This window comes from Eumetopias jubatus, unplaced genomic scaffold (genome assembly GCF_037043125.1).
Source record: "Eumetopias jubatus isolate StellerSeaLion01/CBP00866 unplaced genomic scaffold, mEumJub1_p1.0 scaffold_8, whole genome shotgun sequence".
NCBI classification, from domain to species: Eukaryota; Metazoa; Chordata; class Mammalia; order Carnivora; family Otariidae; genus Eumetopias; species Eumetopias jubatus.
In genome coordinates, this window is record NW_028274814.1 from 13,784,446 (window position 1) to 13,928,624 (window position 144,179).

At 38.7% G+C, this 144,179-nt stretch overlaps 1 protein-coding gene across 1 annotated transcript; it reads right to left on the reverse strand.

The window, feature by feature from the left end:
• Positions 1–7,999: 7,999 nt before the first annotated feature.
• On the reverse strand, positions 8,000–99,694 carry ARMC3 (armadillo repeat containing 3). The gene is made up of 20 exons (XM_088025692.1): positions 99,578–99,694; positions 99,197–99,483; positions 85,257–85,308; positions 81,934–82,051; positions 73,884–74,009; positions 68,532–68,600; positions 68,118–68,293; positions 65,256–65,450; positions 62,907–63,090; positions 54,477–54,629; positions 54,279–54,384; positions 36,588–36,837; positions 32,954–33,090; positions 31,911–32,079; positions 29,220–29,317; positions 28,454–28,555; positions 27,920–28,027; positions 15,502–15,702; positions 13,290–13,452; positions 8,000–8,209 (listed from the first exon to the last, which is right to left on the reverse strand). Exons 1-20 carry the CDS (start codon positions 99,692–99,694, stop codon positions 8,000–8,002), a joined length of 3,021 nt encoding a protein of 1,006 aa, XP_087881818.1.
• Positions 99,695–144,179: the final 44,485 nt, after the last annotated feature.

Genomic DNA, 144,179 nt, shown 5'->3' on the forward strand with positions numbered 1-144,179 from the left:
GACTATGCCAATAATGTAATGGTGAACCTAAAACTAGGCCTAAATGGAATCAGATGGTCGGTATTTGAGAGATACTCCAAAGCCTTCCTCATTTCTTCATTTGCTTTCTATGGGATTTCATATTTGTGAGCATATTCTCTGAACGTGATGGTATAGCTGTGTCACATGGCAATCGTGAGTCCCAGGGCACTCATTTAGTAAAGAACATGAGTGAGAAGGGGGCATTTGACTGATTCCATAAATGTTTTTAACTCACCAATAAGGTTTGTGTAGCTAGTAATCGTGGCTCCTGGCATGGAGAGGGCTTTCCTGTTGCTAAATTTTGTGCTGATCCTTAAAGCCAGCTAAGGTGGGTTCCATATTATTACTTCTGAGTGGAGCAGTGACAGCCACCTCTGGCAATTCTTAGCTCCCTTTTTATTTTTTATTTTATTATTGTCTTGTTTGGCTAGAGAAAATAACTGCATAACGAAAATCTCATCTCATTGAACACAAGTTTTCTCTCTCATCCTAATCCTTAAAGGAACAAATAATTGCATATAAGCCAAGCTTTCCATTCTGTAAGCATCTATCCTATTGATTTCTCTTTCTGCATGTCTCTTATATGTATTAATAAAGTTAAAATTAATTTTTTTTTCCGGGAAGCAAATAAACGAAATCGCACAACTAGAAAATTGTGTATGCGGGATTGACTTTCAGTGATTTAGCAGATAAATGACTTGATAATATAAATATAAATGCATTCATCTGGGGTTTTCAAGGTTTTTTTTTTTTCTAAAAGTAAAGACCATGGAATCAAAGAGGAAAGATAGGCACTAAGATTTTTCAAAGAAAGGAACCTATAAATAACTAATTGGACTATCACTTGATTTGTATGTCAGATATGTGAATACTTGGAGAGAACACTGTTTGTTTCAGCTGTTCTCATCAGTATGATTAATGACTACTTAAAAGTGCTTGATTCCATTTGTGTGCCGGCTGTTCTTGTGTAAAACAAACTGGGACTTTCTCAAGATAATCAGAGTCGGACTGTCTGCAGGATTTGGGGGCTGATACCTATGAGCTGGAAAAGGAATTTGATGGCTCTCAGCTCATCATCTTGAGGTCAGACCCAGACACCCGTGATTGAAATATACCCAAAACAGATGCTGATTACTGGGGACTTGTAAGAACAAGGGCCTGCTCCTTTGCAGATTTTGGATGATGGCAAGATCTTAGGCAATATGGAGCTTTATTATAGCTGTTAGCAAGTTAACAAGGACCTGAGAAGTCTTCACTACACAGATTACTTTAAAAGGTAAATATTCAAGAAGAATCATTCAAAATCACAGGCAAGCTAGGCTGAGCAGCAATACAAAATCATTAAACCATGGAAGCAATGCTCCACGCTTTCCTAATGAAGCAATCACGACAGGTTGCATCCTGCGTGTAGGCAAGGGGTTGGTGACATGGGAATGCACACATGCAGGATGAGGGTGATTTCAGCATAAGCTCCAAAAACAGTGAGCGTTTCTGAATTTTCACTTCCCGTTGCACAAATTCAAAAGTGGCTGTGCAGTCATTATCTCCTCTACACTGAAAGGTAAAAGGAAACCAGTACCTAATCAGAGATGGCAGTGTTCTTCTTGACCACATGGCTTCTTTCAAAAGTATTCAAATGAAAATGAAAATCCCATTTTAGTCTTTAAAGTCAGTTAGTTTAAGGCATCAAGACAGTCAACAAATATCGTTCGAGTTACCCTTGTGCTAACAAGTCTGCCAGTAAGGTGTTTGCCAGACCTGAAATAGCTTTCCTTCTCGTTGGAGGAGATCAAAGCATAATAGCTTGCAGTTGTCAGCTGCTTACTATGTTTAGCACCGTACTGAGCACATTACATGCACTATCTTATTTATTCCTCAGAGTAACTTTATGAGGCCACTACTATTATTACATTCTCATTTTAAAGACAAGAAAATGCTCAACATCCCACAGCTAAGAATGGTAGATGGAGGACTCAAACCCAAGTTTCTCTGACTCCAAAGACCATGTGTGCTCTGAACTAGTCCCCGATAGTTACGTGCATTGGGAAAATGGCAGTCCCGGGCAGGAAGCATATGGGGAAAAGCCAAAATGTGTGCCAAAGATAGGGTTATAGAGGTCACCAGAAGAGCAAAAGGCATCTGGGGAAGCTTGGGGGAGAAAGTGAGGCTTATCTGAATCTGGATTTGAACTTGTAGACAAAAGATTAGTGGGATGATATTGAGGATAACTACCATACTTTCTCACCAACACCCCTTTGGCAAGAAAGAAAATTTGGACTCATGAGTCATTGAGCTGATACATAAGTCATTGAACTGATATATAATAAACTGTTATCTATTTATATAAAATTTTATAAAAATGTATATATATAATTATAGAGATAATGGCTAGGGTAACCATAACCATGTATCAATTATCTCTATTTTATAGATGAGAAATTCCATAAAGCCTTTTATACTGTAAGAATTGATCAAGCTCCTGGGAGACAATCCTCCATGAGTTTCCTTTGTTTCTGAGTGTCTTATAAACAGAGGCTTCCTAACTGCCCTTTGTTCCAGACTATCTTTTCAGGGATGTTGGCACCCAACCTGGGAAGATATAGTGTCTCCCTCTGGTGAAAGGGTAGGTATGTTTACTGCCCATTATAAAAGATTGGGCTCTCTAAGGCCAGGGTCCCCCTCCTGAAATGCAATCCACTGCACCTGTAGGCATCCTTCTGGGTCTATCCAGGTTGTCCCTGTGACACTTGGGAGCAAGGAGGATTAAGACACTGCCCTGGCTCATGCTGCTTTTGCTGTGCTATGAGTAACAAAGTCTTTTGTCTCTGACCCAGGAGTCTCATGTCTTATGCCAGCAACCACGAAACTGTGGCAGTTAGCTTGCTACTGGAGTAAAACCTCAGACACTTCACACTTCAGAAGACAGGAAAATTTCTTTTCTTTTCTAGGCAGGTCAAATTTGTCCTCATCCTTACAGAAAAAAAAAAAATATATATATATAAATAGATATATAAATCTGCTTTGGCATCCATTGGATTAATATCAAGTAGGTACATCTTAGAGCCTAAAGAAACAAAGGAAGACAAAATGGCAGTGTAGAGGGGGGCTCCCCTGAATGTTAGCCAGGTGCTCAGAGACGAGGCTAAGTAAACTACAACTATTTCCATGTCCATACCCTCAGAATGCTCATGACTGAAAGCGAGGGTTGACAAACTGGCCAATGAGCCAAATCCGGCCCACACATTTTTCGGTAAGTGCATTTCTATGGTTTAGGCATTATCAGCGGCTGTTTTTATGCTACAATAGCAGAACTGAATGGTTGCAACAGAGACTCCATGGCCTGCAAAGCCTGAAATATTTACTGTCTGGCCTTTTACAGAAAACACTTGGTGACCTCTGATCTGAAGGAATAAACAGATTCATGTAGAATAAAGAATTCCCCCAAAATGTGCTGAAGAGGTATGAACAGAACATTATGTGAGCATAGAAAAGAGAGCTGTGGGGCGCGTGGGCGGCTCAGATGGTTAAGCATCTGCCTTCGGCTCGGGTCATGATCCCGGGGTCCTGGGATCGAGTCCCGCATCGGGCTCCCTGCTCAGTGCAGAGCCTGCTTCTCCCTCTCCCTCTGCCGTTCCCTCTGCTTGTGCTCTCTGGCTCTACCTCTCTGTCAAGTAAATACACAAAATCTTTAAAAAGAAAAAAAGAAAACAGAGCTGTAAACACAGGCACATCCACACTTGTACACACACAAGATATTACCATGTTATTCCTCTGCCAAAGGAGTAATGTGGAGATACGACTTAGGGAGTTTTGGGAGATGGCGCATTTTCCTTTAGCATTCTTCACAGAAAGGCTGGAATACACATACTGGTGGTGATAGTTGCTTTTCCCCCCCCTCTAGCTCAGCATTACTAAGGGTAGGATCAACTGACTCTATGAAAATTATATGGAAAATATCACTGTTTGGGGGTAGATTCTTAAAGCAATGCAATAGTAACAAATCACTTATCTACAGTTGAATATTTAAAAGTACTATTCTGTCATTAAAATGACCTGAATATTGTCATATAGATAACTGGCAAAAGCTTTGCCTAGGCTTGTGCTCTTAAAATCATGAATATAATTATTTTAATAATAAAAGTGGACTTGACTTCAAAAGATCACCATCAAAGCGTCAGGTGGGAATATATAATGAATTCAAATAAGGTTCTTGCAGAACTCAGACAGGACAAGAGATCTGTAGGATCTGCCAATAAACCACACACAAATCACAATTTTACAAATATTAAGTATTGTTGGAAAGGGTAAATTCTATTATGATTTTATCTATGAATTCTATAGGCCTTTAATATTGAGAGGCAATATAATAGCAATGGTAAAGGCCCAGATTTTAGAGTCAGAGCTGAAATTAAGTTGTGCATCTACCTTTTCCTACCTGTATGACCTTAACAGAAGTACTTAACCCCTCTGGCCCTCAGTTTACTCTTCTGGAAAATAAGAAATATTTGCATATTGTTTACTCTGTCAGAGGCTATTTTAAGCCTTTGTATAATCGTTCCATGGACACTATGTTGTTTAGGAATTTCGCAAGTAACAAAACTGAGGCTCGGAGAAGTTAAATGACTTATCCAAAAATCACTCAGCTACTAAGGAGCCAAATTTTCAATTTGGACCGAATTTGTCACCAGAGGCTCTGCTCCCAAATCTGTACGCCTAATAACCCTACTGTGGAGATGAAATAAGGCCATCATGCACATGACAGACGGGCGTGTGATAAGGGGCAGGAAGGGATGTGTACATATGTGAGTATACACACTGAGGCTTTTGATTCTGACAGAGTAACAACAAGCTACTTTATAGAAATTGTTTTGAAACCTCACAACCACAACGGCTGCCAGAGTTTGCACACTATTTAGGTAACAGGGTAGGATCCTCACTCAGATCTTCTTGGTTCCAGACATTACCCCATATTTCCCAGGTCTAGTTCTGACCAAATCACACGTTATGTCAGCCCAAAGCATGTAATTCCTGAAGGAGATTCTCGGCCTTTTCTCCTCCCACTGTAGTGGCTTAGAAGGTCCTGTATTCCAGATAGTGCTGCTACAAAACAGAGGGGTTGCTGTCAGCCTGGGTCCTTGGGTGACTGTGTGAAGCAGAGCCCCTTCTACCGACCTGGATTTGACATGTAATGTGACAAAAGACAAGCTACTGAGATCAGAAATCTGGGGTTTATTGCCACTGTATAGATGTCTTACTTAAATACTGTTGTCTTTGACTATTCTCCAGGTGAATTATCTTTTCCTCATTGGTTTACAGAAACTCTTTGTTTGTTAAGGATATTGACATGGTGTCTGTTACGTGTGTTGCAAATGTTTTCCTCCCTATGATTTTGCTTACATTTTATTTTGCCGAACAGAAATATTTTTGCTTATGCTGTATTTTTCTGAACAGGAATTTAAAGTTTTACAGAGCCAGACTTGTCAGATATTTTCCTCTATGGCTCCTAGTTTATCTGTCAGAAATAGAGAGGATGTTCCTTTGCCAAGATAATAACTTTCCCATAGTCATTTACTGAATAGGCTATCACTGTGCCCTGCTCCTGGCAGAAAAGCTATTTTTATCAATACTAAATCCATATATATATATATCCATACACACATATATAAAATCCATATATATATATCTCCAATCTGTTTCTGCACTCTTAATATTGTTCTATTTTTATGCCCATTCCATACTAATTTCTTACTGCTTTTTAATATATGTTCTGATATATAATGGACCCAATTCTTCATTTTTTTATTGCAAATATTATTGGCATACACATGTATTCATTCTTCCAGATAAAGTTTACTATTTGTCAGCTTTCAGAAAAGAAAATGCACTGGGATTCTAAATGAGATACTAAATGTGTATATTAATATGGGGAGCACTGAAATCTTTATATTGTTGAGTTTCCGTCAAGGAAAATGATGTGTATCTTCATTTATTCAGATCTCATTAAAATTTTATAGTTTTCCTTGTGTATTTCTTATTGAATCTATTTCTAGGTACTTTATACTTTGTGTTGCTATTGTGAATGTGTTGTCTTTTGGTAACACAACATAGATAACTTCGAAGAACTGTCTAAAAATAGAATTTAAACTCAAACCTGCACAATAATTACCTAGAAGCCAGTTGAGAGGGACATAATACATAAATGTTTCTAAGATGAGAAAAGGGGCGGGGGATGGCCCTTGGCTTGGACCAGATTGAAGAATGTCATGTCTACCTGAACCGCAGCACAGTGGCTCTGAATGCAACTTTTGCTTCATTCCATTTTGCTGTTAGGCCATTGCCTACAAAAACCCTTTTCAGAACTTACTAGGAGGTTGTTTTTCAACAATGTTATTTTCTATATTACATTTGTCATCTGTATGAAGCTCCCAAAGAGGAATCCCCCTGGTCTTTGTTCCTCCTGAGAAACTGCTTTGTGCTTTTAGCTAGCGGACCCTATTATAAATCATGTAACTGATAGCATTTCCCACTGCATTGTCTGCTAGAGAGCTTAGCGTCAAATTTTCACCCACTGCTAACATATGCATGGGATTTTCATGGATGCATTCAAATTCTAAGCTTATGCCTGGCCTTGTTGAACTTTCTTTCCAACATTTACGCCTGTTTTTCATTTATTTTTATCTTGTTACATCTTACATATCTTTGTAATCCACTTCAAATGTGTTCTGGATCAAAACAGACTTGAAAATGCTTAGACGGCTATAATCCATGCTCCAGTTCACGAAATTGCATGATAAATATAATTACCACACCATTTGATATAAAGAACTTTATTTTGAAACAAGGAAATACAAATTCTTTGAAGTTACACATCGGTTTGTATAGAATCATCTCAGCCTTAATTTCTAAAATCAATCTGACTTTTGAAAACCTTCTAGTAAAATGATTACAGTAAACTTTAGACTTAAAGTCAGGCTAGGACATATATACTTTGAGAGTCATCATATTACTAGCTTTTATTTATCTTTTAAAAAATGTGTGTTTGCTCCCTGTTTCATTCTCAATACTGAAAACACAATTTCCTCACAAAGATTTACTCTCTTTCTATATCTAAAATTTTCCACAAAAGAATTGTGAGGCTACATAAATTCAAAACAATTATTTTTGTGACCCAGCATGAAATTGTGTAAGACTTTTAGTTCAGTGAAGTATATTAGATGGTGTTCTTAATAAGACGTTGTTTTAAGTGTGAACAAAAAAAATTTTAGAAAGGAAATTTGTAATACTAAAATCGATCTATACATATTCGAACTATCAATAATCTGACTTTACGAAAGTGGGACAAGGTGACTGAAGACATAAAATACTATTGAGTTTACAGGGCGCCTGGGTGGCTCAATCGTTAAGTGTCTGCCTTCGGCTCCGGTCATGGTGCCAGGGTCCTGGGATCGAGCCCCGCATCGGGCTCCCTGCTCCGCGGGGAGCCTGCTTCTCCCTCTCCCGCTCCCCCTGTTTGTGTTCCCTCTCTCACTGTCTCTCTCTCTCTGTCAAATAAATAAGTAAAATCTTTAAAAAAAAAATACTACTGAGTTTATTTAACCAAGTGTTCCTGAACCATTCTGGGCATGAAGAATGACAGGCGTGAGGTATTGTCCTGGGAACAGCAGCCGGCAGCTGGGTGCTTTACCACATGATTCCCAAAGGGCAGAGAGGCTCCTCGGGAAACAGTAGGGTGGATTAATTTTGACAATAATAAACTTTACATGAGGGACAGTGAGCATAATAGGATCTAATCAGACTGAACTCTTGCCAAGAGCCTGAAATCAGAACCACCACCAAGTTCAATCCAAGTGTCCTCATTTCTACACAGAGAGAACATTTCTAATACTTTTATTTAAAGAAATAAAATCAATTGGTGAACTTCATAAGAAGTGTATATAATGCACTTCTTGTGTGAACCCCTTTTTGTTCACTTGGTAGCTTAGAGATATCTGTAAAGATCTGCCTCTTTACTTCTTAACTTCATCAACCCGCCTGGATGGAACATGAGGTCAACGATATACACCTCAGGGGGAGGGAGAGCCCCAATCAGTCCCTTACGAGATTCATTCATCAACTTAACTTCATTCCAGGCTCTGCCATACTCCCCACGAACCAGAGAGCAGCCGATGCCAATTTTATCAGCCAGCGCCTGTGGGAGAAAACACAAGATCAACCAAAAGTGAGGAGCGAGAGGGGCGGAGAAAAATCCTTAGCTGGAAGACCCACCTTGTTGAAGGGGAAATACACAACTCTTGCAAAGAAGTGCTTAGAAAGGAGGCTGGGAAAAAAATGTGGAATATCGTAATAGGAACCAATAAAATGTGATAAGTTCCCTTGTTCCCCAAGATCCTGTAGACTCAAAATCTCTGTGTAGGTCCTGCTGGGAAGTGACATTTTTCAGGCAGTTACACTGCATTGTATCAGCACAAGATTGATAACGTCACTGGAGAATAGCTATTCCACGGGCTTTCAGCACTACCGCATCTATCAATCTTTCCATGCTTCTAGGCTGCTCTGTGGGTGTGCTCTGCAGTGGGATTGAATGGAGGGATCAAATTGGTGGGGACCTCTTTCTTGCCGATTTATTCTGTGTGATGGGGATGCTGCCGTAAGCAGGGGGTCGGCCCTTCTTGGGATACCTGATGCCACTTCCTCCGGAGTGGCGTATGTTCCTTGGAAGCGCTCTCTTCAGTTTGTCCTGATTTTGAAGTTATTTAAAAAGTACCTTTAAAATAATCTGGAAACTTCTTAGCCACATTGTAGTGGATTAAGAGAGCTGCTCAGACTGCCTGGATTTGAATTTCAGCTCAGCCACTTACTAGTTATTGTCACCTCAGGCAAATGACTCAGCCTCCTGTACTTCCATTTCTTCATCTGAGAAATGAGGATAACAACAGTCGAACCCCCTTCCTAGCAGGGTGGTTATGGAGATGAAGGGAATGAATACATGTCAAGGGCCTAGAGCTATGAATGCTGCACAGAGTAGGTACTCAATAGGTGTTCCTAGTAGAAGACAAGAATTGTGTTGTTTTAAAGATCCATCTGTATATTAATGTGATTTATTGATTACCTACTGTGTATTGACTTCACCAAGGTAGTCTTTCTTGGGTGGACCAAGATAATTAAGACATGGTTGTCACTTTTAGAGCCTTCCATCCTATCAAGTCTGAGCCTGCCTGGTAAACAGTCAACTAGAATACAACAGAATCCAAATGGATGGCATTCTGTGGTATTGTCATTTATAATAGGAAATACGCATTTGGTCTTTGTCCCATTTCTGGCACGGAACTCCTAAACCCTTAGAATTTCCTAAGTGATGAGAGCCATAAAAATGTCTTTCCTTATGTTAATGAGGTGACTTCTGGACCGCACTTAAGGATGGGGGCTGTTAGGCAGGGGAACGAATCTTATGATTGGGTTACAACATTCAGTCCCACCCTGAACCTGGGGAGGGGAGAGGGGTTGTTGGTTGAATCAGCCCCCAGTGGCAATGATTTCATCAATCATGACTATGAAATGAAGCTTCCCTGAAAACCCAAAAGGCAAGGGTTCGGAGAGCTTCCGGGTTGGTGACCCCCTGGGGATTCAGGGAGACTGGCACACCTGGAGCAGGGCATGGAAGCTCCAAGCCTTCTCCCCCTATCTTTCTCTATGCATCTCTTCCATCTGGCTGTTCCTGACTTATATCCTTTTATGATAAACTGGTGATCTAGTAAGTAAAATGTTTCTGAGTTCTGTGAGCCCCTCTAGCAAATTAATCAACCTTAAGGGGGCTGTGTTCTTGGGAACCTCCAATCTATAGCTGGCTGCTCAGAAGCACAGATAACAGCCGGGGCTTGTGACTGGTTGGCTGAAGTTTGTGTGGCGGGGAGGGAGCAGTGTTGCAGGAGTGAGCCCGTAACCTGTGGGGTCTGACACTGTCCCCAGGTGGGTAGTGTCAGAATTGAGTTGCATTGACCTAGCTGATGTCTGAGGATTGGCTGGATGTATAAAACCTGCTCCCCCCACCCCTGGCCTGCCACACCTCCCCCCACTGGAATTGGTACAAGAATCCTCTTATACTCATCGTCTAGTGGGGTAGAGAGTCAAAAATAAACATGTTCTCCGAAATAATATTTATTGCTCTCTTAACTCCATGTCAAGGCACTTTAAATCATCAAAATAATCCCGTGAAATAGGTAACGATTGCATTTCCTATTTTATGGAGAGTAAAACTGAGGCCAGATCATTTTCCTGAGGAAAGTCACCGTAAGTGGTGACCTAATGTGGAAGCCAGGGAATCTATCGTCAGAGTCTGAGTTCCCAACCTCAGGGTGATACTGCCTCCCACTGAGTTGAATGAGCTCCCAGCTGGAAGTCTCCATCTTCTCTGCAAAGTGCGAAACAAGGTCGTCTGCTTAGAGGAAGAGGCAGAGATGAAAGTGTTAGTAGGACAGACAGATGTGGGGCAGAGCTGCTGCGGGAAAAGGAAAAGCCTGTGACCAGCAGCTGGAAAAGAGTGGCCAGGCCAAATGACTGTCCACATGAGTTGGGCACGCTGACGCAGCTGTGGCACTCCCCACTGTCAAGTTCCGTAGCCCGAGCATCACAGTGGAAGGGGCAAGCAATCCGACTGGCCCCGGGGGGGACTGGCAAGGCAGTGGGGAGGACAGATGGGGTCAAGAAAGTGGGGGAAGTTAATGAGCCAGTTATAAGGTCTAAGGATAATTCATCTAGGCTGCCAAGGGGGGAAAGTAAAGCCAAAAAGGAGGCAACAAACTGGAAGAAAATAGGGAGGATGAAGAGTATTCATAGGAGTGAACGATTTAGGAGGGTGGAAGGATAAAAGTTTTGATCATTGGTATTAGTGGTCAGGCCGTCAGGTGTGGGCAAGACCCAGCTAATGCATTGTGTGACTTGGCACAGGTGTGAGGGTAATAGATTCAGTTCGGCATAATGAGATGGACTGAATGTTCGTGTCTCCCCTCCAACCCCAGTTCATATGATGAAACCTTGATCCCCAGTAGGGTGATATTGGGAGGTGGGTCTTTAGGTAGTTAGGTTCAGAGGAGGTCATGAACATGGAGCCCCCACTGCGGGATTAATGCTCTAGTAAAAGGAGGAAGAGATCAGAGCCTCCTGTCTGTCTGGGAAGTGAGGACAGAGGTGGAAAGTGGCCACTGAAACCAGGAAGAGGGTCCTCACCAGATGCTGACTCTGCTGGAAACTCGATCTTAGATTTCCCAGCCTCCGCAATTGTGAGAAATAAATGTTTACTGTTTAAGCCCCCCAGTGTATGGTATTTTGAGACAGCAGCATGAGCACACTAATACAGTGCCTAGGAGATACTCGGGTGCAGCCAGCTGGAGCGCAAACAGATCAGGAATCAGGCGAGGTTTGTGGAACAGAGGAAAGAATCTGGGCGCCCTAGGCAGTTAGTTAGTGTTTAAGGCCACGTGACAGGAGGACCACACCGAATGAAGTACATAAAGTGAGAAAAGAGTCTGGGATGGAACCGTGAGGGACCCCCACATTGAAGGGGGGGAGGAAAAGAGGTCACCAAAGGCGACTGCGATGAGGTGAAAGAGAGGGCAAAAGTTACTAAAGAGAGTGGTGTCAAGGGATGAGAAGGATCAGTGACAAATTCTTTGACATATCAAGTAAGACAGGGAGCTCAGGCCAGGCTGCAATGGGCAGAGGAGAAAAATGAGGCGTGCTAAGGAGGGACTGAGATGACTAAGGTGCTGAGATGACTTTGAATTTTGACCTGGAATGAGAATTATCTACAGATAGAAGCAATGCGTTAGGTTTGATTCAGATAGGCATGGGTACGGGTTCCAGCTGGGCCTCTGGCTGACCTTGGGTAAATTCTCTCTTTGAGTTCAGTTTTCTTGTCTTTCAAACAAGGGTAGTAATTTCAACCTTTGGCATTTGTGAGACTCTTCACAATTGCATTTATCGGGTGCTTGACACGTAGCTCAAAATGATGATGGTCATGGTAATAGGAGCTATAGGAGTAGTTGTAGCTCTGATGAGAAAAGATTTCTATTTCCTCTTTAATTAGTAGAGACTGAAGTTTCGATTTTAAAGGAAAAACAGCTAATAGAGAGAAAGAGATTTAAGAAGGAGAAAATTTGATAAAGCAAGAAATACAAGAAAATATGGAAGGTTGGCATTTGAATTAGAGATAGAATTCGCTTAGAACTGGAAGCAAGATATACACGGATGTCAAGAGGTTTGTAGGTATTTGGGAAGGGATAGGAATCTTATACATTCAGTCTATAGTTCAGAAACCATTTTTGCAGCTCCTATTATATTCCAGACACTTGACACAATGGAGAAAAAAATCACCCCCTCTTTCTCGTATCTGATCCTTCTTTAGTGTCCCCGTCTTAGTGAATAATACCATCATTACCAGTTGCCCCGCCCAGGACCTGAAAATCGCTTTGTTCTTCTCATGCAGTACCTCATACCACACCTGGGCAGACACCAACTGTTTTAAATCTCCCTGTAAATTCACATGTTCTTCCACGTCCTCACGGCTATGGCTTTAGTAAAGGTCACCCGTATTTCTTGCTCCAATGACCTTCCAGTTGGTCTTCCTGTCTCCAGTCCTGCCCCTGCTCTAATTGATTCCCCATTCTGTTGCCTGAACGGTCTTTCAAAATCATGTTGCTGCTTTCCCCTTAACAACATTCAGTGGCTACTCACAGATTTTAGGATCAAGTGCAAACTCACACGGTGCTTTGTGATCTGGCCCTTAGCCTCATCCAACCCGCCTCTTCCTTCATCCAGACAAACTATGCTACACTCCTCAGATGGACCAGAGGCTCTCATTCCTATTATTTGGTATAAAATGTTTGCTTTGTTTAGAATGCTCTTGTCTTCCTTCTTTACCTGCTGAAATCCTACTTAGCCTCTAATACTCAGGCTGCATATCGCTTCATCCCCTGAAACTTTCCCTGACATCTCCTTAGAACCCACAAGTCAGACTTAGGCACCTGGGGTAGGGGCTGCCACTTTAGTATCTCTATATTCCCAGACCTTAGAAGAGCCCTTGGCCTATAGTAGATGTATGATAAATTTTGAATGAATATGCTTCCGATAGAAGCAAATATACATGTACATATATATCTCAAATAGAAGTAACTAAATGATAGGATTAATATTAGCCAGTTACATGTTCTCACCATTATGATAATGACAAACATTTGTACCTACTGGCAAGCGAGGCAAAATATCTTAAGTACCTTGAAAAGCAAAGCTCGATGGTAGAAGATTCCTTTTTTGATCAGTCCAATTGGTATAACATTGGATTTGAGTTGAAATTTTAGTTCACTTATATGAAGTTCCCAGCTGAAATCATGTAGTTTCTCTTTTGAAACTTTACCGCCCATTTTTTCTGCCACATACCTATGTCAATTACATTGAGATCAAATCAGTCAAGTTTAATATCTCGTTTTGGATGCTTTGAGTATAACTGTATGTGTGAAAACTATATTTCCTCTGATTCTTATTATTGGCTTTACTCTTTAAACTTACTATAAGCCTGTTAACATTATGCCTACTGTCTTCAAACTCTCATGTATAAACTGAAATTCTAACAATTTCATTCAACACAAAGGAAGAAATAAATGTTAATTTCAATATTTATAACAAGATACAAATCAATATCACACTTAATTTGTATCAGTGCAGTCTTAAAGTTCTATCTTGCTCTTGAAAATATTTTCAAATGTTTCAATCTGAAATCCAAGGCATTGTACTAACATATGGTCCTTCTTTTAAGGAATTTGAACTCAGAGATAATATGAACACATAGGAAATTTTCCCATTGGATTCCCAAATATTTTCAAGTTTTATAAGTTTTTCCTTTTAAGTTGTCTTATTTTTATTTATTTTTTTTTAATTAGAGGCATTTATGTAACCCTGAAGTGAGAGGAGAGAGGAAGGGGGCAGAAGGAAAACTAAGGAAGTTGGGTGGTATAGTTTGCCTAGGGGTTTCCTCCTCATTTGAGGCTCTCCCTGAAGAAGTCAGTAAACACACCTGCAAAAATCCTCTGTCGACTGATGAAGGCTACTACATCTTGGAGTAAAGGCAGAATTGCAAATTTTAAGAAAGAATTTCCTCTTGCTGTATGTAGGATCAAGCAAAGAAGAACAACGTCGAAAAACAGAGAAAGGGGCGGGGAGAGAGCTGTCGCACCAACCCCCCCGAATGTGAGGAACCAAAGGCACGGGGACAAATCTCTGGATCTCGCCTTCAAAAGGGCTCAGGTTAAAAAAACAATTATTTGGGAATGATGAAAAGTATTTCTGATAGGAACAAAGCATGAGGACATTTGACAAATGCTGAAATGAGCTAAATCAGAGTTCTGCTCGAGTCATCACTTCTCAAGGACATCAGGAAAACTTCAGTCGCCAAAAATGTTCTCTTCCAGTTCTGGCTGACAAGAAGTCAATGATCTGGCGGCTGTGTTTCTTGCAGTTGTCACATCCAGGTTTGATGAGTGCAATGCACTGCTACTTGGAATAGACACAAGCTCCCGTGGAGACTACAGCTGTTGCAGGATCCAGTAGCTCACTTACTGGTTGTCGGTGCCAGTTACGGAGGCCACCCACCACTTCCTGCGATTCCTAATCCCTTATAGCTACCAAGTCAAGTTCTCAGATTTCTCTTAGTGGACTCACATTAAATGCTCTAATTAAGAAGGCAACATCACTGGCTCACACAGAGCGTCTAGCCTGCCCAAACAGCTACCCCTTAAAACGCTCACAACCACACTCGAGAGGAACGCAAAACGCAAAATATCAGACATCTGTCTGACCTAAAAATAGTGATGGTTATTTGTATTAGAAAAGAATTTGTGGGGATGGGGTAACCTGGTGATGGGCATTAAGGAGCACACGTGATGGAATGAGCACTGGGTGTTATAGAAGACTGATCAATCACTGAACTCTACCTCTGAAACTGATAATACACTATATGTTAATTCATTGAATTCAAATTGAAAAAATTAAAAGAAGAAAATAATTTGTGAGTTTACAAAGAATTCACAATATGCTTCGTTAAATTGTGAGCACCCCAGGTACCTAAGGAGTAATTTAATTTTCTTTCTTTTTTTATTTTTGGAGTAATTTAATTTTCAAACTTTTGATTCATTCCTAACTTGTTCAGGATCACATTGAACGATGCCTTTAATGGTTTAGCTGGAGAAAATGACAAAAGCGTTTTTCTTGAAGTAATTTTCAGCTCCTAGCTCTGATTCTTGGCGGAAATAGGACCTAAAACAGAAATTGGGCATTTTTTTTTCAATTTATTATGTTTCTGCCTCAGGGTCAGAAGTGGGGGGCAGTAATTATGGTGTCGTTAGCTGAAAATGGGCTAAGAAATGCAAACCACTAAAATAAAACACTTTGCTTCAGAAACTTAAAATGCCTATGTATATAGAGACCACTTACTTTGCAAGAGCCTCAATCTGCTCCTTAATATTGGTTATAGGAAATATTGACTTGGTCACTTCATATACATAAACACAGAAGTCCGGGTCGGAGGGAGGGTACCATTCTTTATCGGGGCTCCCTTCTCCAGCCAGTTTTGGGGCTGTTGCAACCTCCTCTTCCTCCTTCACTTTTTCCTCTTCTCTTTTCCCTCGGCCTTTCCTTTGAGAGGAAACGGCAGCAATCAAAGTCACAAAATGAATAGGCACTAACTGTGCTCCGAGTTCATCTGAAGAGCACCCCAGAAATGAGTACTTTATACCTTAACGACCGTGTATCATGTGCAGTTTTCAAATTTTTAATGACAACGATAGAGTTTTATGGTTTCTATATTATGTAAGAGAAATTAACTGTCAAAGAGAACACAACGTGATTGATACATATTACGAAAATCATGTACTGGTCTTGCGTACAATTGCCTAGCCAGATGTCTGGTGCATAGTAGGTATGTAATAAACATTTATTGAATTGGGAAAAAATAGTTTGCCTCCTCAGGGAGTGTACACCAGTCTTACATCATCTCTTGCTTCGGGTGAGACCTTCTGCAAGAAGAATTTGAATCACTGTTTTTAAGAAAAATGACCCAAAACCTGGAAAAAAGGCAAAACAAAATAAGGCTAGCATGGAATTTTTATGTCATGCAGGGGTAAAGACTTACCTAAAGTTTTTATAGGGAAATGTACTTAGTTCTGTACTTAGGAAAACTGGAATGTACTTTGTAAAGATATTGTTTAATTAAAATATTCTATGAATTAATCGTTTCAAACTTAGAGAATTTGCTAGCTAACATGTAAGTGTTTGTTTTGTAGAGATGCAAATTATTTCTGTCAATGGAGAAGATATGGTCAGAGGTTATAGTTCATTGTCCTGTAGGATGGTAACCAGTTTTTGTTTTGTTTTTTTAATGTAACTCAGCCGTCTTTTTCTAACATTATTTAATTGAATTGGATATAAATCCCTAGCTCCTCAAATGTCCTTTGGACCAATATTAACATCTTACTGGTTCCCTCATTAATTTATGAGTTGAACAAAAGCAATGACATGTATTCTCATTCCAGGTAACATGGAGTAGGCACATTTAACCCCGTTTCTCCTACTGAATACAGTCCGTCAAACCTGGACAGGATTCAACAGCTACTTGAAGACTCTGAAAAGCAAATGGTAGCAGGAAGATCCAAGAAGGTCTCTGGAATTACTGAACAGATGGTGAGTTTATCTTTTTATTTTTCCCCAGTATTCTCCAAGCCGAACTAGACATAGCTCAAAATCCCGGAAGTGGCATCAGCACAGAGAGAGCTCAAGGAGAAGCCCTCTTGAGAAACAGGAAAGACAGAGTGGAGAAAAGCCATGTTTTGTTGTTTTCTTTTTTTCCCTCCATTCTCTTGTGTCCCAGCCCCCAAGGAATCCTGTGACTGAGGCAGCAGCGGTGACATCAGCATCTCATAAGAACCTAAAATAACTTTATACTCGCTCAGTCCTCATGTTGCTTGGCTGGAGATAATAGGGGCAGTCATGGCCAGAGTATAGCAGGGCAGGGTAAATAAAGTTTTCTGACTTGAGGACCAAAAAACCCCCAAAGGAACCAACAAAGACAAGGGAGATCACGAAAAGGGAAAAGCTCAGGAAAAAAAAAAATCAAGTTATTTATGAATCCTTAGGCTTACCCCCAAGCTGTGTACACATCGTTCTGACCCTAAACAGTACATCACAGATGTTGAGGCTGGAACGATGGGACAGACCACCACCCAAATCCTAAACTGGACACTAGCTGGCACACAGTCAGAACTGCTCCAAATAGCATGGCAAAGCCTATGGAAACTGGGCTGACAGTGGAATGACAACCCACAGAACACTGGCTGAAACTTGTTGAAGATTGAAAGCAGCTGGGTCTGGGCACCTGACGTCTCAGAGCGTGTGACTCTTGATCTTGGGGTGGTGAGTTCGAGTCCCACGATGGGTGTAGAGATTACTTAAATCAATACAACTTAAAAAAAAGAAGAAGAAGAAATCAACTTGGTCAACTGCTGGCTAAAACAGACACAAATAAAGGGAAATTCTTCTTAGAATGCATATAAGACACATTTACCAATATTTTGATTACTGTAACTTTATCATAAATCATTAAATCAGAGAGATTTTTTCAACTTTATTATTTCTTTAAAATTATTTTATATACCCTTCCATAAAGGTTTTAGAATTAGCATGTCTATATCTAAAAAAATCCTGCTGGAATTTTGATAGAATTGTACCAAATCTATAGATCAGTTTGGGAGAAAACTGACATTTTTATTATGTTGAGTTTTCCAATACATGAACATGGTATATCTCTTCACTTATTTAGTGATTCTTTGATTTCCTTTGTATTTGATGGTTCTCAATATATGTTTTGTTTCATTTTCATATCTCATTTTTAAAGCTATTAAAAATGGTATTCAACAAATTTTTGGTTTTCAATTTTTTATTGCCAGCATATAGAAATATGATTGATTTTTATGTGTTGACCTGATATACTGATCTGTTGCTAAACTCACCTATTAGTCCTAAGAGGTTTTTTTAAAAATAGATTCCTTATGGATTTTCTATTCAGACTATCTTGTTGTCTGCAAATAGGAACTGTTTTTTCCCTTTCATTTTCCAATCTTTATACTTTTAAAAATTGCCTTATTGCAATGTATAGGCCTTCTAATACAGGGATGAATAGGAGTGATAAGAATAGTTATCCTTGTTTTGTTCATGATTTTTTCAGAAAAGCATCCAGTCTTTCACCATTAAGTATGATATAATCAGTTGTTTCTTCCCGCCATGGATGCCTTTCATCAGGTCGAGAAAGTTCCCTTATATTCCTACTTCACTGACAGTTATATTTCTAATCATAAATGATGTTGAATTTTGTCAAATTATTTTTCTGCATCAATTAATATGATCATGTGGGTTTTTTTCTTTATACTGTCAATATGGTGGATTACATTGATTGATTTTCAAATATTGAACCAGCCTTACATTCCTGGGATAAACTCCTCTTAGATGAACTATCCTTTCTATGTATCACTGGATTTGACTTGCTAATATTTCATAGAGGACTTTTACATCTGTATTCATGATGGATACTGAGCCGTAATTTTCTTTTTGTATAACCACCTTGTCTGATATTGGCATTAGGATGATGCTGGTATCATACATTGGGAAACATTCTCCCTTATTTCCTGGAAAAGACTGTTTGGAGTTGGTATTGATTCTTGAAATGTTTAGCAGAATTCACTAAATGAAACCGTTGGGATCAGGAGATTCTTTTTAGGAAAGGTTTTATGAATTCAGTTTCTTTCATAGTTCTGGACTGTTTAGGTCATCTATTTCATCCTTGGTGAGTTTTGATAGTTGGCAGTTTTTGATGAATTTGTTCATTTCATCTAAGTGGCTGAATTAAAGTGCTCATAGCATTATCTTTCAATGTGTGTAGGGTTTGTGATGATAATTCTCTCTTTCATTTCTAATATTGATAATTTACACATCCTCTTTTTTATGCTCTGTCAGTCTTGCTAGAAGTTTATCAATGTTACTGATGTTTTTAAAGAACCAGCTTTTGATTTCAGTGGCCTTCTCTATAGCTTTTCTGTTTTCAATTTCATTGATTTCTGCTCCTTACTATTTTCTTCCTTCTGCTTGTATTGGGTTTATTTTGCTTGTCTTTTTCTAATTTCTTGAGGTAAGAGCTTGGGTTACTGACTCAAGACCTCCCTTTTATTCTAATACATTTAGTAAAATAAATTTCCCTCTTAGAACTGCTTTGCCTGTATCCCACAAATTTTCATATGCTACATCTTCACTTTCATGCAGTTCTTTGTAGTTTTAAACTTCCTTTGAGACTTTTGTCCCATAGATTTAGAAATGTGTCATTCAATTTCTGCACATCTAGAGACTTTCTTGTCTTTCTGTTGTTAATTTCTAGTTTGTTTCTATAAGGGTCAGAGATCATATTCTGTATGATTTCAATTTCTTAAAAGTTGCTGAATTCTGTTTTATGACCCCAGGTATTTGTAAATGTTCCACATGAAGTTGAAAAAATGTGTTTTCTGTTGTTAGTGGTGGAATGTTCTTTTTTTTTTAAATTTTATTTATTTATTTGCGAGAGAGAATGAGAGAGAGAGAGCGAGCATGCACATGAGGGGGGAGGGGCAGAGGGAGAAGCAGACTCCCTGCTGAGCAGGGAGCCCGATGTGGGACTCGATCCCGGGACTCCAGGATCATGACCTGAGCCGAAGGCAGTCGCTTAACCAACGGAGCCACCCAGGCGCCCTAGTGGTGGAATGTTCTATAACACATTGATTAGATCCTATTTATTGCTGGTATTGTTCAAATCTTTTATATCTTTGCTGATGTCAGGTCAAGTAGTTCTATCAGTTGCTCAGAGGGGAGTGTTGAAGTCCTCAGCCATAATTTTGGACTTGTCTATTTCTACTTTCTGCTCTATCAGTTTTTGTTTCATGTATTTGAGGCTCTGTTGTTTGGTGCTATACATTAGATCATTGTGTCTTCCTCACAGATTAATCCATTTTGTCATATGTCTTTGTCTCTAGAAATTTTCTTTGCTCTGAAGTCTACTTTATTACATATTAAAAAGCCACTCCTGCTTTTTAAAAAATTAATGTTTACATGGTATCTTTTTCCATCTTTTCATTTTCAACCTACCTATAACAATGAATTTAAAGTGAGTTTCTTTAAACACCATATAGTTCCATATAACTTTTTTTTAAGCTTTTATTTTTAAGTAATCTCTACACCCAACATGGGGCTCGAACTAACAACCCTGAGATCAAGAGTTGCATGCTCTACCAGCTGAGGCAACCAGGTGCCCCTCCATTATAACTTTTTAATCCACTCTGTCCATCTCTGCCTTTTGCTTGGTTCTTATTCCTGTTTTTCCTTTTTTGCCTTTCTGTTGGTTACCTGAACATTTTTTAGTTTTCCATCTTGATTTATTTACACGATTTTTGAGTGTAGCTCTTTGTATTGGTTTGTAGTGGTTACTATAGGATTTTAGTATACATACATGGCTTATCACAGTCTGCTGGTATCCACATTTTATCCCTTTGAGGGAAGTGTGGAAACCTCACATCCATTTAGCTCTCTTTACCTCTCTTCATTTTTGTTTCAATCATCAAATATGATTTATAAAACTCATGAGGAAACAGATAGCCTATTGTATGTACCCATATTTCAATTCTTTTTGCTATTCTTTCTTCCTTCCTTGATGCTTCCAGATTCTTTCACCATTTTCTTCTTGTTTGAAGAACTTCTAATAACTAGTCAATATGTAAAGGTAGAACTGCTGGCGATAAATTTTTTGTTTTCCTTCACTTGGGAATGTCTTTACCTTCCCCTCTTCATTACTAAAGGATAGTTTTCCCGGAGAGAGAACACGTGGTTGACTCCTTTAGCAGTTGAGAAATGTGATGCTGCCTCCTTCTAGCCTGAGAGAAATGGACCGTCATTCAAATTGGAGTTTCCCTATAGGAAACTGGAGCTTACAGCTGTATGAATTCTGGATCCCATGACTCAGGTGGGCTTCCTTGGGCGGAGCTATCTCCCACAAGAAAATTGCATCCAATGCTCCACTAGCAGAAAGAGAGGGAGGACAAGGACACCTCTGGGTGACTTCTATAGCCTTTGCTTAAGTGTGTCTTTTTCCTGCATCTCCTGTATTATATCTTTTGCTGTAATAAATCTCAGCCATAATTTTATATATATATACCCCTACCAGCCAAGAAAATGGGGCTAATTCAGGTGAATTTCCTAAATTTTGTCTTTGCAACTATTGAACATTCTGTTCCACTAGCAATAAATTAGGGGCAGGAATTATCTTTAAGTATTTCTTGAAGTATAGGGTGAAAGGTGGGGATCAGCTAAAGGCCATGTGAGTTTTCTCTTTATTTTGAGGAAAAAAAATACAAAAATAATTTTATTAAATGCTTTTGGAGAATTACACAAAATTCTATAATCATAACAAATGCAAAAGTTTTATATATCTTTTAAAATTTATTATTTGAGAGAGAGAGAGGGAGAAGCAGACTCCCCACTGAGCAGAGAGCCCGATGCAGGGCCTGATCCCAGGACCCTGGAATCATGACCCAAGTCAAAGGCAGATGCTTAACTGACTGAGCCACCCAGGAGCCCCAAGTTTTAGATTTTCTAATTCAATATTCTATTGACTGTAGCTAAGTAAAGGAGAGAGCTTAATCATGTATGAAATGTACTCACCATATATTACGGTAAAATCTCTAAGCAAAAATTAGTATTTCCCAGCTCTACCATCTAAACACCTTTCTTCTTTTTTGTAAATGGAACATCCTCACACCCAGAGTAAGATTTTTGTGAACTGGGAACTACCACTGGAAAGGTCAATTAGAATGGCAGGAAGCATATTAAGTTTACCTATTCCTAAAGTTACAGGGTAGCTTTATAATATTTGACAGTCTGACTCAGAGACACCTGTAAAACAAAGCAGGTGTATTTCTCACTGAGTGTGCTGCCGGGAGAAGGAATCATTTGGCACACAGAAGATGCCAGCCAGCACGTAGGGCTAAGTGCATCACGGAGGGCAATCTTATTGAGTATTAAAAAGGGATAATTTACTGGAATTCCTGAGCTGTAGTTTTCTGTTGCTGTATATAGAAGTATTTCATCTGGACCTCTTTCCCATGAAGTTTGCCCAGTTGTGTTAATAAGGGCTTTAATGCTTGAAGGAATTTCATTTCTAACATTGGAACAAGTGCTCAGAAATTACAAAAATAACGCTCGTAAAATTAACCCTCAGAAAGAACATCAATTTGTGATTAAAGATAGCAGAACTTTTAACTTTCTTACAGAGGCTTGAACCAAACTACCTCAGAAAACAGAGACTTACTGTGGGAATCCGAAACAATAAGGATATTTTCTATTGTTCATAGGTGGATGAGAAGGTAGGCAGCTAAGTAGAGAGATTTGTCTGGCTCCAAATTGTGTATTGACATTTTCAAAGTTTAATCACTTGCTCCTTTTGACACCATCAACTATCTGAACAAATAAATTAGAAGGCAAGGCTGCTGGGAGCAATGTAAGTCATGAATCCGGCCCACATAGGGTTTTAATTTAGGTGGGAAGATTTTGGTCTATGGAAAATAATCATCATGCCTGGTAGCATTCGATAAATTCCACATGAGTGATAAAAATAAGAAACTCAAGATGTTCCAGAAATCTATCCCAACTGGGTGTCCTGTTCCACCTATTCTATTCCAAAAGAACGAGAAGAGAGTATCATACAGGGTGGACACACAATGTATTCTGGGCTTAGAAGGATGCATGTGCATGTGTGTGTGTGCGCGTGTGTGCGTGTGTGTGTAGTTTATTTTGTTATTTGTCAACGTCCCAGTAGGTAAGCTCTTTGAAAACAGAGATTTTGTTCACTGCTCTATCTCTAACACTAGAACAGCTCCTAGCACCTAGTACAGTAAGTATTTGCTGAATGAATGAGTAATTTCAAGAAAAGAAGGTGAGAAGGTATTTAAATGTGATTAAGATGTTAAGTGTGATTAAGAGACAGTATCTATTTCTGAAAGATTTTGCAGTCAGTAAAGATTTGGGGGGAAGAGAAAAAATGGCTAAGCTAAGGTTAAAAAGAAGGGCTTGAGGGAAATTATTTTAAAAATAAAAATGTTTTAGGAAGTCATTATGATGAAGATTAAGACTGAACAGCAGAAATGTTTAAGTACATGTTGTAAATTTCTAAAAGACTCCAGAGATGAACAGACTGGAAGGAAACAAAATAGAGACAGGAAAGCAATAAACTTTTAAGTGTGTATAATAAACTCATGCACAGTCAACTTAAATATTTATGAAAATTGGTCTGAATACAAAGTACAGTACACATAGAACTTACAATACATTTACAGATAGGTACAGTAAATGGTTATCATAAGGGAAATGGTCTTTATAAAGAAAAGCTTTAGAGGGCATATTAGATTTGTTGGCTTCAGTGAAGCCAAGGAAAGTATCAAGATGGTAGCTGGATAGAAAGGAAACTAATCACCTCTCCCATGAGTGTTTTCCCACAAAGGAGAGCACAACAGAAACCTTCACACACAAAAATAATCTGATTACTGGTCACCCAGTGAGAGCCTGTTGCTTTAGGATTTTAATTCATGTAGCATACGGTGACAATATTCATGAGGAGAAGGAGAAAAATCATTCTTTCCTTGTCCATATTAGGCCACCCCACACACATAATTGATTTGCTTGTTTCCCATCCTTTCTCTCTTCTTCTTTTCAAGAATTTAGCCACTTTGTGGTCCAAGATGGCTCATCATTCTTTGTCAGTATCTCTCAGTAAGTTTTTGTTAATATTAAACATTCTCTATGACATTCTCAGATGAATAGAGTTAAAATGTTTTCCTCTATCTCCAGGGATCCAAAGGACTAATAGTCACAAGACAAGAAGGGTTTATCGAAAGGCAGACAGCAGGGCAACAAGATTGCCCTGGGTCCCCCAGCGGACCCAGGACTAAGGAGGGGTAAAGGACTGGACATACACTGATCACTTAAGTATGCAAGGCAGTGGTTTTGGCACTGGGCAAACATTGTTTCACTTACTCTCACAGCACCTCTGTAGGCAGGAATCATTTCCATTTTAGAGATAAGAAAACCAAGTACCGGTTTTGTCTGGATGCAAAATGTGTGTTCTCCATCATGCTAACAATCTGCTTGAATGTTGGGAGTACATCAAGGTTTATCTTCAAGTGGGGAGAAAATGCAGGGACAAGGAGGAGAATGGAAATGGTATGAGAAGAAATAATTATCTTCATTTGTTTACTTATTCTCCTGGGGCATATTAGGAAGGAGTCAAACCTCTATTCCTTTCAGCAACCAGCGTTCAGTATTTTAAATAATTTGTGAATACTTAAACCATAAATGTTTCTTTACTGTCTCTGGTGTTCATGATATTATTCTAGGCTTTATGACTATAAAAATGAAAAAGGCCTGGTCCCACGTCTCAAGTAATCCATTGCTTAGTAAGAAAGACAAATAGATCAACACCAAGCAGTTCAGGTTATATATAAGATTATTTGAATTCATGAAGGAGTGAATGCAAAGAGAATACCTAACCTGGGGTGACCAGGGAATGGCTCACAAAAACGAAATGTATAAAGAGAATGAAGAAGAGTAGGAATTTGTTATGCATATAAGACATGTAAGACTCTTACAGAGGATGCCATGGTTGCTGTTGGGACTTCATCTGGAGGAAGACAGGGAATCGTTGCTTTAGGCAGAGTAATATCATCAGCCTTTCATTTTGGGAAGCTAACTCTCGGGGGTAGCATGGACGATGGGTTTGTGGAGGGCTATACAAAAGGCAGAAGAATCTTACAATAATGAGGTCAGTGTCTTGAGATATAATACAAAGGCCTGAACTGGGGAGGTAAAGCTGAAAATGGAGGGAAACCATGACTTACGAGACACTGAAGACATCTAGTGCATGGGACTGAGACTCATTCGGTGTAGGGAGGAAAGAAGAAGGACTTCAGGACGATTCCTAGGCTTGAGCACTTGCAGGGGAAGAGGGTAACATTCATCAGCTTAGGGAAGACAGGAGGAGGTTTGGGAGTTGGGGGAACAATGAGTTTCATTTAGAACACATTGTTTACAGGGTAGCAGGAGAGAGCAGACTGGACTCAGGAGGGCCGTATATACCTGTCAGCAGTAGCTAAAACCACGGAGAGTGAGAAAGGGAGTAAATGAAGAATCCTGGGGCATGTCAACATGTAAGGTAGTTGTGATGGGTAGATAGGATATAGCAAAAAGGGCCAAAAAAGAGGGGACTTATCCATAGAAGAAGAAGGTATGGATCAAATGAGATAAAGATGTGAGTGCTTCCAAGTAGTACAGAAAAACCAAACTATCATATATTGTAATTAAAAACCCACGGCTATCTGAAGATCAGCACTTTTAAAAATTTATTTAAATTCTAGTTAGTTGACATACAGTTCAATATTGGTTTCAGGAGTAGAGTTCAGTGCTCTGAACATTTACCTGCAACAGGCAGTGCTCGTCATAACAAGTGCCCTCCTTCATCCCCATCCCCCATCTAGCCCACCCCCACCCCCTCCTCCCTCCATCAACCCTCTGTTCTCTATAGTTAAGATCTTGTCTCTCATGATTTGTTTCCCCCCCCCTCTTTTTCTGCCTCCCTGAAGACCAGCATTTTGATATTTACAAGTACACAAAATAACTTTCAACCCAGTAGGACTGCCCACTCTCCTCCAAAAGATTTAGGAAAGAACCAGACTAAGTTGTAAGAAAAATAAGATGATATTCTGCCAAGAATAGCAGAATCACCAAAGGTTAAAGCTGATGTGGTATCAGAGGTACCAGAGGGGGAAATACGCTTTGACTGATGATGGTAAGTACAATATGTGTGTAATGGTCACCCATCAGACAAGTGGCCTACCCTCCCCTTTATCAAGGGGGCAGAAGGTCGATTCTTCCCCAGGGCCATGGCTGGGTAGACCAAAAGGAGACACCTGCCTCAAAGCCAGCCAGTACTTTGGCCTATGACAGTAAGATGGTCTCTCTGACAAATACGCACTTGAATATGCACAAATATGCTTTAGAACTGCAAGTTTGCTTGGAATCGGAGCCAGATTTGTCCCATGGCAAACCAAAGTCACATATAAGCCACGGTTATGGGTGAAGCAGTAATCAAAAGAAAGTCAAGGAGGATAACAAAGCATCTGTAAATAAGATACCCGCATGTGGAGAGAGAAAAAGAGAGGGAGAGAGACAGAGACCCTACAGTTATGGACTTCACCCGAGCTCCAGTCCTTAGGGGATGGCTGCATTTCCTGCGTTGGACTCTGGAGACTCCTCTATATCCCTGCAAGGGTTGAGTGCATTTGGGCTCCTTGCAACTGTTTCGTAGAACAGTACTAACACTTGTTGAGCATCTACTTTGTGCCAGGCACTGCTCTATGCACTTTCTACGTGCTAATTTCTTTACTCCTCACCATACCCTATGTTCTGTTCATTTTACTGATGAGGAGACTCAGGCAAAGAGAAGGAAACCAACTTGCTCAGGCACACAGTTTATAAGGGTGGACCTTGTCAAAAATAACCTTTTCCTGCAACCGTTCAGATTTCTATTCTCTTGAATACACATGAATGCCTCTGTATGCCCACCAAGCCCTGGGCTAAACACTAGGGATGGGAAGAGAAATTCCTCAAATCAGAACATGTTCGTGTCCTCAAGGAGCTCTCCATGCAGTAGAGGTGAAGCACAGAGAAGCCAAAGGAGGAAAAGAAAGACAGGAAGAGAAGGTGTGGGGTGGGGGGCAGGATGGGGAGCGCAGGGGAGGGGTGGGGAGGAGACGGGTGAAAGGGAAGGGAGGGGAGGGCAGGGCAAAAAATATCATTCCTGGAACAATAGGAGCAGTTAAGAAGCTGAGATGAGAAGAGCAGCAAAGGGGACTGGCTACAGAGAAGGAAGTCAGAACTAGGGAAACAGCCGCTCTGAGGTCTGAGGAGAGCAAACCACCGCCCAGACCTTGGGAGGCCGTAGGGGGCGGTCTCAGTTTAGAGAGCGGACGCTCGAAATGCCTGCCAGACAGCCTCCGATACCACAGTGGTTCGGAAGGGCTTAAGTCAACAATAATTAAAGGGTCACGGAGTGTGGCAAGAGGTCCACATGGGTTTTTGAGGAATCCACGAAAGTGCTCATTAGAGAAATCATGGGTTTAAAAATACGTAAACATACGGAAAGCATGTTTAAAACATGCTAGGCCTAAAAAGCATGAAACCACATTGTAATTGTTCCATCAAGTTAAAAGCTGGGTCCTATTTCCCTTTCCTCCTCTCGCTGCCTCCTGAGGGGTCAGAGGTTTCTCTGGGCGAGCAGGGGGGAGGCGGGGTAGAAGCCCAAGGCGGAGAGGGACTGGACCGCGCTCCAGCGTGTGGAGCTCACCACCCGCAAGGGCAGCCGCCGGGGGAGGGCAGGGGGTCACTCTACCTTGATCATGACCCAGGGTTGGACTTTTAAATGACTGGCTAGAGACTACTGTTGCTGTTTTCGAATTCAAGTGTCTGTAGGACTGTATAGTTGATCAGAGTGCCCTGAGTTCTCACCCAGAGGCAGGAGAAGCAATTCCCTCTGGTTAAGTTTTCAAGAGATTGCAAGAGGCAAAAATGAAGTGACTTGTTAATCACATTTCATGAGTCTCCCCTCGGAACCAACATCCTGATTCGGTAAGAAATGTTTCCTATTTAAAGGCCACCCCTTCCGTTCACCAACTTTGGTGCGGAATCAAAACCTCAGATGACTATCCTTAGGAAAAGAAGACAGTCCTACATCTCCTACCTTGATCCTTTCTCCTTCGTGGTGCTTTTGCTAAGAGCAGTATTTCGTCCAGAAGTAGGTTCCGATTTGTCTTCTGTGGGAGATCCAAATCCAGTACTAAAATGAAAACTATTTGTTCTTAGGACAAGGAAAAATTCATCATCGATTTCAATCATATGAGAAATAATAAAACATTACATTTGCAAGGCATTTCGTCATTTAGAAGGCATTTTCTTTGCCATGACGTGCCTGGGCTCCCTTCCCTGACGTGAAGCTGGGCACCAGGCATGACTCCATCTACAGAAAATCGAACAAAGCCGGCTCACAGCTCCTAAGTCCTGTGCTTGAGGGCTCACTGGAGATTCACAGCAAATAGCACAGAAAGCCTACTTTTCCCAGAGATCTTTTCCACAGCAATTTAAAAAGGCAATTATGAAATTATAGTACTAGAAGAATAAAAAGAATTAAGTTGCCCTAATCTAAAACCTAAATTTGTTCTTACTCCCAGGTTGAGGGGAGAATTATTTGAGTACAGACAAAATACCATTTTCTTACTTTGTCTTTTCTTTACTTGCTCTTCTTAAAGAAGATGAGGAAGAAATACTCCGTCCATAACCAATATCTGATGACTTATCTTCCATAGATGGAGGTGGAGAACTAAAATTTTACATATTTGAATTATATACAAGTTAAAATACTTTGTCAATATTGGATTTGTCCTACAAAACAGATTTTTTTTCCAGAAAATCATAATTGGAGATGACTTTTAACAGTGATAGAATGAAAACATAAAGGAGAGGTAAAGGTAAGACAAAAAGAATATTGTTCATGAACTGGAACTGGAAATATTTTTATAAAATACATCACATAAAATAAATTATGACAGATATACAGGTATCATGACCATTTTAAGGAAGCATTTTGAAGCTTTAATTTTTAGCTGTATTATTTACTTCTTATTTTATAGTAAAACAAAACAAAACTCTGGGCAGCAGTTAGAGTCCTGTAAACATAATTCGTTTTGGTTTGCTCCTATCTGCTTACACTTCCTTCAATTACTTCATGTTACCAGCACTGACTACAGAAATACATCTGGAATTGAGCGGTAAAAGGGAATCAAAGGAAAAACCACGTTGGTGGTGATTTCATGGCCTTTACTATGTCAGGCTATGAGTTTATGGACTGGTGTTCATTTTCAGGGTGATGCCAAATACAGGGGGGCAAAAAGATACTGTCTGGGAATCTTATATATTCATGCGATGATGTACAGACAAAAATCATTATGCGCTTCCCCGCATCCCTCCTCCCCCAAGGGACTCACACGTCAGATTTACTGTTAACTAAGAGTACAGCACGTAGATCACTTGGTTCTTGTAAGCAGAGATCCTTCAAAGGCGAAAGTTTGGTGCCGGGATTTATCTACAGATAGTTTAACAAAGAAAAAGTAATATCCGCATGGATTATATTGTTTTAAATGAATACTGATGTTCTCAGCTGTTTGAAGTAATGTAATTTCGCACACACATATGCAGTTAAAAAGAGGAACTTGAACTTGTGGGCATCTTGCCTCCAGTTCCCCACAATCTGTATTGCTTTATACTCTCAGCCGTTTCATACCATACTTATCAGTTTGGCCCCCAAAAGTAGTTGAGTTTGCAATGTAAACATAAGGGAGTTTGCAATGTATGCAATGTATATATGAGGGAGAATTTGTTGTCTGTAAGAGTAACTGATTACTCAACAGATGACTACAAATGTTGTGAGGATATGTAAAAATAGGTTAGTCCAGGTCCTATATTAGCAATTTTACCAGCCTGCTGAGGGGGGTTAGACCATACCACCTTCTGGGGTCTTTTCCCAGTCGTATTACAGTTAGATCCCTCTCTCGTCCAAGATACTTTTCAGGATCCTTTAAAAATCAGACAGATCATGTTATTTTTCTGCCCACAACTCTGCCAAGTTTTCCTACTTCATTCAGAATAAAGGCACAAATTCTTCCGATGGTCTACAAGACTTACATGATCTGGTCTCTACCTCTCTGATTCAGTCCTTACCAGTCTGCCCCTTGGTTCACTCGGCTACGGCAACACTGACCTTGCTGTTTTTTTAAATATGCCAGGCATGCATATTCCTCTGCCTGGAAAGCTCTTCCCCCAGCCATCCCCACGGCTAAGTCCCCCAACCTTCTGGCTTTGGCTCACAGAGAGGGGAATTCCTCTCTGTGAGGCCTCCCTGACCTGTGATTTCTAAAATCACGATGAACATCAACTCCAGTACCCGCGCAGCACTGTAGAACCCCCTTATCCTGCCTCTGCTCTACTTTTCCCCCAAAAGCTCCGGTCATTTTGATCATATGATACAAATTATTTGTCATGCTTACTGTTTATTGTCTATTTCTTCTCACGGGGGTGGTGAAAGTAGAGATCTAGGTCTTTTATTTATTGAGATCGTCAAACCTACAATATTTGAAACTTAATATTTACTGAATGAAGGAATCAGAGAATTCTCTGAATTCACTGAATGAGATGGGCTTTCTTGGAGCGGTGATTTCTCAGTGGTGTGTGTGTGTGTGTGTGTGTGTGTGTGTGTGTGTGTGTGTGTGTGTGTGTGTCTTATGATAGGTATGGGGGCAGTGGCAGCCGGGGAAAGCAGAAGGAAGAGCAGGAGTCAAGTTTTAGGCTAGTCATTTTTCATTATTCAAAATGTCTGGGGACGCCTGGGTGGCTCAGTCAGTTAAGCGTCTGCCTTTGGCTCAGGTCATGATCCCAGGGACCTGGGATTGAGTCCTGTGTCGGACTCCCTGCTCAGCGGGAAGCCTGCTTCTCCCTCTCCCTGCCGCTCCCCCTGCTTGTGCTCTCTCTTTCCCTCTGACAAATAAATAAATAAAATCTTTTTAAAAAAATGTCTCTAGGGGCACCTCCCTGGCTCTGCCGGTAGAGCATGTGACTCTTGTTCTCAGAGTGGTGAGTTCGAGCCCCATGCGGTAGAGATTACTTTAAAAAAATAAACAAATTTAAAAATGTCTCCGATTCGGTTACCATGATAGAGTGTTTCCTGCAAATACGGTTCAGCTATGTGATTCTTTCATGGCCCTATCTCCTCTGCTTTTTTGAGTCAAACTGGTCCAAACTGGCTTTTGCTCCTAGCCTTGCCTGACCCAGGGCCTTGGGTCCTGCACCTGCCCGGCAAACAGAGCATTTGGCTTTTGCACTTCTGAGCTCTCCCTTCACCTGAGGCAGGGATGGCACTTTCTGAGACCTGCACCACTAGCTGCTTGCCCCTCTCTGGGCTTATTTTCTTCCCCCTTTTCTTTCTTCCTCCTGCACCCCTTCTGCCTGATCTCAGGGATTTTCGGTAACTCCTACATCTTTCTTAATGAAGTCTGTGGATCATATCTGTTTCCTAGATTTGCCTAAAGTGGCATTTGTAGATTTAAAAATTGTTTTCCTGTTCTCCTTATTGCTCTTGGTTTCCAGAAGAAAGGAAAATGCTGGCTTAAGCAGCAGTGCCAAAAAGCCCTTAAGATTCTAATTTTTAGCTTCCCCTTTCTCTTGACATTAACCCTGAATCACACTGTATACTGTTTTTAAAATCATAGTCAGAAATGCAGCTTAAATGACAGTCTTCTATATTACATTTTAAAATTTGGTATTACAATTTGGCTCATTTCAATTAGATTATAATAAAATGAAACACTCATACTTCTATCCTTATCACTAACACTGAACCCTGGAATTAATAGAACAGAAAATGCTCCTTCTTTTATATCTTCCCTGAAACTTGAGAGTAGCCTCAGCAAGCTGATTCTACTACAAGTAATCAGATTCTAGTTAAAACTGTACACAAATGCAAGATCTGACAGCCAAAGTTAAGAATAAAGCTCTGATTCCCAAGTTTCTGCCTATAAAAATATACATTCTGTGAGGTGGTTAAAAAATTGCAATGTAATGGCACTGTGACTAAAGAAGAAATGATTGTACATACTAAAATACAAATTAATGCTGTCACTTACCTGACCATAATCATAGAATCCGTCACTAATTATGTTACTTGATGACAAATAGCCAGTCAGGCTGTATTTCAGGGACAGGTAGTTGTTGAGCAATTTGTTATAAGCTGCCTCACTGAATTTATTTTTTCGACTTACTGATAGATTAACTTCTTCAAGGATATCTAAAGCCCTGTCAATACAAGAAAAAAAGCATTATTTGCTTTAAACAAGCAATCCAATATTAAGTTCTCATTTATATACCAAGCCAAGACCCTGAATGAAGAATTGAGATGGAAAGGTTAAAGACATCTCACCCTTTTAGATAAAGTAATACTGACAGAATTGTGAAGATGAATCAGTCCTTTTTGAGAATATATATGCCATGTAGTGACTCATATTCAAACAGCTGAAAAGGACACTTTGAGGGTGGAAAAAATTCTTCATTTAAAGCAAAATTAGTATTGGGCTCCAACTCTTTCAGCTAACCAGGCAATATGCACAAACACAGAGATGGTTAGAAATAGGGTGAGCCCATCAGTGGACCCGTAAAACCCTATTTGCCAGTACGCTAAGGCAACTCGCTCATCTGCCACAGCTGGAGGACCTGCTTTAGTGGGGTGGGTTAAATGCCTAATTCTGACGGAGAAGTTTGGGTGAAGGTGGGGGAAAAAGTAGATGCAGTCATGGCTCACCCATTTCATTTTCGCTTCAAAAGTGGAAAGACAGAGTTGCTGTTTAGCAGTAGCAGAGGGGAGGGAAAGAGAGGCATTGATCAGGTTGAAAAGGTGGATAGGAGACAGTAAAGATGGTTTTGTAAGGGTGCTGGGGAGATCTCCAGGTGGGGGGAATGGGAGGGGACCCCCCCCACGCCCCGCCAGGCTTTCCCTTCTTAGGGAAGGTCCGCTGAGCCAGTCACAGCTCCCGAGGGCTCGGCAGCCTGTGAGATTAACTCCTGTGAGCGGGAGTGTGGACTCTGCCTGACCTTCCTTGCTTGGGCCCGAAGAGTGTGCTCCTTCAACTTCTGCTCTTCATCTGAGCCAGAGACTCGAGGCAGCTCCACTCACCCAAGCCTGCATAATTCAACAGCCATCAGCTCATCGTTGGCGCAGACCATCACGGCCCAGCTGGCGTGCCTTCTCACTTCTGCATTCTTAGAGCGCAGGAGCTCCACCAGCGGCTCCAGGCCGCCTGAATTTCTTAACTGAACATGGAAACCAAAAGTTTACACGTTGGGAGTACAGAATATAAATGCTGACTTTTTTTTAAATCTCATTTGATTGTTAAACGATTTTAACTATGTAAGAACATTTTAGGATATTTAGATTTATTACATCCAGGGGGAAGCAGTCTATTACAAAACCTTAAAGACAGGAGCCCAGATTTCTGTTCAAGGTCAAGAGGAGGCCACAGGCAAATAACCGAGGGAGGCCACTGTGACTTTGCATGGAGGTCACTGTGACTTTGCATGGGAGGGGGACTGAGAGCCTGTCTTCTTGCTCCCTGTGCTCATTCATTCTGCTCCTCAACACTGACTGTTCATTTGGCCCTATGGTAGACAGAATGATGGTCCCCCAAATGTGTCCTTTTCCCTGGAAGGGATTTTGCAGATGTGACATGTTAATAAGTTTGAGATGGGGAGATTGTCCCAGATAATCAGGTGGGCCCAATTTAATTACCAGGGTCCTTATAAGACAGAGATATGGGTGCCTGGAGCCAAGAAAGGAGCCGTGTAGAAGCAGAGATTGGAGTAATACCCTTTGAAGATGGAGGAAGGGGCCACAGAAGGGATGGAGGTGGATGGTAAAAGCTAGAAAGGGCAAATTTTCCCTCAAAGTCTCCCAAAGGAACATAGCTCTGCCAACACCTTGATTTTAACCCGTAAGACCTGTTTTCAGACTTCTGACCTCCTATACTATACAATAACGGATTTCTATTACTTTAAGCCACAGTGTTGTGGTCATTTGTTACAACAGTAATAGGGAATGAATCCGGTCCCCAAGGCTGGGCAGGAGGAATTGATACAGTGACATGCTACCCATGTCACTGGACACCACCACCAAATCATCAGTGTGGACAAAGCAGTACCATAGCAATGCCCTAGAAAAAGACCAATTTTTGTTATTGCTGCACAGTGTCTTCTCTTCAATTCTCCAAGGAGTGAGGAAGAGATAAAAAAGAATAAGAAGAGAATTGGACAGAACCACATAAATTACATCGTTAAAGGAAATTCAAGTAATAAAGGTAATTATTCATGGATAAAATCATTCCGATCCGGAAAAAAAAAAAAAAAGATTTGACAGAGCTCTTGTCATACTGCCTGAAATGCAATACTCTATCATCTGAACCTAGAGGACAAAAAAAGAATATTCTACCAGTTTCTATGTGTAGTATCTGAAGACAAAAGCCCTTATGGGATATGATCCACTTGATTCAGATTCAGTCATTTTCCGTCAATGTCCAGTGACATTTTCTTCTCAGGGATCACACTTTAGTACTTGTAACATTACAGCTTTAAAAAGTTTACTTGAGGCATCTTAGGCTTTAGCAAGTCAAATTTCTGAACATCTTTATTTCTGAGTATAATACAAGATAGTCTAACTCCATGTGTTCTTTTGGAAAAGATCTAATTCATTTATTAATTCCTTCATTCATTTACCCATTCATTTAATGACTGTTTAGTAAGTATGCACTCTGTGCCAGATATCTATTAATGGCATGGACACAGGGAAAAAAAACTCTCAGGTCCTTTCCCTAAGGCCTCAACCATATATGCAAAGCAGAAGACAAGGGAAGCATACATAGGGTATAAGGGAAGCATAGAGGAGGACGCTCCCCAGCTTGAGGGCTGAAGAAAGGCCTCATGGAAGACAGAATGGCTGACATGGGTTTTGAAGAAGTGCGATTTTATCAGCTGGACAAAAGTGAGAATAGTTTTCCAAGCGGAGAAATCAAAGACATATAAATAAGCGAACAGAGCATTATGGACAGAATTACAAATGGTATGGTATTTCTGGAGTATGGAGTTAGGCCTGGGAAGAGGCTTCAGGCACAGGTGGGTAGGTGTGGGTCATTGGGAGCCCATGCAGATCACGCTAAGCAGCTCAACTTTTCCTCTGGGGCAATGGCGCGCCACTGGGGACTTGCAATGACGTGTTGAGGATCGTATATTTGAAAGATCAGTCTGGAGGCAGTGTGGGAAGCAGGGGTGGCAGGCGTAGGGAGAGCAGACGACTGAGCTGCAATATTCTTGGAAAGAGACGGACTATTCTGCAGACTGCATCAAGGTAGGACCAAAACGCTTTGATCGCTGTGTTGCCGAAGCCTAACATAGTGTCTGACACAGAGTAGATGGTAAATAAACATCTGGTAGTCTTGGGGTGCCTGGGCGGCTCAGCCGGTTGGACGTCCAGCTCTTGGTTTCAGCTCAGGTCAGGATGTCTTGGGTGGTGGGATCGAGCCCCCTGTCGGGCTCCTCACTCAGCAGGGAGTGAGGCTTAAAAGCTTGTGGAGTGCTTAGCACAGTGCCCACTGCCTAGTAAGTGCTCAGGAAGCGTTAGCTGTTGTTATTTATATTGGCAGGAGAGGAACAAAGCCCTAGGCTGTTTGATGAGTGCTGCGTGACAAGTAAATATGACAAAAGCAGGAGAAAAAAGGATGTTTGTAGGTTTACATTACCTTTTTGAATAGAACCAAAGACACTTTTATATGATACACTTGTAAAAAAAAAATGCAATTCTATGTTTTAAAACTTTGAAATATACAAGGAACACAGGAGTATGTGGAACCCATGTGTATAATGTAACGCACTATAGTAAAGGCACGCCTGTTTGTCTACCGCTCAGCTTAAGAAATGACGAATTTAAATGACCTTGAGCCCCTGTTTTTTCCTCTCAGTTACATCCACTCCCTTGATTCCCCAAGAGGATTTCTTGAATTTGGGGTTAATCATTCTCTACCTTTGCCTTTAGAGTTGCAACGTACATGTATGTTTATCTAAACAATATATTGCTTAGATTTGTGTATTTACGAGTGCTACATAAACAGAATCATAGGTTGTAGTCTTCTGCAATTTGATTTTGCTCAGCATGGCTTGAGATTCATCTCTGTTGATGTCTGTAGCTATAGTTCCTTCATTTTCACTGATGTGAAATTCCATTTTATGAATATACCACAAATTTATTTACCCATTCTCTTAAAAAACTAGACAATTGGTGTGTTTCCAGTTGTTTAGATATTATAAACAATGCATCTGGTGCACAGAGGCAAGAGGCCATTTTAGTTGTATAACTTAGAAACAGAACGGCTGGATTATACCGGATTATAGGACATGCTCTTCTTTGCTAGGTAATGCCAATTTCTTTTCCAAATGTTGCACCAATTTAATAATTTAAATTTTTAGAGTAGTTTTAGGTTCACAGCAAAATTGAGCAGCAGGTACATAGATTTCCCATACTCCCTGCCCCCACACACGAGCAGCTTTCCCATTATCAACATCCCCTGCCGGACTGGTACATTTGTTACAACTGATGAACATACACTGACACATTATTATCACCCAGAGTCCATGGTTGAAGTGTTGCACCAATTTCAAAGGATCTAAATGATGGGTAGGTTCAAACACTTGAAAATGTTTCAAATTAATCCACCCAGAGGTAGAGACCAGAAAAATGAGAGAACAGATGTTATTAAAGCTCTCACCTCTGTCCGGGCCTCAACATCGCACGCGGTTGCAGCCACCATGAGAGCCGCTTTGCTCTGCACGTTCGTGTTTGCAGAATGGAGTGGGCTGATGAGGGCGTGCATGACATCGTGGTTCTGTATGCTCACACGAAGGGGCTCCTGCATTGCCATGTTTGCTAATACTGTAGCAGCGTTGGAAATGGCTCCATCTCGTTTACTGGACAGCATGTTTATTAATGGATCAATACCATCAGCTTCAGCAGCAGCACTGGGTAAAATGGAGGAGAAATGAATGTCATTCATCCGAGTTCAAGAAATTGTCTTTGGAGTATACAACGGAGCTTATTAAACAAATGAGTACATAAATACGGTTTTAGAAATAAATTAATTTACAATGCAATGAACCCAGACTTGTTGTGCTAGTGATTTAAGCGGAGTCTGGGAAAATGTCAGTTAAGAATGAATTTAAATAACCCTTTTCTTACCTCTACAGCTTGTAGTTATAGAAAAATGCATGGCTACTTCTTAGAAACTCTCCTACAGCTGTTCATTTTTTTAACTCAGTGATACTTAAAAGACAGGAATTCTATTCAAAGATAGCGGATTAAGATATTCTCAACCAGTAGGAAAACAAAGCTTTATTTTTATTTTATTTTATCTTATTTATTTATTTTTTAAGAGAGGGAGAGAGAGAGAACCTTAATCTTAATCTGGGCATGGAGCCTGACATGGGGCTCGATCTTACAACCCTGAGCTCAGGCCCTGAGCCAAAATCAAAAGTCAGATGCTTAACCCAACTGAGCCACCCAAGTGGCCCTAGGAAAACAAGACTTTTAATAGGGGAAATGAGTGAGTGGGAGATGCTCCTGGTTTAAGTTAAAACTCTTTAGCTCATCCTCCCCATCTTTAAATAAGGTTGTTAATTGTAGGCAGAGGTTAACAGATTTGAAGCCAGCAAAACATTTTGGAGATAAATGCTGCTTTTACAAATTAAATATCAAAGATCAAAGTCCTAATATTGACATAATAACTAGTTTTAGTAATGTAAGCATATTCAGGTGTTAAATTTCCTATTTCTGCTATAAAAAGACCACGATTATCCATAAAACATATTAATAGTCTCACAAGTAATAAGCCTACACCTCTTTTTAAGAACACCATACTGGGGTGCCTGGGTGGCTCAGTCGTTAAGCATCTGCCTTCAGCTCAGGTCATGATCCTGGGGTCCTGGGAACGGGCCCCACATTGGGCTCCCTGCTCTGTGGGAAGCCTGCTTCTCCCTCTCCCACTCCCCCTGCTTGTGTTCCCTCTCTCGCTGTATCTGTCTCTGTCAAATAAATAAAATCTTAAAAAAAAAAGAACGCCATACTTTCTATAGTACTTGCTTTCTAATCACTTAAAAAGCTCATAAAGTAGTGAAAATAAAAAAGGGGATCATTTTAATAAGAGGAAGATGATTCAATTATGTTCTTTAATATTTGGAATTCTTTCAAATATGAGATGTTCCAAGCCATAAGATTATACAGAGCATCCTAGTTTCAAAGGAAGACCCCAAATTTTGTGTTAAAAACCCGTTTATATCTTCATGGGAATAGAGGTAGTCAAGACAATAAAAAAAACATACCTGAGACTCCAATAATATGAACATCCCTTTAAGGTTTATATCTGACACATTTTTTTCCACTTAAGATCATATTAAGAACCAAAACTGAAAACAGCAAGTGAGGCTATATGATTCAGCCCATCACCCTGTATTCTGATGAATATTCTGATAATTAAATTTAATTTGGTAGTCACTTAAATTTGCTGATTGTGAAGGAGAAGTGACAATCTCAAAAACACAGGTTATCACAACTGTCGGAGAGAGGGCACAATGTAAATGAAGTGTCCCGGCGGAGAAAGGAAGCTGTGATTGTCACTCAGGGTAGCTCTGAAGTGGACCGAACAACAGCAACTGGGCCGGAATGAAATGATGAAGGTGGCCATTCTGGGGAACGCTGGACTCCGTTGGTGTTAACCCTGAAGGCACCTCCCACCCTGGTTTGAGTAAATCCATCCAGAAAACACACTGTATTGATATGAAGGCAAAATCAGAGTTTGGTTCCATATCTTCCCATACCCTAGTCCTTGGTATATATTTAATCCTTCTTGCGATGTCTCCCATTCTTTTCCTGGGAAGGCATCCCTTTAAAATTTGGTTAGATGACACGTAACCAAAATTTGTTTCTATAAAAATATTGGTAGGAAGGGCCTGCATCTCACTATGATAGCTGGAGGGCCAGAACTTGCTCTCCTTTCCTAGAGGACAAAATAAACACTCTTAAGATAATTTTACTTTTACTTTTAATTCTCTCTCCTACCATTAATCAAACGGTGGTCATTTGATCGTATGAATAAGGAAAAATTTCTCAGAAACTTCTCATATTTTTACTTATAGTGGAAATATTCAATTTTTTAAAACTGCCAGCAAGAATTTTAAATTATGCATATTTTCTAATTAATATGAGATGTAAACCTGCTCAAAAATAATTTTATTTCTTTGACTTATTTTTCAGGCACTGAACGCAATCAGTCCCTTCAACCAAAATACTTTGTAGTTTGTAATCATTGCAAACATTCCTCAGTTAGAAGGCAAGATGCCTTTGTCACTTAGTGATTTTTCCTTCGACAAGGTTCACGTTTTGAAACATCCTGGAGAATCAGGGAGGAGAACACAGTGGAGGTGTTTCATTGTAACCGTGACAGAAACTACAAGTATTATAGGTAAGTGCATCTCAGTACATTCTCCAGGTCTGTGTCTTTTGTATGTTTCAGGGGTTTTCTGGAAAATTTAAGTGAATACATAGGATCCCACTTTGTCATTTGTTTATCTTATTTATTAAAAAAAAAATGGGCTGCGAGATACCGAATTTTCATCAGATGTGCCTCTGCTCACAGCCTTTGTGCTTGGGTTTGCTTCCTCCTCTCTCCTGGACAAAGGCATATTTTGCCTTGGTTCATTTCTATCTCTGCCTTCTGCTCTTTTCTGTGCTCTTTATGAACCAGTAAAGAGAAGTACGTAAAATCCTAGCTGGTTAAGGAACCGAAGATTCTAGTACACCGTGGAATATAGCTTTTACTAAATTGAACATAACGGCCAGCACCAAAAGACAAATCGTACACATGCAGCTGGGAGAATGATTTGCATTGTGTGTACATACCTGCCCATAATGTGCTATGTGCAGTCTGGTTAGGTGTGAAAAGCATAACCAAGATTAAGTTATTATGGTGGAAAAAAATCAAGCTATTATTCTTACCCAAGAAAACCTAATTCCATTCTAGAAATAGAGCACAGAACTTACATTTTTTTTAAAAAAAAAGAACTGCATTAATTTTGTGTTTCAAACCCAAGACATTCTGTTTTATTTTTCCCTGTGTCTGATATGTACACAGGCTGGAGCCTGTCATATTTTAAAAACACATTTCCGTTTCCTAGATAGTATGGCATTATCCAAATGAATGGGACAGAAGTCAAACTGCTTTGTTACAAAATCCAGAATTATAGGGCCATATGTCATCACGATAATCCAAAAATATTTTGATTCTTACTATCGTGAACCTCCATCAGTTGGAGTTTAATCAAGTAAGAGTTCAAAAAACTAACAAAAACCCAAATATGGGAAAGTATAAAAACATCTGTTTATATCATTTGATATATGTAAAAAGAAGTGAAGTTCGGCAAGTCATGTGTGTCCAATTTATTACCAAATCCTAACTCTTTTCGGCTTCCCTATTTCTCCAATCTCTCTCTTGTCTCCAGCTCCATCTCTCCAATCTAATCCAGTTCATCAATCCCTTGTGAACTGATGTGCTCTTCTAACAGGTCTCTCCTCCACCCCTCTGATTCTTTCTCCAACTTTTAGCTAAAGTGATCTTTTAAAATAATAATCAGATTATTATAATTATATACATCATACACATCATCAGATTTCTCCCCTCCTTAAAATGTTTCTGGTTTCCCGTTGCTCAGGATGAAGCCCTAAATTTCCCACATGGCCTCCAAGGCCCTGCATGACCCCACCTGCCCCCCACAGGCCCACGCCCCCTCACCTCTCCCTGTGGCTTTATGCTCTGGGCCTCTCTGCGACCTGCAACAGGCCAGGCTCTGGCTTACCTCTGGGTATTCCCATACGCCTGCCGTTCTTACTTCCTGATGAACTCTTCCCCCGGATAATTCCCATTCACCTTGCCAAGCTCAGCACAAATGCCTCTTCCTCAAGGAAGCGTACCTTGACCCTCAAACTAGATACCAGGTCTCTTTTCCCCATGAGCTCAAGATCATTTGTTTGCTAAACATATATACATTTTTTAAAATGATGTTTTGGCACAAATGGTCACACAGAACGGCAACAGTCTTGAAATACTATGTTATAGAAGCTTGTTGTGGAAAGGAGTTTACCACAAAGCTTTTTGGTTAAATCCCTGAACCCCACAATGAAAAAGCACTTACAGCAGGGGCACTAAGAACATGGTTAAAGAAAAATACAATGACTGTGCACACATAGTGTCTGTTTACGGCTCACTGAAAATACTATGTGATTTCATGTGAGTGTGTCTTTGCATTCATGTTTTCTCTGCCCAAAAGTCCCGGCCCTACCCATCCATACCTCTTTCCCCGGGGAACTGTAGCTCACCCTTCAAAACCCGCTCAACTGCCCCTTTGTGTGCAGTCATTCTTGCCCATCCCCGCCTTCTCCTTGTTACTCACACCTTCCTCTTGCTATGTCTACACCTGGTCCCCCCTTCTTAGAGGTAGTGCTTGAGTCTTATTTATATCCCCAGTGCTGAGAAGATCAATATATTTAAATTGACTTGACTCCACTCAAGGGGAGCGATGAAGAAGACCCGCAGGAGTCGAGAGAGGGGAGGGAAAAATACCCAGTTCAGCTTTACATTTGGAAGAAGGCATAGGGCCCAATACAACTGAGATCTCTGCTTATAGCACTTACAGCTGCTCTCCCCATCCCCAACACTTCCCTAATTATTTAGTGAAGCAATTTTTATACAGAGTTTAGGGAATGACATCTTGCACTTTAGACCACGTCTTAGGGATATGTCCATTTATATACTAAAGGATGTCCCTATTTTGTCTTTGCAGACACAGTCGACTCTGTCTATTTGGGTCGCGTCATCGGATGACACTATTTGGTACTTCTCAGAAAACCTTTGTTGCACTTCGGAGGTTCACATTTAACCCATCTGCAAAGGCTGGTTACATGATTCAAGGGTGACCTTGGGCAGTACAGAAATCTGTTTAACAGAGCCCACATACAGGGTAATATGTGGAACCCGATGGAACAGATGGTAATATTGGCAATCAGAACCTTGTTTGTTAACAGTGATTACAACCATTCCCACCAGCATGACTTTTCATATGTCTCGGCGAGGTTTGTCACACCAAGAAAGACATACTGGCGGCAGACACGCTGCAAGTGGTCAGGAGAGGTGCTTAGGCAGCGGACGCGGGGGGCACATGTGTGAGCCTTGTCAGCTGCCCGTGAGTCTACACAGGTGCATGGGGATGGGGCGCTGGCTGGGATGATAAACGGGTCTCCTGGTTGTCACAGCCAGATTTGGAATGCTGTGACAGGATTCCTGACTCTCGTTCCAGCCAATTTCTCAACAAAAGTAATGATCCAAGAAGTCGAGTGTGTTCGTTAAATTGATCAATTTCTGACTACATCCAAAACAACCATGACCCTGCGACCAGCCCCGCAGTGGCAGAAGAATGGGATGTTGGCCCCCAACTCTGGCCGAACTCCATGGCTGACAAAAGTAACCAAGAGAATTTTCTCCTTTGAAAGAAATATTATTTAAAAGAAGCTGATCAGTAGTTAAGGGAGAGGATCACAATTAACTGTAGGCAAATGCTTAAAAAGAAGGGTTTTTTAAGTAGCATGTAATTATTAAAGGAAAACCCAGCCAGGAAAACAAATGCATGCAGTTTTACATCCTATTGCAAAATAGGGAGAATGCAAAAAAAAAAAAATTTTTTTTTAAAGTATGTGACCTAATTGTTTATCTCATATTGATGTATCTCAGTGGCATAATTTTGAGACTTTCAGAGTGTGCTCTTCTGCTACGGTTGCTATGACATCATGGTTTCTAAAGAGAGCGTGTCCAGTTGCAAAGAGACTAACTAGTCCGTGCTAACCCAGCACCTCCACAAACAGCATGCAGGTTTTTGTTACCAGTTATGAGGCAGGCAGTCAAAGTCTAGGGAGATCAAATGTAATTTTCTTACAAGTGACATGGAATCCTTATTGACCTATCTGCTCAATCACAATCCTTCAGTTCCATACATGCCACCTTCTGTTTTGAGAGCTGGAATGCCTGCCAATAATTAACTAGCTGCCATCAGGAAAGAACAACCGTCTTCATGTTACATGGCTGACTTGTCTCCTGATAAAACAGGAATAATGGTCAAGGTGTTGGAATACTCATAATAACTGGCTTTTGCAGTTATTGAATGTTTCTATTTAGCCTGGAAATCAGTCTCTTTACGTATCTGCATGTGACAAGTGACGCTATCCCAAAGTAATTAGAGGTACCATTGTTGATTTTCTTCACTAAGGAATAAGGACGCTGCATGCTTTCTTGCGACAGCACATCAAAACCCCTGGCACTTGCCCGGCTGCCTTATTCTCGTCAGTTCTAATGTCCCCTCTTTGGAGAGGCCGTCTTGGACGAGGTTTATGTCATCCTCCCTGACCCCTTTCACAACCTGGTGTCACGCATGCTCCTCTCTAGAACATTGTGCTGCTTTATTTAATTGATACTGTTATCTCTTCTCAAATTACTGTCTTAAAATTACTCCCTATGGTCCGACTCCCTGTGTGAAAAGTAGGTTTCATGACAGCGGTCTGACGGAATCTTCGATGTGCTCCCCACAGTATCCCTGCAGCCTAGAACAGTGCCTAGACATAAAGAACCCCCAAGAAATGGAGAAAGAGTTACAAAAGAAACCTAAACTCTTAACTCCTTTCACCTCTGAGATAAAATGATAAAAGTGGTAAAGAGTGATCTCAACTAGTTCCTAGTGGAAGTTGTGCTCAAGACTCCCTATGATACTGGATAGAGGGTAGTTACTCAGATGCACAAAATATAACAGATAATCTAGGCTGACTTTTCTTTGTTCTGTAGTTAAGAAAGATAACATTTAGAGAGACTAAGACTTGCTCATGAGGCAAGTCAATCAACCAACACAGGATTAAAACCCCGGTGGTCTGATTTTTAGTCTATAACCTTTTTTACAATCATCCCTCTCTGAAGCTTTAAAAAGTATGGTGTTTTTTAGGAAAAAAAAAAAAAATCCAGGGAATGAGAAATGAGGCGGGCCAGTTTGATATGCAGCATAGTGGGAAATTCTTACTAACCAATGGATATATTTTTTTCCCTTTTCCTTATTCTCCTTACAGAAGGAGGGGAAAGGAGAGGAAGGATAATGGAAAGGAAGCTGGGAGGAATGGAGTGGTCCTTATTATTTAGGAAGGAAAGGAGGAAATGAAGATTCACCCCTTCGGAGGGGCCGACTGGAGTTCCAGGAGCACTGGGCAGGCCAGTCTGGAAGAATTCAGAGATCAGGAAAGCAAAGAAAAGCACTTTGGTGAAGATTTGCAGAAGTTCAGACTCAGATACTAAGCAGGAGGCAGAGAGAGAGAAAAGCTGCAGGAGTGGAGACTAGGAGTTTCAACTCCCGCAAACTCCCTATGGTTATGCATAGCAGACTGCCTCGGGGCGTGTCCACCCCACTGCCATGACCCTGGGCAAAGACTGTGCCTCTGTTTCCTCATCTGCAGAGTGGACCTAACAATTATCCCTGCCTCATGGCACTGCTTCGAGGATTTAATAATATATTCCATTTCAAGTACCTAGCTCAAAGCCTGGCCCACACACGCCAGTTCTCACCATCACCACGGTCTACTATATTCAGTGAGCCACAAGGCAGAGATTTTCCTATATCCTATCTTGATTTTTTGGACCATGGAAAAATATCGTATTTCCAAATTTGAATGTGTGTATGAAATTTTCATTTTCAGACAACTTTTCAGCGAAGTGGTCAAATCTCCAACACCTGCAGGGCCAGAGCGGGGACAGTTTCCTCAGGAGTCCCGCCCAAGCCTTTCCTATTTAGGTGCAGCCAGTGAGCGATAGAGGCCATTTCCAGAGAGGAAAAAACAATCACAGAAAATGACTAATATAAAAAGTCAAGGATGAGTAAAAATGGAATTTATGTAGGTTTTAAGTACTGCTTCAAAGTGAGAGTGTGAGAGAAAAAAAATCACACAATAATTTGAAAATTTTCTATGAAAATCAGTAATGTTAGAAATCAAACCTGAGGGGCGTCTTCGTGGCTCAGTCGTTAAGCGTCTGCCTTTGGTCGGGTCATGATCCCGGGGTCCTGGGATCGGGCCCCACGTCAGGCTCCCTGCTCGGTGGGAAGCCTGCTTCTCCTTCTCCCACTCCCCCTGCTTGTGTTCCCTCTCTCACTGTCTCTCTCTCTGTCAAATAAATAAATAAAATCTCAAAAAAAAAAAAAAAAAGAAATCAAACCTGAAAGGGGTACCAGAAACTTTAAGATAAGAATATGCAAATGTCAGTCTCTGCTCTCTGGGTAATAAAAGCAGCATAGACAATTTTCTAATTGAACATTTCATGGGATTCCCACAGCCTCACGAAACTAGAAGCCAATAAATTTTAAACTGTGAAGGTCGATTAGGCAACAACTAACACAAAATGGAGATATGGAAACAACCTGTTTTATTGTAATATCCAGCTTTTCACTCTATATCTTTCTTCAAATCCAGTATGATTTTCCCAACCTACTATAGCCTGTGTTATAACAACATTCTATCAGGCAGAGAAGGAATCAACGTGCTAACAAGTAGAAATGAAAAATATCCATTCAGTAAACTTGGATGGAAATAATACAAGAATAAATTTTAAGTTTACCACAAAGACTCTTACCATTTATTTGATTAACTTCAGAAACCTTTTAAAATAATAAATAAACACTTTAAATTCTTTGCGATATCATCCTTAATACAAAAGTTTAAAACATCCTTATACAAAACTGAATTTCCTAAAAGGTTATGAAACTAACTCAGTTATCTTGTAGGATGCTCAAATTGTGAGCATTCTAATTCAAAGGAGGTAGAATCTTACAACAAAGTGATACTAATAATTTTAAAACAAAATAATCTTTTCTATTATACAAAGTCAAGAGCAAAAAATCAGCTCTAGAGAGACTACAATAACAATGAGATTAACTGATGCTGTCCAAGCATATGCTATTAATCCTATATGGTTATATAGCACAGCAGATATTCAGTCACTGGAACAATGAATGTGTCAAAACATTTTAAAGTGACTGCACCTTAAAAGGGACCAAAGACAAATGTAAGCATCTATTAACACACATTTAGCAGGAGAATATTCTTTCTTCAAAAGCAACACAATGAAATGCTTACGAGATGACAGTATTTTAATAATGTTTTAAAATATTATTTTAGACGCACCAGAGTGTTTCAAATTAAATTATTGTGCCTTTCATTAAAATACAGAGCAATCTTTCCATTGCCTTTTTTGCCCTTCCCCCAACTTCCTTCTTAATGACCACTAGGGGTCAGTATGAAGACACAGTTCCCTTCACTGCAGTGAAAACAGAGCTCTGGAAACATTTTCCTGGCGAAAAACCCTTACGCAACAAAGACAATAACTGTACAGCTTTGGCATTCTGAAGTCCAACCGATACATCAAGTCTATAACATGAGTTTGCATTTTTCATGAGATTGCATTTTAATTTTGTAAATCACAGTGGATTAGTTCTACAGTCGATGTTTCTTTAATAGCAAAGTATTCAAAGTGACAAGATTACTTACTCTAAGTGTATCTGTGTGAACTGGCCAAGAAAATATGCTCTAGAACAGACGGTAAAATTTATTTTCAAAGGGTGAGATTACACAACTCTTGGCCATCTCAAAGCCATACATCCCATCTCTTCCCGTAGAGGAACAGAGATGGAAGTGAAGCTTGTGTTTTGCCAACTTTAGGGGAGACTGTTTTTTTTCTCCTTCAAAGTGACTGTCCTTGTTGGGCACACAATAGCTTTGAGTGCATAATATAGCCAATTCTAAGATATAGCATTAGCCTGTATATTTAAGTCTACAAATTAAAAGAAATACTTGTAAAAATAAATATACAATTATATTACCTTCCCCCAACTCTATTTAATGGGGTCAGAATGGGGGAAAAAAAAAAAAAGCTTTGAGAAGTGCTTTCTATACAATACTAGAGAGATTTAACATTCCAAGAAATGACTTAGGGTCAGGCTCTCCCCTGACAATGCCCAGTGACTGATAGGGAGTTGGGTCATAGTGAACAGACGAAGTCCTGCCTTTTCTTGAAGTGCTGTATAAAGTTCTGGACGTGGCACACCTTTCAAATGGTTTCTCTATACCTTTTATGGCTTTCTTAGGCATGGTACGCCATGAATAATTCTACTATTCAGTCAATGCTTTATTTCTACGTTAGTGAAAAGAAATATTAATACTGATAATACAAAATGACAGGTTATCCATAGATAATACAGAACATTTAAAAGTTCCTAAAGTACTCAAACACACATCCATATGATTTGGGGGCATTGTATCTCTTTCTGGAATCCCTTTGAGGTATACTCCTTACTCATCTCCTCATTTCCTTTGCTGTGGTCCTGACCATAGGTCACACAATAGCAGACTGGTCCCTACAGAAGAGCTTTGTTTCTAGGGGCGCCTGGGTGGCTCAGTCAGTTAAGTGTTGGCTCTCGGATCAGGTCATGGTCCCGGGGTCCTGGGATCGAGCCCCATGTTGGGCTCACTGCTCAGCGGGGAACCTGCTTCCCCCTCTCCTCCCCACTTGTGCTCTCTCTTGCTATCTTTGTCTCTCTCTAAGTAAATGAATAAAAGGAAGAAGAAGAAAGAAGAAGAAGAAGGATAGCTTTGTCTCTGGTATTGTGAAGGCCCGCAGCGGCCCAGCAACCAACTTTTTGTTTAAGTAACCACTATATGTGCTGTCACTTAGAACTCACTTAACTCACTGCTGTTGCGGAAAGCGAAGAAGGGGTATAAGAAATAAAAAATAAAAAACAAAGAAATGGAGATTAGAAGGTCTCTAAGCTTGAGCAAAATCACCCAGTTCTTCATGGAGAGCACACGGAATAAGTATGAAGAATCAAGAGTTAGTATGATCTATGAATAAACAATAGAGACTTGATTATGTATTTTCTACAGCAAAACCACAGTTTGTACTTACTTATCTATGGGTATTAATGGTATTATTAACTTTTTATGTTTTTATTTTATTCATTGTCTTATTTCCTAAAATAACTATCTTTTGAGAGCTATGAAGTCACCAACCATACTATTTTCTAATCTTTTCATAGTTTACTAATAGCCAAAATTTACCTAGTGTTGGCAAGGAAAATGAAAAACATCGAACTCTTTTTATTCTTAGGATAACTCAGAAACTCTAATTCTGATCAGATCCAACAGATGGCAGTGATGTTATAAATTAACAGTTTAAAATACTCCTGTAATATGTAGAATCTGCCCCTCAGAAGAATGTCAACCAAGAATAATTCTCTCGGTATTTGCATAAATAATGTACAGCTTTGATATGAATAATTGGATAGAAGAGTACAAGGTAAATATCACATGAAATTTCGCTGAAATGGTATTTCCTGTATCAAAAATCAACAACTTTCTCCTTTCCAAAAAGTATTGTAAATTGAGAATTGTCAGAAAGATTAGCAGTGAACCAAGAAAGGATAACAGTGTCCAGAGTAACTAAGTGGGTTACATTTTTTTAAAAGATTTATTATTTATTTTTAGGGAGAAAGAGGGCACATGAATGTGAGCCCTGGCGGGGGGTAGGGTGGGAGGTAGAGGGATGGGTAGGAGCAGAGAGAGAGAATCTTCAAGCAGGCTCCCTGCTGAGAGCAGAGCCTGATGCAGGGCTCGATCCCACCACCCTGAGATCATGACCTGAGCCAAAACCAAGATTTGGACGCTTAACTGACAGAGTCACCCAGCCACCCCAATGGGTTACATTTTTATATAAAAATTCATTATTGCTTTTTGGTTTCTATTTTCACTTATTTCTTCCTATGGGGTTGTCTTAGACTTCTCACTTTTTATTTATTCACTTAAAAAATAATTTTACTTTTTTTTCTCCTCTATCACTTTAAATAAGTGAATCTGGTTGGGACACCTGGGTGGCTCAGTTGGTTAAGTGTCTGCCTTTGGCTCAGGTCATGATCCCAGGCTCTTGGGATCCAGTCCCACTTCTGGCTCCTTGCTCAGCGGGGAGCCTGCTTCTCCCTCTGCCTGCTGCTTCCCCTTCTTATGCTTGTTTTCTCTCTCTCTCTCTGACAAATAAATAAATAAAATCTTAAAATAAATGAATGAATCTGGCTGTTCTTGTCATTTTTTCCTACACCTCCAAACTGTTATTTTTATTTGTGTTCGTGGCCTTACCATGTTTTTATCCACTTTAAGTGATCTTTACCCTGCAGATAATAAAGAATGAGAAGTATGACTAGAAAACTCTTAGAGGTGTGTTTCCACTGCTGCTTCTGTGATTCCAATTATGTAAAAATGAACACATAAAACAAGAGAGATGATCGCTTTCTGTTTGAAGTTATGGGCATTGGTTGATGTCAGACAGACCTGTTTTTTCACTGTCCTGTTGCTTTCCATTGTATTTTGGGTTAAGTCCACTTCCCCCAAATGCCTACTCTGCAATGGGCACTATTCTAGATGCTTGGTAGGTATCAGCGAATTAAACAGACAAAGGCACTTCCTTCACGGGTGCTGGTCAGAGGACGGTTGGGGACAGAAAATAAATAACAAACATAATGAGTGAGTTACATAGTATGTTAGAAAATCGTAAGTGCTATGGAAAAGGGGCAGCAGGGAAAGAGGTTTGAGAAAAAGTGTGTGTAGGTGCACCAGTAAACAATGTGGTCATGGTGGGTCTCTTTAAGAAGGTGACATTTGAACAGACTTGAAGGACGAGTGAGCCATGGGCATTCTGGGGTTAGAAGAACATTCCATGCACAGAGACTGGTCCATCCATAAGGCCTGAGGCAAAATACTACTGGAAGTTGTACATATTTCCAGAACAGATTTTGTGAATCTGGCTTATTTGTGAGCAAAGGAATGTGTGTCTGTCAGATTTATTGTTTTTTAAGTACAGTCTCAATTGTCTATAACTCAAATACCTGGAAACTTCATATATCCATAATATACATGAGCACTATCAGAAAGAAAGAAAGAAAAAAGAAGGAAGGAAGGAAGGAAAGAAGGAAGGAAGGAAGGATACAAGGGAGGGAGGGACGAAGGAAGAGAGAACGGAAGGAAGGAAGAAATGGTCTCTGAGGACCAAAACACCACTTAAGAGAAGAGGTCTCAGGCCTTCACTTACGGTTTTATATAAAATTTGATAAAGCTTGGTTACCTGGTATCCAAGCTTTTAACTGACCGAAAGGAAGGCATTTGAAGAGAATTTTGGCAGGATCAGTCCTGCCAATCAGATCTACAGACAGCAGTGAAAATTGATACTGACAGCCTGCCAATAAGGAGTCGACAAAATGCATCAACATCCAAGAGGCGCTGAAGCTAGAAGGTCACACTCAAGAGTGCAGCAAGCATCCACCCTCCCTATAGGGTGCTGATACCACCACCTTGGAGCACACGGTGGCCATCAACTCAAAATGGCAACCATAACCCTCCCCCAAAAGTCTAATAACAGTATGATCAGCTTCAAAAGTTGGAGGGAAGGATTTTAGAGTATTTTAATTCACATGCATTACAAATTTTAAAAAGCTTTGTTGATTATAAAGAATTTTCAAATATACAGAAAACTTGAGCATCCCCAGGAAGCCTCATTCACAGAGAATACCAGTGAGGCAAAATCTTTTGGCACCAATTAAGGTTATATTTATAATTAAAGTTGAAAGGGGGGGGGCGCCTGGGTGGCTCAGTTGGTTAAGCAACTGCCTTTGGCTCAGGTCATGATCCTGGAGTCCCGGGATCGAGTCCCACATCGGGCTCCCTGCTCAGCAGGGAGTCTGCTTCTCCCTCTGACCCTCTTCCCTCTCGTGCTCTCTGGCTCTCATTCTCTCTCTCTCAAATAAATAAATAAAATCTTTAAAAAAAAATAAAGTTGAAAGGGGTATGGGTGGTCTGGCCATTTATTTATCACTGCTACCAAAATTGCTCATCATCTTACCATTCTATTGCATATGAGTGTATTTTCTTTCTTAAGAAAGCAAGATGTGTGAACATCTGAATATAGGTATTTTAGATTATAAATCTGTATAAAATTCTATTTTTAGACTATAAAAATATTTTGTTTTTTAAAAGCATTTATCAATTTTACAAAAAAAGTCACCACAAAGTATATTTTTCCTTCCTCTGGTTGATTTTTTTTCCTTTAACTTTTTTTTTTTTTAAGATTTTATTTCTTTATTTGACAGAGACACAGAGAGAGAACACAAGCAGGGGGAGTGGGAGAGGGAGAAGCAGGCTTCCCGCGGAGTAGGAAGCCCGATGCGGCACTCGATCCCAGGACCCTGGGACCATGACCTGAGCCAAAGGCAGACATTTAACAACTGAGCCACCCAGGCACCCCGTTGTTGTTTTTTTATTTCCTTTAACTTAGAAAATTTTAATTTACCCACAACTTGCCAGGCAAAAATCTGTTGTTACATAAAGGAAATTATATCAGCATTAAATGTAATCATAACACACCAGAGAATATTCATTTCATGAAATGGGCCTCCAACTCTAGAAGGTGCCCTGGCTTTAAGAATTAAAAATCCAGGGCGCCTTGGTGGCTCAGTCGGTTAAGCATCTGCCTTCGGCTGGGGTTATGATCCCGGGGTCCTGGGACTGAGTCCCACATCGGGCTCCCTGCTCCGTGGGAAGCCTGCTTCTCCCTCTCCCACTCCCCCGCTTGTGTTCCCTCTCTCACTCTATCTCTGTCAAATAAATAAATAAAATCTTAAAAAGAAAAAGAATTAGAAATCCATTTTAGGCACATAGGGATATGAATGTCAGAGAAGGGTTGTCTTCTAACAAAATTAGTATTCACAGTTCTTAACTGCAATTTTTTTTTTTTAATTAGGCTAGCAATTATCAGGTACCTCAACAGCTACCCAGTGCACCCGGAAGACATTAGTTCTGGTTTTTTGCCTTCTTTTACCACTTAGGTGTGGCAGAAAAGCAACGTTCTTTCTATCCCCTAGTCTCACCACCCCAGCAGCAGAGCCGTGACTCAGCCCCCCAACCCCTATCCCACAGCGAGGAAAGGTGATCTAAGGCCCCGTTTCTAAAATGTAATGCTAGAAATACTCACCAACGCTGAGTTTAAGCTAATATGTTTTTAAAGATGATCTGAGTAGGAAACACTTCTTATTAAAAATAATCAATCATGGTTGCTGTCTCTTCTGTTGTGGTTCTAATTAATACTCTAAGAGGCTTGCTAGAAGGATAGACAATGTGGCTTATTTGTTTTCATTCCTTTTGATTGACTATAGAATCTTTGTCAACTCCAGTCCTCAGCATTTGGCGCAAACATGTCAAATCTGACTCCATCTCCTCCTCAGAAATATTTATTTTCAATATCTTTTAGCTCAAAAGTCCAAAGTAAAAACTATACAGGCCTCAAAAGACATCCATAAAACCACTTTTATTCATGTCCCATTTCCCATACCAAACACAAATTGAAAAACAAAAAAAATCAGAAAGGACAATATATTATAGATTAAATAACTGCAATTGAAAATTTATAAAAAATAAATTACAAAAATAGAGATGTGTGGCATCATTTAGTGTTAATTGAGCTTTCTATGTTGACAAAATGGAACCTAGAGTCAGATGACAAAATTCTGTGAAATAGATGATTAAATTGCAAGAGAAAATCTGGAGGCAGCCTCTTTTAGAAGCTACTTAACATCCTAATTTTCTATGATTTTATATAAAACTGTGAGATGAACTAAGCCAGGCAAACTCACATCAAATTACGATGTCTATACACTCTGGAGGCCTGTTAAAGTGTTTTAGGTAATATATAAATCTAAATGCACCTGAGATAGAAGTGTTTTAGTGTCACTGATAAGACTTTAGCACCAGCCCAACGATACTGGAACAATCACTAAATATGCTATTTTCAAATTGCTACTTACTATGACTCAATATTCTAGAAATTTGTGTGCTTTCATATAGATGATGATGACCCTGAATTTTGGAAATTACCGTGTCAAAGATTGTAGCTTTTAACGGAACACAATTTTGTTCTGATGCTTATACATTTTGGCTGAATTTGAATCAGGCATTGTTAGATTTTTAGTCATTGCATTAAGGACTTGTAAAATATTTGTGTGGGAGGAGTGAAAGGGAAAGAAAGGGTAAGAAATAGATTAAGTATATGAGGGAGGTGGAGGAAGATTTATTTCAAGTTAAAAAAGTAATTTTAGCCACAATGCCACAAAGGAATAACATACGAAAGTTAATAACTTACGTATTGTGATGGTGGACTTTATGTGTCAACCTGACTGGGCTAAACAATATCCAGGTAGCTGGTAAAACATTATTTTTGAGTGTGTCTGTGAAGGTGTTTCTGGAAGAGTTTAGCATTTGAATCAGTAGACTGAGCAAAGGTTGCTCTCACCAAAGTGGGTGGGCATCATCTAATCCATTGAGGGTCCAAATAGAACAAAGAAAGTGGGAAGGTGAACTTGTTCTCTGCCTAAGCTGAGACATTCATCTTTTCCTGCCCTGAGACACTGGCTCCCCTGGCTCTCAGGCCTTCAAACTCGGACTAAATTATACCACCATCTTTCCTGGTTCCCCAGTTTGCAGATGGCAGATCATGAAACTTCTTGGCCTTCATAATCACATAAGCCAATTCCTATAATAAACCTCCATGTCTATGTATATTATGTCCTATCGGTTCTGTTTCTCTTGAGAATCCTGACTAATAAGCATGCCAAATGAGATATAGGGAGGGAAAATAATTATTTTATTCATGAAAGTTGCCTTCAAGAAATTCTCACTCTTTTATGAGGTGGTCTCCTATAGAGAAAAGAACATAGATTCTGGAGGCCAGCAGACCTGGGTTTAATTTCCAGCTCAGATATTTTAATAAATTTGTATACCCAGGAAAATTAGGTAAATTGCAGAGCCTCGGTTTTCTCATTTGTTAACAGATTATCTAGATAATTAAAATTTATGACAAATACAGATCATGTACCACAGTGTTTGGAATGCAGAGGGCATTCCTTTCTAATCTTTCCTCATAGTATTTACCCATACTATGTTGTTTCAGATTGACTTTTTAAAATGTTTCTAGATTTGCCTAATGTTTATGTCGTTTTAAAATGGATCTTTTAAATTTTTTCTAGATGTATCAAAGGTTTATATAAAGTTGTCTTTACTATTTCCAGCACTCTCCAGTTCTGTTTGTTCTGGAATCTTCCAAACAAGAGGGTTTCTGAGGAATAATCCAAGATAGAACAGCTGACAGAATATGTACACTGCCTTGAAAGCCAAAATATTACAGTCAGAACATGTTGGACTGTTGCGTGGCCCCAAACGAGGCAGTGTTACGTTGTCTGGTACTCACTTTGCATTCGCCGTGTTGCATGTGGTCAGATTAGCTAGGGCGAGGGCCGCGGCTTCCCTTACTTCTTCACTGTCACTCCTGAGCGACTGAATTAACTGTGGAATCCCTGCAGAAACCGAAAGGGAAGATGTGGGTCTATAAACATCCAGGTAAACGACAGTTTGGTGGCCTAAAAATGGGTCTGTCTGGTTTGCTTACCCTGATTATTGAAAAATTCTTTGCTGCCTGAATTCTCACACATCACCGAAATAGCTTGGGAGGCAGCAATTTTCGTTCCGTCATTTTCAGAACCCAAAAGGGCCACAAGGCATTTTTCGACCTCCTGTTCGTGAAAGAGTTTTCTATTTTCAGCTTGCATAAACCAAGAGGGAAAAAAAATCAGAATGTTGCTGCAAAAACTGTGCAAGGGTAACTACTTCCTCATCTAAAATATAACAGGAATTCAAACTATTTCTTAGCTTTAAAACTAAACAAAATATACACCTGTTTAACCTTTAGAACACAGTGATTATGCAAAATGACTTATGGATATTGGAATTTTTTCACTAATATGATATCAATAATGCAGCAAAGAAAATTCTAGGGGTGCCTGGGTGTTAAGCCTCGTTGGTTAAGCCTCTGACTCTTGGTTTCAGCTCAGGTCATGATCTCAGGGTTGTGAAATCGAGCCCTGCATCAGGCTCTGCGCTCAGTGCGGAATCTGCTTGAGATTCTCTCTCCCTCTCCCTCTGTTCCTCCGGCTCGTGCTCTCTGTCTCTCTAAAATAAATAAATAAATCTTTTTAAAAAAATGACAATTCTATAATAAGAAAAAGGCAAGTTTCAGATTTACAGAGAACTTATTTAACGCCAATCATGGGGCCTGGCGTGGTGCCGTGTTCACAATGCTTTCTTCACACTAAGGACAAAGCCCTGTTGATTTGATGTTCACTTTAAATACAAAACTCAATATTTGAAGAATGCCTAAGGTGTACAAACTGGCATGCTGGATGCTTGAGAGAAAAAGAGAGGAGAGGAGGAAGTGAAAAAGGAATAATAGAGTATGATCCCAAGTCTTAAGGATTTATAATCTTATATCAAAAAATCATAATCATTTTTTACCTTGTTACCATACATGCTGTTGTAGCAAAAATTAAATATTTAATTGCTAAATTACCATCAATATAATCTAAACATATATTAGCATGATTTTCTTTGTTTGAAAACAAATCAAATTATGACTCTAAGTACATACCATATTCAATCCATCATAGAACACTAAATGAAAAACCCAAGTATTTTTTATGTTCTTTTTGTTCCCTAATGTTTTTCTCTTGATTTTGTTTCATTTTTTAAATAAATGACAACCTCATTACTGTACTAAGCAAACACTACATTAAACTAAATTAGAACATTAAAACCTAATTTTTTGTTCTGTGTTCTATAGTTAATTCTAAATAAGTTACTATTTATTAAAGACATGGTCTCGAAAAAAGGTATATTAACCAAATTCAATTTTAATGCCATAAGAGGTACCAGAGACTAGTTTGAAAAGCAACAGCTTACAAATAATTCTTTGCTAATTTATTTACAGTTCCTTCAAAAAACTTTGTCTTAGGGTTGATTCTCCATGAATTGACCTTCATAAACACAGTTTTCTTGATTAAAACAGAAGAATGTGTGATATAGGCTCTTAGGATGTTGAATACATAAGAGATTATTCTGTTAGAATAAAAATCTCTGCAAAAACTGCTGATACTAATTTAGGTCATACATAAGATCTGCATGTGGAAGTAATTCATTACTTACATATACTGTAATTAACTTGTTTTTCCAGGAATATTCTGAGAAGTTATCGAAACTGGTTTTCCACTTTAAAGTTAATATACAATTTCTATCTTCCAACAATGAGTTTTTTAAATTGCCCCCCTCACAGAAGCAGAATCACATTCAGATGCCACCATCTTTGCAAACATTTTTGGCCTTTGTTCATCGGATACACCGCAATCTGATCATAACTGGCACCAGCTAAATTACTACCACTTCTGTTCATTTGTCTTAAACCAATTATGAACCATGTCCTGTAATCCTATCATTTTAATCCCTTGCTCCTTTCATTTAAAATTAGGACTCAGTCAGGTCAGAATTGTTTTATAAAAATGTTGCGATTAATAGTTAAATCTCAAGTATGTGGCTTTTGAAATGTTTTAAAATATATGTAGTCCTGATTAGTAATCCCTGAATAAACAAGATCTGAAAGTTTTCTAGAGTCTCTGACCTAAAATGCTTAGATTTATAATTAAGACTTCCCTGAATCTCAAGCTCTAAATTAACTTCACTAAACAGAACAGTCTGAGAGTAAATTCTACCAGGGAAATTGGCCAAAAGAATTAATTTGTAAAGACTAACTTTGGAGTATGCAGTTGTAATGCAGTTTTTGCATTCAAAAAACATTATATATGCCATTACTGGAAAGATTTTTCAAAATAATCTAAGTACTGTGGGCAATTAGTTTCTCAGCCCTGCTGGGAGCGTTCTCAAAACCCAGCTGTGTTCACCAAACCTCAAAAGTGCTGACTGCAGTGTGGCTATAATCGATTTAAAAGATGAATTAACATATTAACCAAGTACCTTCATTGAATTGCTACACCAAGAAGTAAAGTATTTATGTTTTAATTACACAGATAATAAAGATGGCAAGGTAATTATGCGACTAATAGAGTAATGTCCTTTACAAAGAACATTTGTGCAGTATCACTAAAATAAAAAGCATGAGGTTTTGTAACTGGAAATAAATCTGCACGTAATGATGCTTTCTTCACCCACTCTCGGAAGTTGCTATTGTACCACTTTTGCTCCTGCTGAGATGTTAATGCCAGTTCATAAACCTCATGGCAATGTGGTAATTAACACCTTCCTCCGCCTGGCGCCAGGTCAAAGGCATACTGGTCTGGGCTTTCTATGGTGGGGTGGGCACACAGGTTAAAAAGTACTCAACAAACAAAACTTCAAGGTTGTGTGTTACGTGTTTGTGTGTTTCAACTGTGTTTCTGACATGCAATGACAATGCATTACCTAATCTACAAAAAATGTTTGATGATGATGGAAAGTAAAAAAAAAAAAATGTTATAAACGAATCCTGATGGTTACATTGTTCTTAATAACAGGATAAAGAGCAGTATTTGTTAAAATCTGCTTATGAATGGAGTTTTCTAACAGGGCAAATACCTTCTCTCATTTGGTAGGTTGTCTTTTAGTCTTGCTGATTGCTTCCTTCGCCGTGCAGAAGCTTTCTATTTTGATGTAGTCCCCCAATAGTTTATTTTTGCTTTTGTTTTCCTTGCCTCAGGAGACATATCCAGAAAAATGTGGCTACGGCTTATGTCAGAGAAATTACTGCCTGTGCTCTCTTCTATGATTTTCTAAATGTGGAAAATTATTTTGAAAATTCACAATTATGTATTTTCAATACAGAAATATTAGGAGATAACTTTGTGAATCCTTGTTAAGTTTTTAGAGTTTACCATTGTTACTAATTAATATAAAATAAAGCATGCTCGATCTGGCTAGGTCTGGCAGAGAGAAGTCAAGGCAGGCAAGAGTTGATATAAGAAGGGGTAGACAAGAAATATAGGTAGGGGTTGAAAAAAAGCACAGTATATATAGAATGGAGGCAGGGCAGAGGAGGTGGTTATTGTCGATCTGGCCATGTAAACAGCATAAGGAGGTAAATAGATAAATAGAAGAGAATAATTAGCTAAATGACATGTCTATAAGATTTAGGAGCTGGGAAGTTAATGTCAAATTCTACAAGGACTGTTTTGGCAGAATGGTAGAAGCAGAAGTCACATGCTTAAGGATAAGGGATGGAGATAAGATATTGCTAATCTGTGGGGATCTCACCATCCGTTGTTTGTTCCCTTAACCCTAACTGTACTTTGGAAAGTAGTCCCTTCATTTGTCTCTTTATTTAAACCGTCTGGAGATTACAGAGCTGGTTTTTGCCAAGACCATATTTGATGATAAATGGCAATCTTAATATCACACTAGAATTTAAAGCTAAAAATCAATTAAATGAGATTTTTTTAAAAAAATCAATAATTGATATAAAATAACATTAAATAAAGCAAAGTTAGTTAAAATAAAATTACAAGAAAAAATCAACAGAAATAACATAGTGAGAAACTTCTAACATACCACTCTTCTTCTGTGATAGATCAAAGAATAGATAAAAAATAAGGATGACAAAAACTGTACAATGTAGTTTATAAAGCTGAGCTAAAAGGCAAATATCAAACTCTACATTCCACTGGAAATACATCTTTTTTCTATTCAACAAATATTTATCCACTTATTTTATTCATTGTTTACCTTTATCTTCTAGAACAGTGCCTTGCATATAGCATGCATAGAATAAATATTTGTTTAGTAAGCAAAGAACATACCTTTTCAAGATTTCATAGAAGACTAGTATACACTGATTATTTCCTAGACCTCAGGGAAAATGCAATATTATTTCCAAAGCAAAATTTGCATTTTTTAACTACAAATCAAAAAATGTTAGAATTTAAAATGGAAGACTTTGAACTCTGGGTCCTGATGGAGAAATGGGATCTGGGGTTCACTGTAGGTCTTTCCCTCAAAGTGTTAGCTCAGTTTGCCGACATGGTCAAAAGGCTGATTAAAATACTTGCTTCATAAAATTGAAATTAAAAATAATCATAAGATATTTTTATATTACATAAAATGACAGTGCATGTTTTTAAAATGCTGTTCATAATACATATCACCCTACTTCAAAGAGGGTATTGTGAACAAGAGAAAGTCCAGAAAAAGTAAGAGGATGATTATAGGATAGCCTACAGACGTGATATATGGGGAAAGACTAAGTAAAATATAGATTCTTCAGTCTGGAAAAATGGTGGTTAAAGGAAACATGAAAAAAATCACAAATGACATAGATGTAATAAATACAGACTTAGTCATTTGATTCTAAAATAGTGAGGAGACACGATTTGGAACTGGAATATAGTCATTTTAGAACTAACATAAGGAAGTAGATTCATAAAACATAAAGTGCCAGATGGAATTTAAAGACTGTCTGGTTGAGTTTCTTTGTATTACAAATAAAGAATGGATTTCAACAAATGGTGCTAGGAAACTGGATTTCCACTTGCAAAAGAAGGAAGTTGGATCTTTAACTTACACCGTATACAAAAACAACTCAAAATGGATCAAAGACCTAAACATTAGAGATAAAACTATAAAATGCTTGGACAAAAACAGGGGAAAATTTTCCTGACATCAGATTTGTTAATGATTTCTTGGATATAACACCAAAAGTACAGGAAACAAAAGAAAAAATAAATTGGATTACATCAGAATTAGAAACTGTGCATCAAAGGACACAATCAATAGAGTGAAAAGGCAACCCATGGAATGGGGGAAAATATTTGCAAATCATACATCTGACAAGGAGTTACTACCCACGGAATATATAAAGATCTCCTACAACTCAATAATAACAACAACAACAAAACAACAACAAAAAAAACCAACCTGGTTAAAAAATGGGCAAAGGATTTAAGTAGATATTTTTCCAAAGAAGAGAAACAAATGGACAATAGCACATGGAAAAAATGCTCAACATCACTAATCATTAGAGAAGTACAAATCAAAACACAATGAAATACCACCTCATACTCATTAGCATGGCTATTGACTAACTAATTAAATAAACAACATAGCAAGTATTGGTGAGAATGTAGAGAAATTGGAACCCTTGTGTCCTGTTGATGGGAATGTAAAATAGTGCAGCTGCTATGGAAAACGGTATGTCAGCTCCTCAACATATTTAACACAGAATTACCATATGATCCAACGAGTCCAGTCAGTATACCCCAAAGAACTGAAAACAGGGTCTTGAAAAGCTATTTGTATATGCATGTTCATAGCAGCATTATTCACGGTAGCCAAAAAGTGGAAGCAACCCAAGTGTCCATTAATAGACAAATAGATCAACAAAATGTGATATATACAATACTATGGAACACTCGTCAGCCTTAAAAAGGAAGGAAATTCTGATGTATGCTAGAACATGGATGAACCTGAGAATAAGTCACGCAAAGTGAAATAAGCCAGTCACAAAAGGACAAATATTGTATGGTTCCCCCTATATAAGGACTTAAAATAGTCAAAATCATAGAGACAGAGAGGATGGTGGTTGTCAGGGACTGCAAGGAGGGAGAAGTGGGGAGTTTGTTGTTCCACAGGTACAGGGTGTCTCTTTGGCAAGATGAAAAGAGTTCTGGAGACGGATGTTGGTGATGGTGGCACAAAAACATGAATGTACTTAATGCCACTGAGCTTAAAATTGGTTAAGACAGTAAACTTAATATTATATGTGTATTTTACCATAATTTCTAATTAATAAATAAATAAATTAATTAATTTATTTATTTATTTTAAAGTTTATTTATAATCTCTACACCCAACATGGGGCTTGAACTCAAGACCCTGAGGATCAAGAGTCACAATGCTCCACCAACTGAGCCAGCCAGGCACCCCTTTTACCACCATTTTTGAAAGAATAGAACTCATTTCTTTTCCTTTCATCAAAACCAGCTCCTCTTCTTGAGTTCCCCATTTCTGTGAATGGCACCATTCGACCTCCAGCCGTCCCAGCCAGAAACCTGGCCTTATTCTTGGCATCACCTTCTTCCTCCTCCAACCCATGTAGTCAATCAACAAACACTTATGGGCCCTCCCAATGTGCCAAGCACTGTGCTGGTGGTCCTCCTTGCAAATGTCTGTTTCAGGATACTTTCACCTTCCACCTAGATTACCACAGCAATCCCCTTCCTGGTCTTTTCTGGGTCTGGTCCTGCACACTTCTAATATCTCCTCCACTTTGCAGCAAGAGGCTTCTTTCTTTAAAAAGTGAGTATCTGTAATGGTCCCTCACCTCTCTAAGCCACTTCAGTGGCTCTTTGTTGCCATCAAAATAAGGTCCAAAGTCCTTAACTTGGCCTCTATCACCCATTTGCATCTGGCTCCTCATTACTTCTTCAGCTTTCACTTTCAGTTTTCTGCTGCATTATATTCACTAGCCATTCTGAAAATTTTCAGTTCTGGAATTTACCATGCTCTGTCTCTCCTCTGGCCTTTGTACACCGTTCCTTCTCCTTGGAGCACTGGTGATCCTTCCCCATCCCACCACGACCTTCTTTGCCCAGCCAATTTCTATTATTTACTTCAGGTCCTAGCTTGTAAATCACCTATGTCAGGAAGATCTATCTGATCCAAGTTGACATTAGGTGGCCCCGCAAGTGATCCTGTTCTTCTAGCATCAAGCTCATTTAACACTACAGTGTGATCACCTGTTTCCTTGCCTGTTCTGGGTTTATTGACACAGAGTGGGGGCTCAATAAATCATTAATAAATAGGTCCAGAGAGGCTGTGGTTCACTCATAGTCACAACCTAGGTCATCGCAGTGCCAGTAGTGGGACTAGCAGTAGAACTGGACCACCAGGGACTCTCCACCCAGTGCTCTTCCCACTGCTACATCACATGATGAGTAATAAACTCATGAAACTCACTATCCCAAGAGGGGCTGCGACCATCTTGAAATGGTCCAACCACATTAGACAAAAGAGAAATTGCAAAAATTTTAGGTCTGATATTGTCCGTGTCTTGCCATTGCCCTTTCTTTTGGTCTCAAATAACTAAGAAGTCCTGAGAAAGTTGGAAAACAGAACTGATCAGGTTTGATAAGGTCTAAATTCCATATGACAGAATACTGAATCAAGCAACTTTTTCCAGTATTAAAAACTTTAATTTTACAGCCTGTTTAGATTTGGCAACTTCCCTCTATGTTAACTATGTGCTGGATGGTGAAACTCGACTTACTGCAATAAAACTCTGCCTTGAAGAAATCAGTATGGATTGAGAAGGAAATGTTTCCCATAATATACACACAGACATATATACAGATGTGAGTATATATGTTTGGAATATAAATCACTTAAACCTAGTCAAAACTGTCATCATTTATAAGAGGAGTGATGTGGAAGGGGGAAATAAAATCACTTCTTTTATTAAATAAAATACTCCAAATATACATAAATTAAAACTATAATTTCATCTTCAGTGCTTGTGATGTAATTAATCTCTCATATTTTACAGATTTATGTCAACATAGCTTGCCACTGAAATGAAAATTGTATTATGTATATAGTATGAGCATATTATTTTTCACAGCTATATCACATGGCTCTGCTAGTCTCCAGCTGAAGTTGAAATTACTGTATAGATATCATTCCATATCGAAACAATGTTTTCAGGATCACAAACAATGCATGGATTCTGTAAAATTTCAAAATCAAGAGAAATAAAGGCTTAAAAACTTAATTTATGAATGAATTACTTTAAAAAGTAATTAAATCATAGAGTTTATTATATCCCTGACAAAGCAATCTCTACTTTTACTCATTGGCATTAGGATGAATTTTGGCCCCAAATAGTAAATATGGCGCTATTCTCAGATGACCATTTAAAAGCAGACAAATACTCTAGTGCTTATTAGTACTAATCAAAATCAAGAATAAAAGAGGAAGTATGTGTGCTTAGTTTATATAAAATAAGACATACGATCATAAGCTGCTTTAGTTATTGCTTTTGCTGCATTCTTCTGAATATCAGGAATTGTAGAGTTTTCTGCAAATGAGAGGAGCTTCTTAAGACCCCCCGTCTGCTGAATGAGCACCAAAGTATCCATATCTTCAAGGCAATTTGCTATCACAGAAAGTGCTTCTATATGAAGGTCATTTAATTCCTAATAATAAAAGCAAACACAACTTTAGAAAATTGTAATAAAAGAGATTGATACTTCCCAAATTTCACTATAAGACAAAGGTCAGTCAGAACGTAATGCTGTTAACTTTGTTGTGACAGATGTCCAAGGAAACAGTTTTGTTTATGATCATAACATCGCTCTCCCTCACAATTTGCCCCATCTCTTCTTGTTTCCCCTACTCCAAAATGTTCCACAGATAAAAGATAATTACTGGACATTTCCAGTAATGGTAGCCAAAGTGAAGTTGCTCATACAAACTTCTACCAATAACAATTTTAAAATCTGAAGAAAATATTCTTTGAAAAAGCAGACAGAAGCTGAAGAAAAGTGTATTCCTTAAAATCTCCTGGGGTAGAGGAAGTATTGTAAGTTTGTGGCCCTCTTGCCTGAGGAATCTCCCGAATCCCCATCGCTGTGGAAAACTGCAGCCTTGCTGGAACAGCGAGATGTTTAAAGTGGGAATCCTTAAAGTGAGAGGAACACAGGAAGGATGCTCATGGAATTCCCTGTCTTACCATGATGCCCGCCATCCTGAAGCAACTGGCTTGACAGAATGGCCTTTTGAAGACTTAGTTACCGTGTCAGCAAAGTGGCAATACCTTGCAGGGGCCTGGGCAAGGTTCTCCACGAGGTTATTATGTTCCGAATCAGCATCCAATATATGGTGCCGTTTCTCCCATAGCCAGTGATAGCGGGTCCCAGAATCAAGGGGTGGATGTGAGTGTGACAGCACTCATGATTACCCCTAGGGACCCACTAGCAACATTTTTGCTTCCTGACTCCCAGACCTTATGCTCTGCTGGCCTAGAGGTCTTAGTTCCAAAGGGGAGAATGCTTCCACCAAGAGACACAACAATGATTCCACTGTACTGGAAGTTAAAACTGCCACCCAGCCACTTTGGCCTCCCCATGCCTCTAAAGCAGGCAAAGAAGGGAGTTACAGTCCTGCTGGGGTGACTGATCCCAGTTACCAAGGGGAAATTGGACTGCTACTCCACAGTAGAGGTAAGAAGACTATATCTAGAATATAGGAAGTCCTTAGGGTGTCTGTTAGTATTACCATGCCTTGTGATTAAGGTCAATGGAAAACTACAATTACCCAATCCAGGCAGGACTACTAATGGCCCAGACCCTCAGGAATGAAGACATGGATTACCCTACCAGGTAAAGAATCACATGCAGCTAAAGTGCTTGCTGAGGGCAAAGGGAATATGGAATGTGTATTGAAGGAAAGTTAGTTATAAATACCAACTACCACCATGTGGCCACCTATAGACAAAAGGGTTGTAACTGCCATGAGTATTTCTTCCTTATTTTGTTAAAAATAAGTGTGTATGTGTGTATTATGAAATATTGTTGTTTTTTTCCCCCTTTCTTATCCCCTTAGGTAACATAAGATGTACTAACTTTAAAAATTAGCATTAATTTTACATCATAGTGTTTAAGTTACAGAATATCAAGGAGAAGAGTAAACATCATTGCATCCTGTCTGGAGAAAGGGTTAGTATGTTTTGGTTGTACACAGGACAGTTATATCATTCCAGGCAGAAGTAGGACCTTGCTACTGCCTTTATTTGGAGACTGAGTATGATTCAAGGAGATGTGTATGAGTGCCAAATTTATAAGTGATGAACTTATGATGATTAATTTTCATGTTTTAACTTGGCTAGGCCAAGGTATCCATGTATTTGGTCAAACATTATTCTAGATGTTTCTGTGAAAGTATTTCTTTAGATGAAAATTATATTTAAGTCAATAGACTGAGTAAAGCTGATTACTCTCCACAATGAGGAGTAAGTCACTCTTCTTACTTTTCCTTTGAGAAAACTATGGCCGATAAAGCCTAAAAGACTAATTCTAGGTATTTCAGGAAATCATAAACAAGATCCTAAACAAGAATTTAAAAATCTTAAATTTCTAAACCAGAAGATAACAAAATTATTTTATAATGGCCTCTATCATAAATCTGATTTAATCATGCTGATAAACAATGTAGCAATAAGCAAATTAGTCCATTATACTTAGTACTATGCCTAAATATATTAAAATTTCATTTTAAAAAAATATTCTATAATTCATATTTTATAACAACATTTAGAAGAGACACATTTCCTTGTAGAGAGTTGAATGAAAGTTACAAATACCTTAGTTTCTAGGATTTTAATAAGGTGGTCCATTCCTTGATTGTCCCTTAGCATAGCCCGTGCCTCCTTATCATTTGTAATAACACCTAAGGTTTTGAGAGCCAACAATTGAATAATTGGATATTCTGACTTCAAGAGATCTAATATAGGGGGGACTGCATTTAGTTCTTGAAGTGTAGCTCGACACTGAAAATCCTGCCATGAAATACAAATGATCAAATAAGTAACTTTTAAAGCAAAATATAGTTAGTCTCAAGAATGGAAAACTCTATCTTCTAACAAAGGACATTATAAGTTATAAATTTCCCATCTTTTATTCCAGATTCCCTTCCAAAATACCTCACACAAAAAATAAACAAACTTTCAACTGACAACACCTAAATATTGATTTTAACTCTGCAGACATTGTCAATAACAGGAAATAGATGTGATCTATGACTTCTGCAGTTTTTATTGTTTCTTTATTATCTGGCAAATTCCTTTTATTACAAATAGCATTACAATAAATCTGTGCATAATCAAATTCTTTTCACACTCTGTACCTTGTTTCAAATAGTATTTGATAAAACGAAAGGATGGCATCAATTCCTTATTATCTTTATTCAAATGGAATGTTTATGAAATGCTTACATGCACTCAATGCTGTTGGCAGACCCTGTGCACACAAATTTTTATCAGGTTTAGTTCAGACACATGACCTTTATTTAAGACATTTACAATATCAAGGGGTCATTAGAGTCTAGATGAGTTGCTCCGCAGTGTGTGTCTATAATTTTGTGTGTGTGAGTGGTGGGGAGAGGGCTACTCGGGGGTCAGGAATGGAGAAAACAGAGCAAAAAGTCATGAAAAGCCCCTGAACTCTGACTGCTAAATCATGACACTTAAAAGCAAAACATCATAAATGTAAAATAGTATTAAAGGTGGAAAAACCCTACTAACTTAGGTTTCTCTATCCATTCTTCAATGAATGCTTCCTACAGATATAAAAATTGTGGGTTGCTATTTGTTATAGGTTGAATTGTGTCCCTCCCAAAATATAAGTTGCAAGTCCTAACCCTCAAAATGTGACCTTATTTGGAAATAGGGTCATTATAGATGTCATTAGTTAAGATAAGTTCATAGTGGAGTAGGGTGGGTACTTAATGGTGTCTTCATAAGAGTGGTGTCTTTATTTTTTTTTTAAGATTTTATTTATTTATTTGACAGAGAGAGATACAGCGAGAGAAGGAACACAAGCAGGGGGAGTGGGAGAGGGAGAAGCAGGCTCCCCGCAGAGCAGGGAGCCCGATGCAGGGCTTGATCCCAGGACCCTGGGATCATGACCTGAGCCGAAAGCAGACGCTTAACGACTGAGCCACCCAGGCGCCCCAAGAATGGTATCTTTAAAAGAAGATGAGACACAACAGAGGGAGAGATTGCAATGATGAAGTTGTAAACCAAGGAAATTAATATACTGTTATTAACTAGTATACTTCTGTTCTGAAGAATAGTGAAGGCAAGCTTTTCATTTCTGTTTGATAAAAAAAATACAGGGAAATAAAAGCTATGAGGAGTCTTGAGATGAAAGACACTAACACATTGACAGGGTTATTTAGGCCTATGGGCTGAGAGAAGGTAAACAGCTGAGCTTCCTTCAGCATGTCTCCCTCAGGCAAGAGCAAGGGCAGAAGCCAGTGAGTGCCCAGCCATGTGGCAATAACTTCTAAGGCCAGGAATGTAGGTATGCTTTGCTGTCTTTGGGCACAAGCTCATTGCCTCTCCATGAAACGGAGGCCTCATTTTCACTCTCTCTTCCTTTTATACTCCACTGCTGGCTATTTAAGATGGTGTTTTTGTATCTTCAGTTGATCTAAAGCTTATCAAGTGTGTGTGGGAACTGTTCAGGAACCTGAGCAGGGAAAGAAGCAGAGAAGGCTGTCCAGTGTCAGGGAGCTGACCTGCTATGGGTGTGAGTGTGTGTGTCTTGTGGGGCTGCAGCAGGGGCAGGGACACAGAACAGCGCAGAGGGGAAGAGGCCAAGGGAGGCTGTTTCTTTCCGTAACAAAGGAAGACAGTTCAGTGACAGCATCTTCCAATTGTGAACAATGAGTTCTGTTCGGTGTATTCAACTCACTGGGTCTTCACCAATAAATAAGTCTAACCCAAACTGTTGGTACACTGAATAAGGCATATATTGCACCCAATGTGCTTAGATCACCAAGGTTAGGTCAATAAATAACTGCCCGAGTCAAACTTAGTTCAATATATTAGATATCCTTTTTCAGAAGAAATACATTCAGGGCGCCTGGGTGGCTCAGTTGGTTAAGCAACTGCCTTCGGCTCAGGTCATGATCCTGGAGTCCCGGGATCGAGTCCTGCATCGGGCTCCCTGCTCAGCAGGGAGTCTGCTGCTCCCTCTGACCCTCTCCCCTCTCATGCTCTCTCTCTCTCTCTCTCTCATTCCCTCTCTCAAACAAATAAATACAATCTTAAAAAAAAAAGAAGAAATACATTCATCTAGTATAATCCTGCCTTAATTTGCAAGCCATTCTATTCTTTCAAAATTTAAATACACTTCTAAAATGCCCTTTCATAGACCTGTACTCTGAAAAGTATAAAACACTGAAAGAAATTGAAGAGGACATAAAGAAAAGGAAAGACATCCCATACTCATGGATTGGAAGAACAAAGTCTATACTACCCAAAGCAATCTACACATTTAATACAATCCTTATCAAAAGACCAACAGCATTTTTCACAGAGCTAGAACAAACAATCCTAAAATTTGTATGGAACCACAAAAGACCCTAAATAGCAAAGCAATCCTGAAATAAATTCTATAAATAGGTATGGTCAAAATACACTTTTAGAAATTATCCTCACCTGGACCAAGTTGTAAATGCACTCAATAGAGTTCTTCTTCACGTCAGGGTCTGGGCTGGCCAGCAGTCTGATGAGTGGCTCTAACCCACCATGCTCAAATATTTGCACTTTGCCGGTATACTCTGCAGACATGTTCGCCAGGCAAAGACTGGCAAACTCATGGATAACCACTTCCTCTGCACATCAGAGTTAAACAACACAAGTATGCAAAAGGCTTACTCAAACATTACTTTAAAACATGTTTTGAAAACCAAAGCTTCACAAATCTTACTTGGTTGGAACCCATCTTGGTTTGAGAGATTTTAATGACAATTCACAACTGATACTACATAAACTATTTTCGATGAGTAGTTCAACCCAATGTGAAAAATAAACCAGCCCCACTTTTGAAACAGATGTACGATGGAAAGTTACCTTCTGGAGCAAGCTGAGCAATGATGGAATTCATGACATCTAACTCCCTTAACAATTTTTTAACATCATCTACAAAAGGAGACACAGAATATTAATGTTTATTAAAAATAATAATAATGGTGATGTTGTTGAAATAGTCCCTTATGAGGTAGGCTTTATTATTACCTAATTTTACAGATAAAGAAATTGAGGCTCAGGGCGCCTGGGTGGCTCAGTTGGTTAAATGACTGCCTTCGGCTCAGGTCATGATCCTGGAGCCCCGGGATAGAGTCCCACATTGGGCTCCCTGCTCAGCTGGGAGTCTGCTTCTCCTTCTGACCCTCCCCCCTCTTGTGCTCTCTCTCTCTCTTTCTTTCTCTCTCTCTCACATAAATAAAATCTAAAAAAAAAAAAATTAAAAAAAGGAAATTGAGGCTCAAAATCACACAGCAAGTGAATGGTGGGACCAGGTGGCTTGCCCAGGTCTATCTGCCCCTAGACAGACTCTGGCTTCTGCTCCTTGATCACTGAGCTTCCAAAACACCAGAAAAATGCAAAATATGCCTAGAACATAATCAGTAAATTCAAGTTACTGTGTCCTACATTTGTTTATTATATAGTAGAAATTCTTTGTTGTTTTGCTTTGTTGGGAAGAGTATTTTAAAATTTTGATTTTAATAAAACTTGTACAGAATGCACATGAGAATTATCCCCAGGCTTTTCAATGAATATAAATTGTTTGCATTCCATTTTCTTATCAGAGATGCCAAAAATGATGTAAGATAAACATACTGATTTTTTTTAAAGTTCACTTTTATATTATTTATGTGAGACTAAGTCCAGGCAGGTTTGCCCCTACTTCTCTCCTGCCATCCTTAACCCCTGTTTTCTGAGAAATAAGGCATAGGTACAAATTTAGTTTTTGTAGTTTCTCTTCTTGGTCAATTATTTTTGCTTGTAAGCCAAAATTAGCATTACCAGAATTTTGGAAAATTTCGCTCTACAGCAGCTAAGGCGGATGGTCTCTGGATGAATTTTTCCTCATTAACCACTGGGTATACTTGACTTTCAAGCCACCAAAACTTCTGCTCTCTATTTCTGTTCAAAATGGCTAAAGAGGGCCAGCAAATTTACAACTAGCCCTATGTATGTGAATAAGCTTGAAGTACAAAAGAATAGTAGAGCTTCTGGAAAGTGTAGTGTCCCAAAGGGGAGGACATTATTTTTCAGTCAACATTTGTTAAAAAAACAGAAGTATCACCTTGACAGGGAATTAACCAAGTTAAGGCCTAATACTCAGATCCTTCCAGGTGTTTTAGCAAACTACATAGTTGGGTACCCTCTGGAAGAGCTGTTTCTATTCTCTTCTCACTGTGAGGAGTCCAGGCTCTATTTTTCCAAAATGAGAAGGCCATGCCAGTCTATTTTTACATGCTTGATGCAAAATATTTCTGGCCTTTTAGATCTCCAAGTTCATTCTCCATTCAGTATACAAAATAATACGCCAGGAACATTCATGCTCCATGTGCTCTCTGCTCCTCTTCTGAGCAGGAAGGACCTGCTCCTACAGGGAGAAGCCAGCATGCTGCATCTGTGTGTGCCATCACCCCTTGATCTGTCCTAACAAGTCCAAAGTTCTCATCAGAGGATTCTCTGTGCCGTGAAATGCCTTTTTTTTTTTTTTGAAATGCCCTTCTTGATATGAATTTAGCCAAATCTGATATATCTAGTACATCTATCCACTAAACCATTTTCTCTTGGCTTACCGGATGATTCAGCTTCACTGACAGCTCTTATAAACCAGTGGCATACCTGATCGATTTGTTATTCTGCTTTTTGACACCAAATTGCTCCCCCCCAAAATCTTTCTTTTCTTGCGGTTAAATCAGTAAAAATAATAAAAATAAGGGATAAGCTGCTATTTTCAACACTTTAAAAACAATATTGCTCTCTGTCCCCTTCTCTCTCAACAGACTCCCATATATGGCAGCTGAGTAGAAACTCTGACTTGTGGTTGGTCCACATAAATTCACTCTCGCTATAACAGTGTGACACCTACAATTTTAGATTGTTCCAGAACTGCCAGCACCTTCACTTCCTGGAGCACCTTCAAGTGATCCGTTTTCATTGCATTCTTATTTGCAGGTTTGAGTTGCATAGTACTGACCCTCTAATTTATTTTTGACCTGGTATACTCTTTTACATCAACCATTTCTTAAGATGGCAAGCTCTTCAGATTGTCGTAATAATGTAAAGTCTGAGCTTCGAGGATCATGATGAACTCTCTCTTTAGCTGACTTCATTAAATGAGTCTCTGTAATACAGCCTCATCAAACTAAATACAAACTGGCAGGTAAAGGAGACAGCAGCTCCATTTTGATAAAAAGGTTTAACAAAGTAATTTAAGTGCCTGTCTGGAAGGACCCAGGCTTGGCAAAGGCATGTAACTCAGTAACTTCAGAAAAAAAGAAAAGGAAGAAAAAGCAAGATTTGTTTGCTCTCATAGCAATCCTTTTAGCACCTGGCATTCTACTGGAACATTTTGTTGGTTCATCCTCTATGAACATAGTGACATCATTGGGTACATGAAAGTCATGTGAAGATACACATTTCTAAAGAAAAATCAGTTATTTTAAAAACAGCCCAAAGATGATTTAACCATGCAGCAGCAGAGGTACATTTATTTACATATTCATCTGGAAACATGCCTTTTGATTTAGGCAAATAACTACGTGCTCATATTTTATCCCATGTCACCTTGGACATGTATGCAAAGTGAAGCACTAGCTATTAATGTATTGGCTGTATTAACAAAAAAGGAACTCCACAAGCAGTTCGGGATGCCATGTGTTTATCCATGTCATCAGGTATTTCAAATAGACAATGAGTTCAGTCCAATAATGGCTTAATTTTTTCCACCCAATTCATGGAACCAAAAGAAAGCTCTTGGAGGTTCATTCCTCACATGTAAGACCCAAACACTCACTGGAAACTGCCAAGACAACAAAACTCTTTCCAGTGTTATGCTTCGTGGTTGCAGACTGCACTCTCGTCTAGCACTGGTCACAGTCCGGCCGGCGAGCCCGCAGGGTGTGGCTTGACAGGTCTGAGTGCCACTGCATTTGGCTCAAACACAACAGTAATTCTCAATATTTTGGGGTTACAGACTCCTTTAGAAACTCATTAAATTCAATATATAAATCCTGCTCAGGAAAATTTTGCAAACAATTTGGAGGGCTTCACAGGTTATAAACTCCTCACATATTGGAAGATGGAAATACTCAATTAAAATGAGTAATAGAAATTAAGAACAAAAGTAAACAGGAAAAAAAGTCACAGAAACCTAGACATTAAATTAGAAAATACAAGTATAGACAGGCAATTATAACTCTCCTTTCCAAACGAGCTGCATTCTCCCCCAAAATCACTTAGAAGGAGAACCTTAGTATGTGCACTAATGTTAAGGATCGGAGAAGATCTGATGAATAGAAAGCCCCCTACACTATGAGCCAGAAGCTACAGTTATAATTCTAGCTCTGATCTCATCTCTTCTACCAACCAGCTGCATGACTGATTAGGGAACCTAATCCCTTCAGAGCTCATTCCTATTTTTAAAATGAGGAATTGCAGGAATTGCAAAAGATGTGTTACAAAGCACCACTGGTTCTCAAATTCTGTGGTGTATAAACAGAATAAAACATAAGAAAATTTTTAATTTTCCCTTTTTTTGGTTATAAATGCATTCAGTAAGTCTCATTCAATATGGCAGAATTAGTATACAGAATGAGATAAATTTATGAGGGTTCCACAATACAAATGATTACTACCTCATTTAACTGCTCTGTACCTCAGTTGCCTTATGTGTAAAGGGAACGATAATAGCACCAACCTCATTAAATGACAATATACAAATAGCATATAGAACAGTGCCTGGCACATTGTAAATGCTGTGTGAGTGTTGACTACTGGTATCATAATCTGGGTTGGTGGAACATCCTCTGCCCACAGCTGTCTTCATCCTGCGGCTATCTGCCGAGTCCCTGCCTTACAGAACAGCCACCATTAGAGCTCATGCAGTTGCTGCCCGACGGAGCCCCATCTGTCCCCCAGCACTGCAGGTGCTGTTCACGCAGTCTCTGCAGCTGAGGCTGAAATCGCACAGATGCCACAGAAAACTCTCCTTGCCCTTCTCCTCCCATCTTCCTGTCTCTGACTAATGCCACAGTCCCTGATGGACGCCATGGAATAAGGAGCAACCCCCGCCGCCTGTCTCACACAGGATTCAGGAAAGTGAAGTGGGGGGACTGGAAGCTGAGGGAGGAAACTGTTTGTGTTTTTGCTGAGACTGGTGAGAGGGAAAATATGATAATTTTAGCCCCATGCCGTGAGAGAGAGAGAGAGAGACATGTTATTCCTAGCTGCCTGAGTTTCATGTTAGAATTCAGTCTCTACCAAGAATGTCATTTTTTATTATAAAGTTAGAAGGCTTTTGTTGGCTAACTCAAAAAACCTACCATTATAACATGAAAATGACTTTCAAATGGAAAACACATCCTGTTCGTTAGTCAAGGACTGCCTTTATTGCCATGGTTTTGGTCAAACTGATATTCTAACAGACATAATAGCATGTTTTAACTAATGCTATTATTCTGTCATATTAAATATATGAAAATATTCAAACAAGTAATGGGTCTGATTTAAGAAATAAATACATGTCTAAAATTATTTTTGGCAAAATATATTTTGCAGTTTCAAAAAAAAAATAAATGTATCAAACCTCTTTACCCTGGGCTACTTTCACTGTGACATACATATGAAGTGTAGCTTACATATAGGCAGACAAATTATATTATGCTAACTCAAGAAAAAAATCTATTTTAATTTTAAGAGACAATGATTGCCCTTCAGCTTGTTAGACTGGAACATACTATATCACCAACTTTGACAGTTTTTGCATGGATAAATTTGCACATATTTTTATATTTTAAAAATATCTCTTGGGGCGCCTGGTGGCTCAGCTGGTTAGCCTCGGACTTGGTTTTGGCTCAGGTCATGATCTCAGGATCCTGGGATGGAGCCCTGCATCTGGCTCTGTGCTCAGCAGGGAGTCTGCCTCTCTGCCTCTTTCTCCTTCTCCCTCTGCCCCTCCCCGCCCCCGACCAGCTGGAGCTCTCTATCTAAAATAAATAAATAAAACTTTAAAAAAATCTCTTAAAATATGAAATCATACATCTGTTGTATTATATACATTTAACTTTTTGTTAACATTAAAGTCAGTTCAAATAAAATTCAAACAAATCCCTCAAAATTAAATTTTAAAAAGATAATGTATTATGTGAGATTATTAGACTATTTTAAAAAGTTGACACTTACTGTTAGAAGCCAGGATTCCAAATATCATAGTGGCATTTCTTCTTACAATTTTGTCTTCATGGGTGAGCAGTTTAGTTAAGGGTTCCACAGCTCCAAGTTCAAGGAGGGTAGCTTTATTTTCTTCACCTGATGTCACAGGTAAAATAAAATCATGCACGGCATCAATCTCATCAAAACTCTTCCTTGTGTCATTTTAATTTCTTATTTGCCATTTGCCTTTCACATTCCTCTTTGCTTCCACATATATTTCTCTCGGAATAAACTTTAGAGCACAGGTAGCCTGGGCAAAAGTTGCTCTCCTTCCTCCTGCTGTTGACAAAGCTGGCTTCCTCTTGTCATTCAGTTCTTAGTTCACCCTGCACCTGCTCAGAAGGGTCTCCCCTGACCACCCTATGTAATGTTATCACTACATCCAAGCCTTTCTTATCCTTCTTTAGTCTACCTTCTTCATACCACTTGGCGATCTCCTTGAACACTTTGCCTGTTCCACTCTAACTGAATTTTCCATGAGGACAGACACCCTTTCCGTTCTGTTCTCTCATATCCTCAGTGCCTAGCATAGTGCTAGTCATGGATTGGCATAATTAATCACAAGACTTAATTAACATACACAGTCCCCACTTTGAGTTAAAGTGGGATGGTGGGGTGAGTTCAGGGGGTTCATCTTTCACCCAACGGGGTTACAGTTCCTATTTTATCAGGCAAGATGTGCCTGCAGCTAGCATGAAGGTATGTGCACAGAGGGGAGACGCCGGGGTCACTCGGGACTCCTTAGCTGTGGCAAGAAGCCCCAGAACAGAACCAGAAGGCCAGATAAGGCCAGAGTCCTGCTTAACTGTAGAAGCAGTTTGTCCATATCTTGATGAGCAGGATAGCATTCTACAAAGTCAGGAATAATGTTTAGGTCCTGATTAATTTCAGCTTTTCAATTTCACAGACAATGAAAATACATTTTCACTTTCACTTTCAAAATTAATTTGAGAGTATAATAAAGTCATTTTAACTTTTCTTGCCTTAGTTTTCTCATAAAATTAGAGTATTTTATATTTTAAGTTATAGGTCCACATTCTGATAAGACACAGACTATAGCTTCGTAGAGCCCATGGAATTGCCCTGTATCTAAATGATCAAATCTGTCGCCTGGTAAGAATATGTTGAAATATGCACTGTTGACTCTTACAAACTTCTTTTCAAATCTTCCAATATTTGTATTTTATGGAAATTTAAAACTTAATTTCTTAGATGAAAACATTTGTCAAATGAAACTTAATTTAAGATACTAATGCTTAAGTAAAAACATATTTTAATTATCAGATTGTTATAAAAATTGAAAGTTCCTTTAAATTTTCATTCTGAGGCTTTGATTACTTTTATTAACTTGAATTATTTCTTCATTAAAACATATTTCTTCTTTTTTAAATAATGCTATATATTATAACTTTATGATCAGAAGAGGATTTGCAAAATTAACAACCTGTGTCATCTTTTACATCTATTTTTATTCTTTTTTAACAGCTTTAATGAGATGACATACAATAGACTGTACATATTTAAAGAAAATGACTTGATAAGTTTTGACATGTGTTTAACACCCATGAAACCAAATGCCACCATGAAGAACATATCTAACACCCCCAAAAGTGCCCTTTTGACACTTTGTGATCTCTTCCTCCTATTACTATACATTATTTTGCATTTCCCAGAACTTTATATAATCATGCAGTATGAATTCGTTATTGCCTGGTTTTCTCACTCAGTCTAATTATTTTGAGATTAATTCACGTTGTAGCATGTATCATAGTTCATCCTATTTATTGTTTTTTTTTTAAGATTTTATTTATTTATTTGAGAGAGAGAGAGAGAATGAGAGATAGAAATCACAAGAGGGAAGAGGGTCAGAGGGTCAGAGGGAGAAGCAGACTCCCTGCTGAGCAGGAAGCCCGACGCGGGACTCGATCCCGGGACTCCAGAATCATGACCTGAGCCGAAGGCAGTCGCTTAACCAACTGAGCCACCCAGGCGCCCATCCTATTTATTGTTATTTACTATTCCATTATATGGATATATCATGATTTGGCTGGATCATATATGTTTGGTGTACATTTAACTTTTCGAGAAACTGCCGAACTGTTCCAAAGTGGATGCAAAAGTTCCAATTTTTCCCCATCCTAGCCAACACATCTGTCCATCTTTCTGATCATAGTAATCTTAGAGGGTGTGAAGTAGTATTTCATCATGGTTTTAATTTGCATTTCCCTCACAACTAATGATGGTGAGCAAAAGGTATGCTTATGCCATCCATATATCTCTTTGGTAAAGTCTGTTCAAATCTCTTGCTCGTATGTATTTTTAAATTTGGTTTGTTTTATTATTGAGTTCTGAGGGTTCTTTATATATTCTGGACACAAATCCTTTATCAGATATATGATTAACAAAAATTTTCTTGTGGTCTATGGAGTATCTTTTAAAAAAATTACTAGACTTTTTTTGAGCAGTTTCAAGTTTATTAAAAAATAAACAGGGGTGCCTGGGTAGTTCAGTCCGTTAAGCAGCTGACTATGGATTTAGGTCATTCAGGGTCCTGGGATCCAGTATTGTGTTGGGCTCTGGGCTCTCTACCTCTGCCCTTCCCCCCGACCTCTGCTCATGCTCTCTCTCTCTCAAATAAATGTCTTTTTAAAAAAATGAACGAACAATACAGAGTTCTCATATACTCTATCCCCCTTCCCTCCCCCGTTTCTCTTATTATTAACATCATGCATTAGTGTGGTACATTTGTTACAACTGATGAACCAATATTGACACATTACTATTAACTAGAGTTGATAATCTACATTATGGTTCACTATATGTGCTGTACAATTCTATAGGTTTTGAGAAATGTATAAGATTATGTTTAGCTTTCTAAGAAACTACCAAATCATCTTCCAAAGTACCTGTACTATTTTGGACTCCCACCAGCAATGAGTGAGAGTCCCTGTTGTTCCACATCTTCACCAGCATCTTATGTTGTCAGTGTTTAGAATTTTAGCCATTCTAATAGGTATGTAGTGATATTTCATTATTGCTTTAATTTGCAATTTCCTGATAATATATGATGTCTTTTCACGTGCTTATTTGCCATCTGTGTATCTTTTTTGGTGAGGTGTGTGTTTAGGGTAAATTTGATAAAATCCAATCAATTGTCCTCTTATGGATTATGTTTTAGTGTCATATCTAAGAAACTTTTGGCTAAATGCTACCAAATACTCTTTTGGTAGCATCCCACAAATTTTTATATGTTATGTTTTCATTTTCAATTTGGATTTTCCTTTTGAATTCTTTCACTGACAGATTATTTATAAGTGTGTAGTTTACTTTCTACTTAATGATTGTCCAGAGTCCTTTGTGTTAAGTGATTTTCAATTTAATTCTATTGTGGTATGACATATATTTTATATGATCGGAATTCTTTTAAAATAAATTTATTAAGGCTTGTATTATGGCTCAGAATATCACCTATTTTGATAAATGTCCTGTTTGCATTTGAAAAGAATGTTATTCTGCTTGGAGTGTTCTATAAATATCAATTAGGTTAAATTCATTTTTATTGCTGTTCAAATCTTTTATATTCTTACAGATTTGCTATTCATTTGTTCTTTCTTTTATTAACAGAAGGTTATTAAAGTCCTCAGCTATAATTGTGGATGTTTATTTCTCCCTGCTTTCTAACTTCATGTATTTTGAAGCTCTGACATTATAGGTTTTTTCATAGCTTCTTTTTTTCTTTTATTTATATCCAGTTTAGTTAACACATACTGTAATATTAGTTTCAAGGGTAGAATTCGCGATTCATCAGTTGCATATAACACCCAGTGCTCATTACATCAAGTGTCCTCCTTAATGCCCATCACCCAATTACCCCCTCCCCCCACCCACCTTCCCTCCAGCAACCCTCAGTTTGTTTCCTATAGTTAAGAATCTCTTCTGGTTTGCCTCCCTCTCTGTTTTCATCTTATTTTATTTTTCATAGCTTCTTGATTAATTGACTCTTTTATTATTATAAAATGAGGTTTTTTATCTGATACTACTCCTTTATTATTCTGATATTAGTATAGCCACTCCGGCTTTCTTTTTTTTTTTTTTTTTAAAGATTTTATTTATCCATTTGAGACACAGAGATACAGAGAGAGAGAGCGAGAGAGAGCATGAGCAGAGGGAGAGGGAGAGGGAGAGGGAGAAGCAGGCTGCCCACTGAGCCAGGAGCCCAACGTGGGGCACGATCCCAGGATCCTGGGATCATGACCGGAGCAAAGGCAGACGCTTAACCATCTGAGCCACCCAAGGCACCCGTCCAGCTTTCTTTTGATTAGTGCTAATATATCGTTTTTTATCCTTTTACTTTCAAGATATTTGTGTCATTATATTCTAAGTGCATTTATTGGATGCAGCATGTAGTTTGGTCTTGATTTTTATAGACTATAAAACTATCTCCTTGTTAATTGAGTACTCAGCCCATTTACATTTAGTTGGATTATTGACAACATTAGGTTTGAGTCTACCATCTTGTTATTTGTTTTTTGTGTGTCTCATTATTCTTTGTTTTCCTTTTTTTCATTTCTGCCTTCTTTGTATGAATTGAATATTATTTTTATAATTCCATTTCATTTCCTTTGTTGGCTTATTTGATATTACTCTTTGTTATTTTAGTGGTTGTATTAAAGTCTGTAGTATACATCCTTATCACAGTCTACTTTTAAGTTGGGATAGAGCACTTCACATATAGTGCAAGAACCTTACAATAGTATATACTTCCATTTTTCTGCTTTCTACCTTGGTTCTATTGTTGTCATATATCTTATTTTTACAAGTGCTTCTGCACAGTAAATGATTACTATTTTTGTTTAAGATAACCAATTTGATTCTTCAGTGATTTAAATAATGAGAAAAAAACTTTCTGTTACCATTTCTAATGTTCTATCTTTATTATTTTGTGTAGATCCACATTTCCATCTGGTATCATTTTCCTTCTTCCTGAAGGACCTACTTTACTATAATTAGTAGTGTGGGTCTGCTTGCAATAAACTACTTCAGCTTTTGAATGTCTGAAAGAGACATTATCTCACTTATGTTGTTGAAAGATATTTTTGCTGGGAATAAAATTCTAGGTTTAAAGTTTTTATTTTTCTTTCAGTATTTTAAAGATGCTACTCCACTGACTTCTTGCTTGCATCATTTGTGATGATAAATCTACAGTCATCCTTATTTTTGTTCCTCTGAATGTAATGTGCTTTTCCCCCTGGCTTCTTTTTAAGATTTTTTCTTTATCACTCTTTTCAAACAATTTGATTTTGTTGTACCTTGGTGTAATTTTCTTCATATTCATTGTGCTTGGGTTTTTACGAGCATCTTGGATCTGGAAGCTTAGAGTTTTCGTCAAATTGGGGAAATTCAGAGCTATCATTTCTCCTAATACTTTTTCTGTCCCTCTCTCTTCTTTTTCAAAGACTCTAATTACACATACATTGTGTCAGTTTTTATTTACTGATGATTTTATATCCTCATTAGGAGTTATATTTTCCTGCTTCTTTTCATGCCTGGTAATTTTTTATTGGATGCCAGACATTGTGAATTTTACCTAGTTGGTAAATGGTTATTTTTGTATTCTTCAAATTTGTTTTGGGACACAATTATCTGGAAACAATTTGATCACTTTAGGTCTTGCTTTTTAAAATATTTATTAGGTAGTACTCGAACAGAGCTCGATCTAGGGCTAATTATTTCTAACCATTGAAGCAAGACCCTTCTGTGTATTCTACACAATTCTCCATGAATATTGAGATTTTCTAGTCTGGCTGATAGAAACAGGCACTATTTGTGGCCCTGTGTGAGCATCAGGCACTGTTAACTCTGATCATGTTAAGTGCTTTGTCTGACTTCAAGTAGTTCCCATATATATACCTCCTTATCAGTACTCAGCTGAACACTTGAGTCGGACCCTTTGCCTATCTCCTGAGTTCTCTTTCCGTGAAACTCTTTCCTCTCTGTTACTGAAAACTCTTGCTGCCTTTGTCTCCCTGATCTCTGAGATCTGTCTTCTCAACTCAGAGTCCACCAAGCTCTGTACAAGTTACCCCTTCCTGTGATGTGGCCTGCAAATTCTCTGAAATCAATAAGCTGGGGTAATCATAGAGTTTATTTCCCTCATTTCCTATCTCTCAATGGTCACTGTCCTTCATTGCCTAATATCCAGTGTTTTGCCCTCTGTTATTTCATAGATTTTTGTTTTCTTAGTTGTTTCAATCAGGAAAGTAAATTTGACCCCTTGGTCCATCATGGCCAAAAGGCAACGTCCTATCATTTATCTTAAAAACACAGTCAGAAAATACTGCTAGTATAAAATACCAGACTTACAGTAATTTCTGTATTGACTTCACATAAAATATATGCCTATCTATTTCTTTACCTCATGTCATATAAAAAAGATGGCATTTGATAACTCTGTATGGCTGAGTGAGACTCATGTTGCCATAACTGCATGATCCAATGTCTCCCTGATATCTGGCCCAGAATTCTACACAATTACTCATGAACCATACCTGCCAGAAGCAACGATTCTGGTTTTTATCTGGATTCCCAATGATGACTAGAGTGATATAGCAAGGTGAGTATTTCACCATTTGCTATTTGAGTGATTTGTTGTTTTCTCATACAAGTCCCAAAACAATGTTTAAAGTATCATTTCCTTAAATACCAAATTGCTCCCTTCTTAGTTTAAAAGGTTTTGTTAAAGATACCAAGTTGTACTAAACTCTTCAAGTACTCTCAATTAAAATGTTATACAGTATAATAAAAGTCTACTTTTATCCACCACTTGGAATGAACTAAAATATAATTGTCATTTATGTTTGTAAACCCTCTATGAATAAACCTTGCAAGAGAACCTAACTTGTACCATGTATAGTGTTTTAATAAACTCTATTTTTTATAACAGTTTTAGTTTTACAGAAAAATTGCAAGGATAGTACAGTTACCACATATCCCATACCCATTTTCCCCTGTTATTAACATTTTGCATTAGTGGGTACATTTGTTACAATTAATAAACCAGTATTAATATGTTACTATTAATTAACATCCATGTTTATTCAGATTTCCTTACTTTTAGCCTAATGTTCCTTCTCTGTTCCAGGATCCTATCCAGGGTCCCCTGTGACATTTAGTCATATATCCTCAACTCCTCTTGGCTGAGAGTTTCTCAGACTCTTCTTGTTTTTGATAGCTGTGACAGTTTTGAGGAGTACTGGTTAGACGTACTATATCTAGTACGTCTAGAACGTCCCTGACTTGGAACTTGTCTGATTTCAGGGTTATAAGTTTTGGGGAAAAATAACAGAAGTGCCATTTTCATTACATCATGTCAAGTTCACATATTATCACTATGACTTATCACTGTTGATGCTGATTTTGATCACCTGACTGAATAGTGTTTGTCAGGTTTCTCTACTATAAACCTACTCTTTTTTCCCTGTTTCCATATTGTAATCTTTGAAAAGAAGTCACTATGCAAAGCCCATACCTAAAGAGTGAAAAGTTATATTCTGCCTCCTTCAGGTCAGAGTACATAAATTATTTGGAATTCTTCTGCATGGGAGATTTGTATTTTCTCTCCCATTTATTTATTTATTCAAGTATTTTTTTTATATCAGTATAGGCTTATAAACATTTATTTATACTTTGGGTTATAATCCAATACTACTTTATTTTCTTGCTCAAATTGTTCCAGCTTTGACCACTGGGAGCTCTTGCAGCTCCTGTGACTTACAATTTTTTAAACAACAATAAAACTTTCAACATGACTATTCTATGCAGTGACTAAATTACTCCTCAAGATTAAGATAGGCACTTAGGGAGATATATTAGTTTCAGGTAATGCATTAAATGATATTCTGGTTGTCTGAAAGAATTCATCTGACAAGAAGTGAATTAAAGACTAGGGAGAAAGGGCCCTTTATATAGTAAATATTTTAAGAAACTAATGAAATAGAAAAATAAACTGAAAAAACCAAACCTTTTAAAGCAAATCTATAAATGGCTTCACATGCTTTAGCCAAAATTTCTTCTTCTGGAGAATTAAGCATTAACACCACAGTTGCTGCTTTTTTGCTTTCAATCGTTAATGGATCAAACTGAAATGTAGAGAGAAAAAAATGTCAGGTTCACATATAAGCTTTAAAAAACACATAAAAAATGAATGGTGTCTAGAAACTCAAAGAGAACATAATCATGCTAAAAGGATGTAGTCACTGCCCACGAAGTGCATTGTAAAGTTTTTATTTAAAAAACATCACTGATAGATAGTTGCCAGTGTTGGTGGCTTTGGAATTCCTGGAGTAATGGCAGGAAGAGCAAAGCATTCTGGAATCTGACAGACCTAGTCTCTCAACTTAGCCATGTGGAATCAAACAAGTTACTTAAGCTGCTAGAATTTCAGTTTTCCTTTCCTGTATAATGTGTATAATGATACCTATTCTTCCTGAAAGATCAAGGAGAGTATTAGAGATCATATATGTAATGCACTTAGCACATTGTCTGGCACATAATAGATGATCATTAAATAACATATACTAGCATAATTCTTAGTTGATACACAAGAATCCTTGAGTACTTGTATATATTAGATGCCCTGACAGTCCTAATAATCAGTACTTGCTTCTAATCACTATTCTTTCTGAGAAAGCAGAAATTACATATGTGAAATAACTAAAAAACAATAGAAAACTGCATATAACAAAATGTAAAATTGGATAAAACCTGAAACAGATTTTATGGTAATGGTAAAATGGTAATACGGTGTAAAGAAAAAGTGTATAGCTCTAGGAAGATCTCTATTGCGTTATGAGATCTTGAGAATTCATGGGTAGGCGAAATGCACAATAACAAATTCACGGCTCCTATGGGTTTTCTTTTGTCAAGGTGAAAACAAATTATTACACCATTTTTCTTCCATTTCCAAGAGACTGGTGAAGGAGGGTGTTCTGCTTATGTTAAAGGAAAAAAAATGAATTTCAAAGTTTTAGCTGGCTCTTTGTGTTGGCCCTTCCTAAATGGACATCTTATTGTGTCTGGGGATATAATTAAAATTGGTGTTCAGTTCCAGGCTGAGAATGGAGGGACAGATTACTCTAAGTAAGGAAGCATAATTGTGTGAGGTTGGGAGAGTGAAGACAGAGAAGAGAGCAGTAAGCAATGACCTAAAAGGGCACAGCTGGGATAAAAATCCCCCTTGCAGGGGAAATGACTGTTGGATTTCAGGACAGCATTATCTAACATCCAAATTAAAGCTGTTGTTTGTGTATGTCTTACTCTATACTAGAAACTCTAAGAGTTACAAAAGTCATAGTGTTTGTTCTCAAGCCTCTTGGACTCTTTCTGGGGAGATAAAACTTCATTAAAAGTCTGCCAGGGGTGCCTGGTGGCGCAGTCGGTTAAGTGTCTGCCTTCAACAGGTCATGATCTCAGGGTTTTGGGATCAAGCCCTGTAATCAGGCTCCCTGATCAACGAGAGTCTGCTTCTCCCTCTCCCTCAGCCACTCTCCCTGCTTGTGCTCTCTCTCTTGCTCATAAATAAATTAAAAAATCTTAAAAAAAAAAAGTCTGCCACATGCACCAAGCTTGTGGCACTTGTGGTTTTCCAGTGACGTGAACCAGTGAGAAAATATGGCCCCTCTAGCAGAGCCCAGAGCAATGGCAAAGACACTGGCTTCAACACCGATCAGAAGAGCACAATGGCCCAGAAATCCACAGAAATTTTAAGGGAGGACTTCTGAAACTATTTGGGGATTGAGGCTTGAAAACCATCAGGCACTCATAAAGTCAACAAGTATATTAACTATATATTTAAACAAATTACTTGGCAAATGCTCCAGCCCAAACTGAGGAAGACAAAATATAAAAACAATAGTAGTAGATCAATAAATACAATAAAATATATAGTTAAGCTGAATGATAGTGATGTTGTGAATCACAATGTAATTCTTAAGGATTTCTGAGGTAAAGATGACACATTATGAGAAAAAAATTAAAAATGACTTGGAATTAAAATTCTAGAAATTTTTCAACAAAGCTCATGTAAAGGAAACAGGATTGTTTTGGTAAACAGAAAGAGATTATTGCCCAGTTATAACTTATTTTTTACATTGATATAAAAAGCAGGCTTAAATATGTGTTTAATAGACTACAGATAAGTAGTAGAAGTTCCAAATTATCAAAAGGAAAGGGTAACAAATGAAAGTTGCTCAATTTAGAAAAAGGGAAGTACAAAAGAGACACAACATGAAAATATAGCAAAGAAACATCTTAAACTTAAAATAAACCTTAAACTTAAAATAAAATGATAGGAATAAAATCAAATCTATCAATGGCCAAAATAAACATCTATAGGGCCAGTAGATTTCATTAATTAAGATTGTCAGATTGAGTTAAAAAGCAAAATCTACTCCGTTTTTTGTATATTGGTGCATATTTCTTCCACTTGATCTTACAGAATACAAATTCAGATCTAAGATATAGAACATTTCTATCACCTCCTGACGCTCCTTCCCCCTCCAAAAAATCCCCAGAAAGATCATCGTTATGTGACTTTTAAAATCATAAATTAGTTTTTCCTGTTCTTAAACTTTATATAGAGAATATATATGTATATTTATATATATAATATATATTCTATAACATATCAAATATATATATAATTTATATATAAAGAGAATCATAGAACATGACTTTTACCTCTGCCTTGTTTAGCACAGCACATCTCTGAGATTCATTCACATTTTTGTACTAAGTCATACTTTTTATAGCTGTATATTATTCTGTTGTATGAATGTTTGGGTTCTTTCAGTTGGAGGCAATCATGAACAAAGCTGCAATGACTATTCTTGCACATGTCTTTTTGTGGATATGTGTCTTCATTTCCCTTGGGCACATACCGAGGCATGGATTTGATGAGTCATAGGCTAGATACGTATTTACCTTTCACGCATACTGTTGAACAGTTTTATCAATTTATATTCCCACTAGTTATAAATAAGAGTTCCAGTTGTCCCACATCCTCACCAATCCTTGGTATTTTCAGTTTTTTTAATTTGCCTTTCTATAGCTCTTAGATTATATTTTTAAGTCAATCTGCTTTTCATGGTTGTTGCAGTGGAAGAAATGCTCTATTGCTCTATATTACTACTACTGCATCCTAGCCAGAAACAGAAGCCTTCTCAACACTTTAAAAATTCTCTTATGTCCCTTCTACTGACTCTGACTCAATACGTCCATCTATCTCTCAGCTTTGTCTTCTGCCATCATGCTTGATACTCCATCAATTTTTCTTTGCTTCCTCACAGAGAGGTTTCCTGTAGCGCCCACAATGTTCAGTCTTTGAGGATTTCTTGGTAGCCATCAAGCAAATGGTGGAAGATAAAGCTTCACTGTTCAGCTACTCCTGCTACAGCTATTCTTCCTCCTCCTCCTCATTGGGGTCCCCACCCCATTCACTCCCTCTATTTCCACTTCAGCTCTCTCGTCTCTTCACTTTACTTCTTATCTTGCTTAGATTTCATGATCTATTATCTTAATAACACTCCTGCCAAACCCTAAATAAACCTTTGTGTCCTTCTGTCTTCTCATCAAATCAATTTATTTTTTTTAAGATTTTATTTATTTATTTGACAGAGAGAGAGAGAGAACACAAGTAGGCAGAGCAGCAGGCAGAGTTAGAGAGAGAAGCAGGCTCTCCGCGGAGGAAAGAGCCCGATGTGGGGCTCGATCCCAGGACCCTGGGATCATGACCTGAGCCGAAGGCAGCTGCTTAACCAACTAAGCCACCCAGGCGCCCCTCATCAAATCAATTTAAAATACCCAAACCATGAACAGACACTAGAAATTTCTTTCTTTATATTTGTGCTCAAGCATCCGAGCATTCTAAGAGAATGTTAAACTACAGGGAAAATTAGGATTACTGTAAATTCATGATCAACAAATTCACAAGAGCCTCACATATTCACAAGAGCCTCTGCACATACTCTTCTATTATATTAAAGAAAATGTTTCTTCTACTATCTCAGCCCAATATCTAATGTGTGCTTTGGATTTTTAACCCATTCATCTTTAATTCACTCATTCATTCAATAAACACTCATTCAACTCCTATTAAGTGCATTATACTGAGAAGAGCACATTAAACAAGATAACCAAGTCCCCCACTCTCATAGAACATACATATTCCCCATTATGTCATACTATTAATTATCCCTTTTTTCTCTTGAGTAGTCACCTTCCTCCTAACAATTAAATTATTCCCATTACTTAGTTTGAGTCCACTTTACAGAGGGCCAATTTAGATTCAGTAAAATGCACCTATGATGAGTTTTAATAAATGTATATGTATGTATAGCCAATGATATGTGGAACTTTCCATTACCCCAAAATATTTGCTCCCACCTCTCTGCAGTTGATTCCCTTTCCCATAATCACTCTAGGCAACCACTGATCTGCCTCCTTTCACTATAGATTAACTTTGTTTAATACGAAATTATTACATCAGTACCCTTTATGTATGGCTCCTTTCATTTGGCAGAATGCTTATGAGATTCATTCAGATTGTTCCATGTATCAGTGATTCATTCCTTTTTACTGATGAGTGATATCTCATTGTATGAATACAACACAATTTGTTTATCCATTCAATTAGCTGATGGACCTTTGGGTTGTTTCCATTTGGGACCATTATGAATAAAGCTGCAATGAGCATTTTCATATAAGTCTTCTTGTAGATATGTGCTTTCATTTCTCTTGAGTAAATACCTAGGAGTAGAATTTCTGGCTTGCTCTGGTAGTGAATGTTTAACTTTACAAAAAAATATTTTTTTTTCCAAAGTAGTTTTACTATCTTGTGTTCCCACCACCAATGTATCTGTATCCAACAATAGATACCTCTTCATTTATTTGTCTTCTTTGTCTCAGCAATGTTTTATAGTTTTCAGCATATAAGCATTGCATTTATTTTGTTAAACTTATCTCTAAATATTTCATTATTTTTGATGCTAATGGCAAATGATATCTTTTTTCTCCATGTATTTTTTTTAAAGATTTTATTTATTTATTTGACAGAGAGAGAGACAGCGAGAGAGGGAACACAAGCAAGGGGAGTGGGAGAGGGAGAAGCAGGCTTCCTGCCGAGCAGGGAGCCTGATGCAGGGCTCGATCCCAGGACCCTGGGATCATGACCTGAGCTGAAGGCAGACGCTTAACGACTGAGCCACCCAGGTGCCCCTCTCCATGTATTTTAAACAAGTGTTATTAGGTGAACAACATTTAGGACCATTTTTCCTCTTACAAATGAACCTTTTCATTAAGAAGATATGTATCTCTTTTTCTCTGGTAATATTATTTGCCCTGTAATATAATTCATCTAGTATTAATATAGGCACTCCATCTTTCTTATGATTATTTCAGTGTATCTTTTTCCATATTTTTACTTTTAACCTAGCCATATCTTTATATTGAAAGGAGATTTCTTGTAGACAGCTTATAGTTTGGATCTTGTTTTTTTTATTCAGTTTGACAGTCTCTCACTTTTAATTGGAGTATTAAATCATTTACATTTAATATAGTTACAGATATGATTGGGTTTTAATGGGCCATCCTCTTAGTTGTTTTCTCTTTTTCTGATTTGGCCCCTGGTTCCTTTTTTCCAGTCTTCTTTTTAGTATCCAATTTTATCTCCTCAATTGGCTTATCAACTGAGTTTTCTTCTGATTATGGGTCACATATTTCTTTGCATATATAATAATTTTTATTGGCAACTAAACATTGTGAAAATTATGTTGGTGAGTGTCTGGATTCTTTTGGGGGGGTTTCTCTTAAAGGATGTTGAATTTTGTTCTGCTAGACAGTTGTTTTATTTATGGTTTAGCTTGATCTATTTAAGGCCTGCTTTAAAGCCTTATTACAGCAGGTCTGGGGAAGCCTTTGCTCTAGGGCTGGATTAGCCATACTACTACTAAGGCATGACCTTGCTGGGGGCTCTATTTAATACCCCAGATGTTCAATAAGATCTCTCCAATCTTTTGGATCAAAACCAGAATGTCTTCCAGACCTGTATGAGTCTAAAAATTATGCAGCTTACATCTCTCTGAGAGTTGTTCGTGCCTGTTCTTTGTCATGAGCATGAGTTTCACCCTGTGCAGCTTAGACTTCAAAGAATCAAGGGGACTATTAACAAAATTTCTGGAGCTATTTTTCTATGTATTTCCCTCCTCTCTGGCAGCCCTGCAAATTCCAGCCACCTTAGCTTCTCTAAACTCTGGCTTCTCAAAACTCTCTTATTTTAAAACAAAAATAATTTTTCCCTAGATGTTAATCACCTTCCAGATGCCATCCTATCTCTCCTTCCCTTTCAGTCAAAAATTTTATGAACTATTGATTTTTCTCCATTTTCTCCCTCTCATACTTCCTGCTGAACATCTCTAAACTGACTTTTTTTTTTAAGATTTTATTTATTTATTTGACAGAGAGAGACACAGCGAGAGAAGGAATACAAGCAAGGGGAGTGAAAGAGGGAGAAGCAGGCTTCCCCCTGATCAAGGAGTCTGATGCAGCACTCGATCCCAGGACCCTGGGATCATGACCCGAGCCGAAGGCAGACACTTAACAACTAAGCCACCCAGGCGCCCCTAAACTGACTTTCATCCTCATCAGGTTCACCAAAATAGTTCTAAGACCATCATCAGTGATCACATGTCACCTATCACTTCTTGACATTTTTATTTCATTTCTAGAGAATTAAAATAATAAACAATACTTGAAACTGTAGAAGCTTAGGGCTTACTTTAATTATCAGGCCTCCAGCTTTCTGGATAAATTTTTTATTGCTTTTTATTCATGGTAGTTTGGGTATTGAAAATCTTTGTTTTTTCTTGTTGTTGTTGTTTGGGGGGGTTGTTTTATTTTGCTTTTTTTTTCCACAGCTATATTCCTCTGAACTTCCCTATAATAGCACTTAATACATTGTTTCTTTAGTGTATGTGTCTTCTTCAGTATGTTTACCATCATTTACTCAGTTGTTCAAGCCAAAAACTTTGAAACATCTCGCAACTCCTCTTCTTCTCACACCCCACGTGCAATCCATCAGCAAATCCCGTCAACTCTACCCTCAACATGGATCCCCATTATGGCCACTTCTTGCCTTCTCCATAGTTACTATCTGGGCCTAGCTGCATAGTTTATGGCTCCTCTGTAATAGCCTCCAAATTGGTTTTCCAGTTTTCACTTTTCTTTCACATTGTAGCTAGAGTGATCTTATGCGTTTTGTTTTAAATATAAATGAGATGTTGCTAATCCTCTACTTGTAACCTTCCACTGGATTCCCCTTTTGCACATTAGAAAAAAAATATAGCTGAAAAGGCCCTACATAATCACCACCATCCCACTACTTTTGGCACCTACCTCCTATTCCCTTGCTTTCTAATTTCCAGCCATACCAACTTTCTTGGCATTCCTCACACACACTAAGTAAGCCTTAGTTATTATTCTCTGGCTGGGGTGCTCTCTCCAGATATTTGCATAGCATAATTCCTCATTCCATTTGTCTTTCTTAAATGTGACCCACTGGGAAAGCTTGCCCTGACATGGATTTTATTTAAAGTAGCCTGATCACTCTCCATCCTTACAACCTACTTTATTTTTCCTCATTGATCTTATTGCTATCTGAATTATATTATTATTTGTTAAGTGACTGTTTCCCCCAACTAGAATATTTGCTATTCTGGTATTTCAATATCTTTAAAGCTGACTTTATAAACATGTGAATAAATATGCCATGTTAAAACAAGGATATGTCATGACACAATTACTACAATTGTCAAAGGAGTACATGAAAATATATTTAAACTAAAACTATCATAAATATCTTTAGTCCTTCTTTAATCGTTGAGAAAACACTTCAGTATTTTGCCATGTCTTCTGGTCATCATTAAGAAAGCGGTGATATGGGGTACAAGAAGCTTAAAGGGAAGATTCAAACTGTGAGAGTTACAATCTAAAGCGTTGTTAAAGGAGGAGAAATACCAATATTTGGCAGAGAGCGGAGAAACTTGGCATGACATTTGTCTCTCCTACAGAGCCTACAGCATTATAGTAATTTTTTATTTAAAAAGGTGCTGAGAAAAAAATGATAGCTATAACAGAATGCCACACAACTAAATAAATAATACTGTGCTGTAATTACATATCCCATCTGCTTTCCTGTGAGGAACTCACAGTCACCAACAAGCTGGTTGTGAAATTATAATTTCACACTCTATACAAAATAAATGATGAACAAAAGTTATTTATAGAAAGAGTGAAATAAAGGGGAAGGATTTTGGCTAAACTTTAAATTTTAAGCTCAGTCAATTAGAGAAGCCATAGACTTTATATCTCTGTTAAGGAAACAAGATTGTTTAGAATAGTGCTGCCCAGTAGAATTTCAATGATGGAAATGTTCTGATTCTTCATCATCCAATACAGTAGTCACAAGCCATGTGGGGCATTTGAGCACTTGGAGTGTAATGTGACTGAGGAACTGAATTTTTCATTTAATTTTTAGTTGTTGATTTTGATTGATTTTACTTTAATTATTATAAATTCAAATAACCACATGTGGCTAGTGACTACTGCATTAGCACAGTTCTGAAAGAATACAAAATTATAAAGTTGAACTCAGTGAAAGTATATAAATCATGACAGTTTAGTGATTTTTATGGTGCCAATAAGGGCAAATAAAAGGCTTTTTTGATGTCGATTGGAATGTGTTTACTACGTCAGTGGTCTCAGATCACAAGGAACCAATTACACAGGAAAAGAGAGACAGATAAACAGAAGGAAGCAGACTACCACTCTAGTACAAACTTTTAGTAGAGAACATCTAGACATCAGTTAAAATCTGCTAAAAAGTGTAAAAATTAAAATGAAAACAGCTAAAATGGTCTCTAGTCTTCTTTATGACCTGAATTAAAATAAAGGTTTAGAGCCAGGTAAGCAAGCTGATAATTGTTTATACAGTTTTGTGTATGTTTATTAATTTATACTAATTTTTATTAAGTCATTACATTTTGTTTATCTGTGATGAGAACGAAAGACAGAAAAATAAATTCCCATGAAGCTTCATTTCTGAAATAAGTCCGTTTTGGCAGTAGGTGACAGAGCGTCAAGGGTTGCATTCTGAGGTTGATGAAAGCATCCTGGAGAAACAAGACCCTGGAGACATCCCACTCCTGCAAGGAACTGGGTTTGGTTGCCCAGGTGAGGGAGCAGGTTCTGCTAGTGCCTGTTGCTCTGACTCAATACTCATGGAGCTCAGCTCCCCCAGATGCACTGAACCACGAAGAGAAGGTGCTGACCCATTAACATAAATCTTCAGGTAACTTGATACTTACTGAGATTCCAGAACCATAGTCCCTTATGAGTTTAGATGCTGTGGATTTATCCACTGAAATGCGATTTCCTCTGAAATATTAGGAAAATAAACATTCCATGCTCATAAACTTGAAGACCTGACCGTGAATCATGTCAGCCACACCCCAGGCCACCAGGAACTTCAGTGGCCATCTGGTCTTCCACAGTTGATCTCCCTGCCTCCTTTGACAATTCATAAAAATTCTAAAGTTTTATAGAGTGATGAAGAGCACCCTCAACCACATCATTCAAAATAACAACTTTTACTAAGTTCTTACCTAGTGCCAAGCACGGTTCTAAGCATCTTATATTTATCTAACCTTGCCTCACTGCTGTGAATAGTTAGGAAGTGGATATCGGTTCATCCTCCCTGCAGTGTACAGAGGTTGGGAACTTTGCCCCAGATCATAAATGGTGGATGATGGAGTAAGGATTCAGTTTCTGGTAGTATAACTCAGAGCCTATATTCTTAGTCACTGAATATCTTGCCTTATATTAAATATTGTCTATTAAGGTCATTTGCTAGTAACTCTCTTATGCAATCACTCCACAGAAAGTGTGCTTTTTATTTAAAGCATCACAAACAACCTTTCAGCCAGACATAGAAATGATAGACATTGGGGAGGGTATGTGCTATGGTGAGCGCTGTGAATTGTGTAAGACTGTTGAATCACAGACCTGTACCTCTGAAACAAATAATACATTATATGTTAAAAAAGAAGAAGAAGAAGATGATGATGATGATGATGATACAGGAGGGGAAGAATGAACGGGGGGGAAATCGGAGGGGGAGATGAACCATGAGAGACTATGGACTCTGAGAAACAAACTGAGGGTTCTAGAGGGGAGGAGAGTGGGGGGATGGGTTAACCTGGTGATGGGTATTAAAGAGGGCACGTTCTGCATGGAGCACTGGGTGTTATACGCAACAATGAATCATGGAACACTACATCAAAAACTAATGATGTAATGTATGGTGATTAACATAACATAATATTAAAAAAAAAAAAGAAAGAAATGATGTGGAGAGGCAGAATATAGTTGCACTGCTCGTTCAAGCTATATCTTCCCCACATCCAAGCATCTTCTTAGCTAGTGGTCACTTTCATGAGAAGGAATGGAGGTCAATAAACCATATAGGCATATATTAAATGTATGCTTTGACAATGAGAAAATTAAGAAAAGCAAAGGGAGCTTTTGTTTTGACCATATAACTGAACGTTCTTCTTTCTGTCCCCATAACCCATTTTAAATAGTAGATGAAAGACTAATAAAAATACAAATCTTTGGAAATAATGTTTTTAGGAACTCTATAAGGAAGTTGTTATTAGTTGACACAGGAAAGTTTATTTTCTTAAGCGGTTGTATATCCATCTTTTAAATTTGGTTTTCCTTTAAAATTTGTACAAGAAAACTTTTGTAGACTTTGAAGAGGTACACCTTGGAAAAAATTCCAAGTTCAGATAGTTTAAATTGTGGCATACTGTTTTGAAGTATTTGAATTTGTAAGATAGAAAGTGGTTACATACTTTCACACTAATCTATCAGCTTTATTAACAAAAAGTCAGAGTAGGGGGAGAATGGAAGGACCTTGAGGAAAGGTAATAGTCAAGGACCACCGGTAACTGTAGCATGCCTTTTTTTTTTTTTTTTTTTGGTCTCACTCTATATTTTTTAAAGTATAATTAACATACAGTGTTATATTAGCTTCAGGTATACAATATAATGATTCAACAATTCTATACATTTCTCAGTTCTCATTAAGATAAGTGTACTCTTTAATCCCCTTTATCTCATCCATAGCCCACCTACCTCCCCTCTGGCAACCACCAGTTTGTTCTCTGAATTTAAAGTATGTTTTTTTGTTTGTCTCTTGTTTTGTTTGTTCATTTGGTTTTTTCTTAAATTCCATGTATGACTGAAATCATTAGGCATTTGTCTTTCTTTGTCTGACTTACTCCATTTAGCATTATACCCTCTAGATCCTTCCATGTTGTTGCAAACAGCAAGATCACATTCTTTGTATAGCTGAGTAATACTCCATTGCACATATAAATGCCACATCTTCTCTATCCATTCATCTATGGAGGGATACTTGATGCAATCCCTATCAAAATACCAACAACATTTTTCACAGAACTAGAACAAATAATACTAAAATATGTATGGAACCACAAAATATCCCAAATAGCCAAAGCAATCTTGAGAAAGAAGAACAGAGCTGGAGTTATAACAATCCCACATTTCAAGATGTACTACAAAGCTGTAGTCATCAAAACAGTACGGTACTGGCACAAAAATAAGACACATAGATCAATGGAACAGAATAGAGGAGGTAAGAATATAGAACAGGGAAAAGGCGGTCTCTTCAACAAATGGTGTAGGGAAAACTGGACAGCCACATGAAAAAGAATGAAACTGGACCACTGTCTTACACCATACACAAAAATAAACTCAAGTGGATTAAAGACCTAAATATGAGACCTGAAACCATACAACTCCCAGAAGAAAACATAGGCAGTAATTTCTTTGACACTGGCCATTACACATGCTTTGGCTGTCCCTAAGCCTGTTGTGAACTGCTAGATTTCTGGTAACACTAGGATTAAAACTGTTTCTCAAGTCCTTGATTGTGTCCCGTGAGGCCTGGAGTACAGAGGACAATGCAAGCAAGATGTTGCAAAATTATAGAAAGTGTATTAGACAAATATATCTATTGCTTAGTAGTCCCTTCATCCCAATTGTAATTAGACAGTCTTTGTCGGCAAGTTCTATCTTCCTTAGTCCACTTTCCGGTAATAAGATGTCAATAACGTTATTGTGTGGAGCATCTGGCTGGCTCAGTCCATGGAGCATGTAACTCTTGATCTTGGGGTTGTGAGCTTGAGCCCCATGTTGGGTGTAGAGATTACGTAAAAATAAAATCTTGGGGCACCTGGGTAGCTCAGTCGGTTAAGTGTCCAACTCTTGATTTAGGCTCAGGTCATGATCTCAGGGTCCTGGGATGGAGCCCCTGTTGGGAGCCTCATTTAGCAGGGAGTCTGCTTGAGATTCTTTCCATCCACCTGTATGCTCACTCTCTCTCTCCCCTTCTGATAGATAGATAGATAAATAAAATCTTTAAAAAAATAAAATTTTTTAAAAAATGCTACTTTGCAATGAAAAGTAGTAATGCAAACTTAGAATGCAATGGGGAAAAAAAAAGAGAGAGATTTTGGAATGTTTTAGGAGTATGTCCAAAGGGAGAGCAACTAGAATGATGAAAATGCATCATGAACCACAATAATCATCTATCTCTGCAAAGCTTTCCTAGACCTGGGCAGACAGATGTTTCTGCAGTCTTTATTCCCAACTGTACTGAAGGATCATACATAAGAAGTTACATAAGGGTGCGTGCGTGTGTGTGTGTGTGTGTGTGTGTGTGTGTGTGTGTGTGTGTGTGTCAGAGTCTAAAGGAGTCTCATAATAATAGGTCTTATTTACCAGTGTTAACTGTGTGCCAGGTACTGAAAACTTGATGTGTTTTATTTCATTTTAATTCATACAACAACCAAAATGAATTGGACATTACAATTTGCATTGAAGTTTTTTTTTTAAACTGAAATAACTCAGCCACATTTGGCAACTGTGCCAAATAACACAGCTCATGAGAGGCAGAGCTGGGACACAGCTCACGTTTGTAACCACACAGCTCCAGTGGTGTTGGGAAGATACTGCACTAAGCTCAGCCTCCTTCAAACTATAAAATCCTATGAGTCTATTGACTGACTCTAAGCATTTTTTTAATTTGCATTTCATTTGAAGAAAATTACACCAAATGTCTGTTTCAAAATAAGTTTCTAAACTGAAAACTGTCCAAGTTCATTTTCTATTTTTAACACAATCTTTTGGTAGTTCATAAACTCTAAAGAAATAAGATAAAACCATGCTTTTAAAAGAGAGACAGGGTTTTGTGTTGTAGGCAATGCATTACTCAAATATTTGGAATAGAAAGAGAAGATGAACCCACACTTTTCTCTCCATAGAACTGGAAAATACAAGACTCCTGATGTCCAAGTGGTTGTCTTCAGACAGCCTTATATACCTATCTAGTAGCTATAGCATAAACTCTAGTTAATTTTGAAAATTCACTTGGATGATTAACATTAATGACAGACAGGCAAATATAAATTTAAAATATTTAAAAGAACAAACCAAAACTATTTGTTCATTAACTAGGCTTATAAACATGCCATCCACATACTGGAAAAGCTAATAATTACTCTCTAATTGTGCTAATTATGTAATGACAACATTGTAAATGTTGTTTATATAATGTTAGATTTCTCTAACTAATCTTATCATTAGTCAGACTTTGGACTTCTGCCACTGTGTACTCATGTATATACTGGTATGTGCCAAACTGTTTGAACAATTTATTTTTAAAACTGGTTGTTAATGTGCTACTATAATATTCAAATTAGAAACTTACCACATCCTTAGGAGGAGGTTCTGCTTCCTTCTTTATCTTTTTACCCATTCTGGAAAAAGATGCAATAAATAGTTAAAAGTGTCATTTGTAAAGGGGCACCTGGGCAGGTCAGTCGATTAAGCATCTGACTCTTGATCTCAGCTCAGGTCTTGATCTCAGGGTTGTGAGTTCAGATCCCGCGTAGAGCCCACTTAAAAAAAAAATTGTCATTTGTACATCGTATATACGATGTACAAATCTCTCAGTTACCTCTGCCCTTAGAAGGAGATTCATTTCCTTATTTTGATTTTACCTAAAAAGAGACTATGCAGTACTTGTAGAAATTATTGTACACGTACAAATATATTACCTACATTCCTTTTCAAATTCTCAAATTTTAAGGAACTTATTGATAACATTGTTGAGCATTAGTCTGGCTTACAGCTCGTAAGAAAGAGACTACATTAGTGACATAACTTTTACTTACATAACAGGAAACAGTTTACCATGCTTACAGCTCACTTATGGAGGGCTTGGGAGACTAAATCCAAGTTACTTTTGAGATCTCCAAGAATGTTTTGCCACAAAGGGATGGATTTTGTCTGCTTTCTGCACTGATCTAACCCGACAGTGTCTGGTACATAATAGGCATTTGATATTTATAAAAATCATTAACTGTTTTTCCTGGGAGTATGATTTTATGAATGATACCCAAGACATAACCAACTCCAAACTAACATTTGTGTCATTTTCCCAAATAACCAAAAGTTTTCTCTAATATAATCCATAGCTCATTTAAAATAAAAAGTAATTGAGAATCTAAAGAGATGTATTCTGGGGAAATTGGAGTTATTGCTTGCAAGACCCTTTCCCACCTGCCTTTGTATGGAAAAATGTGCAGGAAAAATGCGTGTGCAGGGAAAATGTCAAAGCATTGGTACTCATAGTTGATACATCACAGAGGAGTAACTCCACCTGGGTACAGAGATCTTTCCAAGATGTTGGTGACTGTTAGAATAACCCCAGAAATCTCTTGAATTTTCTCCAACGAGAGTTTATGCTTGGTATTTGCGCAATCTCAAATGCTATAAACTAGTCTTGAGGAAATGACTATAGTTTCCAGAGAAATTCTGGGAAGTTGAAAATCCTTGCAGAGAATCTACATCAGGGTTAGTAGTTCAGATAGTATGTCAAGGCACAAATGCAACTCCTAGCATTAGAGACACTGACCAGAATTTATCACATATTTTAAAAAGCCACATGTTCATAGAAACTCCTAGGGACTTCGGACAGACATCCAGGGCCCTAATTTCAGGTCACATAAATTTCAAGATCTTTGAGGGCCTGGGCAAGTTTATGCTGTGATGCACTACCTCACATTATGTCCAATATATTCAACATTAAAATGTACCCACATTCTCCATTAAATACAATTTTCATCATAAAAAGTTTTGAAATTAAGCATTTGAAATTATTCAGCAGTTTTTACACCTGGAAATTCTTACAAAATGAGAAAATTGTTTTCAAACGTAATTTAATATTAATAAAAAACATTTAACATTCATTTTTCAATTTTCTTTTCAGATTGTAGAGGCATTATTTTTTCAAAATTCAAACATCTTTCATAGATACTTAAAAAGCACAGACCCTAGACTTTGTGTCTATAATATTCCAAGCAGATGCATAGAAACTATTCTAAACAAATGAAAATCTATCCTATGACTAATCTCTAGGAGAAAGAAATTTCAAAGCTCTTTGCAACCAATTCCAAGATACAGCAGCCTTTGATTTACTTAAGAACTGCTTATGAATAACGTTTGAGAAGGAACTGAATTACACCTACACAAAGTTACTGTAGGTCATCTGATTTTCACTCGGAAACTTATTTTTCCCATTTCAGGATAGTGGCTTTGAATAATTGCATATTGAAGAGTACAGAGGTTGGAACATCCTTAACACAGGATTATAGCAATGGAGCTGATCCTAGGCAATACCGTGAAGTAAGAAGCATTTGGTTTGTGTTTCTATTGCCAAATTGAGCATAATAGTTAATGGGGGAGAAAGTATACAACTGACAAAGAACCAGGGGCAATGAGCTTCAAAGATAACCCTAAGGTGTTTTTTTTTTTTAACTTTGTAAATTCAACATTTCACTTAAAAGCAACATGATACAACCAAATTACCTCATATTATTTTATTCTTTAAAAATGTGTTTTCCTTTAAAGCTTCAGAGATGTCAACTTAAGAAAATAAATACCTTTGACTGTTTGAAGCAAACCTACTTTCCTTGACTCTTTTACCACCTGCCCAATGATTTTTTTTATTGTGCTAAAATAAACATACCATAAAACTTACCATTTTAATCATATTTAAGCGTATAGCTCTGTGTCTACTGTCCACTTATAGAGGTAATACATTTCATTACAGAAAACTTGGAAAACAAGGAAGGGCACATCAGATTAAAAAAAAAAATATCACTCAGGAAAAAACTCAGGGAGATCAGCACTATTTCAATATAGTTCCTTTTCTGTGTGTTTTCTATAGTGATTTTACCATCCCACTTGGATTTCTAGCCCCTATTCTCAACTTCCCTTCCTGGAACCATTTTCCTACTATATTCTTAAACTAATGGACAAGTTCATGGGAGCTCAGTCTCCATATATTGCTCCAATCATCTCCAATGAATCAGGATATCATGTCATTTAAAATAATACTGTAAAGTCCACTATTTATCTAGACAGTCCCCTATTGTTGAGCATTTGTTTCCAATTTCCTGAAATCACGGATAAGGCTACAATGAACATCCTTAGCCATAGAATATTCATCCACATTCCGCAACTGCTTCTTTAAGATAAAGTAAAATAACTGGATGAAAAGGCATGACCTTCACGGCATTGAGTACGAAAACAAACCTGCTTTAAATGTGCATCTTCTCGGTTATTAGAGAGGAGCCACATTTTTCCCCCACAAATGTATCAATCATTTGTACTTCTTGGTGAACTTTCACACTACGCGACCTTAAATGTTTGCCAATGGGGAGATCTTTCTTGAGAAAACTTGAAGGGGGAGGAGGAAGGCTAGAACAAGTGGGGACTCGCTTCTTGAGTTGCTGAGAGTCAAGTAACGGCATCTTAGATCCTCAGATCCCCTCTCCGGGCCTCAGTTTTGTCACCTGTTAAATGGAAGGCGTCCGGGATGCTCATGAAACCCACCCCGACCCCCGTCTAATACTGCGGGCATAGGGCAGGGACCGACAACTCCTACAAGGTGTTCCCTCAGTAGCCCCAGATGTCCCCACCCGCGGGGCACCTTCTCCTTGCCCAAGTTCTGCTGGGACCTCGGCCCTGGGCCTCTCCAAACCGCGGGAGTAGCTGCGCAGCCGCACGCCTGCCTTTACCTGCCAGGAGATGCCTCAGAGCAGCGGCTCCTCCGACCTGGAGAACTGCGCCCGCCGCGGCCGGCGCGCGCCTCTGGGCCACTGTTGTTCTTGGTCGCTAGGCGACACCGGGCCGCGCCTGCGCGCGCAGGGAAACGCGCGCCTCCGCCCAGGAAGCTCGCGCTCGGCAGCCCTAGGCGCTCATTGTCCCGCCTTAGGAAAGCCGTCGGAGGGGCAAGAACTCGGGCGTCCTCCGCTCCCTGAGTCCAGTGCTTTAAGGCAGTACAGACGTGAGAATCGTCCTCTTCCTAGTTGATGCAGGCTAGCCCAGGTGAAAACTGTAAATCGGCAGGCAGTGCAGCCTCAGCTTCTAGCCAGCGGGCCGGCTCTGGGTTCACATACTCTGAGATGCTCTTGCTTTCTCCCAAAGACAGGCCTCAGCCAGAATCGCGCAGATGACTTCCAAGTTCCTGTCCGGACTCCACGAAGCCGCAGACCTGCAGGGCCGACACCTTGCATGCGCTAGGGTGTCTAGTCGGCCCTCACAGAACTTATCTTGTCCCTTCAAAATCTCTTACACCTTTCTTTCCTCTTTATGCCATTCTTCCCAATGGCCTAGATCTCCATTTCCCTTCTTCGTCCTCCACCCTCCCCTCCAATCAGCGGTTAAGTCAATTGGCCCTCTTCATTTTGTCTCCTATCTATTCCCTCTCTTTTAATCCTTACTGTCACCCCAACCCACGTCATCCTTTTTGGCTTCTGATGATTTCGGTTCCTCTCTCCTTCCTATTTATTCACCATACCAGAGACAGATCAACCTTCCAGAAACTATTGTTTTAGACATGTCACTCCCCTACTCAAACTTGAGCTGGCTTCCTAAAATAAAGTCTGAACTCCTTAGCCCGGTATTCAAAGCTACCGCAGCCCTATTCTATTTATGCCGCCCACCATTCTCCCACAACACAAGTCCCAGTCAAACGTAGGGTTCCCCCAATTTTTCCATACTTTAACCCTCTGGATTTTGCTCACTGTCCTTCATAATTTCATCTATTCAACAAATATTTATTAAGCATCTACTATTTGCCGGGTCATGTGCAACTCGTGTAACTCCTGGAATATTCTTTCATTTCTACTTAGTTACACCCAGCTCAAATGCCGTCTTCATAAAATACTCTTTGATTGGACTTTAGCAAAAAAAAAAAAAAAAATTTCTCCCTCTCCTGAACTCCTCTCACACTTTTAAAACTCCATCTCTTACTGCCTCTGCTGGTCCCCCAGCCCTAAGAATGTTAGATGTTTCTTACAGTTTCTTCTTTCATATCCCTTTATGTCCTTATATCACCTTCTAAATTACCTGATAAACAGCTTTATAAATATTTAAGAATTCTTTATATTAAATTTTCTATCAAATGACTTGCGATTTCTGTCTCCTGATTGGACCTTGAGTAATACACTCCTATATCTTCAGCCTCTCCCTCTCTTCCAGCCCTTTCCCCTTCAATATAGGAATACTGTGAAGTCTCTCCTTTGCCTCATAAAACAAACAAACAAACAAACAAACAACCTCCTTTCAACCTGTATTTCCTTCTAGCTATTATTCTGTTCTTCTTTCTCTTCTTGACCATGAGTTTCCAAAACAGTAGCCTGTATTTGATATTTCCACATGTGTTAACCTCCATTCACTCTTCAAACCACAGTGATCTAATTTGCTCCCACTACTAAAACTACTCCAATCCGTTGGCTGTTTCTTAGTCTTCATTTTCCTTGACATCACCACTGCATATAAAACTCTTGATGATACCTCATTCTTGAAACACCTTCCTTGGTTTCCTTGATACTACTTGCTCTTGATCCTCCTACTTTTATGACCACTATTTAAGGTCTTTTCTATACAGACTTAAGTGTTGTTATTTCCCAGGGTTCTGTCCCTGGTTCCTTTATCATACTTTATGCTTTTCCAGGGTGATCTTCTTTATTTCTGTGACTTCAACTGCCATACATATAGCTCCCCAGCCGACTTCAATACTGAGCTTTAGGTTCATATATCCTTCCTTTTATTGGAAAGCTCTATGTGGATGTCCACAGGCACTTCGAACATCAATACTACTCACCTAAACTCATCATTTCCCTTTAGGAACATGTTTTTCTATTTATCAAGACATACCACTACCCACCTAGATACCCAAGCATGAATTCTAAATGTCATTTTAGAGCCATTCTCCTTCATATCAATTATGTGGATTCCCCTAAAACTCTCTTGAATTTATTCTCACCTTTCCATTCCCATAGTCCAAGGGCTGAATGTCACCATTCTTTACCTGATTTCATCTAACAAGACTTCTGACAGGTTTGTCACACTCTAGCTTCATCCTGGCCTCAATCCACCTTCTCCAAGATGAACAAAGTAATCTTTGTAATTTGTTTCCCTCCTTGTTGGCTCCCGATCACTCCACCACATGCATGATGAGATGCAACAAGATTCCTAAGTTAGCATTCAAGAGTTTATTCTGGCTGACTCCTCCATATTGCAGTAGCTTCTCTAATCACAAAAGAAGAAAGAAAGAAAGAGAGAGAGAGAGAGAGAGAAAGGAAGGAAGGAAGGAAGGAAGGAAGAAAGAAAGAAAGAAAGAAAGAAAGAAAGAAAGAAAGAAAGAAAGAGGAAAGGAATAGCAAACTGCTTATAATTCTCCAAGTACACTGACATTTTATGCCCTTCACTCTCCTAATCAGGCTGAAAACCATCTAGTTGTCTTTCAGAATTTATCTTAGTCATGGTTTCCTCCAGAAAGTCTTCATTGGCTTCTTCAAACATGGTGAAACATTTCTCATTTTTTGCCATCACTGTGCCTTACACTTGCTCTATTTCTGCTATTTTCACAAGATATTGTAATTTATTTGTTTATATGTGTGTCTCCCCACATAGACTCTTTCTAAATGTTCTTAAATAACTAACATTTGTTGAATGCCCATATGAGCCAAGCAGTGACGAAGTGGTTAAGTGCATCATTAAATCCCCACCGTAAACCTTTCAGGTACGAATGATGTAATTAGCATAAGGTCACTACTAATAAATGGCAGAACCAGAACTTGAACCGAAGTCAGCTTGAATTTTATAGCCATGTTCTGAACCAATGAATCATACCAGCCCATTCTGAAAATGCACTGCTATGACAAATTGTAGAGTTTTCATAAAGTAGTTAAAGCTACTGTTTTAATTTTTTCCCCACAACCTTAGTCTGCACTGCACATGTCTATATTTGGGGATCCTTTTTATTTTAACATATATGGCTGGATGATTTTTCACAAATGTTTACAGTTGTGTAACTGTTACTACAGTGAAGATGTAGAACATTTCCATCATCCCAAATTTCCTTCACACCCTTTTGAAGTCAGACCTTTCCCTCTAACCCTCTTCTCCAGGAAAAATGGATCGTTTTCTCGCCCCATAATTTTGGATTTTTAGAATATCTTATAAATTGCACTGTGTGATATGCTGCCTCTTGTGTCTGGCTTCTTAATTTAGCATAATGCTTTGGAGATTTGTTCATAGTTTGCATGTTATCAGTAGCTTGTCTCTTTCTGTTGCTGAGTAGCATTGCACTACATGGATATACAACATCCAGTCACTGGTTGATGGACATTTGGGTTCTTTCCAGTTTTGGACTGTTATAAATAAATCTGCTCTAAACATTTATACACAGGTTTTTGTGTGAACATATGTTTCTCCTTCCTCGGGAAAATACCCAAAAATGGAATTTCTGGGTCTTATGCCATGTGTATACTTGATGTTATGAGAACTTGCCAAACTGTTTTTCCAAAGGATCTATACTATATTTGCATACCCACCACCAATGAGTGAGTGATCCAATTGCTTCCTATGCTCTACAACACTTGATATTGTCAGGCCTTTAAATTTTAGCCATTCTATTGGGTGTGTAGTGGTGCCTCCTTCTGGTTTTAATTTGCTTTCCCTTCATGACTAATGATGAGCTCATTCTATTTTTTGTTAACCATGTCTATATCTTCTTTTGTGAAGTATCTGTTCAAATATTTGTCCTACTTTTAACTGGGTTGCTTGTCTTATTACTATTGACTCATAATTGTTCTCTGTATATTTTGGATACAGGTCATTTATCATATATAATTTGGAAATATTTTCTGCCCAGGATCATCATAGTGGAAAATTAAATTTAGAGACCATAATTTAAACACCAAGGTTGCTCATTGCTACTGGGTTGGTCATTGCTTCTAAGTCTTTTCAGAAACCTGATGAAGCTATGAATTCAGCACACACTATAAATCAGAAATCTACAGATCCAGACTGTGGCTATAAGAGACAAGATATTGTGTGGCAGGCATCGATAGTCTCTGGTTCTCTAGCCATGGCTTACACTTAAAACTCTAAGCCTGTCATTTTCTGTCTCAGAACTATTAAATATAATTAGAAGTAATTTGCCTTATGGCGATTTTGTCCACCACACTGTGCTATAGCAGTAGCCACTCGGTCCTGTCAAAACTGTCTCCAAAAGGTACTTCTGTCTAGGAGACTACTGGTGACTCCCATCAGACATCCTCTCAAAGTAAACAGATCTCTTCACTGTTTTCAAATTCACTCAGGTTAAACAACAGTTCCAGATTCACATCTTGGGATTTCTTTTTTTCTTTTTTAAAGATTTTATTTATTTATTTGAGATAGAGAGAGGGAGAGAGAGCATGCACGAGCGGGGTGAAGGGCAGAGGGAGAAGCAGACTCCCTGCTGTGCAAGGAGCCTGATGCAGGACTCGATCCCAGGACACTGGGATCATGACCTGAGCCGAAGGCAGATGCTTAACCAACTGAGCCACCCAGGCACCCCACATCTTTGGGTTTCTAAGGTCAGCAGCCATTTCTGGTACCAATTATTGTACCATTCAAAGTTCCACTGTGGACAAAAATCTATTCTAGTTGACAGGGAATTAGAGCTTTATAGCATAGTTGCAAGACCTGGAGGAACGGGTGCTAGGCTTTCAGAGATGATTTTCAAAACAGTACTGCAAAGCATTATTCACAAGAGACAACACATGGAAACAAACCAAATGTCCATTGACAGATGAATGGATAAAGAAAATGTGTATCTATATACAATGGAATACTATTCAGCCATAAAGAAGAAGGAAATCCTGCCATTTGTGACAACACGGATGGACCTTGAGGGCATTATGCCACATGAGATAAATCAGACGGAGAAAGACAAATACTGTATAATCTCACTTATATTTGAATCTAAAAACATTGAACTCATAGAAAAAGAGTAGAATGATGGTTGCCAGGGATCAAGGGCCAGGACAAATGGAGGGATGTTGGTCAAAGGGAGCAGACATTCAGTTATAAGATGAATAAGCTCCAGAGATCTAAAGTAGAGTATGGTGACTGTAGTTGACAATAACTGTGTTGTATACCTGAAAGTTGTTATGAGGGTAAAGCTTTAATAGTCTCACCACCACCACAACAACAATAAAATGGTAATTATGTGAGGTGAAGGATATGTTAACTAACCTGGTTGTGGTAATCATTTTACAATAAGTATGTGTATCAAATCATCACATTGTACACCTTAAACTTATACAATGTTGTATGTCAATTACATCTCAATAAATCTGGGAGCGAAATAAATATATTAATATATATTAATCAGTACATGAGTATATATTAATATTTAAATATTTATATATAATAAATATATAAATAAACATATCTCAATAAATGTGGGGCAAAAGTGGGCAACCAAGAAAGCCAAGGAATCAGGAAGCTTAAATCATGCAGAATAATGAGGACTATCTCAAATTCACTTGTATGTTCTCCAGTAATTCTTTTAATCCTCAGCCTTTTTTTTTTTTTTTTGGTCATGGAAAAGTTAAAAGTTACAGTGCCTAGCAAATCAGGCCAGCTCCCTTCCACAAAACTTATGTCTTAAAAGAGAAAAAGAATTGAACTTCCTAAAGCATCTGCAAGCTTAAAATTTTAAAAAGAATAAATGTTTTATGAAATCAGTTACACCTGTATGAGATGAAGTTCAATTTCATAGCAAAAGCCAAGTTGCGTACATAATTATAAAATCACTCAATTTAACAGCCTATGTTACAATTGCCTGTGTTTGGGGCCAGCAAGATAAGAGCATGGAAAAGATGTCATTTTTGAGCAGTACCACAAGTAGATGCATTTATGACATGTGAGTTGCCATAGGGATAATACTAATCTAGAAATCAAACATAACTGATCAATCTACAGACACTACAAAGTATACCCAGTTAATAAATCTAGTTAGACTACATAAAGAGAAATGCTTCAAAAAAAACATTATTTGTTCTGCAAAGAGGTACCAAAACAAAGTTCTTGAGATAAGATATTTAAAGTGCTAAATGACTATTTTGAAACAAATAATAATTCCAAGTTAAAGGGTGTACATCAATAGTTGGTTCCCAAAACCCCATCAATGAAAGAACTTTTAATTGCAGAGAAATGTTGGTGTGAAGATTTTCCATGGACCTGTTTTCCACATTAAATGATATTCTCAAAATGGTGAATCCAAGCCACCGTAGTCATACTTGTTTAGAACTTTATGCAAAGAATTAAGATCAGAAAAATATACTACCAGTTAATACCAAAGAGGTTGACCAATGAAAATTTTCTCAAGAGTTTCTGAGCTAAAAGAGGAATTGAAATTGTGAGTGTAAGTGTGGGTATAAATGATTCTTGCTTTACAGATATGAATGTTGGTTTATTGGCTTTAAAAAAACGCGTTAACTAGGGGCTCCTGGGTGGCTCATTTAGTTAAATGGCCCCTCTTGGTTTGGCTCAGGTCATGACCTCAGGGTCCTGGGATCAAGTCCTGTCCTGCCTTTGCACTCTGCGGGGAGTCTGCTCCCTCTGCCCCTTCCCCTGCTCACGCGCTCACTCTCTTTCTCAGGTAAATAAATAAATCTTTTTTAAAAAATAAAAAAACTAATATTTTGAGCATCTTAAAGAACTTGATCCGAGATTGGTAGGAGCCCATCAGATATAGGAATGTGCAGTGTCAATATTAATGGATTTAAAGAAAAAAATCGCTACTAATGTTTAGCAACTGTTAGAATTTGAACACTAAAGTATTAGTAAAACCAGTGGAGCAATGTATTTATGCCGGAAGAAAAACTTCATGAAAACTTTGAAATAGTATGAAACATTTTAAAGGATTCAAAATCCATTCATTATCACAAAACATTTCAATGTTGCATTTGTCAAAGATAAGGAGACTTTTATGCTTAAAAAATGGTAAGTCTATGAAGTAAGATTTTAAAAGATCAAAGATCAAATTATCTGATAAAGAGCAAGAAAACAGTTTTCAGTCATTGAAGAAAAAGTGCTAATCTGCTATTTGCCACCTCTGCTTGTGTAAACATAATCTCTGACCAAGGGGACTATGAAGAATATGAAAGGTCTGATTAGGAATTACATAGAGCAGTTTTGAGCTGCAAATCAGGTGTGTGTGTGTGTGTGTGTGTGTGTGTGTGTGTGTAAAATATTCACAGAAGCAAACTCAACTTTTCATTTTAAAATGTGAAGCAAAAAATAAATAAAAACGTGAGTCCATTTTATTTGTAAATTTTTTATAAACTCTATATTCAATGTATCTCTACTTTTATTTTGTTTATCATAAATATGTAATATAAAGATATAAAAGAAATATAATTTTTTTTCATGGAACCCCATCTTGACTCCCTCAAATCCTCTCCAGTTCACCTGGAGGACTTACAAATATCATCATTTTCTGTATGTGCCATGATGTGGAAAAGTTTGAGAACCACGAATCTAAAGTCTTGCTGGCCAAAAAAGTTCTGGGTTGAATCTATAGGACTTTGTTTTCAACAGTCCTGGTCTAGGACTGTTGTCCATACATGCAGAGATCATTAAATGTGTCTATTAGACAATTTATAATGAAAGCTATTCCCACTTCCTCCAAATCAGTGTACTTCCTTTCATGGTCTTAAGGTACTTGAGCAACAAATTAGCTATCAGAACATTGAGGGTGAATGTGAACTCAGGCTAGAGATGAGAAATCTAATGGATTTCCCTACCCTACCACAGACAACATTTCTTTTGCATCTGGACTATTACTCACCTCAGACCCAGCCAGCATCTTCCCTGGACTCTGTTACAGTCTACGTAGTTATTTCCATGACTAGAAGACATTTTGCCCCTTCATATTATATATATTTAAAAATCAGTGTCCTGGGGCAACTGGGTGGCTGTCGTTAAGCGTCTGCCTTCGGCTCAGGTCATGATCCCAGATTCCTGGGATGGAGCCCCGCATCTGGCTCCCTGCTCAGCGTAAGCCTGCTTCTCCCTCTCCTACTCCCCCTGCTTGTGTTCCCTCTCTCACTGTCTCTCTCTCTCTCTGTCAAATAAATAAATAAAATCTTAAAAAAAAAAAATCAGTGTCCTTAGGGGCCACCTGGGTGGCTCAGGCAGTTGAGTGCCCAACTCTTGATTTCAGCTCAGGTCCTGATCTGGGGGTTGTGGAATCGAGCCCAGCATTGGGCTCACCCACTGGGGGTGGAGCCTGCTTGGGATTCTCTCTCTCCCTTTCCCTCTGGCCCTACCCCCTCCCCAACCCCACCCAACGTGCACGCATGCGTGTGTGCTCTCTCTCTCTCTCTCTTTCTCACTCAAAAAAAATAAAATCAGTGTCCTTAGGTATTATCACCTTCATGCACTACCCATTAGGACCGTGGTGTTGGATGCTAATCAAAGGACATGATATATCAACTCTCCCACGTTAACAGTTTGAGAGTCTTAGCATAATAACCTTCATCTGATGCAGTAGATGTGTTCCAGAAAACATGTTTTTGAAAAGGATTTTTGGAATCTAATTATATTTAAGAACATTAAGAGAGTTCACTATTTAGAGAAATCTAGAGATGAATCACCTTATGCTGAAAAAGAAAAGAGCCCTTCAATAAAAGAAAGCAATTATCTATTATTTATCTACTTCACAAATCTAAATTTGTTAAAGTGAGGGGGACATTTGTATAATTTAGATAATTTATCATCGTATGTTTCTTTTAATGTATTCTTTGAACTCATTTCCATTCAAATTGAATTAGTCATATGGCTGATTGTTGTAAATCAATTGAACTTGGTTGAAGATAAGTAATAAAAATGTCACTTCTGTCTGTAACATTCAATTCAGTGTTAGCCATGTAAGAAAAACCATAAACAGTATAGTAACCTTCCACCTTCCCTAGAGCTTAAGCATATGCAGCTTGCCAACATGTACTGTCAATAGTTGCTATTTTTCTCAAAAGTAGATTGCCACAAGGCAGTTTCTTCCACCACACTGTGTTATTTAAAAGTTATCTGCTTTTTTGGCTGCTGTTCAAGAGAGTTCTTTGCCTGTAAATCCTCTTTATCTCATGCTATGGTTGAAGCAAAGCCTTGGCACAGTTTCAGCGCATTTGTCTTGTTGTACCAAGGGAAAAAAAAAAATGAAGGGCCCCAGAGACTGACACTGTTCTACAAATGGTCATGAATCAGTGGGGAGTCCTGTGGGCTATTCAAAAAGGTAGTATCACTGAGTACCCACTGCGAAAGTGAGATCCCCTCACATGGAAGGCAGCCACACCATTTAAAAAGGTCATTTAAAAGCCTGAGAGATAGAGTTTCCAAATAAGCAATACTCATTGTGTACTTGACTCCAGGCCTTTAGAATCAGCCTAACTTAGACTGGGTCCACAAGTAGCACTCATTTAGCTCTTAGTCTTGGTTTTACATTCTTTTGATCCTGAACTCAGTTTCTGTAATTTGCACTATGGAAATACCAGCTTGTTTGCTAGAGGTGGTGGGGTTGAGGAGAAAGTAGGATGCACCCCACTTAAAGAGATTGATAACAGGTGTCTCGAGCAATATATCCCTTTGAGATGACATCTCAGGCTGTGAAGGATGCCTTAGAATGACTTCTTCTACCACTAGCCAGCTATCTACATGAAATGTGGAACCTATGCTTGTGGATGAACAGCAGAAACTGTGGTCTCAGCAACTGTGCTCACCATAGCACAATGAAGGGGGGCGGAAATCAGAGGGGGAGACGAACCATGAGAGACTATGGACTCTGATATGAAGATTCCCCTAGTTTGGCTTCTGGCATTCAGCTTGTTTAAAAAAAAAAAAAAGAAGAAGAAGCTGAACAACTGTGTCTATTTAGCAATCCCAGTTTAAGGACCCCTTGCACTAAAAATAAGTGGGTTGATCAAAAATACAACGCAGATGAGAAGCACCAAAATAAAGTCTATTGAATAAAATGGGACTCCCCAAGAAAACCAGTGTGTTGGTGGTAGAAAGAATGGTTCTCTGAGCTCTTCTCTTTGCCTGTTATGGTGAGTGGTAAGGTAATCCAATAGCACATGATATTATTGAGGCCACGATCCCAGGTCAGATCTGACGTTGGCTTTCTTAACCAAAATGGGCCAAAGATTTTGATTGGATCATGACTGACAAATGGTTACTGCTAGAAAAGGAGTCTGAGCACAAGCCTTTCCAGTGGCAGGTCATGACTATCATCCTGTCATCCTGACTATGGAGGATTTTTGGGTTCTCCTTATTTGAAGGGCTGGGCCACCCACATGGATCTGGTTCCAAGGCAACATCATTTAGGTATAGTTAGTTTCGTTTCTACAAATTATTGGAGAGTTTTGTCTAATTTAGGACAGAATTATCAATCTTTCAGTTCCAAATTATTTTATATTCCATCACTTATTTCAAGAAATGCCAAGTAACATATAATGTAGTATTTGTTTCAGAGGTACAGGTCTGTGATTCAACAGTCTTACACAATTCACAGCACTCACCATAGCACAATGAAGGGGGGCGGAAATCAGAGGGGGAGACGAACCATGAGGGACTATGGACTCTGAAAAACAAACTGAGGGTTCTAGAGGGGAGGAGGGTGGGGGATGGGTTAGCCTGGTGATGGGTATTAAAGAGGGCACATACTGAATGGAGCACTGGGTGTTATATGCAAACAATGAATCATGGAACACTACATCAAAAACAAAGGATGTAATGTATGATTAACATAACATAATAAAAGAAAAGAAAAGAAAAGAAAAGAAATGCCAAGTAAAACAGACTTTAAAAACAAATGAAAATTGGAACACCTAGGTGGTTCAGTCAGTTACGTTGTCTGCCTTTGGCTCAGGTCATGATCCCAGGGTCCTGGGATTCAGCCCCGCTTCGGGTTCCCTGCTCAGCAGTGAGCCTGCTTCTCCCTCTCTCTCTGCCCCTGTTTGTGTTCCCTCTCTCGCTGTGTCTCTCTCTGTCAAATAAATAAATAAAATCTTTTAAAAAATGAAAATTCTTACTTAAAATTAACTAAAATTTCACCTAAATTCTTGAACAATAGAAAAAATAAGCAAAAGATAATAATAACCAACTATAATATGTTTTGAAATAAGTAGAGAGGAAAGATCTCCATTGTTTGTTTGTATTTTTAAAAATTATAATGGATAGATATATCTACCTGTGAACATCTTAATTATTAAATATTTAAAGAAATAATTTTTAGTTTCAAACAGAGTATAATCTATAAGTGAAATTTTATAAATTTAAGAAAATTATAATTCACAACAGATCAGCATTATCTAAAGTGTATCTTTAATTTTGACTAAACTTCCAACTTCAGGACACCTTGAAGGAGTTAATGATTTTTTTGAACAGTTGATTGCAAGGGTATAGGGCTTATTTTAAACACGATTCTTCTGTAAGAATCAAAAAATTAAAGAGGGATAAAATATTCTGAAATCTTTATTTAATGGAAGACTGAGACCAAGCTCACACAAAGATTAAGCAACAAAACAAACTCATAAATACAAATGATTTTCTCTATAACATTAATCTAATTTAATTTTTCACCATGGACCTGATATATATTAAAAGAAGGGGAAAATCCAAAAAGAAAATATCAAAATAAAGAGATTTAGCTTCCTTCCATCCAAAATAGGATGAATTCTTTATTTCAGATTTAGTCTCTATCTCTTGTAAGCACATTCCTATGGATTATATGTAGTTCTACATATAACCCACTTCTTATGCAATTTGTTTTCATCACAGTCATAACACACTACTTGGTCTTTTTACTTTAGAAACTAGGCATAAACCAATGTTACTCTACTGCTCTTACTTAGCATTCAAATTGTAACAGGAATTAAACACTAGTGACTTTTTTCTTTTAATCCATTAATGTAGACCACATACATTATATTTCATGTAGATCTTGCAATTTTGGATTATGTTCATTACATTTTTGAACATCTTAATAAATATAATCCAAGTCCAAAGCTATCATTCTAAGCTTGGCATTACTAACTGGAAATTAATTAATTCAAATAGAAAGTTGCTATGCTTGGGGTGCCTGGGTGGCTCAACTGGTTGAGCATCTGACTCTTGGTTTTGGCTAAGGTCATGATCTCAGGGTCGTGGGATTGAGCCCTGCATCCAGCTCTGCACTCAACAAGGAGTCTGCTTGGGATTCTTTCTCTCCCCCTCCCTTTGCCCCTCTCCCCATGCTGTCTCTCTCTCTCTCTCAAATAAATAAATAAATCTTAAAAAAAAAGAAATTTAGTATGCTTTATATTATTCAGAAGAATGTTGTTATAGAATGTTACAGTTTTTGTAATGAGAAATATTTGCAATTTCTATTCTCTAACTATAAAATTTTTAATTAATTGGTTCACTAGAATAAAAAATAGCAGATCATACCAGAAGTTCTACCATCCACTAGTTCTGAATACTACATTTTATGATTTAAAGGTTCTAAGGTTGTCCTTCAAGTAGATTCAATCAAGATAAAACTCATCTTAGATTTGCAAATGACATATCAGATAAAGGGCTAGTATCCAAAATCTATAAAGAACTTATCAAACTCAACATCCAAAGAACAAATGATCCAATCAAGAAATGGGCAGAAGACATGAACGGACATTTTTTCAAAGAAGACATCCAAATGGCCAACAGACACATGAAAAAGTGCTCAGCATCGCTCGGCATCAGGGAAATCCAAATCAAAACCTCAATGAGATATTGCCTCACACCAGTCAGAATGGCTAAAATTAATAAGTCAGGAAATGACAGATGTTGGCGGGGATGTGGAGAAAAGGGAACCCTCCTACACTGTTGGTGGGAATGCAAGCTGGTGCAGCCCCTCTGGAAAACAGTATGGAGGTTCCTCAAAAAGTTGAAAATAGAGCTACCATATGATCCAGCAATTGCACTAGTGGCTATTTACCCCAAAGATACAAATGTAGGGATCCAAAGGGGTACATGCACCCCGATGTTTATAGCAGCAATGTCCACAATAGCCAAACTGTGGAAAGAGCCAAGATGTCCATTGACAGATGAATGGATAAAGAAGATGTGGTATATACATATGCAACGGAATATTATGCAGCCATCAAAAGGAATGAAATCTTGCCATTTGCGACGATGTGGATGGAACTGGAAGGTATTATGCTGAGCGAAATAAGTCAATCAGAGAAAGACATGTATCATATGACCCCACTGATATGAGGAATTCTTAATCTCAGGAAACAAACTGAGGGTTGCTGGAGTGGTGGGGGCGTGGGAAGGATGGGGAGGCTGGGTGATAGACATTGGGGAGGGCATGTGTTATGGTGAGCGCTGTGAATTGTGTAAGACTGTTGAATCACAGACTTGTACCTCTGAAACAAATAATACATTATATGTTAAAAAGAAGAAGAAGAAGAAGAAGAAGATAGTAGGAGGGGAAGAATGAAGGGGGGGAAATCAGAGGGGGAGACGAACCATGAGAGACTATGGACTCTGAAAGACAAACTGAGGGTTCTAGAGGGGAGGGGGTGGGGGAATGGGTTAGCCTGGTGATGGGTATTAAAGAGGACATGTTCTGCATGGAGGACTGGGTGTTATACGCAAACAATGAATCATGGAACACTACATCAAAAACTAATGATGTAATGTATGGTGACTAACATAACATAATAAAATTTAAAAAAAAAAGATAAAACTCATCTTAAAAGCCAAAATCAAGAAAATGATCTATATCTGCTAAAATAATCAGCCGTCATTTGTTACTTTGGCCTTAAAAGCAAGGCTACTGGATTCCATTCCCATCACAATTTGCCCCATGACTTAGGTAAATTGTGTAGTGTTTTGGAGATATGTAACTGATTCAAATATTTAGATACATATTTAAGTATGAATATGGATTTTCCAGTATTGTGACTATTGAGAAAATGATTTGATGGCCAAAACTATTTTATAGAGCACTATTGTGCAGTACCAGCAACATTACTAGACAGAATAATTAAGCCAAGATGGAAAGAAGGAAAGGGCATACAAATTGGAAAGGAAGAAGTAAAATTGTCTCGGTTCACAGATGATGTGTTATACGTAGAAAACTCTAAAGACTCCACGGAAAACTATTAAAACAAATAAATTCAGTAAAGTTCAGGGTACAAAATCAACATACAAAAATTAGGTGTGTTTCTATACACTAACAATGAACTATCAGAAAGAGAAATTAAGAAAATAATCCCATTTACAATAGTTTCAAAAAAGAATAAAATACTTAGAAATAAATTTAATCAAGGAAGTGAAAGATGTGTACACTGAAAACTATAAAACAATGATGAAAGAAATTGAAAAAGACACAAATAAATGTAAAGATATTCCATGTTCATTAATTGGAAAAATTAATATTATTAAAGTATCAATACTACCCAAAGCAATCCACAGATTCAATGCAATCCCTATTAAAATTCCAATGACATTTTTCACATAAATTTATGTGAGTATATATATGTATTCACACACATTTATAAATGTATATATAAATATATATTTAACCAGTCCTAAAATTCTTATGGAACTGCAAAAGACCCCAAATAGCCAAAGCAATTTTGAGAAAGAAGAATAAAGCTGGAGGCATCACAATTCCTGACTTCAAACTATATTATAAAGTTATAGTAATCAAAACAGTATAGAATTGGCATAAAAACAAAAAGATCAACCAAACAGAATAAAGAGCCCAGAAATAAACTCATGCATACACATATGGTCAATTAATTTTTGACAACGGTGCCAAGAAAATACAATGGGTTAAGGACAAGCTCTTTAATAAATGGTGTTGGGAAAACTAGATATACAATGCACCATACACAAAAATCAACTCAAAATGGATTAAGACTTGAATGTATGACCTGAAACTCTCAGAAGAAAACACAGGGAGTAAGCTTCTTGACATTGGTCTTGGCAATGAGTTTTTAGATTTGACACCAAAAGCAAACATAATAAAAGCAAAAATAAAGAAGTGAAACCACATCAAACTAAAAAGCTTCTGGACAGCAAAAGAAACCATCAACAAACTGAAAAAGCAACCTACAGAATGGGAAAAAATATAGGCAGATCAAACATCCATTAAGGGGTCAATATCCAAAATATACAAGCAATTCATAGACCTCAATAGCAATCAATCAATCAATCAATAAAAACGACCCAATTTAAAAAATGGGCAAAATACCTGAATAGATATTTTTCCAAAGAAGATACAAATGGCCAACAGGTACATAAAAAGGTGCTCAACATCACTCATCATCAGGGAAATGCAAGTCAAAACCACAGTGAGATATCACCTCATACCTGTTAGGACATCTATTATCAGTAAAACAAGAGATAACAAATGCTGGAGAGGATTTGGAGAAACGGGAACCCTTGTACACTTGGTGAGAATGTAAACTGGCACAGCCACTATGGAAAACAGTATGGAGGTTCTTCAAAAGATGAAAAATATAGCTACCATATGACCCAGCCATCCAACTTCTGGGTATTTATCCAAAGGAAATGAAAGTTGATTTACCAATGAAATTACCAATGAAACAATATGCTGTTGTTAAAAAAGAATGATATATATGTATTGACTTGGAATAATCTCAAAAAGACATTAAGTGAATAAGTAGAGTGCAGACCACTGTGAATATCATTCTACTGTTTGCGGAGTAAAAGCTCTGAAAGACATACAAGCTGGTGATAATTGTCACATCTGGGGCAAAACTGAATGGCTAGAGAGCCAGGGTAGGAAAGAGACTTATTCTCGGTGGGATAACATTTGATACCTTTTGTGTAACATGGGATTACATTTGCTCGTTTAAAGATAAACAAGATCATTTATAAATAGAAAATTAAAGCAAAAGGAAGGAGAGGAGGAAGAGGATGAAGAAGAAATTTGGATCTGGGCAGCCTATACCAAGAATGCCAGACTTACAAAAGCACGGGTGTATCCAGTTGGCTCTGTTTTTTTTTTTTTTTTTAAGATTTTATTTTTAAGTAATCTCTACACCCAACATGGGGCTGGAACTCACAACCCCAAGATCAAGAGTCACATGCTTTTCCGACAGAGCCAGCCAGGTGCCCCCAGTAGGCTCCTTAAGCCAGAGATCATGGTCCCCAATTATGGGACAGTCTGAGGTGACAAGACGAACAGCCAGCCCCTTCCACTGCTGCTGAGACAACCAAAGCCCGTGTTCTCCTGCTCCAACCAGTGGAAAAAGCATTTAGTTCCTTAGAAACCCAGGCATTTCAGAAACAAATCTGTCCCCACCTCTCTTCTGACAGGGGGCACTCACCCTATCTGAAATGGTAAGAAACTCAAACACCAAACTCCCAAACCAACAAAGATCTTTCTTGTTTTTCTCTCTGCATCTCAGGAGGTTGGGAGAGGGCAACAAAACTCACTTGTGTTTTACTCAGACTCCATCTCTGGAACTAGAAAATTCGTCCTTAATTAGACTACTAGTTTCAGAAGCAAGATGGTGGTAATACCAAGAAGAATCTATTGAAAAATTACATTTGATAAATTTCTACCTCACTCCTCTATCCAGAATTTGACTTATCGTGTATTTCACAAACTACATATTAGACCCTCTTCTTCAGGAACATATGGTAAAGAATGTAGTAATTAGAATATTTATACTAGTGCTTTATTTTAGTAAGGTTTTTTACTTAAAAACTATTGTTGTTTCTTTCTACCATTTATGATATATAGTCCTATTTTCTGCAAATATATTTAGAATATCCCTGGAGAAATACACAATAAACTGTTAGTATTAATGCTTCCAGGGAGAGAACTGGGAGACTAGAGGTAGAAGGGAGATTGTTTTTACAGTGTATTTTTTGTACTTTTTAAATTCTCTATCAGGTGTATGTAATTCCATTTTATCAACTTGTTTTTTAAAAATCACCATTTACCTGACTAGACAATAAGCCTAAATTAATTCTGATCATTGGTGCAAAAAAATATATATATATTGTTGTCTCACAGATGTTTTCTACTTCGATTCATCTGAATTGCATGAATGGGTTAAAAATAGTTATACCATATCTACAAAAAGGGTAAGGTGATTAGTGACTACAAAATCTTAATCTTTTATAAAAGCTGTCAATAACTCGCCAGTCCCTGGCCTCCATGGTTAGATATAAAAGTATCAGAGGAGACCACAAATGACACTACCAAGTTCAACAGAGAAGGAAGAAGAGTACAGGACAGCTCTAAAAAGTGGGCGATATAAGCTGAATTTCAAGAAATGATTATGTTTTAGCCAGAGAGACAATGGGCGGATTCTCATGTCTGATAGAGGAAATATTATTAACAGAATACATTTTGCAGACTGCAGGAAAGTTACTATGACATGAGTTGACAGAGCCTATGTGAAGGGACAGGAGATAAAGCTTGGAAGTAGAAAGGGACCTTCTGTCCATGACATTTGTGTAAAGCACTTTGGGTTTTATGCTGCCGACTTTGGGAAAACACTTTATAGTATAAGCCAACTACTGAGGTTCATAAAATTAAAATAGACCAATTTGCATCTAGGAAATTCTACACACAGATAGATGTCTTTATCAACAGTATGTTGATATGTCTTTAACAACATTCCACACAGGATGTCCCTTGCAACCCTCTTTGAGGAGGGATCATTAAGAGAAATCTAGGTTGACTAGCTGTCCTTCCCGATGGTACAAAAACTCAGACAGTGACCTACCAAGTGATCAAAAACACCTCCATCCTAAACTTTGCTGTGCCTCTTTTCCCAGATGAAAATCACATTGAACTGGCCTGGAGGTAAAGGCAGCCTTTGCAAAAAATTAGAAATCAAAAGTTGTTACTCAAGTTTTCCAGGAAGCATCCTTAAGCAGCACGGCACCAGGCCACTGTGGGTTGGGATTTTGCTGACTAAGATCCTTTTACAGCACTAGTTTTGGGGAATGTTGGTAAAGACATATCCCCAAGATAAAGAACCTCATCCCCAGCTTCTTTCTGGGCTTGCAAAATCTGCCACACAGATGTCACTTGTGTGTAGATGGCTTTTCTTCTGCCCAGCTGTGGCCTGGCGGTGAAAGAAGGAAAAGAGGCTCTGGCTCCTTGGGTGTTGAGCAAGACAGTTTGATTTCTCTCTCTTTGCAGGGATAGGCTGCAGCTGGCTTCCACTGACTCAGCTGGGAATTAGAATTCTTCTGAGACAAGACAGCCTAGTCCTCCTGTTACTGTGACTGAAGCCATATAGCTTACAAAATAATGCCTCTTATTCTGCTAAAAGAACATTTGCCTCCTACCTGGGTCTGTGTTCATTAAAATATGCTCTCCATTTTACAGGAAAGATCTCTTCATGAGCGAAACAGAGAAAGCTACCTTTCTCAATTGATTTTACTTAGATTTCCAAATTCCTCCCTTGCTGGAGGGGTGGAGGGAGAAGCGGGCAGTCATAGGTTGGACTCTCCAGAAAGCAGCTGTGGTGGTGGAGCTAGGGGTATAAACATTGAATTGTGGAGTACAAGTTACAAAGGGAAAGGGGAGAAAACAGGATTGGGCAGGGGAAGCTGTGAGACTACAGTGCAGACAGTGTAGAATCTACCACCAAAAGGCAGGACTCTGGATCAGAGATCACCCTTCAGAGAAGTTCTGCCTTGGGCAGAAATGACTAAGCATTTGATCCATTGCCTTGCTCATCACTGACTAGAAGCCATCCTGAGAATTGTGTGATGTTGTCTCAAAGCTGAGGAAGACCCTGCTAAGCCATCACCTGGGTGAAAAATACCCTGCAGAGTCTCCCAGAAACACATTGAATTTCATGTGCAGGAGAAATCTTTGTTGTTTTCAGCTACTGAAATGTGAGAATCTTGGATATGTGGATTAATCGTTTTCATCTATTTTGGAAAAATTTTGGCTATTATTTCTTCAAATATTTTTCTGCTCCTCCTTCCTCCCTCTGGCTTCTGGCTGATACAAAGTATCTAGATCAGTGTCTAGTAATAGGTCCTTCTATTCATTACTAGTAAATGCATCACAGGGCATATGAGTTCTGGAAACACTTCATTCCTTCCTCTGTGCTACCTCTTTGCCATGAACTTCCACTGTTGTATGTATAAAACTGAGTATTAATTTCCTAGGACTACTGTAACAAACTATCACAAACGGGGTGGCTTGAAACAAGAGAAATGTATTCATTCACAGTTCTGGAAGTTAGAAGTCCAAAATCAAGGTGTAGGCAGGGCCGTGCTCTCTCAGAAGGCTCTAGAGAAGAATCTTCTTTTTGCAGCTTCCTAGCTTCTGGTGATTGCTGATAATCCTTAACATTCCTTGGCTTGTAGATGCATCATTCCAATCTCTGCCTCCATCCTGATGTGGACTTCTCCCCTGTCTGTCTCTGTGCTTCTGCCTACATGTGGCCTTCTCTCTGTGTGTCCCTGTCTAAATTTCCTCCTTTTTATTAGGATACCAGTCATTGGAGTAGGGCCCACCTTAATCGAGTATGACTTTATCTTAACTTGACTATCTCTGCAAAGACCTTATTCCCAAAGAAAAATGGCATCATAAGTATCAGAGGTAAGGACTTCTACATATCTTTTGGGGAGACATAATTCAATGCACAACAAACTGCATTATCCTTATTTGCTTATATGTAAATTTCTCTTAGTAGACAGTTAGCTTCTTGAGAGCAGGAACTTTACTTTAAACTCTAGCAAAGACACTATGCTAGTGTCTAGCCTAGCATCTGAATTATATTTAGGTAAATGTATACAGATGTATCTCAGTAAATTATTGTATAGAAGGCATAAATAATGTATAGAAGGCAACCTAACCAAATAAGAACAATGCTTGTATTGTTAAAGACCAATTTGGGAAAAAGTGTAGGAGAAATAAGAGAATATTAATAAATATTTTGATTTTTGACTATGACTCCAAGTCTTTTAGATAGTATTTCACTTACTATACAGCTCTTGGTTGTAGGTAGCAGAAAAACCCAACTCACTCTGTTTTAAAATAAAATAGAAATATATTGGCTCATGCATTTAAAAAGTCCAGAGGTAGAGTCTATTTCATGTGATTCATTGACTCAATGATACTAGCCAAGAGAAAATGTAGAAGATTTTTTCCTTCAACCATGACAGAATAACTGGCAATGAACTAGCCATAAGTAACTAAAAAATTGGTCAAAATGTCTGAAACAACAGTTTTTAGACCTTGTAAAAAAGTCAGGACTGTGATACTTGAAAGAAATGAAACAAATAAGGTGAAACTGATGATGACTATTGGCTTCTGCCTACAGGCATTTTCCAGACTGTAGCACAATAAGGGGGAACTAGGCAGACCACAATGTTCTCCCTGAACTGAAAAGACTGGGATTAAAGTTTGGGAATGCTTAGGTGAATGGAATTTGCAGGGCAGAATGCTGGGAAAAATGGGAATTGTGCAGAACCAGAGCTCAAGAAATGTGCAAATCTTCACAAGGCTCTGTTTAGTTTTTGGCTGAATACTACATGGCACATGTGCAATGCAGAACTCCATGAGGTCTTACAAAAGAGTTGTAAGCTGAAAAATTCCCAGAGCTTACATGGGGCTGGGAAATATTTGATTTTCTAACTAGCTATAATGGAGAGACCATATTGAAAACATGGAGCATTCAGTGGAGACCCCAGAAGTGTTACAACTTAGTGCTAGTGTCGTCTAAAGCTGAGGCTTCTGTAGGCCCACCTTAACAAAGTTTATAAAGAAGCACCAAAAGGATCAAACTGATCCACAAATAACTTGCCTTCCAGCCATAACAAAATTCAACACTCTTTAAAAGAAGTTTTCATAGGGGTGCTTGGGTAGTTCAGTGGGTTGGGATGCCAACTCTTTGTTTTAGCTCAGGTCATGATCTCAGGGTCATGAGATCAAGTCCTGAGTTGGCTCCATGCTCAACGAGGAGTCTGCTTCTCTCCCTCTCTGTCTCCCTCTGCCCCTCCCCCCCACTCGTGCTTGCTCGCTCTCTCTCTCTCTCTCTCTGTCTCTAATAAAGAAATAAACCTTTAAAAATAAAAAAAGAGAAGTTTTTATAAAAATCCAGACACCCAACAACACAATATCCACAATGTCCAGCATCCAATAAAAATTACTAGATATGCAAAAAAACCCAGAATACTGTAACTCATATACAGGAGAAGAAATCTGTTAATAAAAATAGACCCATGGGCACCTGGCTGGCTTAGTTGATAGAGCATGTGACTCTTGATCTCAGGGTCATGAGTTCAAGTCCCACAGTGGGCATGGAGTCTACTTAAAATAAAAACAATAAAAAATGAAATAGACTCAGAATGATAGTGATGATAAAGTTAGTAGAAAAGGACTATGAACTCACTATTAAAAATATGCCGAGGAATGAAAGGAATACATGAACATAATTAAACCATATAAAAGTAACTTTTAGTGTTACAAAATACAAAATCTGAAATGAAAATTTACCAGATAGATCTAACAGCTAGTGGGACTCTGCAGAAGAAAAGATCAGTGAACTTGAAAACATAGCAAACAGAACCTCTCTAATATGAAACATGGAGAGAAAAACGGCTGGAAAAATAATGAAGGATTCTTAATTTTCTATGATACATGATTACATATGTGAAATTGGAATCCTAAAAGGCTAGGGAGCAGAAGCATATTTGAAGACATAATAGCAACAATTTTCCAAATTTGATGGTAAGTATAAATTCACAGATCCAAGAATCTTAATAAATCTCAATCAGGATTAACACAAAGAAAAATACACCAAGATACGGTGTAATCAAATTGCCAAAAACCTATGACAAAGAGAAAATCTTAAAAGCAGTCAGAAAATAAAAAGCACATTATATACAGAAGAATGAATATAGAAAGGAGACAAGGCTTCTTGTTTGAAACTATACAAGTAGAATATTAATGTAGCCAGGTCAGTTTGCTTTTGTTATGGTTTATATCCATTAACATTCAACATCTCAGTATCTTTATATTTAAAATGTATCTTTCTAAATAAACATATAATTGACTTGTCTTTTTAGCTTATCCGGAAGTCTTTCTTTTTAATATAGTGTTTAGACAATTTATATTTAATATAAATACGTCTACCATCTTGTTCTTTGTTTTAAGTTTCCACGTATCACTTTCCATCAATAGACTTGTCTTATTGTTGCTTCCTAAAGTACATTTCTGTAAGCAACAAACTTTCTCAGTCTTTGTCTGAGAAAGTCTTTATTTCACCTTTTTGTTCTTGCTTTCATAATTTTAAAATGCATCCTTAAACCGATTTTTTTTGGTTGAAATTAATCAATAGCTGTATCTTTCCCTGAATCATAGCAGAACATAAGCAGCACTTTGTTTTTCCTTTCCCTTTACTCCTAGCTGCCTTACTCCTGCTGTTTCATGTATTGAATTTTTCTAAAATATTTTCTTATTTTTCAATTGGTTTTAAATTTTAAAAAATCAACACTTACTTAAATTTAGTGTTTCACTGATTTATTTCTTGCATCCTGCTTCTTTTTAAAAAATTGAGATATAATCAATATATAACATTATATCAGTTTCAAGTGTACAACATAATGATTTAATATTTGTATATATTGCAAATAGATCACCACACTGTATCTAGTTAATATCCATCACCACACATAGTTACAAATTTTTTCTTGTGATAGGAACTTTTAAGATCTACTCTCTTAGCAACTTTCAAATATACAATACAGTATTATTAACTATAATCACCATGCTATATGTTACATCTCCAGGACTTACTTATTTTTTAACTTAACCACCTTCTCTGTCTTTGTTCCATTTCTTCCTCTGGAATATATTTTTCTTCTTTCTGGATATGATGACTGTGTAATGTGCCAACTTGGCTAGGCTGAACTACATTTCCCAGAATTTCCTTTCTTGTTTGTTTCTAGTTAGGATGCTCTCACATGTTATTACTGATCTGCTAATGCATCCCACAGGCAGGAAGCAATTGCAGCTAGGCCTGCAATTGTTTTACCTTCCTCTGGATCTTCCTTCCACTTCTCTGGCACCCAAGCTAGGCTTGCATGTTTAGCTCCATGACACTGGGCCCAGCTTCTACAGGATACCTTCGTCACCAATGGCAGAGGTTTCACTCTCTCCTCAAGGGGTTCCAGTTGCTGTTTGTGGGCTCCATCCTGCTCATGATCTTTCTACCCTGAATGCTAGCCCTGTGGATTTCAAGCTTCAGTACCAAATGCAGAGACAATAGTTTCACAGAAACTGCTTAACCAGCTCCCACAATTATATAGGGATATACATATATATCCTTATACAATTATATAGGATATTCTATGTATATGTAAATCCTTATATAATCCTTAGCTCCCACAATTTTTATATATATTAATTATATATAATTATATATATATACTATATTAAGTTTTTTTTTAAGATTTTCTTTATTTATTTGACAGAGAGAGAGAAAAGCAGGGAGAGTGGGAGAGGGAGAAACAGGCTTCCTGCTGAACAGGGAGCCCAATGCAGGGCTTGATCCCAGGACCCTGGGATCATGCCCTGAGCCAAAGGCAGACGCTTAGTGACTGAGCCACCCAGGCGTCCCTATATTAGTTGTATATAATATATAATTATATATCCACTATATCCCTATATAATATATTTATCCCTATATAATCCCCATAACCAATCCCTATATATAAGATCCCTATATTATATACACATGCTTTTTTATATTCCTGTGTACAAAGAGATTTGTTCAAGAAATTGGCTTACCTACCTACTGTATATATATATATATATATATATATACTTACACACATATGTATATACATATATATGTCTACTTACACAATATATATGTAAGTACTTACACTATATATATATATACACACATATATATGCATATAGTATATATATAGTGTGAGTTATATATATATATATATACCACCTACTGCTCCTGCTTCTCTACTTCCCTTACTGATACACTGGAATACATCTATTAATTTATAAAAGTTCTTTTATAGCAATTACTCTTACATATCCAGCTGTGACTTTTAAAATTTGAACTTCTCTGCTTTCCATATTTTAGAAGCATCTCATAGTTTTTGTTCTCCAACTGTCCCCCCCAAAACAATTAGGGATTTACCAGTTTATTTTATTTCTCTTCTCTTATTTCTAGCTTTGAAGCTTTGGAAGGTATAAAATAAGGCTTTGTTCTGAGCCCATCTGCTATCATGAACCAGAATCCTTTAGTAGGTTGGGGCTTTTTGTTTTGTTTTGTTTTGTTTTGTTTAAGTCATCTCTACACCAACATGGGGCTCAAACTCACGACCCCAAGATCAAGAGTCGCATGCTCTACTGATTAAGCCAGCCAGTTAGTTGTTGCTTTCTGTTTTTTGTTTAATGAAGTGTCTGGAACCATTTTTTAAAAGGCTTAGAAAAATGTCATCATTATAGCTAAGTCTTCTTAGTTTGGACAGTCTGAATTTGCGAAAGATTTAAATACAGAAATTTTAAAGGAACAAAGGGTGAAGCCATAACTTTCTGCATCTGAAAATCACTGACAGGTAGTTTGGTATAATGTTAGAAATAAAGAACACATTCTCAAAAAGACACATGATAGAATTTCTACCTATTGAGGGGTTAGGGAACAAATATTCTGTTTAAATGGCAAATAGCTTCTTTCTGAGAAGAAAATTAATTATCAACTTTACCTTAATTTTTTCATGTCACACTAACATAAGCTTGATTTCAGAAAAAAAAACTCAAAAAGCTATTGCCTATCAAATTTTGAACTTTCAAATTATAAAATGTTAACTACATTAGCAAAGCAAACTACATCACATAACAGTTCCTAAATGAATCTCAATTAGCATATCAATTCTTATGTAAATCATGCTCCTGGGTGCTAGAGAAATGAATTCTAGCACAATTTAATTCTTTTTTTTTTTTTTAAGATTTTATTTATTTGACAGTGAGAGACACAGCAAGAGAGGGAATACAAGCAGTGGGGAGTGGAAGAGGGAGAAGCAGGCTTCCCACAGAGCAGGTAGCCCTGTGTGGGGCTGGATCCCAGGACTCTGGGATCATGACCCGAGCCAAAGGCAGAGGCTTAACTACTGAGCTACTCAGGCACTCTAGCACAATTTAATTCTTAAATACATTAAGCTGAATAATCTTTTGCTCTGTCAATTGCCCCTCAATTTTCAGATTATTTATTTATGTTCTTTTTACACTACGACTAACAATCAAAGGGATAAGATCTGTAAAGCATTTTGTAAACTATAAATCGCCAGGAAAAGGTAAGGTAATATATCGTAACCCTTGGTTTGACTAAGCCCCACCCTACAGTAGTGGTCATTGAAAAGGTCATCTCTCACTTGTACGTCTGGTAATATTAATTTTTCCCTGTCAATACGCCTTTCACATTGTTAGGAGGAAATTATACAGTGAAGTTTAAATAACCCAAGATGAAAGTAACCAAATTAAAATGTGCTAATGGTATTTGAAGACTAAACCCTCCCTAAGCCCCAGTTCGCTCTTTTCTGGTCTTTGGCCTTACATAGACCTTTAGGAAAGGAACACAGACTGTCTGTCCTGGGCACCAACCTGCCAGTTCCCAGATGCTGTATAGTGATGAATTAACTTGACTCAAAGAGAGGTTTGGCCTTTGTCCCTGCTCCTGGGAGTTAATCTTTGTACCCTTGGAATTTCCCGAAGAATTCTGCTAACAATGTGTTGTTATTCACAGTGGGCCCTCAGACCACACCTAATAGTTTCTGCTAATTAGATGACTCATGGTGGGCACCTGACAGGTTATGCAAAGAGATAGCTCAGTATAGGGGCCCTGCCTACACCAGTAGTTTTAAAGCGAGCCCGGACCATACCATAAAGACTTTGAGCCACGTTATTACGAAGCTTAACCATAATGTGGGCCATGGTCAATAGTCATGCCTACTTAAGGAAGCCTCAGTAAGGTTTTGACACCAAAGCTCAGGTGAGCTTGTTAGTTGACCACACTTCATGTGTGTACTGCCACACATAGACACCAGGAGAGTGATGTATCCTTAAGGACATGGAAGCTTCAAGCTTGGAGCTTTCTCAATCCCAGATTCTGCCCTATGCATTTCTTCCTTTGGCTGGGTCTGATTTGTAGCTTTGGCTACAAGAAAATTGTAATCATATACATAGTACTCTCCTGAGTTCTGTGAGTCATCCTATCAAACGATCAAGACTTGAGGGAGTCTGTGAATTTGTGCCCAGTTTGATGTAAGAGTGGACCTGGGAACCCTCACACTTATGGGTGGTGTCAGAAGTCTTGGGCAGACTTGGCAGTTTGGAGGATTGTGCCCTTCACCCAAAGTTGAAGTAGACAGATTTAAGATATGCAGGAGCTGGACTTGGTGGCTGATTGGAATTTGGAGTACTGAGGTGGGAGGTTGACATGGACGACTGCAACCACTTCTTTTATCTCCCCAGTGTCTCTGTTACCTGATTTCCTTCCAGTTCTAGCGGGACTAATGAGTGACTTTTCTTTCATTCATCCATTCAACACACATTTATTGGGTGTCTACTGTATACCCAGCAAGGTACTAACATTGGACACTTCTTGTTCTCATACCCCCCACAGACCAGAGAAGAAGAGAAATACAGAATAATTACCCCTGCAAAGAGTGAGAACACAGAAAGTAGGCCCTGAGCTAGTCTTAGGAGTCAGGGAAATCTACCTAGAAGTAGAAGAGCATTCGAAGCAGAGCGACTAGCGCATGCAAAGGCCAAGGCAGGAAGAAGTAGATCACACTGGAAGAAATTGAAAGGGGCCGCCATGGCTGGGCAGCAGAAAGTGAGGTGAGCAGAGATGGGGAGAGGGAAGAGTTGTCTGCTCATGTAGAGCCCGGTGCATGTTATTAAAGATTTTGGAATTAATTCTTAGAGAAGCAGGAAGCAAGACTTTGAAGGGTTTAAAGCAGTGACAATTATATTTGTGCATTTGATAGTTACTTGATGTGCATGAAGAGACCCTATGCCCACTCCAAGGATATGATTGGTATTAGATAACTGTTTCAAGGTGATGATAGTGCAGTTAGGAGTGGTGGAGCTAAATGGATAGATTTAAGATAATGCAGGTGCTGGATTCAATAGAATTTGGTGATTGACTAGAAGTTGGACTACTGATGTGGGAGGTCATGGATGACTCCCAGGTGTCAGACCTGGGCACCCATGGACATGGTGGTGCCATTTACTGAGGCAGAGAATACTGAAAGAGGACAGGTTTGTCAGGGAAACACCCAAGCTCCCTTGAACTTGCTGAATTTGATGTACCTAGAAACCATGTGTTTGGAGATGTCTACTATGAAGCTCCATTTATGGGTCTGGAGCTGAGAGGAAAATTCTGTGCTGTATACATAGATCTAGAAGTTGTTGGCGTATAGTATTCATGAATTCATGACAGTGATAAACTTACCTAAAGAGAATGTGCACAAAGCGAAGCTCTAGTAAAACCTTAGCCATATGCTCTGCTCAAACACATCAACCCTTGAGACCTTTACCAGGGAGTAAAGACTAGGTTGGGGCAGAAGATAGAGGAAGAGCCAGAGAAAGTAGATACATGTGGTCACCATCTTTCCCTCCTTTTCCTCCTTTCTCCTCAAGCAGGAAGGTAGGGAGGGTTGTAATGGAAATGGGTAGGTTTTAGGCATTGTCTGGGGGTTATCTGGCGATCAAACTCCTCCTGCTGTAGGAAACTGCCTTCCCAGAGCTAGATCTCTGCTCCTTTTGCTGAAAAACAAGCAGTAACTACATAGCTAGCACCGACTTTTCTGTGAGGCGACAGAAGTGTTAGTTAACTAGATGGGGGGAATCCATTCACAATTTGTACTATATCAAATCATTATGTTGTACACTTTAAATATCTTATAATGTTACATTAAGCTTCAATAAAGCTGAAATTAAAAAAAATAATAACTTCAGATAGCTTTTTTTTTTGCTTTGTGGTTTCCTTTTTTAGGGAATAGAAGGATCTGTTTTGTATGTAAATATTCAGATTATACTAACTTATTTTATTCTTGAATGATCTTTTTTAAAAAAGATTTTATTTTTAAGTAATCTCTACACCCCACACGGGACTCGAACTCACAACCTCAAAATCAATCAAAAGTCTCACGCTCCACTGACTGAGCCAGCAAGGCACCCCTTGTTCTTGAATGTTCTAATGCTATTATTCAAAGAGTTTCCCAGAGATATCAGTCAGAACTCTTGTGGGGAATGAGACCTTTAACAGCTCATGTACTGTTGCCAGCCCATTTCCCAGCCCCAAGACTCCATGATGATACAGCTTATCATCCCATTCAGGTAAACCAGAGTTAAATCATATTCTATGACAAGTACAAGTGACATAACATGAAATTCTCAGCCTCATTCCCTCAACACCAATATTATAAAATGATTTCAGTCTCTTCAGAATAGAGCCTGACAAAATAGTCACCAAGCTATGGAAAGACTGGGTTTTAGCCAATATCATTTTCTGTCTTTAACCACTTAAATAGCTATGTGGCCATCCAGCTCTCATTATGACCTTCATTTGTCAGGTGCTTGAAAATAGCCCAGACACTTTTCCCTCCAAAGAAAGGCACCCTCCTGGGAAGGATGAGCCAGAAAGAGAGAGAAGGAGAGAGAAAGAGCCATCAAGCTCACAGCAGGAGCTAGATGTCCTATTTCCTGGGAGAGCCATTTTGATTTGTGCTTTGATGAGACTGCTCTCTGCCTAGGAATGCCCTTTAAGACATGCAGCTCTCCCATCCCAGGCACAGGCTCCTAAAGGAGCAGGCAAGATGTGTGATTTCGTCTCTAGCTTGACTATGTTTGCTTCCTTACATTCACACTTACCGTCACTCTGACCCTTTCTGTGTGCCTCCCCAACCACAACCTGGCTCCAGAAAGATTTTACACCTATAAACCACAGAGATAGCCTTCCAAAAATTTTTTTCAGAAAAAAATACATAAAGTGCTTGGCTACTTGCTCTGCTTCTCATGCTCCTAGTTATGCAAAGTATTTCTAGAGTATATGTTGTATGCCCAGTGCTGCTTATGCCAAGAGAAAACTTTGCCTGATCAAAAATGTTTATCATCTTTACAACATTTCATGGAAGTTGATGTAACTGAGAACTATTTTCTCACTCATACCCTACTCTTATATTTAATGACCATGTGAGGCAAGAAAGCAGATTAAGAAGCCATTTGAATCTAAATCACTCTATATCTGAAACTAAATGAGAGCCAGGACAAATACAGATACGCACAATTTGGTAAGTAGTCGGGGATGTCCTTTGTTCCCAAGCCTCCTTTCCTGGCATGATTCTATGAGAGTTTCTTCATATTTCTGAGGGTCCACAATCCAGGTTCAAGCCCATCAATGAAAATGCCCTGAGCACCAAAGGGCTGGTTTTCAACACATAGCAATATCTTCTTCTTGGTTATTTAAGTAGATCCACTTCAGGGAAAGAGAAGGAGGAGAGCAAGGTCTTGATATTTGTGATATTAAAAGAAAATCCAAGGGGATCATGAGGGAATGTCTGTGGTCCTGTTAATATTCCATCTCATGGACTCTAGCTAAACAGCTATGTTTTTCATGAAAATTCACCCAACTGTGCTTATGATCTGTGCATTTTTCTGTATGCTTTATACTTCAAAAGAAGTTCATATTTTTAAAAATCCATTAACATAATTCATCTTCCAAAGCCTGATAAGCAGATGACATCCAACCCATGTTGAATCTACCTAGAGCTGTGTGGTCGAATATGTTATCCACTAGCCACGTGTCACTACTGAGCACTTGAAATGTGGCTAGTCCAAACTGAGACATGCTGTAAGGATAATACACGCACTAAATTTAAAGACATGGTATGAAAAACAGGTAAAGTATTTTATTAATAATTTTATATCAATTACATGTTGAAATCATGTATTTTAGATATATAGGGCTAAATAAAATATATTTTTAAAATTAATCTCACCTGTTTCTTTTTGCTTGTTATATGGCTACTAAGAAATTAGACATTACATCTGTGGCTCACACTATATTCTCTTGGACAACATGGCCCTAGTGTCTCTCACTCTGCCACTAGTCTGAGTGTGAGGTCAATTAGTATAAATCCTGGCTTCACACACTCGTACCTAATGCATACATACCAGTTCCCAATGAAACAGCACATAATATTTTATCTTCTAGGGAAAAAGAACAATGATTTACCTTGATTTGTAAACTTGGGTTAAATATACACACATTATACTTGACTTATTTTAATTAACACTCAACTGAATTGTGAATTAGTAACAATGAATGGTGTAAAATGTTTGAAAGTTAAAAATAGTAAAAGTAGGGATGCCTGACTGGCTCAGTGAGTAGAGCGTGAGACTCTTGATCACTCTTGATCTTGTGAGTTCGAGACCCACAATGGGTGTAGAGATCATTAAAAAAAAAAAAAAATAGCAAAAGTAACACTTCTAAAATGGACAAATCTGGAAAGTGAGAATTCAGACAATCATTCATCCAGACCACTCTAGCTAGGGAAATAGTACATCCTTTCTCAGGTTAAAAGTCTTCCCCTTTGTCTAATATTTCTGCTTTCTGCTGGATACTTTTTCACAATTGATATTCAAGCTATAGAAAACATTCCTCCATCAGCGGAATCTGGCACAATATCAGGCTCTTCAGATAGCAGGGTTGGCATTTTTCAAATTCACTCTGGATTTGTTAAGTGGTTTGCAGCTGAGAAGCTAGATGAGCTGACTTTTCACTGTATGAATTCTAAAAATGCTCAGAGGCAAGCATCTTAAGAACTGCAGTATTCTGTGGGCTATGTAATCAGTACATTATCAAAATATATGCATTTTTGATTATTACAGTAATCTAAAAATTGCTAATTATATAAGAGCCTGCTAACTAAAACATAACTACGGTTAACACATTATTTGATGTGTATTCCTGTTATTGGCAAACTCTGAAACTAGTTACATATTTTTCCCTGAAAATTTGAAATCCGTTCCAAAAGTGTTAGACTCAGTCAAAGCTAGAAGCATTTGAGTAGGCTTAGGAAAATTACAATCTTCTACCATGACAGTCACTGGGGAAACATCCACCAATAGATGTTTGAGAAAATTGTATACCATAGGCAAAGGGGTGGGAAGACTCACTACGATTGCATTCTTCTGTTTGCCAAGGTTCTAATTCCCACTCTGAAACTGATTATTTCCTCGCACAGAGCTCACAGCTAGAACATTTGATATTTTTATATGTAACGCTAACCGTTTTTACATTTGATAGCTGTTGAAAAAAATCAAAGCCTCAGCATCTATAGGACAAACCTTCTTTAAAAGCAGCAACACTATCAAGCAAATTTCATTCGATATTGCACTTCACTCAAAGATGCTCTACCTGTGTTATTGTAAACCAGGTATTCAGAACAAAAGGAATGTGGGAAATGAGAGGGAGGAAGAGGGAAAGAAAGGCTGTCAAGGGAACGGAGGAGGAAAGAGAATCGAATGGTGCATCTTCTGGAAGTCATGAAAATTGCTGATTGAAGCTTATCTTATACTTGATGTAAATGGTATAAATGCAAGCCCACCCAAATCCTGGGAAATTTCTTTGTCTGGAAAGAGCAAGTAGGCTGATGAAATAGTTAATAAGTAATGCTAAGTAGTTAGTCTTTAGAGCCTCTTAGGTTGGAAATTTAAAATATATTGTCCTTACAGCAAGCCAGAAACCATCTCTTCCAGGCATTTGTTGCCTAGCTGCCCAGCATACATTCCTTCTTACCACCAGTTCGACAAGACCCCAACGGCCCCAATATCAGGGTTTAGATGCGACTGACCCCAACCCCACCTCCAGGGCAGACCCTGATTGGCTTTGGTCAATCAAGGTATCCTATTTGCCAGGCCAGACTACTCTGTTTAGGAGTAGGCAGGAGATCCAATCAGTGCAGTGGGACAGAAGAAGTGATGTTTGGGGGCCCTCTGGGAGAGAATTATGAGAGTTTCCTGTAAGGTGCTTGCTCTTCTCCCTACACAGTCATGAAACCAGCAGCCCCAGTTGTGGCTGGCGCGGTCCGGAAACTGTAATGGTTAACCACTTTGAAAATGAAGTTGCTTCCGTGACACACAGAGAGGAAACAAAACTGAACCCCTGGTGGTATCTTTGCTTATTAAATCAACTTTATTGAGATATCAGTAACACAAGATAAAATGCACCCGTTTTAAATATATGTAAATTTGATAGTTTCAGGGCACCTGGGTGGCTCAGTCTGTTAAGTGTCCCACTCTTGATTTCGGGTCAGCTCATGATCTCAGGGTTGTGAGATTGAGCCCTGTGTGGGGCTCCACCCTGGATGTGGAGCCCGCTTAAGATGCTTTCTCTCTCCCTCTTCCTCTGCTCCTCCCCCCACCATTCTCTCTCTCTCTCTCTCTGTCTCTAAAAAAAAAAAAAAGAAAAAAAAAAGTTGCTGGCTTCTTTTTAACTTTTTATTTTGAAATAATTCTGGACGTACAGAAAAGTTGCAGAAGGAATATGCAGAGCTCCAATACACCTCCCCAGCTCCCCAGGGTTATCACTGCTCAAGGATTTATAACATCCATCTTGAACTTGTCTCTGTCCACTTTCACGTGATATTATACCACTTCACGCGGAGCATGGTTCATTCACCCCCCATCCTGGTGCTGCTGTCATCACCCACATGTGGTAAAAGCCACAAATACATTCTCATTCATTTTGATTTGCATAGTCAATTATTTGAAAAATAATAAAAAATGAGAAAAAAGTCATTAATATTTTCTAACATATTTACTGTGTCTGCTATTCTTCATTCCTTTATACAGAACTGAGATTTTATCAGGGATCGTGTTTCATCAGCACAAAGAACAAATTTTCTTTAACTTTTTTTTGTAGGACAGCCTTACCTGAAAATGTCTGTATTTTTATCTGTCTTTTTGAAGGATATTTCTCCTAGATATAGAATTCTAGGTTGACTTTTTTCCCCTTCATCATTTTCAGAACAGAAATGTTCTGTCTTCCAGCTTGCATTGTCTCTGATGAGAAGTCGCTGATTATACTTTTCTTCCTCCTGTGTGTAATTCTTCCCATCCCTTCTCTTCATACTGCTTTTAATATTCTATGTTTATAATGGTTTCTCGATAGTGTGGTTATGGATTTTGTTCAGTTGATTTGGGAAATTGGGGGCTATAACTTCTTTAAATATCTTTTTCTTCGAACGACTTGTTTTCTCCTCTCCTTCTGTACTCCAGTTACATGTATATGAACCATTTGATATTTATTGTCCTATTGGGTACCAAGGCTCTGTTCATATATATTTGAGAGAGAGTGTGTGAGAGAGAACATGAGCAGGGAGGAGGGGCAGAGGGAGAGGGAGAAGCAGGCTCTCCACTGCAGGGACCAGGACCCTGGAATCATCACTTGAGCTGAAGGCAGATGCTTAACCAACTGAACCACCCAGGCCCTCCACTTTTCTTCTTTTTGCTTCACTTTGGCCACCCAACATTCTTCTGCAATGTTTTTAAGTTCAGTGCTCTTTTCTGCATGTCTAATCTGCTGCTAATCCCATCCAGTGAAATGTTTACTTCAGACACTGTGTTTTTCAACTCCAGAAATTTCCATTTTGTTCTTTTTAAATTTCTTTGATCCTCCTCATTTTGCTCTTGCTTTCCCTTAGATACTTGAACATACGATAGTTGTTTTAGGGGCTTTTTCTGTTGATTCCATCATTGCTGTCATTTTTTTATCTTTTTCTTTTTTGTCCTGTTTTTCTATATTGACACTAATTTTTTTATTGGATGCTGGACATTGTGAATATTATACTGTTGAGTATCTGAATTTTTTTCTTCCTGTAAAGGACGTTGAATTTTGTTTTGGCTGGCAGTGAAGTCACTTGCAAGTCAATATGAACATTTGAAGTTTGTTTATAAGCTTTTTTAGGGTATGTCTAGAGTAGTCTTTAATCAAAAGCTAATTTAATCCCACTACTAAAATGAGACACTTACTTCTATCAACTGCCTGAGTGTTCAACTAGATCTCTGAGTTCTGACTAGCCAGAACCTGAATATCTTCTAAGAGCCTTGCATGATCCTGGGAGTGGCTCAGCTTATATAGTTGTTCTTTGCCTGTCTGTGGTATTTCACTTGACAGATGTATAGCTTAGTATTCAACCACAGATTTAAGACCACCCCTATGCAGGTTTACCCATATCTGGAACTCTGTCTCTGCTGGTTTTCTGCTTGGTGTTAACATACACTCACGACACACAGCATGGTCTGAGAGCCTGCTAGCTCCAAAGCATGCCACCTTGGCTATGCTGGGGAACCTGCTACCGACATCTGAACCACACTACCTCTACGGCCATCTTGCCAAAGAGATGCTTCACTCCTGCCTCTTCCCTCAAGTATGTCAGTTTTAATTAAGTCTCGTGCTTCGGAACCTAAAATCATACCAGGGACCCCGGGTGGAAGAGAGTCTAGTTTTTAGCTTTCTAGTCTCTGAGCTCAGGGAGGCACATCAGAATGAGATTGGTATGGATCCTTAGCAAGCCACTACATACTTACCATATAAAATATTTCAAACCATGAAAAAAAACCACAGAGTGAAATTCATTTAACATCCATGAGCATATCAACCAGCTTACCAAATATTAAAGTTTGTCATACCTGCTTCACATTATCTTTAGACATAAAAATTTAACAGATACACTTAAAACCTTATTTTTACCCCTTGTAGATTTCATTGCCCTCCCCAGTGGTAATCACTATTTTGAATTTTCATTTATTTTATTGATATGTGCCAAGAAAGATATATCAAGAATATACAAGTGTGACTAATATTTCCAATGCCCAGTTTCCAATATTTCTTATCAAAAAATATTTTTACGGGCACCTGGGTGGCTCAGTCACTTGAGTGTCCGTCCAGCTCTTGATTTCAGCTCAGGTCATGATATCAGGGTTGTGAGACCAAGCCCTGCACTGGGCTCCAAGCTCAGCAGGGAGTCTCCTCCAGATTTTCTCTCTCTCTCCCTCTGCCCCCCTCCCCCATGCTTGCTTGCTCACTCTCTCTCTTTCAAATAAATAAATCTTTAAATATATATATATTTTTTTTACATGTATGTAGCTCTTGTGACGGACACCTTCTTGTGGTCTCCTAGGTGGATGGGCCTAGCTCTCGCCTGAGAAGAGGAAATTTGAGGGAAAGATCTTTTCATCTCTCTAGCTATGTCATTTCTCTCAGGCACATGTGCCTCACTGCCCTTAAATCACAAGGGTTTCTCTGTCTCTGCCCATCATTGACTGAGGCAAATAGGTTTGTGCCTCCTCCAACTGTCCCAAGTATCACCTCCCTGGGCCTGCTCGGGGAATGAAGTGAATACATCCCAGGACCCATGAAGGTTGCAGCAGTTCTAGACCAAAGGGGTCTGAATGCCTACAGAGTTGGGATTTACTGGGACAGGTATCTGGAAGGGTGCCTTCACTCTGGGTCCATAAGTTCTCAGTCAGAATATCTGAAATCAAACAACTCTTTACCAACCAAAAGAATCCATTTTTTTTTTCTGAACCTGCCCTACCCACAAAAAAATTTCTATTTTTCCATTGATATCACTTTGGCTTTGTTTCTTGAAAATGAATGTCCTGACGTTATTATGCACAGACAGCATTCACACTTTTTCTGAGCAGAGTTACTTCACAATGGAGAAACTCAAATCCACAGTACTTCTCCAGTTCTGAGAGAAAGAGGAAGATAGGCCGATGAAATGGGAAGGGAAAATTTCAGTGCACATTACATTTCACAAACACATCAACAACCTAGACAATAGGATGAACTACATTATACTCAAGATCGATCAAAATATATCAAGATATTTTTCCAATATGTGAGTCACAGGACGCCCTCTCCCCTATTTTACTTCCTTTCCAGTATAATTCTAAATACATGTTGTGCAAAATGACAACTCCCAACAGTAGATGATAGCGTATTTCTGTCAATAGGTAACAGATATAATATGGCCATGCTCTACAAAACTGGAGATATGATTCTAATTACCCCATTTTTCTTTTACTTTCTTTTGTTCAGTGACATACTTATCTCTCCAGATCTGGGTTCTCTGTGGAAGAAACTGAAATTATGCTCTAAAGTGGTTTTCCCTGTTTCTTTCTACCTTATCTTTGTAAGGGACAATGGTTTGTCTACAAAAATTTGTTGTCCCATTATTAAATTTTAGAAGCCAAGACCTACTATCTAATATGCATCACTTCCTTTCAAAGCTACTTCATTCTTGAGGGCAAAAAAAGAAAAAAGAGAGAGAGAGAGAGCTGCCCGAGGTCCCTGGCTAGCTTACAAAACCTTAAATGATTTTTCTTTTCTTAATTTAAAAGATGGCAAAATGATTTTTCTTTTTTTAATTTAAAAGAAGGTGATTTATCTGAAAATTGTCAGCAAATAAATGAGCCACAGACCATGTACCATCAACTTCCTGAGAGTCGGGGTAATGCACTGGATAAGCACACAGATTGCAGAGCAAGAAAACACTAAGGACTGAACCCTGGCTCTTAAACTAAATAGATATGTAATTTGGGCATAGCATTCTATTTTCTTATCTATAAAAGGAACTAATAATGCCTCATCGCCGATTTGTGAGGCTCCTGTGAGATAAGTTTTGGATGCACCTGGCACGTGGTATTCATTCACTCATCTATGCAACCTTTTACTACCTACTTTTCTGAAAACATAAACCAGTTTGAAGAATAATCTTATACTCAGGCTCACAATGAGTAATTTTAAGCTTTTTGGGAAATAATTGATTAAAACAATTTTGCAATAGAAGTATTTGACAGAGAAATTTAAACGACTTTCACCATTACTGTTGAAATAGATATATATTATAGTTGACCAGATAGACACTTACAAAATATTCAAAACCTGTGAATAAATAAGATTTATTTATTTACTTGAGAGAGAAAGCAAGCATGGAGCCAGATGCGGGGCTCGATCTTACGACCCTGAGATCTCAACCTGGGCCGAAACCAAGAGCTGGTTGCACAACCAACAATGCCACCTAGGCACCCCATCAAGTATTATTTTAAGTAAGTTTCATTACAAATTTCTACACTCTTAACATAAGAAATAAACATGAAAAGAAAAAAATCTTCTCACTCATAAACATTTGTCCAGGGATTCTCAATATTTAAAGCAGCCCCAGATGTCACTGGAAGTTTTGTGGAACATTTTTTCCCATTGACTTCAATTACAATTTCAAGGGGAAAATTTAGTAACTTAGTATCACCCCTTAGATTTCTTTCAGACACATTCTATTTCAAGGTCATGTCTCTTTGTGTTTAAGACTGACTAAGCCCAAATAACCATCAATAGTGGAGCAGTTAAATAAATTATGATACAGTCACACAACCAACGCCTGAAGTTGAAAAAGACCCCTCTGTGCTAATATAGGAAAGACCCCGCTCTGGTGTTAAGTTAAAAAGCAGAGTGTAAAACAGTGTGAAGTATGCAGCCTTCTGTGTAAGAAGTGGGGGGTGGGAGGCGGAATAAGAATATAAATCTGTTTTTGCTCTAAATGCATAAAGTAATACTAGAAGGACACATACAAGAAAAGGGTGGATAGCCATGAAAATAGGAGTGACATTTTTAATGTATATATTTTGATATCATCTTGATTTTTAAAAAACATGTGACAAAATAGCTATAAGAATAGAGTTTTTCAAAAACCAGGAAAATGACATTACAAATACTATTTGGTGGAAAAGCAGGTTATAGAGTAATATATACTGCAGGATGCCATTTTTGAAAAATTGCAAATACATATGTTCACGTGCACAGAGATATATAGTGGGGTGTTGAGCAGAACTGTAATACATGGTAAGATTTCTGGTCACTTTCGCTTTCCTGAACAGACTGAATATCCACGTTTAAGAACAATTAAACTATGAATGAAGACTGACCAAAAATCAAGGAAGCCCAGGCAAAAGAGGACACAGAAGGAAGAAGAGGTTGGAAGAGGAGATGAGGAAGAAAGTGTGACTCTAAAAATACATCAGCTCTTCATCTGAACTCCTTCAAATCTTTGCTTACCTTTCACCTCCTCTCATCTCTCCAGTCTATTAAAAGGGCAATTTATACCCCTTTATTCAATTTTTCTATTTCTCTTCTAGCACTTATCACCTTCCAACACACAGTATTTTTAACTTCCTTGGTTTTGTTTGTTTATTTGTTTGTTTTTTAAAGATTTTATTTATTTGACAGAGAGAGAGAGAACAAATGGGGGGAGCATCAGGCAGAGGCAGGGGGAGAAGCAGGCTCCCCGCTGAGTGGGGAGCCTGATGTGGGACTCGATCCCAGGACCCTGGGATCATGACCTGAGCCAAAGACAGATGCTTAATGACCGAGCCACCCAGGGGCCCCTTTAACCGCCTTGTAAAGTACATAGGGAAAAAAAGCATGGCATTTAGTAGGTGCTCAATAAATACTTGTTGAATGAATGAGCTAATTATTGTCTCTACAGAAGGTCAGTGCTCTACAGAACTGAACGATAGAACCGCTTCCGTTCAGTGACATCCCTATCACAGAAGACTGAGAACTTTTCTCACTTCGAATTTGCAAATTCTGTATACAAACACATGACTTTGTCAAGTTGTTTTGGAATGGTTCAACAATAGGAAAGTTTGTAAATACATTCTGTATGTTATCAGACGTCACTAAGGACGTGGTGGTTGAGCTTTCAAATGAGAAAACTGAATCTCCCATTCCCTTCTTTTTTGTTCTGTTTTCCTTTGCCCCCATCATCTTTCTTTTCTCTTCTATATGTGTTGTGATTTACATGGATTTATTCTTGTGACTGGGGCCTCAGCAAAATGAAGCCATAGAGAGGGAGAAGAGTATGAAATCTGGATGAACTTGGGGCTGGGAACTGACCCCTTTAAAGAGAGCAGCCTCTTGTCCAAAAGGATGCAGCAAAATGCAGCTTGCTTCAAGTGGTGTGATCTTCCAAAAAGATCCAAAAACAAACCGTGAAGCTGTAGTGGCAGGAGTCCAAAAAAAAAAGAGTCATTCTTGAGAGGGGAGGCTAGGAAACGTCCTTAATCACCATTTTCCAAGATATGCCCTGCGTATAATTTTCCTAATTGTCCTTAATAAAATTTTCCATAGTTATTATAGATTGTATGCTAGCAGGAAGGATTCTGTATTCAAATCAACTTGGGAAACATTGAGCTAGATGGTGTTTCCTTCACGCAACCCTGTCCTGAGCCTTTAGGATTCTACTGTATAATATGAATCTCCAAAGGGAATTTTCATTTGCAGCATTTCTCCATCTTTTGTTTGTTCAGAATCCATTTCTCTGCAGATCATCTTGTAGGACAAGTCTTCCATCGGGCACCTTTTGGGAAAAGGCAGAGGGGATTGGCTAGAACTGAGCAGCGTCCCACGTCTTCTGCCAGACTCCTTGCCACTCCCTTCCCTGTTACTGACCTGGGGATCAAGTCAGAGCTCGCTCCAAGTGCCAAGGGACTAAGGTATGCAATCTTCCATGGGACAGCAGGATAGCAGAGTGGAGAAGCCCAGGCTTGGAAACTGGGGAGATGTGGCAACCAAACCACTTTCTAGTTGGGGGATTTGGGCAAGTCCTTTAATCCTCGGCAATCTTGTGTTCCTTCACCTGTGAAATGGAGATAATTATGCTCCCCCCCCCCAACCAAGTAGTGGTGAGGAATTAAATGGGATATCCTATATAAAGCATTCGGCATAATGCCTAGCAGAGTGACTTTTCAATGAGAGCAGTTGTATTCAGTAGTTGGGGAAGTTTTACATTTTGTTAGTGTTGAGTCTCTTTAGGCTGGTTCAATTCTTCATGGTGTAGGGATATTTTGCAACGCCATGGACACCTCGGTTTCCAAACTTCTCTCTAGACCTGCAGGTTCTGCAATTGCAGAAATTATTCCAGATCCCCCAGACCATGGACTCAGGCTATGGCTTCCTACCCTGCCCCCACCCCCTGGCTCTGGTTGGAAAAGCTCAGGACCAGGTCCTGGGGAGCTTGTATGTTGAAAGAGGCAGTACCTCCTGCCAAGACTGTGGCTCATATCTGTATCTCTCCTTCTTTATTCTACATTCCACCTGACATGCCAAGAAATAGCAACACAGTGGCTGATCTTCCGTTAAAATAGCAAGTGGTATTAGAATAGTTGAGTAGATGATTGTTTTTTACATGTGGCCATTTTCTCTTACCAAAACGTTTACATTAGCTAATCTTATACATTCTGTAGAGAAAATGCCAAACCATAAACACAAACAGTCCTGGGATGGACTTTTAGGTACAATACATTCTTCGGGCCACAGTGCAGCGACTGCCTGACAGATAAAGGGGTACTTCTTGACAGGAATTAACAGCACCTATTTACTATAGGTCAATTATTGCAAACAATAGCCTTCTTAGTCTGGTCTAGATAATCCTGCATGGGCAATGACAGTATGACAAAGTATCTGATTTATATGTTTAATGTAATCTAATTCTTCCCAAACTGTCTTGTTCATTTTTGAATGTGTGCTTTATCCAGAAATACTAGCTTGCATATGCTTTTTTTTGCTCATAATCAGAGCGTTTGGAGCCAAGAGGATCCCGGCATATGGCCCTCACTGATTCGCTGCTGCCTGCTGAACACTTCCAAGTATCTTGTCCAAACTTGAGAAGGGCAGGCAAACACATGACTTCCTCTTACATTTGCTTAGGACAACTAACTTGAGTGCTTTTTAGAGAAAGATCCACAAAGGTTTCTCCTTTTCCCCAAAAACATCTTTATTGCCAGATGCCAAATGTATTTTTTTCCCCATTCCTTCCACCATTTAAATCAATTAGTTAAAGTTTCTATTTAGAAAGAAGAAAGAGTTTGATCAAAATTCAATGACTTTGCCGGGAAAAAAAAATCCACCTTGGGATCGAACTCTCTCAAGTCATATGCGTCCTTTCCTTGTTCGCTCACTCCACAAATATTTATTGACCGCTGACTGTTGGAAGACATTACGTAAGATTCTGTGAGTGAAATAGAGATGAATAAATCACCAGCCCTTTCCTCAGCAGGCCTATAGTTTCTCAGGGTAGGCAAGATTTAGGCACAAGTGTTTGTAACAACACTTACAGAGAGTCATAAAGAGGAGAAGAAAAGAAGGTGAAGTGCCATCCCCCGTAACTCAGCCAAGGAAGAGATTAGCTCTTTCTGAGAAAGGATTTGTGCATGCTGCGGTGTCTCCTTTCCAGAACTCTCTCTTGACATTCACTCTTCTTTCAATCGATGCCTGATGATGCCCTTACGGTGTGCAATGGTTGCGTTAAATATTAGAACCTCGCTTCCTGGGGACCGAAATCAACCCTGAGAAACGCAATATCTACAAGAACTTAAAAAAAAAAAAAAATACTAATCTGGGTGCTGATTCTGAATCTAAAAGATTAAGCTCTTGTTGTCTACACATATGAACTTAGAAATAGCCCTGTTTGACATCTGCATCTACAAAAGCTTGACCTATGGTGCGAAATGCTAGGGAGTTAGTTCTCTTAACACTGATAAAGGCCTGAAGGAAGATGATCGAGGCATGTGGAAAATGCCCCCCGGCACAGAAGAGAAGCCCCAGGAGTAGCAGATAATCACTCAGGCTGAAAATGTCTGCAAGCAGATGCCCTCCAACACAGCATTGGCATGAAGGAAATTAGTCACTTCCTCACTGGAGGACGGGGAAGGCCAGCATCAGCCTGCTGGTGAACAGCGAAATTTAAAATAACCTGACTAAATTAGAGAAGTGGTCAGAATGCTTTTTTTAAGTTCACTGGAGATAAATACAGGGTTGTGCCTTCAAGAGAGGGAAATGAAGTGTACAAATAGAAGGTGAGAAGTGCCTGGCTCCAGGCGAGGACATCTAAACAAGAGCCGGCAATGAAAATAGATACGCCGCAATCAGTCATCATACCAGCTCTTAAAACACTGCGCAGTGTTGGGACGCACAAACAAGCACCCGGAGGAACAGTGAGATCATCTTCCCTTTATACTTGGTATTAGCTCAACTTTCCCCAGAGCACTGCATCCATTCCTGAGCTTTGTAGTTAGAGGGACACCAAGAACTTGGGGAACGTTCTATCCCTAAATTCAACAGGGATTAGAAAGTAAGACGTATGCAAACAAGTAAGAGACGGAGATCATTCAGTATCAGAAGAGAAGGCCAAGAGATGGTTAGATTGGGGTCCTTCACTGGCAAGCTTGTAGATGTAGGTTTTTATTCAGCTGTTCTTTGTTTTCATTAGGGAGCAAACACACTTTTTAAGCTACAGTACAAACATTTGGGGTTAACTATTAAGAGAATTGTCTCAAATGGGGTTCAAACCCTAGTTTCGACAAATTCATGTCTAGTTGAAAGCCTCCTTTGCTAGGGGAAGGGCGTTCAGAGACCTGCTGGGGGGTCCTGCTCTTCTTGGTTTTGAATTAGCTTAGCACTGGTAGAGATTAGTCGCTAATAGGTTCTGTTTATTATTTTTTAAGGCTTTTTTCCTCTTCCTGGCCTACAGTTTGTAGTACTCTGTCTCCTCTGTGTTCTAATAATAATGCTCTAGTGGGGGCTCTGGTCTAGTGCCCTGCCTACCCCCCCCATCAGAGAATCTCTCCCAGCTCCTCAGCTCCCACTGACCTTCCTTCACTCACCTTGCCTCAACTGAAACTCGCTTCCCCCCAAGAACACTTCTTCCTACCGCCCTCGGGTTTCTCCCCTCCCCACCCTCCTCTTTTAGTATCAGGAGGAGGTAGGGCTGCCATCCTCCTTGCTCATTTCTACTCCCACCCCCCGCTATTGTTTCGTCTTGCAAAAAAAAAAAAAAAAAAAAAAAAAAAAAATTCCACTCTCTCAGCTTCGTGGTTTTCAGCTCTGCCCCTCCTTCTATCTTCTTGTTTTCTTCAGACTCCTGTTACCGATCAAAGTCTTAGCCTCTGGCCTACAAGCTCTGCCACCCCCAGGAGCTTCAATGCACACATGACAATCATTTGACAAAATGGCCCCTCATTCCTCAAATGCTCATCTCCACTGGTTTGCTCTCTTCCAAGTCATCTACTTCAGTGCGCACACATCGGGTGTTGCCATCACGCACAGGTTCATAATCACGGACGCAACCACGTTCCGCACGCCGCCCCTCTGTCGGGGCTCAGTCGGCTCCTCCCACTGAGACCACCGCCTTCAGCCTCTTCCGGCCCTTCGAACTTCCGGCCGGGTGCGCCAACCTCGGATGAAATGCACTGACCTTCTCCTGTCTTTACTTCCCTCCTTGTCCAGCAGAGCCCCTGGTTCAGCAGTTTTCTAGCACTGTTGCCAGTAGTCTAAATTCCCTTGCCCCTTCAGCTTCTTTGTTTGCCTTGTCTGGCAAAGATCTTTCTCCGATGAACCCAACGATCTCCATCCGACCCCCAGCAGCTGAATCCTTCCGCAGAATGCCACGCAATAGAGCCGATTTGCTTTACTGTTAATGCAGAAAAACAAATCACAGGTGAATCCTCTTACTACCTCTCTCCGATTAGCTAAGTCACTCTCCTTTCCACAAAACCTCCAGCCAGGCTTCTCGCCTCCTTGGCTGACAGTGGCACTCACACCACATACACACAAACCCGCATTCGCCCCTCCCTCAATCTCAGCAGAAAATTTGCGTGCTGCAACCTGAACAAAATTGAAGCTGTAACACGAGGACTCTTCCATGGTCTGGATACCAAACATTCACAGCCATCTCTCCAGTTGGGCTTTGGCTCCCTCTGGGGCTTGTCTCCTCAGGACCCTTGTGCTGTCTGGTAACTCTTCTCTCTCAGAGAGAATCTATCTCTCAGCAGGATCCGTTTGTATACACTTTAGGATCTGCCACTTACTCAGCCACTTCCGGCCACTCAGCCACTTCGTAGCTTCCGCATCATAGTCAAAGCGCTTGAATTTTTTATCCTCACTGTCTTTCCCAACCTCCATTTGCCACTTACTCCCTGACCCTCATTCTGGCTGCTACTACATCCTCCATTAAAACTGGTCTTGCTAGGGTCACCCTGACCTTCCCGTCCCTAGATTCAGTGGCCACTGCACAACCCTCCTCTCGCTGCTGGAATGGTGCTGCTTAACCCCCCAACCATACTGTCGCTGGAAACTCTTTCCTGGGCTCGGTGATGCAGGACTCTGCGGGTCCTCCCCTTACCTCTCTGGCTGTCACCTCTCCTTTGTACTCACCCTCCTATACTTGGCCATTAAATAGTCACCCATGGTGCCAGGCCCTCTCTTTTTCCCCCACTCTGTGTTCTCTTCCCATGCCTTCGCATCAGTTGCAAACTAACCGCATGATTGACAAATGTTTGTCTCCGGACCAGACGTTCCATCAGCGCTTCAGACACGTTTATCCACCTGCCGGCTTTTCTCCACGTGGATGTCTCACAGGTACACCTGCAGTTCCAGAACTAACTTCTTGATCTTCCCACCCACCAATCCACGGCCCTCTTCTACTTCCCTTTTCTCAGCAGAAGACACTCCCACTTTTCCTGTTATAGAAGCCAGGTATCTAGGACTCGCCCTTAACTGCCCTTTCTCCCTCACCCACATT

What these genes read in the sequence shown, in the direction of transcription:
- ARMC3 (XM_088025692.1), bottom strand. Translation starts at nt 99,694, where the DNA reads ATGCAAGGTGTCGGCCCTGCAGGTCTGCGGCTTCGTGGAGTCCGGACA. An exon ending in TGGAATCCTGGCTTCTAACA is followed by an intron (nt 68,601 to 73,883) that starts GTAAGTGTCAAC and finishes CTCCTTTTGTAG; the next exon opens with ATGATGTTAAAAAATTGTTA. An exon ending in AGAATTTTTCAATAATCAGG is followed by an intron (nt 54,385 to 54,476) that starts GTAAGCAAACCA and finishes CGGTTTCTGCAG; the next exon opens with GGATTCCACAGTTAATTCAG.